Source organism: Saccoglossus kowalevskii, chromosome 19 (genome assembly GCF_978046115.1).
Source record: "Saccoglossus kowalevskii chromosome 19, keSacKowa6.1, whole genome shotgun sequence".
In the NCBI taxonomy this organism is placed as follows: domain Eukaryota; kingdom Metazoa; phylum Hemichordata; class Enteropneusta; family Harrimaniidae; genus Saccoglossus; species Saccoglossus kowalevskii.
The window spans coordinates 17,419,953-17,563,105 of record NC_140659.1 but is presented as its reverse complement, the minus strand read 5'-3'; the positions used below and the strand labels follow the sequence as shown (position 1 = coordinate 17,563,105).

The 143,153-nt window shown below is 36.7% G+C and overlaps 1 protein-coding gene across 2 annotated transcripts; it reads right to left on the bottom strand.

Moving 5' to 3' along the window:
* Nucleotides 1-48,356: 48,356 nt before the first annotated feature.
* LOC100378192 (protein bicaudal C homolog 1-like) lies at nucleotides 48,357-142,948 on the bottom strand. 2 transcript variants are annotated; one of them, XM_085493945.1, is made up of 20 exons: nucleotides 142,717-142,948; nucleotides 99,084-99,130; nucleotides 90,104-90,173; nucleotides 63,877-63,956; nucleotides 63,199-63,357; nucleotides 62,701-62,754; nucleotides 62,338-62,577; nucleotides 61,326-61,532; nucleotides 60,040-60,171; nucleotides 59,413-59,620; nucleotides 58,814-58,960; nucleotides 58,105-58,350; nucleotides 57,690-57,788; nucleotides 56,716-56,923; nucleotides 56,162-56,337; nucleotides 55,886-56,049; nucleotides 54,429-54,537; nucleotides 53,370-53,536; nucleotides 52,510-52,609; nucleotides 48,357-52,030 (listed from the first exon to the last, which is right to left on the bottom strand). In XM_085493945.1, the coding sequence occupies exons 1-20, from the start codon at nucleotides 142,907-142,909 to the stop codon at nucleotides 51,936-51,938; spliced, it is 2,901 nt and encodes a 966-aa protein (XP_085350071.1). In that variant the 5' UTR covers nucleotides 142,910-142,948; the 3' UTR covers nucleotides 48,357-51,935. The 2 variants fall into 2 exon arrangements, with proteins under 2 accessions (XP_085350071.1, XP_006824914.3); XM_006824851.3 differs by lacking the exons at nucleotides 90,104-90,173; nucleotides 99,084-99,130; nucleotides 142,717-142,948 and adding an exon at nucleotides 70,975-71,262.
* Nucleotides 142,949-143,153: the final 205 nt, after the last annotated feature.

Below are 143,153 nucleotides of genomic sequence, written 5' to 3'. Positions count from 1 at the left end.
GGTGTACATTTCACCAGTTACCTTGAGCAGTGTCCACATCAGGTGTTATAGTACAGATGTACATTTCACCAGTTACATTGAGCAGTGTCCACATCAGGTGTTATAGTACAGGTGTACATTTCACCAGTTACCTTGAGCAGTGCCCATGTCATGCGTTATGTTACAGGTGTACATTTCAACAGTTACCTTGAGCAGTGTCCACATCAGGTGTTATAGTACAGGTGTACATTTCACCAGTTACCTTGAGCAGTGTCCACATCAGGTGTTATAGTACAGGTGTACATTTCACCAGTTACATTGAGCAGTGCCCATGTCATGTGTTATAGTACAGGTGTACATTTCACCAGTTACCTTGAGCAGTGTCCACATCAGGTGTTATAGTACAGGTGTACATTTCACCAGTTACATTGAGCAGTGCCCATGTCAGGTGTTATAGTACAGGTGTACATTTCACCAGTTACATTGAGCAGTGTCCACATCAGTGTTATAGTACAGGTGTACATTTCACCAGTTACCTTGAGCAGTGCCTATGTCATGTGTTATAGTACAGGTGTACATTTCACCAGTTACCTTGAGCAGTGCCCATGTCATGTGTTATAGTACAGGTGTACATTTCACCAGTTACCTTGAGCAGTGTCCATGTCATGCGTTATAGTACAGGTGTATATTTCACCAGTTACCTTGAGCAGTGTCCACATCAGGTGTTATAGTACAGGTGTACATTTCACCAGTTACCTTGAGCAGTGTCCACATCAGGTGTTATAGTACAGGTGTACATTTCACCAGTTACCTTGAGAAGTGTCCACATCAGGTGTTATAGTACAGGTGTACATTTCACCAGTTACCTTGAGCAGTGTCCACATCAGGTGTTATAGTACAGGTGTACATTTCACCAGTTACCTTGAGCAGTGTCCACATCAGGTGTTATAGTACAGGTGTACATTTCACCAGTTACCTTGAGCAGTGCCCATGTCATGTGTTATAGTACAGGTGTACATTTCACCAGTTACCTTGAGCAGTGTCCACATCAGGTGTTATAGTACAGGTGTACATTTCACCAGTTACCTTGAGCAGTGCCCATGTCATGTGTTATAGTACAGGTGTACATTTCACCAGTTACCTTGAGCAGTGCCCATGTCAGGTGTTATAGTACAGGTGTACATTTCACCAGTTACCTTGAGCAGTGTCCACATCAGGTGTTATAGTACAGGTGTACATTTCACCAGTTACCTTGAGCAGTGTCCACATCAGGTGTTATAGTACAGGTGTACATTTCACCAGTTACCTTGAGCAGTGCCCATGTCATGTGTTATAGTACAGGTGTACATTTCACCAGTTACCTTGAGCAGTGCCCATGTCATGTGTTATAGTACAGGTGTACATTTCACCAGTTACCTTGAGGTGTGCCCATGTCAGGCATTATAGTATATTTCACCAGTTACCTTGAGCAGTGCCCATGCCATGCGTTATGTTACAGGTGTACATTTCACCAGTTACCTTGAGCAGTGTCCACATCAGGTGTTATAGTACAGGTCTACATTTCAACAGTTACCTTGAGCAGTGTCCACATCAGGTGGTATAGTACAGGTGTACATTTCAACAGTTACCTTGAGCAGTGTCCACATCAGGTGTTATAGTACAGGTGTACATTTCACCAGTTACCTTGAGCAGTGCCCATGTCATGTGTTATAGTACAGGTGTACATTTCACCAGTTACCTTGAGGTGTGCCCATGTCAGGCATTATAGTATATTTCACCAGTTACCTTGAGCAGTGCCCATGTCATGTGTTATAGTACAGGTGTACATTTCACCAGTTACCTTGAGCAGTGTCCACATCAGGTGTTATAGTACAGGTGTACATTTCACCAGTTACCTTGAGCAGTGCCCATGTCATGTGTTATAGTACAGGTGTACATTTCACCAGTTACCTTGAGCAGTGCCCATGTCAGGTGTTATAGTACAGGTGTACATTTCACCAGTTACCTTGAGCAGTGTCCACATCAGGTGTTATAGTACAGGTGTACATTTCACCAGTTACCTTGAGGTGTGCCCATGTCAGGCATTATAGTACATTTCACCAGTTACCTTGAGCAGTGCCCATGTCATGTGTTATAGTACAGGTGTACATTTCACCAGTTACCTTGAGGTGTGCCCATGTCAGGCATTATAGTATATTTCACCAGTTACCTTGAGCAGTGCCTATGTCATGCATTATGTTACAGGTGTACATTTCAACAGTTACTTTGAGCAGTGTCCACATCAGGTGTTATAGTACAGGTGTACATTTCACCAGTTACCTTGAGCAGTGCCCATGTCAGGTGTTATAGTACAGGTGTACATTTCACCAGTTACCTTGAGCAGTGCCCATGTCATGTGTTATAGTACAGGTGTACATTTCACCAGTTACCTTGAGGTGTGCCCATGTCAGGCATTATAGTATATTTCACCAGTTACCTTGAGCAGTGCCTATGTCATGCATTATGTTACAGGTGTACATTTCAACAGTTACTTTGAGCAGTGTCCACATCAGGTGTTATAGTACACGTGTACATTTCACCAGTTACCTTGAGCAGTGTCCACATCAGGTGTTATAGTACAGGTGTACATTTCACCAGTTACCTTGAGCAGGGCCCATGTCATGTGTTATAGTACAGGTGTACATTTCACCAGTTACCTTGAGCAGTGCCCATGTCGGGTGTTATAGTACAGGTGTACATTTCACCAGTTACCTTGAGCAGTGTCCACATCAGGTGTTATAGTACAGGTGTACATTTCACCAGTTACCTTGAGCAGTGTCCACATCAGGTGTTATAGTACAGGTGTACATTTCACCAGTTACCTTGAGCAGTGCCCATGTCATGTGTTATAGTACAGGTGTACATTTCACCAGTTACCTTGAGGTGTGCCCATGTCAGGCATTATAGTATATTTCACCAGTTACCTTGAGCAGTGCCTATGTCATGCATTATGTTACAGGTGTACATTTCAACAGTTACTTTGAGCAGTGTCCACATCAGGTGTTATAGTACACGTGTACATTTCACCAGTTACCTTGAGCAGTGTCCACATCAGGTGTTATAGTACAGGTGTACATTTCACCAGTTACCTTGAGCAGTGCCCATGTCATGTGTTATAGTACAGGTGTACATTTCACCAGTTACCTTGAGCAGTGCCCATGTCGGGTGTTATAGTACAGGTGTACATTTCACCAGTTACCTTGAGCAGTGTCCACATCAGGTGTTATAGTACAGGTGTACATTTCACCAGTTACCTTGAGCAGTGTCCACATCAGGTGTTATAGTACAGGTGTACATTTCACCAGTTACCTTGAGCAGTGTCCACATCAGGTGTTATAGTACAGGTGTACATTTCACCAGTTACCTTGAGCAGTGCCCATGTCATGTGTTATAGTACAGGTGTACATTTCACCAGTTACCTTGAGCAGTGCCCATGTCAGGTGTTATAGTACAGGTGTACATTTCACCAGTTACCTTGAGCAGTGTCCACATCAGGTGTTATAGTACAGGTGTACATTTCACCAGTTACCTTGAGGTGTGCCCATGTCAGGCATTATAGTACATTTCACCAGTTACCTTGAGCAGTGCCCATGTCATGTGTTATAGTACAGGTGTACATTTCACCAGTTACCTTGAGGTGTGCCCATGTCAGGCATTATAGTATATTTCACCAGTTACCTTGAGCAGTGCCTATGTCATGCATTATGTTACAGGTGTACATTTCAACAGTTACTTTGAGCAGTGTCCACATCAGGTGTTATAGTACAGGTGTACATTTCACCAGTTACCTTGAGCAGTGCCCATGTCATGTGTTATAGTACACGTGTACATTTCACCAGTTACCTTGAGCAGTGTCCACATCAGGTGTTATAGTACAGGTGTACATTTCACCAGTTACCTTGAGCAGTGCCCATGTCATGTGTTATAGTACAGGTGTACATTTCACCAGTTACCTTGAGCAGTGCCCATGTCGGGTGTTATAGTACAGGTGTACATTTCACCAGTTACCTTGAGCAGTGTCCACATCAGGTGTTATAGTACAGGTGTACATTTCACCAGTTACCTTGAGCAGTGTCCACATCAGGTGTTATAGTACAGGTGTACATTTCACCAGTTAACTTGAGCAGTGCCCATGTCATGTGTTATAGTACAGGTGTACATTTCACCAGTTACCTTGAGCAGTGCCCATGTCAGGTGTTATAGTACAGGTGTACATTTCACCAGTTACCTTGAGCAGTGTCCACATCAGGTGTTATAGTACATGTGTACATTTCACCAGTCACCTTGAGGTGTGCCCATGTCAGGCATTGTCGTACATTTCACCAGTTACCTTGAGCAGTGCCCATGTCATGCGTTATGTTACAGGTGTACATTTCACCAGTTACCTTGAGCAGTGTCCACATCAGGTGTTATAGTACAGGTCTACATTTCAACAATTACCTTGAGCAGTGTCCACATCAGGTGGTATAGTACAGGTGTACATTTCACCAGTTACCTTGAGCAATGCCCATGTCATGTGTTATAGTACAGGTGTACATTTCTCCAGTTACCTTGAGGTGTGCCCATGTCAGGCATTATAGTATATTTCACCAGTTACCTTGAGCAGTGCCCATGTCATGTGTTATAGTACAGGTGTACATTTCACCAGTTACCTTGAGCAGTGTCCACATCAGGTGTTATAGTACAGGTGTACATTTCACCAGTTACCTTGAGCAGTGCCCATGTCAGGTGTTATAGTACAGGTGTACATTTCACCAGTTACCTTGAGCAGTGTCCACATCAGGTGTTATAGTACAGGTGTACATTTCACCAGTTACCTTGAGCAGTGTCCACATCAGGTGTTATAGTACAGGTGTACATTTCAACAATTACCTTGAGCAGTGTCCACATCAGGTGGTATAGTACAGGTGTACATTTCACCAGTTACCTTGAGCAGTGCCCATGTCATGTGTTATAGTACAGGTGTACATTTCTCCAGTTACCTTGAGGTGTGCCCATGTCAGGCATTATAGTATATTTCACCAGTTACCTTGAGCAGTGCCCATGTCATGTGTTATAGTACAGGTGTACATTTCACCAGTTACCTTGAGCAGTGTCCACATCAGGTGTTATAGTACAGGTGTACATTTCACCAGTTACCTTGAGCAGTGCCCATGTCATGTATTATAGTACAGGTGTATATTTCACCAGTTACCTTGAGCAGTGCCCATGTCAGGTGTTATAGTACAGGTGTACATTTCACCAGTTACCTTGAGCAGTGTCCACATCAGGTGTTATAGTACAGGTGTACATTTCACCAGTTACCTTGAGGTGTGCCCATGTCAGGCATTATAGTACATTTCACCAGTTACCTTGAGCAGTGCCCATGTCATGTGTTATAGTACAGGTGTACATTTCACCAGTTACCTTGAGGTGTGCCCATGTCAGGCATTATAGTATATTTCACCAGTTACCTTGAGCAGTGCCTATGTCATGCATTATGTTACAGGTGTACATTTCAACAGTTACCTTGAGCAGTGTCCACATCAGGTGTTATAGTACAGGTGTACATTTCACCAGTTACCTTGAGCAGTGCCCATGTCATGTGTTATAGTACAGGTGTACATTTCACCAGTTACCTTGAGCAGTGTCCACATCAGGTGTTATAGAACAGGTGTACATTTCACCAGTTACCTTGAGCAGTGCCAATGTCATGTGTTATAGTACAGGTGTACATTTCACCAGTTACCTTGAGCAGTGCCCATGTCAGGTGTTATAGTACAGGTGTACATTTCACCAGTTACCTTGAGCAGTGTCCACATCAGGTGTTATAGTACAGGTGTACATTTCACCAGTTACCTTGAGGTGTGCCCATGTCAGGCATTATAGTACATTTCGCCAGTTACCTTGAGCAGTGCCCATGTCATGTGTTATAGTACAGGTGTACATTTCACCAGTTACCTTGAGTAGTGTCCACATCAGGTGTTATAGTACATGTGTACATTTCACCAGTTACCTTGAGGTGTGCCCATGTCAGGCATTGTAGTACATTTCACCAGTTACCTTGAGCAGTGCCCATGTCATGTGTTATAGTACAGGTGTACATTTCACCAGTTACCTTGAGGTGTGCCCATGTCAGGCATTATAGTATATTTCACCAGTTACCTTGAGCAGTGTCCATGTCATGCGTTATGTTACAGGTGTACATTTCACCAGTTACCTTGAGCAGTGTCCACATCAGGTGTTATAGTACAGGTCTACATTTCAACAATTACCTTGAGCAGTGTCCACAACAGGTGTTATAGTACAGGTGTACATTTCACCAGTTACATTGAGCAGTGTCCACATCAGGTGGTATAGTACAGGTGTACATTTCAACAGTTACCTTGAGCAGTGTCCACATCAGGTGTTATAGTACAGGTGTACATTTCACCAGTTACCTTGAGCAAAGCCCATGTCATGTGTTATAGTACAGGTGTACATTTCTCCAGTTACCTTGAGGTGTGCCCATGTCAGGTGTTATAGTGCAGGTGTACATTTCACCAGTTACCTTGAGCAGTGTCCACATCAGGTGTTATAGTACAGGTGTACATTTCACCAGTTACCTTGAGCAGTGCCCATGTCATGTGTTATAGTACAGGTGTACATTTCACCAGTTACCTTGAGCAGTGCCCATGTCAGGTGTTATAGTACAGGTGTACATTTCACCAGTTACCTTGAGCAGTGTCCACATCAGGTGTTATAGTACAGGTGTACATTTCACCAGTTACCTTGAGGTGTGCCCATGTCAGGCATTATAGTACATTTCACCAGTTACCTTGAGCAGTGCCCATGTCATGTGTTATAGTACAGGTGTACATTTCACCAGTTACCTTGAGGTGTGCCCATGTCAGGCATTATAGTATATTTCACCAGTTACCTTGAGCAGTGCCTATGTCATGCATTATGTTACAGGTGTACATTTCAACAGTTACCTTGAGCAGTGTCCACATCAGGTGTTATAGTACAGGTGTACATTTCACCAGTTACCTTGAGCAGTGCCCATGTCATGTGTTATAGTACAGGTGTACATTTCACCAGTTACCTTGAGCAGTGTCCACATCATGTGTTATAGTACAGGTGTACATTTCATCAGTTACCTTGAGCAGTGCCCATGTCATGTGTTATAGTACAGGTGTACATTTCACCAGTTACCTTGAGCAGTGCCCATGTCAGGTGTTATAGTACAGGTGTACATTTCACCAGTTACCTTGAGCAGTGTCCACATCAGGTGTTATAGTACAGGTGTACATTTCACCAGTTACCTTGAGGTGTGCCCATGTCAGGCATTATAGTATATTTCACCAGTTACCTTGAGCAGTGCCTATGTCATGCATTATGTTACAGGTGTACATTTCAACAGTTACCTTGAGCAGTGTCCACATCAGGTGTTATAGTACAGGTGTACATTTCACCAGTTACCTTGAGCAGTGTCCACATCAGGTGTTATAGTACAGGTCTACATTTCACCAGTTACCTTGAGCAGTGTCCACATCAGGTGTTATAGTACAGGTCTACATTTCACCAGTTACCTTGAGCAGTGTCCACATCAGGTGTTATAGTACATGTGTACATTTCACCAGTTACCTAGAGGTGTGCCCATGTCAGGCATTATTGTACATTTCACAAGTTACCTTGAGCAGTGCCCATGTCATGTGTTATAGAACAGGTGTACATTTCACCAGTTATCTTGAGCAGTGTCCACATCAGGTGTTATAGTACAGTAGTACAGGTGTACATTTCACCAGTTACCTTGAGCAGTGCTAATGTCAGGTGTTATAGTACAGGTGTATATTCACCAGTTACCTTGAGCAGTGCCCATGTCAGGTGTTATAGTACAGGTGTACATTCACCAGTTACCTTGAGTTGTGCCCATGTTAGGCATTATAGTGCAGGTGTACATTTCACCAGTTACCTTTAGCAGTGCCCATGTCAGGTGTTATAGTACAGGTGTACATTGACCAGTTACCTTGAGTTGTGCCCATGTCAGGCATTATAGTACAGGTGTATATTTCACCAGTTACCTTGAGCAGTGTCCACATCAGGCGTTATAGTACAGGTGTACATTTCACCAGTTACCCTTAGCAGTGCCCATATCAGGCATTATTGTACAGGTGTACATTTCACCAGTTACCTTGAGCAGTGCATATGTCAGGCATTATAGTACAGGTGTACATTTCACCAGTTACCTTTAGCAGTGCCCATATCAGACATTATTGTACATTTCACCAGTTACCTTGAGCAGTGCTAATGTCAGGTGTTATAGTACAGGTGTACGTTCACCAGTTACGTTGAGTTGTGCCCATGTCAGGCATTATAGTACAGGTGTACATTTCACCAGTTACTTTTAGCAGTGCCCATATCAGGCATTATTGTACAGGTGTACATTTCGCCAGTTACCTTGAGCTGTGCCCATGTCAGGTGTTATAGTACAGGTGTACATTTCACCAGTTACCTTGAGCAGTGCCCATGTCATGTGTTATAGTACAGGTGTACATTTCACCAGTTACCTTGGGCAGTGTCCATGTCATGCGTTATAGTACAGGTGTATATTTCACCAGTTACCTTGAGCAGTGTACACATCAGGTGTTATAGTACAGGTGTACATTTCACCAGTTACCTTGAGAAGTGTCCACATCAGGTGTTATAGTACAGGTGTACATTTCACCAGTTACCTTGAGCAGTGTCCACATCAGGTGTTATAGTACAGGTGTACATTTCACCAGTTACCTTGAGCAGTGTCCACATCAGGTGTTATAGTACAGGTGTACATTTCACCAGTTACCTTGAGCAGTGCCCATGTCATGTGTTATAGTACAGGTGTACATTTCACCAGTTACCTTGAGCAGTGTCCACATCAGGTGTTATAGTACAGGTGTACATTTCACCAGTTACCTTGAGCAGTGCCCATGTCATGTGTTATAGTACAGGTGTACATTTCACCAGTTACCTTGAGCAGTGCCCATGTCAGGTGTTATAGTACAGGTGTACATTTCACCAGTTACCTTGAGCAGTGTCCACATCAGGTGTTATAGTACAGGTGTACATTTCACCAGTTACCTTGAGCAGTGTCCACATCAGGTGTTATAGTACAGGTGTACATTTCACCAGTTACCTTGAGCAGTGCCCATGTCATGTGTTATAGTACAGGTGTACATTTCACCAGTTACCTTGAGGTGTGCCCATGTCAGGCATTATAGTATATTTCACCAGTTACCTTGAGCAGTGCCCATGCCATGCGTTATGTTACAGGTGTACATTTCACCAGTTACCTTGAGCAGTGTCCACATCAGGTGTTATAGTACAGGTCTACATTTCAACAGTTACCTTGAGCAGTGTCCACATAAGGTGGTATAGTACAGGTGTACATTTCAACAGTTACCTTGAGCAGTGTCCACATCAGGTGTTATAGTACAGGTGTACATTTCACCAGTTGCCTTGAGCAGTGCCCATGTCATGTGTTATAGTACAGGTGTACATTTCACCAGTTACCTTGAGGTGTGCCCATGTCAGGCATTATAGTATATTTCACCAGTTACCTTGAGCAGTGCCCATGTCATGTGTTATAGTACAGGTGTACATTTCACCAGTTACCTTGAGCAGTGTCCACATCAGGTGTTATAGTACAGGTGTACATTTCACCAGTTACCTTGAGCAGTGCCCATGTCATGTGTTATAGTACAGGTGTACATTTCACCAGTTACCTTGAGCAGTGCCCATGTCAGGTGTTATAGTACAGGTGTACATTTCACCAGTTACCTTGAGCAGTGTCCACATCAGGTGTTATAGTACAGGTGTACATTTCACCAGTTACCTTGAGGTGTGCCCATGTCAGGCATTATAGTACATTTCACCAGTTACCTTGAGCAGTGCCCATGTCATGTGTTATAGTACAGGTGTACATTTCACCAGTTACCTTGAGGTGTGCCCATGTCAGGCATTATAGTATATTTCACCAGTTACCTTGAGCAGTGCCTATGTCATGCATTATGTTACAGGTGTACATTTCAACAGTTACCTTGAGCAGTGTCCACATCAGGTGTTATAGTACAGGTGTACATTTCACCAGTTACCTTGAGCAGTGCCCATGTCATGTGTTATAGTACAGGTGTACATTTCACCAGTTACCTTGAGCAGTGTCCACATCAGGTGTTATAGAACAGGTGTACATTTCACCAGTTACCTTGAGCAGTGCCAATGTCATGTGTTATAGTACAGGTGTACATTTCACCAGTTACCTTGAGCAGTGCCCATGTCAGGTGTTATAGTACAGGTGTACATTTCACCAGTTACCTTGAGCAGTGTCCACATCAGGTGTTATAGTACAGGTGTACATTTCACCAGTTACCTTGAGGTGTGCCCATGTCAGGCATTATAGTACATTTCGCCAGTTACCTTGAGCAGTGCCCATGTCATGTGTTATAGTACAGGTGTACATTTCACCAGTTACCTTGAGTAGTGTCCACATCAGGTGTTATAGTACATGTGTACATTTCACCAGTTACCTTGAGGTGTGCCCATGTCAGGCATTGTAGTACATTTCACCAGTTACCTTGAGCAGTGCCCATGTCATGTGTTATAGTACAGGTGTACATTTCACCAGTTACCTTGAGGTGTGCCCATGTCAGGCATTATAGTATATTTCACCAGTTACCTTGAGCAGTGTCCATGTCATGCGTTATGTTACAGGTGTACATTTCACCAGTTACCTTGAGCAGTGTCCACATCAGGTGTTATAGTACAGGTCTACATTTCAACAATTACCTTGAGCAGTGTCCACAACAGGTGTTATAGTACAGGTGTACATTTCACCAGTTACATTGAGCAGTGTCCACATCAGGTGGTATAGTACAGGTGTACATTTCAACAGTTACCTTGAGCAGTGTCCACATCAGGTGTTATAGTACAGGTGTACATTTCACCAGTTACCTTGAGCAAAGCCCATGTCATGTGTTATAGTACAGGTGTACATTTCTCCAGTTACCTTGAGGTGTGCCCATGTCAGGTGTTATAGTGCAGGTGTACATTTCACCAGTTACCTTGAGCAGTGTCCACATCAGGTGTTATAGTACAGGTGTACATTTCACCAGTTACCTTGAGCAGTGCCCATGTCATGTGTTATAGTACAGGTGTACATTTCACCAGTTACCTTGAGCAGTGCCCATGTCAGGTGTTATAGTACAGGTGTACATTTCACCAGTTACCTTGAGCAGTGTCCACATCAGGTGTTATAGTACAGGTGTACATTTCACCAGTTACCTTGAGGTGTGCCCATGTCAGGCATTATAGTACATTTCACCAGTTACCTTGAGCAGTGCCCATGTCATGTGTTATAGTACAGGTGTACATTTCACCAGTTACCTTGAGGTGTGCCCATGTCAGGCATTATAGTATATTTCACCAGTTACCTTGAGCAGTGCCCATGCCATGCGTTATGTTACAGGTGTACATTTCACCAGTTACCTTGAGCAGTGTCCACATCAGGTGTTATAGTACAGGTCTACATTTCAACAGTTACCTTGAGCAGTGTCCACATAAGGTGGTATAGTACAGGTGTACATTTCAACAGTTACCTTGAGCAGTGTCCACATCAGGTGTTATAGTACAGGTGTACATTTCACCAGTTGCCTTGAGCAGTGCCCATGTCATGTGTTATAGTACAGGTGTACATTTCACCAGTTACCTTGAGGTGTGCCCATGTCAGGCATTATAGTATATTTCACCAGTTACCTTGAGCAGTGCCCATGTCATGTGTTATAGTACAGGTGTACATTTCACCAGTTACCTTGAGCAGTGTCCACATCAGGTGTTATAGTACAGGTGTACATTTCACCAGTTACCTTGAGCAGTGCCCATGTCATGTGTTATAGTACAGGTGTACATTTCACCAGTTACCTTGAGCAGTGCCCATGTCAGGTGTTATAGTACAGGTGTACATTTCACCAGTTACCTTGAGCAGTGTCCACATCAGGTGTTATAGTACAGGTGTACATTTCACCAGTTACCTTGAGGTGTGCCCATGTCAGGCATTATAGTACATTTCACCAGTTACCTTGAGCAGTGCCCATGTCATGTGTTATAGTACAGGTGTACATTTCACCAGTTACCTTGAGGTGTGCCCATGTCAGGCATTATAGTATATTTCACCAGTTACCTTGAGCAGTGCCTATGTCATGCATTATGTTACAGGTGTACATTTCAACAGTTACTTTGAGCAGTGTCCACATCAGGTGTTATAGTACAGGTGTACATTTCACCAGTTACCTTGAGCAGTGCCCATGTCATGTGTTATAGTACACGTGTACATTTCACCAGTTACCTTGAGCAGTGTCCACATCAGGTGTTATAGTACAGGTGTACATTTCACCAGTTACCTTGAGCAGTGCCCATGTCATGTGTTATAGTACAGGTGTACATTTCACCAGTTACCTTGAGCAGTGCCCATGTCGGGTGTTATAGTACAGGTGTACATTTCACCAGTTACCTTGAGCAGTGTCCACATCAGGTGTTATAGTACAGGTGTACATTTCACCAGTTACCTTGAGCAGTGTCCACATCAGGTGTTATAGTACAGGTGTACATTTCACCAGTTAACTTGAGCAGTGCCCATGTCATGTGTTATAGTACAGGTGTACATTTCACCAGTTACCTTGAGCAGTGCCCATGTCAGGTGTTATAGTACAGGTGTACATTTCACCAGTTACCTTGAGCAGTGTCCACATCAGGTGTTATAGTACATGTGTACATTTCACCAGTCACCTTGAGGTGTGCCCATGTCAGGCATTGTCGTACATTTCACCAGTTACCTTGAGCAGTGCCCATGTCATGCGTTATGTTACAGGTGTACATTTCACCAGTTACCTTGAGCAGTGTCCACATCAGGTGTTATAGTACAGGTCTACATTTCAACAATTACCTTGAGCAGTGTCCACATCAGGTGGTATAGTACAGGTGTACATTTCACCAGTTACCTTGAGCAATGCCCATGTCATGTGTTATAGTACAGGTGTACATTTCTCCAGTTACCTTGAGGTGTGCCCATGTCAGGCATTATAGTATATTTCACCAGTTACCTTGAGCAGTGCCCATGCCATGCGTTATGTTACAGGTGTACATTTCACCAGTTACCTTGAGCAGTGTCCACATCAGGTGTTATAGTACAGGTCTACATTTCAACAGTTACCTTGAGCAGTGTCCACATCAGGTGGTATAGTACAGGTGTACATTTCAACAGTTACCTTGAGCAGTGTCCACATCAGGTGTTATAGTACAGGTGTACATTTCACCAGTTACCTTGAGCAGTGCCCATGTCATGTGTTATAGTACAGGTGTACATTTCACCAGTTACCTTGAGGTGTGCCCATGTCAGGCATTATAGTATATTTCACCAGTTACCTTGAGCAGTGCCCATGTCATGTGTTATAGTACAGGTGTACATTTCACCAGTTACCTTGAGCAGTGTCCACATCAGGTGTTATAGTACAGGTGTACATTTCACCAGTTACCTTGAGCAGTGCCCATGTCATGTGTTATAGTACAGGTGTACATTTCACCAGTTACCTTGAGCAGTGCCCATGTCAGGTGTTATAGTACAGGTGTACATTTCACCAGTTACCTTGAGCAGTGTCCACATCAGGTGTTATAGTACAGGTGTACATTTCACCAGTTACCTTGAGGTGTGCCCATGTCAGGCATTATAGTACATTTCACCAGTTACCTTGAGCAGTGCCCATGTCATGTGTTATAGTACAGGTGTACATTTCACCAGTTACCTTGAGGTGTGCCCATGTCAGGCATTATAGTATATTTCACCAGTTACCTTGAGCAGTGCCTATGTCATGCATTATGTTACAGGTGTACATTTCAACAGTTACTTTGAGCAGTGTCCACATCAGGTGTTATAGTACAGGTGTACATTTCACCAGTTACCTTGAGCAGTGCCCATGTCATGTGTTATAGTACACGTGTACATTTCACCAGTTACCTTGAGCAGTGTCCACATCAGGTGTTATAGTACAGGTGTACATTTCACCAGTTACCTTGAGCAGTGCCCATGTCATGTGTTATAGTACAGGTGTACATTTCACCAGTTACCTTGAGCAGTGCCCATGTCGGGTGTTATAGTACAGGTGTACATTTCACCAGTTACCTTGAGCAGTGTCCACATCAGGTGTTATAGTACAGGTGTACATTTCACCAGTTACCTTGAGCAGTGTCCACATCAGGTGTTATAGTACAGGTGTACATTTCACCAGTTAACTTGAGCAGTGCCCATGTCATGTGTTATAGTACAGGTGTACATTTCACCAGTTACCTTGAGCAGTGCCCATGTCAGGTGTTATAGTACAGGTGTACATTTCACCAGTTACCTTGAGCAGTGTCCACATCAGGTGTTATAGTACATGTGTACATTTCACCAGTCACCTTGAGGTGTGCCCATGTCAGGCATTGTCGTACATTTCACCAGTTACCTTGAGCAGTGCCCATGTCATGCGTTATGTTACAGGTGTACATTTCACCAGTTACCTTGAGCAGTGTCCACATCAGGTGTTATAGTACAGGTCTACATTTCAACAATTACCTTTAGCAGTGTCCACATCAGGTGGTATAGTACAGGTGTACATTTCACCAGTTACCTTGAGCAATGCCCATGTCATGTGTTATAGTACAGGTGTACATTTCTCCAGTTACCTTGAGGTGTGCCCATGTCAGGCATTATAGTATATTTCACCAGTTACCTTGAGCAGTGCCCATGTCATGTGTTATAGTACAGGTGTACATTTCACCAGTTACCTTGAGCAGTGTCCACATCAGGTGTTATAGTACAGGTGTACATTTCACCAGTTACCTTGAGCAGTGCCCATGTCAGGTGTTATAGTACAGGTGTACATTTCACCAGTTACCTTGAGCAGTGTCCACATCAGGTGTTATAGTACAGGTGTACATTTCACCAGTTACCTTGAGCAGTGTCCACATCAGGTGTTATAGTACAGGTGTACATTTCAACAATTACCTTGAGCAGTGTCCACATCAGGTGGTATAGTACAGGTGTACATTTCACCAGTTACCTTGAGCAGTGCCCATGTCATGTGTTATAGTACAGGTGTACATTTCTCCAGTTACCTTGAGGTGTGCCCATGTCAGGCATTATAGTATATTTCACCAGTTACCTTGAGCAGTGCCCATGTCATGTATTATAGTACAGGTGTACATTTCACCAGTTACCTTGAGCAGTGTCCACATCAGGTGTTATAGTACAGGTGTACATTTCACCAGTTACCTTGAGCAGTGCCCATGTCATGTATTATAGTACAGGTGTATATTTCACCAGTTACCTTGAGCAGTGCCCATGTCAGGTGTTATAGTACAGGTGTACATTTCACCAGTTACCTTGAGCAGTGTCCACATCAGGTGTTATAGTACAGGTGTACATTTCACCAGTTACCTTGAGGTGTGCCCATGTCAGGCATTATAGTACATTTCACCAGTTACCTTGAGCAGTGCCCATGTCATGTGTTATAGTACAGGTGTACATTTCACCAGTTACCTTGAGGTGTGCCCATGTCAGGCATTATAGTATATTTCACCAGTTACCTTGAGCAGTGCCTATGTCATGCATTATGTTACAGGTGTACATTTCAACAGTTACCTTGAGCAGTGTCCACATCAGGTGTTATAGTACAGGTGTACATTTCACCAGTTACCTTGAGCAGTGCCCATGTCATGTGTTATAGTACAGGTGTACATTTCACCAGTTACCTTGAGCAGTGTCCACATCAGGTGTTATAGAACAGGTGTACATTTCACCAGTTACCTTGAGCAGTGCCAATGTCATGTGTTATAGTACAGGTGTACATTTCACCAGTTACCTTGAGCAGTGCCCATGTCAGGTGTTATAGTACAGGTGTACATTTCACCAGTTACCTTGAGCAGTGTCCACATCAGGTGTTATAGTACAGGTGTACATTTCACCAGTTACCTTGAGGTGTGCCCATGTCAGGCATTATAGTACATTTCGCCAGTTACCTTGAGCAGTGCCCATGTCATGTGTTATAGTACAGGTGTACATTTCACCAGTTACCTTGAGCAGTGTCCACATCAGGTGTTATAGTACATGTGTACATTTCACCAGTTACCTTGAGGTGTGCCCATGTCAGGCATTGTAGTACATTTCACCAGTTACCTTGAGCAGTGCCCATGTCATGTGTTATAGTACAGGTGTACATTTCACCAGTTACCTTGAGGTGTGCCCATGTCAGGCATTATAGTATATTTCACCAGTTACCTTGAGCAGTGTCCATGTCATGCGTTATGTTACAGGTGTACATTTCACCAGTTACCTTGAGCAGTGTCCACATCAGGTGTTATAGTACAGGTCTACATTTCAACAATTACCTTGAGCAGTGTCCACAACAGGTGTTATAGTACAGGTGTACATTTCACCAGTTACATTGAGCAGTGTCCACATCAGGTGGTATAGTACAGGTGTACATTTCAACAGTTACCTTGAGCAGTGTCCACATCAGGTGTTATAGTACAGGTGTACATTTCACCAGTTACCTTGAGCAAAGCCCATGTCATGTGTTATAGTACAGGTGTACATTTCTCCAGTTACCTTGAGGTGTGCCCATGTCAGGCATTATAGTATATTTCACCAGTTACCTTGAGCAGTGCCCATGTCATGTGTTATAGTACAGGTGTACATTTCACCAGTTACCTTGAGCAGTGTCCACATCAGGTGTTGTAGTACAGGTGTACATTTCACCAGTTACCTTGAGCAGTGCCCATGTCATGTGTTATAGTACAGGTGTACATTTCACCAGTTACCTTGAGCAGTGTCCACATCAGGTGTTGTAGTACAGGTGTACATTTCACCAGTTACCTTGAGCAGTGCCCATGTCATGTGTTAGAGTACAGGTGTACATTTCACCAGTTACCTTGAGCAGTGCCCATGTCAGGTGTTATAGTGCAGGTGTACATTTCACCAGTTACCTTGAGCAGTGTCCACATCAGGTGTTATAGTACAGGTGTACATTTCACCAGTTACCTTGAGCAGTGCCCATGTCATGTGTTATAGTACAGGTGTACATTTCACCAGTTACCTTGAGCAGTGTCCACATCAGGTGTTATAGTACAGGTGTACATTTCACCAGTTACCTTGAGGTGTGCCCATGTCAGGCATTATAGTACATTTCACCAGTTACCTTGAGCAGTGCCCATGTCATGTGTTATAGTACAGGTGTACATTTCACCAGTTACCTTGAGGTGTGCCCATGTCAGGCATTATAGTATATTTCACCAGTTACCTTGAGCAGTGCCTATGTCATGCATTATGTTACAGGTGTACATTTCAACAGTTACCTTGAGCAGTGTCCACATCAGGTGTTATAGTACAGGTGTACATTTCACCAGTTACCTTGAGCAGTGCCCATGTCATGTGTTATAGTACAGGTGTACATTTCACCAGTTACCTTGAGCAGTGTCCACATCATGTGTTATAGTACAGGTGTACATTTCATCAGTTACCTTGAGCAGTGCCCATGTCATGTGTTATAGTACAGGTGTACATTTCACCAGTTACCTTGAGCAGTGCCCATGTCAGGTGTTATAGTACAGGTGTACATTTCACCAGTTACCTTGAGCAGTGTCCACATCAGGTGTTATAGTACAGGTGTACATTTCACCAGTTACCTTGAGGTGTGCCCATGTCAGGCATTATAGTACATTTCGCCAGTTACGTTGAGCAGTGCCCATGTCATGTGTTATAGTACAGGTGTACATTTCACCAGTTACCTTGAGGTGTGCCCATGTCAGGCATTATAGTATATTTCACCAGTTACCTTGAGCAGTGCCTATGTCATGCATTATGTTACAGGTGTACATTTCAACAGTTACCTTGAGCAGTGTCCACATCAGGTGTTATAGTACAGGTGTACATTTCACCAGTTACCTTGAGCAGTGTCCACATCAGGTGTTATAGTACAGGTCTACATTTCACCAGTTACCTTGAGCAGTGTCCACATCAGGTGTTATAGTACAGGTCTACATTTCACCAGTTACCTTGAGCAGTGTCCACATCAGGTGTTATAGTACATGTGTACATTTCACCAGTTACCTTGAGGTGTGCCCATGTCAGGCATTATTGTACATTTCACAAGTTACCTTGAGCAGTGCCCATGTCATGTGTTATAGAACAGGTGTACATTTCACCAGTTATCTTGAGCAGTGTCCACATCAGGTGTTATAGTACAGGTGTACATTTCACCAGTTACCTTGAGCAGTGCTAATGTCAGGTGTTATAGTACAGGTGTATATTCACCAGTTACCTTGAGCAGTGCCCATGTCAGGTGTTATAGTACAGGTGTACATTCACCAGTTACCTTGAGTTGTGCCCATGTTAGGCATTATAGTGCAGGTGTACATTTCACCAGTTACCTTTAGCAGTGCCCATGTCAGGTGTTATAGTACAGGTGTACATTGACCAATTACCTTGAGTTGTGCCCATGTCAGGCATTATAGTACAGGTGTATATTTCACCAGTTACCTTGAGCAGTGTCCACATCAGGCGTTATAGTACAGGTGTACGTTTCACCAGTTACCCTTAGCAGTGCCCATATCAGGCATTATTGTACAGGTGTACATTTCACCAGTTACCTTGAGCAGTGCATATGTCAGGCATTATAGTACAGGTGTACATTTCACCAGTTACCTTTAGCAGTGCCCATATCAGACATTATTGTACATTTCACCAGTTACCTTGAGCAGTGCTAATGTCAGGTGTTATAGTACAGGTGTACGTTCACCAGTTACGTTGAGTTGTGCCCATGTCAGGCATTATTGTACAGGTGTACATTTCGCCAGTTACCTTGAGCTGTGCCCATGTCAGGTGTTATAGTACAGGTGTACATTTCACCAGTTACCTTGAGCAGTGCCCATGTCATGTGTTATAGTACAGGTGTACATTTCACCAGTTACCTTGGGCAGTGTCCATGTCATGCGTTATAGTACAGGTGTATATTTCACCAGTTACCTTGAGCAGTGTACACATCAGGTGTTATAGTACAGGTCTACATTTCAACAGTTACCTTGAGCAGTGTCCACATCAGGTGGTATAGTACAGGTGTACATTTCAACAGTTACCTTGAGCAGTGTCCACATCAGGTGTTATAGTGCAGGTGTACATTTCACCAGTTACTTTGAGCAGTGCCCATGTCATGTGTTATAGTACAGGTGTACATTTCACCAGTTACCTTGAGGTGTGCCCATGTCAGGCATTATAGTATATTTCACCAGTTACCTTGAGCAGTGTCCATGTCATGCGTTATGTTACAGGTGTACATTTCACCAGTTACCTTGAGCAGTGTCCACATCAGGTGTTATAGTACAGGTCTACATTTCAACAATTACCTTGAGCAGTGTCCACAACAGGTGTTATAGTACAGGTGTACATTTCACCAGTTACATTGAGCAGTGTCCACATCAGGTGGTATAGTACAGGTGTACATTTCAACAGTTACCTTGAGCAGTGTCCACATCAGGTGTTATAGTACAGGTGTACATTTCACCAGTTACCTTGAGCAAAGCCCATGTCATGTGTTATAGTACAGGTGTACATTTCTCCAGTTACCTTGAGGTGTGCCCATGTCAGGCATTATAGTATATTTCACCAGTTACCTTGAGCAGTGCCCATGTCATGTGTTATAGTACAGGTGTACATTTCACCAGTTACCTTGAGCAGTGTCCACATCAGGTGTTGTAGTACAGGTGTACATTTCACCAGTTACCTTGAGCAGTGCCCATGTCATGTGTTATAGTACAGGTGTACATTTCACCAGTTACCTTGAGCAGTGTCCACATCAGGTGTTGTAGTACAGGTGTACATTTCACCAGTTACCTTGAGCAGTGCCCATGTCATGTGTTAGAGTACAGGTGTACATTTCACCAGTTACCTTGAGCAGTGCCCATGTCAGGTGTTATAGTGCAGGTGTACATTTCACCAGTTACCTTGAGCAGTGTCCACATCAGGTGTTATAGTACAGGTGTACATTTCACCAGTTACCTTGAGCAGTGCCCATGTCATGTGTTATAGTACAGGTGTACATTTCACCAGTTACCTTGAGCAGTGTCCACATCAGGTGTTATAGTACAGGTGTACATTTCACCAGTTACCTTGAGGTGTGCCCATGTCAGGCATTATAGTACATTTCACCAGTTACCTTGAGCAGTGCCCATGTCATGTGTTATAGTACAGGTGTACATTTCACCAGTTACCTTGAGGTGTGCCCATGTCAGGCATTATAGTATATTTCACCAGTTACCTTGAGCAGTGCCTATGTCATGCATTATGTTACAGGTGTACATTTCAACAGTTACCTTGAGCAGTGTCCACATCAGGTGTTATAGTACAGGTGTACATTTCACCAGTTACCTTGAGCAGTGCCCATGTCATGTGTTATAGTACAGGTGTACATTTCACCAGTTACCTTGAGCAGTGTCCACATCATGTGTTATAGTACAGGTGTACATTTCATCAGTTACCTTGAGCAGTGCCCATGTCATGTGTTATAGTACAGGTGTACATTTCACCAGTTACCTTGAGCAGTGCCCATGTCAGGTGTTATAGTACAGGTGTACATTTCACCAGTTACCTTGAGCAGTGTCCACATCAGGTGTTATAGTACAGGTGTACATTTCACCAGTTACCTTGAGGTGTGCCCATGTCAGGCATTATAGTACATTTCGCCAGTTACGTTGAGCAGTGCCCATGTCATGTGTTATAGTACAGGTGTACATTTCACCAGTTACCTTGAGGTGTGCCCATGTCAGGCATTATAGTATATTTCACCAGTTACCTTGAGCAGTGCCTATGTCATGCATTATGTTACAGGTGTACATTTCAACAGTTACCTTGAGCAGTGTCCACATCAGGTGTTATAGTACAGGTGTACATTTCACCAGTTACCTTGAGCAGTGTCCACATCAGGTGTTATAGTACAGGTCTACATTTCACCAGTTACCTTGAGCAGTGTCCACATCAGGTGTTATAGTACAGGTCTACATTTCACCAGTTACCTTGAGCAGTGTCCACATCAGGTGTTATAGTACATGTGTACATTTCACCAGTTACCTTGAGGTGTGCCCATGTCAGGCATTATTGTACATTTCACAAGTTACCTTGAGCAGTGCCCATGTCATGTGTTATAGAACAGGTGTACATTTCACCAGTTATCTTGAGCAGTGTCCACATCAGGTGTTATAGTACAGGTGTACATTTCACCAGTTACCTTGAGCAGTGCTAATGTCAGGTGTTATAGTACAGGAGTATATTCACCAGTTACCTTGAGCAGTGCCCATGTCAGGTGTTATAGTACAGGTGTACATTCACCAGTTACCTTGAGTTGTGCCCATGTTAGGCATTATAGTGCAGGTGTACATTTCACCAGTTACCTTTAGCAGTGCCCATGTCAGGTGTTATAGTACAGGTGTACATTGACCAGTTACCTTGAGTTGTGCCCATGTCAGGCATTATAGTACAGGTGTATATTTCACCAGTTACCTTGAGCAGTGTCCACATCAGGCGTTATAGTACAGGTGTACATTTCACCAGTTACCCTTAGCAGTGCCCATATCAGGCATTATTGTACAGGTGTACATTTCACCAGTTACCTTGAGCAGTGCATATGTCAGGCATTATAGTACAGGTGTACATTTCACCAGTTACCTTTAGCAGTGCCCATATCAGACATTATTGTACATTTCACCAGTTACCTTGAGCAGTGCTAATGTCAGGTGTTATAGTACAGGTGTACGTTCACCAGTTACGTTGAGTTGTGCCCATGTCAGGCATTATTGTACAGGTGTACATTTCGCCAGTTACCTTGAGCTGTGCCCATGTCAGGTGTTATAGTACAGGTGTACATTTCACCAGTTACCTTGAGCAGTGCCCATGTCATGTGTTATAGTACAGGTGTACATTTCACCAGTTACCTTGAGGTGTGCCCATGTCAGGCATTATAGTATATTTCACCAGTTACCTTGAGCAGTGCCTATGTCATGCATTATGTTACAGGTGTACATTTCAACAGTTACCTTGAGCAGTGTCCACATCAGGTGTTATAGTACAGGTGTACATTTCACCAGTTACCTTGAGCAGTGCCCATGTCATGTGTTATAGTACAGGTGTACATTTCACCAGTTACCTTGAGCAGTGTCCACATCATGTGTTATAGTACAGGTGTACATTTCATCAGTTACCTTGAGCAGTGCCCATGTCATGTGTTATAGTACAGGTGTACATTTCACCAGTTACCTTGAGCAGTGCCCATGTCAGGTGTTATAGTACAGGTGTACATTTCACCAGTTACCTTGAGCAGTGTCCACATCAGGTGTTATAGTACAGGTGTACATTTCACCAGTTACCTTGAGGTGTGCCCATGTCAGGCATTATAGTACATTTCGCCAGTTACGTTGAGCAGTGCCCATGTCATGTGTTATAGTACAGGTGTACATTTCACCAGTTACCTTGAGGTGTGCCCATGTCAGGCATTATAGTATATTTCACCAGTTACCTTGAGCAGTGCCTATGTCATGCATTATGTTACAGGTGTACATTTCAACAGTTACCTTGAGCAGTGTCCACATCAGGTGTTATAGTACAGGTGTACATTTCACCAGTTACCTTGAGCAGTGTCCACATCAGGTGTTATAGTACAGGTCTACATTTCACCAGTTACCTTGAGCAGTGTCCACATCAGGTGTTATAGTACAGGTCTACATTTCACCAGTTACCTTGAGCAGTGTCCACATCAGGTGTTATAGTACATGTGTACATTTCACCAGTTACCTTGAGGTGTGCCCATGTCAGGCATTATTGTACATTTCACAAGTTACCTTGAGCAGTGCCCATGTCATGTGTTATAGAACAGGTGTACATTTCACCAGTTATCTTGAGCAGTGTCCACATCAGGTGTTATAGTACAGGTGTACATTTCACCAGTTACCTTGAGCAGTGCTAATGTCAGGTGTTATAGTACAGGTGTATATTCACCAGTTACCTTGAGCAGTGCCCATGTCAGGTGTTATAGTACAGGTGTACATTCACCAGTTACCTTGAGTTGTGCCCATGTTAGGCATTATAGTGCAGGTGTACATTTCACCAGTTACCTTTAGCAGTGCCCATGTCAGGTGTTATAGTACAGGTGTACATTGACCAGTTACCTTGAGTTGTGCCCATGTCAGGCATTATAGTACAGGTGTATATTTCACCAGTTACCTTGAGCAGTGTCCACATCAGGCGTTATAGTACAGGTGTACATTTCACCAGTTACCCTTAGCAGTGCCCATATCAGGCATTATTGTACAGGTGTACATTTCACCAGTTACCTTGAGCAGTGCATATGTCAGGCATTATAGTACAGGTGTACATTTCACCAGTTACCTTTAGCAGTGCCCATATCAGACATTATTGTACATTTCACCAGTTACCTTGAGCAGTGCTAATGTCAGGTGTTATAGTACAGGTGTACGTTCACCAGTTACGTTGAGTTGTGCCCATGTCAGGCATTATTGTACAGGTGTACATTTCGCCAGTTACCTTGAGCTGTGCCCATGTCAGGTGTTATAGTACAGGTGTACATTTCACCAGTTACCTTGAGCAGTGCCCATGTCATGTGTTATAGTACAGGTGTACATTTCACCAGTTACCTTGGGCAGTGTCCATGTCATGCGTTATAGTACAGGTGTATATTTCACCAGTTACCTTGAGCAGTGTACACATCAGGTGTTATAGTACAGGTCTACATTTCAACAGTTACCTTGAGCAGTGTCCACATCAGGTGGTATAGTACAGGTGTACATTTCAACAGTTACCTTGAGCAGTGTCCACATCAGGTGTTATAGTGCAGGTGTACATTTCACCAGTTACTTTGAGCAGTGCCCATGTCATGTGTTATAGTGCAGGTGTACATTTCACCAGTTACCTTGAGCAGTGCCCATGTCAGGTGTTATAGTACAGGTGTACATTTCACCAGTTACCTTGAGCAGTGTCCACATCAGGTGTTATAGTACATGTGTACATTTCACCAGTTACCTTGAGGTGTGCCCATGTCAGGCATTGTAGTACATTTCACCAGTTACCTTGAGCAGTGCCCATGTCATGCGTTATGTTACAGGTGTACATTTCACCAGTTACCTTGAGCAGTGTCCACATCAGGTGTTATAGTACAGGTCTACATTTCAACAATTACCTTGAGCAGTGTCCACATCAGGTGGTATAGTACAGGTGTACATTTCACCAGTTACCTTGAGCAATGCCCATGTCATGTGTTATAGTACAGGTGTACATTTCTCCAGTTACCTTGAGGTGTGCCCATGTCAGGCATTATAGTATATTTCACCAGTTACCTTGAGCAGTGCCCATGTCATGTGTTATAGTACAGGTGTACATTTCACCAGTTACCTTGAGCAGTGTCCACATCAGGTGTTATAGTACAGGTGTACATTTCGCCCAGTTACCTTGAGCAGTGCCCATGTCATGTGTTATAGTACAGGTGTACATTTCACCAGTTACCTTGAGCAGTGCCCATGTCAGGTGTTATAGTACAGGTGTACATTTCACCAGTTACCTTGAGCAGTTTCCACATCTGGTGTTATAGTACAGGTGTACATTTCACCAGTTACCTTGAGCAGTGTCCACATCAGGTGTTATAGTACAGGTGTACATTTCAACAATTACCTTGAGCAGTGTCCACATCAGGTGGTATAGTACAGGTGTACATTTCACCAGTTACCTTGAGCAGTGCCCATGTCATGTGTTATAGTACAGGTGTACATTTCTCCAGTTACCTTGAGGTGTGCCCATGTCAGGCATTATAGTATATTTCACCAGTTACCTTGAGCAGTGCCCATGTCATGTGTTATAGTACAGGTGTACATTTCACCAGTTACCTTGAGCAGTGTCCACATCAGGTGTTATAGTACAGGTGTACATTTCACCAGTTACCTTGAGCAGTGCCCATGTCATGTATTATAGTACAGGTGTACATTTCACCAGTTACCTTGAGCAGTGCCCATGTCAGGTGTTATAGTACAGGTGTACATTTCACCAGTTACCTTGAGCAGTGTCCACATCAGGTGTTATAGTACAGGTGTACATTTCACCAGTTACCTTGAGGTGTGCCCATGTCAGGCATTATAGTACATTTCACCTGTTACCTTGAGCAGTGCCCATGTCATGTGTTATAGTACAGGTGTACATTTCACCAGTTACCTTGAGGTGTGCCCATGTCAGGCATTATAGTATATTTCACCAGTTACCTTGAGCAGTGCCTATGTCATGCATTATGTTACAGGTGTACATTTCAACAGTTACCTTGAGCAGTGTCCACATCAGGTGTTATAGTACAGGTGTACATTTCACCAGTTACCTTGAGCAGTGCCCATGCCATGTGTTATAGTACAGGTGTACATTTCACCAGTTACCTTGAGCAGTGTCCACATCAGGTGTTATAGTACAGGTGTACATTTCACCAGTTACCTTGAGCAGTGCCCATGTCAGGTGTTATAGTACAGGTGTACATTTCACCAGTTACCTTGAGCAGTGTCCACATCAGGTGTTATAGTACAGGTGTACATTTCACCAGTTACCTTGAGGTGTGCCCATGTCAGGCATTATAGTACATTTCACCAGTTACCTTGAGCAGTGACCATGTCATGTGTTATAGTACAGGTGTACATTTCACCAGTTACCTTGAGATGTGCCCATGTCAGGCATTATAGTATATTTCACCAGTTACCTTGAGCAGTGCCTATGTCATGCATTATGTTACAGGTGTACATTTCAACAGTTACCTTGAGCAGTGCCCATGTCGGGTGTTATAGTACAGGTGTACATTTCACCAGTTACCTTGAGCAGTGTCCACATAAGGTGTTATAGTACAGGTGTACATTTCACCAGTTACCTTGAGCAGTGTCCACATCAGGTGTTATAGTACAGGTGTACATTTCACCAGTTAACTTGAGCAGTGCCCATGTCATGTGTTATAGTACAGGTGTACATTTCACCAGTTACCTTGAGCAGTGCCCATGTCAGGTGTTATAGTACAGGTGTACATTTCACCAGTTACCTTGAGCAGTGTCCACATCAGGTGTTATAGTACATGTGTACATTTCACCAGTTACCTTGAGGTGTGCCCATGTCAGGCATTCTAGTACATTTCACCAGTTACCTTGAGCAGTGCCCATGTCATGCGTTATGTTACAGGTGTACATTTCACCAGTTACCTTGAGCAGTGTCCACATCAGGTGTTATAGTACAGGTCTACATTTCAACAATTACCTTGAGCAGTGTCCACATCAGGTGGTATAGTACAGGTGTACATTTCACCAGTTACCTTGAGCAATGCCCATGTCATGTGTTATAGTACAGGTGTACATTTCTCCAGTTACCTTGAGGTGTGCCCATGTCAGGCATTATAGTATATTTCACCAGTTACCTTGAGCAGTGCCCATGTCATGTGTTATAGTACAGGTGTACATTTCACCAGTTACCTTGAGCAGTGTCCACATCAGGTGTTATAGTACAGGTGTACATTTCGCCCAGTTACCTTGAGCAGTGCCCATGTCATGTGTTATAGTACAGGTGTACATTTCACCAGTTACCTTGAGCAGTGCCCATGTCAGGTGTTATAGTACAGGTGTACATTTCACCAGTTACCTTGAGCAGTTTCCACATCTGGTGTTATAGTACAGGTGTACATTTCACCAGTTACCTTGAGCAGTGTCCACATCAGGTGTTATAGTACAGGTGTACATTTCAACAATTACCTTGAGCAGTGTCCACATCAGGTGGTATAGTACAGGTGTACATTTCACCAGTTACCTTGAGCAGTGCCCATGTCATGTGTTATAGTACAGGTGTACATTTCACCAGTTACCTTGAGCAGTGCCCATGTCAGGTGTTATAGTACAGGTGTACATTTCACCAGTTACCTTGAGCAGTGTCCACATCAGGTGTTATAGTACAGGTGTACATTTCACCAGTTACCTTGAGCAGTGCCCATGTCAGGTGTTATAGTACAGGTGTACATTTCACCAGTTACCTTGAGCAGTTTCCACATCTGGTGTTATAGTACAGGTGTACATTTCACCAGTTACCTTGAGCAGTGTCCACATCAGGTGTTATAGTACAGGTGTACATTTCAACAATTACCTTGAGCAGTGTCCACATCAGGTGGTATAGTACAGGTGTACATTTCACCAGTTACCTTGAGCAGTGCCCATGTCATGTGTTATAGTACAGGTGTACATTTCTCCAGTTACCTTGAGGTGTGCCCATGTCAGGCATTATAGTATATTTCACCAGTTACCTTGAGCAGTGCCCATGTCATGTGTTATAGTACAGGTGTACATTTCACCAGTTACCTTGAGCAGTGTCCACATCAGGTGTTATAGTACAGGTGTACATTTCACCAGTTACCTTGAGCAGTGCCCATGTCATGTATTATAGTACAGGTGTACATTTCACCAGTTACCTTGAGCAGTGCCCATGTCAGGTGTTATAGTACAGGTGTACATTTCACCAGTTACCTTGAGCAGTGTCCACATCAGGTGTTATAGTACAGGTGTACATTTCACCAGTTACCTTGAGGTGTGCCCATGTCAGGCATTATAGTACATTTCACCTGTTACCTTGAGCAGTGCCCATGTCATGTGTTATAGTACAGGTGTACATTTCACCAGTTACCTTGAGGTGTGCCCATGTCAGGCATTATAGTATATTTCACCAGTTACCTTGAGCAGTGCCTATGTCATGCATTATGTTACAGGTGTACATTTCAACAGTTACCTTGAGCAGTGTCCACATCAGGTGTTATAGTACAGGTGTACATTTCACCAGTTACCTTGAGCAGTGCCCATGTCATGTGTTATAGTACAGGTGTACATTTCACCAGTTACCTTGAGCAGTGTCCACATCAGGTGTTATAGTACAGGTGTACATTTCACCAGTTACCTTGAGCAGTGCCCATGTCAGGTGTTATAGTACAGGTGTACATTTCACCAGTTACCTTGAGCAGTGTCCACATCAGGTGTTATAGTACAGGTGTACATTTCACCAGTTACCTTGAGGTGTGCCCATGTCAGGCATTATAGTACATTTCACCAGTTACCTTGAGCAGTGACCATGTCATGTGTTATAGTACAGGTGTACATTTCACCAGTTACCTTGAGATGTGCCCATGTCAGGCATTATAGTATATTTCACCAGTTACCTTGAGCAGTGCCTATGTCATGCATTATGTTACAGGTGTACATTTCAACAGTTACCTTGAGCAGTGCCCATGTCGGGTGTTATAGTACAGGTGTACATTTCACCAGTTACCTTGAGCAGTGTCCACATAAGGTGTTATAGTACAGGTGTACATTTCACCAGTTACCTTGAGCAGTGTCCACATCAGGTGTTATAGTACAGGTGTACATTTCACCAGTTAACTTGAGCAGTGCCCATGTCATGTGTTATAGTACAGGTGTACATTTCACCAGTTACCTTGAGCAGTGCCCATGTCAGGTGTTATAGTACAGGTGTACATTTCACCAGTTACCTTGAGCAGTGTCCACATCAGGTGTTATAGTACATGTGTACATTTCACCAGTTACCTTGAGGTGTGCCCATGTCAGGCATTCTAGTACATTTCACCAGTTACCTTGAGCAGTGCCCATGTCATGCGTTATGTTACAGGTGTACATTTCACCAGTTACCTTGAGCAGTGTCCACATCAGGTGTTATAGTACAGGTCTACATTTCAACAATTACCTTGAGCAGTGTCCACATCAGGTGGTATAGTACAGGTGTACATTTCACCAGTTACCTTGAGCAATGCCCATGTCATGTGTTATAGTACAGGTGTACATTTCTCCAGTTACCTTGAGGTGTGCCCATGTCAGGCATTATAGTATATTTCACCAGTTACCTTGAGCAGTGCCCATGTCATGTGTTATAGTACAGGTGTACATTTCACCAGTTACCTTGAGCAGTGTCCACATCAGGTGTTATAGTACAGGTGTACATTTCGCCCAGTTACCTTGAGCAGTGCCCATGTCATGTGTTATAGTACAGGTGTACATTTCACCAGTTACCTTGAGCAGTGCCCATGTCAGGTGTTATAGTACAGGTGTACATTTCACCAGTTACCTTGAGCAGTTTCCACATCTGGTGTTATAGTACAGGTGTACATTTCACCAGTTACCTTGAGCAGTGTCCACATCAGGTGTTATAGTACAGGTGTACATTTCAACAATTACCTTGAGCAGTGTCCACATCAGGTGGTATAGTACAGGTGTACATTTCACCAGTTACCTTGAGCAGTGCCCATGTCATGTGTTATAGTACAGGTGTACATTTCTCCAGTTACCTTGAGGTGTGCCCATGTCAGGCATTATAGTATATTTCACCAGTTACCTTGAGCAGTGCCCATGTCATGTGTTATAGTACAGGTGTACATTTCACCAGTTACCTTGAGCAGTGTCCACATCAGGTGTTATAGTACAGGTGTACATTTCACCAGTTACCTTGAGCAGTGCCCATGTCATGTATTATAGTACAGGTGTACATTTCACCAGTTACCTTGAGCAGTGCCCATGTCAGGTGTTATAGTACAGGTGTACATTTCACCAGTTACCTTGAGCAGTGTCCACATCAGGTGTTATAGTACAGGTGTACATTTCACCAGTTACCTTGAGGTGTGCCCATGTCAGGCATTATAGTACATTTCACCTGTTACCTTGAGCAGTGCCCATGTCATGTGTTATAGTACAGGTGTACATTTCACCAGTTACCTTGAGGTGTGCCCATGTCAGGCATTATAGTATATTTCACCAGTTACCTTGAGCAGTGCCTATGTCATGCATTATGTTACAGGTGTACATTTCAACAGTTACCTTGAGCAGTGTCCACATCAGGTGTTATAGTACAGGTGTACATTTCACCAGTTACCTTGAGCAGTGCCCATGTCATGTGTTATAGTACAGGTGTACATTTCACCAGTTACCTTGAGCAGTGTCCACATCAGGTGTTATAGTACAGGTGTACATTTCACCAGTTACCTTGAGCAGTGCCCATGTCATGTGTTATAGTACAGGTGTACATTTCACCAGTTACCTTGAGCAGTGCCCATGTCAGGTGTTATAGTACAGGTGTACATTTCACCAGTTACCTTGAGCAGTGTCCACATCAGGTGTTATAATACAGGTGTACATTTCAACAGTTACCTTGAGGTGTGCCCATGTCAGGCATTATAGTACATTTCGCCAGTTACCTTGAGCAGTGCCCATGTCATGTGTTATAGTACAGGTGTACATTTCACCAGTTACCTTGAGCAGTGTCCACATCAGGTGTTATAGTACATGTGTACTTTTCACCAGTTACCTTGAGGTGTGCCCATGTCAGGCATTGTAGTACATTTCACCAGTTACCTTGAGCAGTGCCCATGTCATGCGTTATGTTACAGGTGTACATTTTACCAGTTACCTTGAGCAGTGCCCATGTCATGTGTTATAGTACAGGTGTACATTTCACCAGTTACCTTGAGGTGTGCCCATGTCATGTGTTATAGTACAGGTGTACATTTCACCAGTTACCTTGAGGTGTGCCCATGTCAGGCATTATAGTATATTTCACCAGTTACCTTGAGCAGTGTCCATGTCATGCGTTATGTTACAGGTGTACATTTTACCAGTTACCTTGAGCAGTGTCCACATCAGGTGTTATAGTACAGGTCTACATTTCAACAATTAACTTGAGCAGTGTCCACATCAGGTGTTATAGTACAGGTGTACATTTCACCAGTTACATTGAGCAGTGTCCATATCAGGTGGTATAGTACAGGTGTACATTTCAACAGTTACCTTGAGCAGTGTCCACATCAGGTGTTATAGTACAGGTGTACATTTCACCAGTTACCTTGAGCAATGCCCATGTCATGTGTTATAGTACAGGTGTACATTTCTCCAGTTACCTTGAGGTGTGCCCATGTCAGGCATTATAGTATATTTCACCAGTTACCTTGAGCAGTGCCCATGTCATGTGTTATAGTACAGGTGTACATTTCACCAGTTACCTTGAGCAGTGTCCACATCAGGTGTTATAGTACAGGTGTACATTTCACCAGATACCTTGAGCAGTGCCCATGTCATGTGTTATAGTACAGGTGTACATTTCACCAGTTACCTTGAGCAGTGCCCATGTCAGGTGTTATAGTACAGGTGTACATTTCACCAGTTACCTTGAGCAGTGTCCACATCAGGTGTTATAGTACAGGTGTACATTTCACCAGTTACCTTGAGCAGTGCCCATGTCATGTGTTATAGTACAGGTGTACATTTCACCAGTTACCTTGAGCAGTGCCCATGTCAGGTGTTATAGTACAGGTGTACATTTCACCAGTTACCTTGAGCAGTGTCCACATCAGGTGTTATAGTACAGGTGTACATTTCACCAGCTACCTTGAGGTGTGCCCATGTCAGGCATTATAGTACATTTCACCAGTTACCTTGAGCAGTGCCCATGTCATGTGTTATAGTACAGGTGTACATTTCACCAGTTACCTTGAGGTGTGCCCATGTCAGGCATTATAGTATATTTCACCAGTTACCTTGAGCAGTGCCTATGTCATGCATTATGTTACAGGTGTACATTTCAACAGTTACCTTGAGCAGTGTCCACATCAGGTGTTATAGTACAGGTGTACATTTCACCTGTTACCTTGAGCAGTGCCCATGTCATGTGTTATAGTACAGGTGTACATTTCACCAGTTACCTTGAGCAGTGTCCACATCAGGTGTTATAGTACAGGTGTACATTTCACCAGTTACCTTGAGCAGTGCCCATGTCATGTGTTATAGTACAGGTGTACATTTCACCAGTTACCTTGAGCAGTGCCCATGTCAGGTGTTATAGTACAGGTGTACATTTCACCAGTTACCTTGAGCAGTGTCCACAACAGGTGTTATAGTACAGGTGTACATTTCACCAGTTACCTTGAGGTGTGCCCTTGTCAGGCATTATAGTACATTTCACCAGTTACGTTGAGCAGTGCCCATGTCAAGTGTTATAGTACAGGTGTACATTTCACCAGTTACCTTGAGGTGTGCCTATGTCAGGCATTATAGTGTATTTCACCAGTTACCTTGAGCAGTGCCTATGTCATGCATTATGTTACAGGTGTACATTTCAACACTTACCTTGAGCAGTGTCCACATCAGGTGTTATAGTACAGGTGTACATTTCACCAGTTACCTTGAGCAGTGCCCACATCAGGTGTTATAGTACAGGTCTACATTTCACCAGTTACCTTGAGCAGTGTCCACATCAGGTGTTATAGTACAGGTCTACATTTCACCAGTTACCTTGAGCAGTGTCCACATCAGGTGTTATAGTACATGTGTACATTTCACCAGTTACCTTGAGGTGTGCCCATGTCAGGCATTATTGTACATTTCACAAGTTACCTTGAGCAGTGCCCATGTCATGTGTTATAGTACAGGTGTACATTTCACCAGTTATCTTGAGCAGTGTCCACATCAGGTGTTATAGTACAGGTGTACATTTCACCAGTTACCTTGAGCAGTGCTAATGTCAGGTGTTATAGTACAGGTGTATATTCACCAGTTACCTTGAGCAGTGCCCATGTCAGGTGTTATAGTACAGGTGTACATTCACCAGTTACCTTGAGTTGTGCCCATGTTAGGCATTATAGTGCAGGTGTACATTTCACCAGTTACCTTTAGCAGTGCCCATGTCAGGTGTTATAGTACAGGTGTACATTGACCAGTTACCTTGAGTTGTGCCCATGTCAGGCATTATAGTACAGGTGTATATTTCACCAGTTACCTTGAGCAGTGTCCACATCAGGTGTTATAGTACAGGTGTACATTTCACCAGTTACCCTTAGCAGTGCCCATATCAGGCATTATTGTACAGGTGTACATTTCACCAGTTACCTTGAGCAGTGCATATGTCAGGCATTATAGTACAGGTGTACATTTCACCAGTTACCTTTAGCAGTGCCCATATCAGACATTATTGTACATTTCACCAGTTACCTTGAGCAGTGCTAATGTCAGGTGTTATAGTACAGGTGTACGTTCACCAGTTACCTTGAGTTGTGCCCATGTCAGGCATTATAGTACAGGTGTACATTTCACCAGTTACCTTTAGCAGTACCCATATCAGGCATTATTGTACAGGTGTACATTTCGCCAGTTACCTTGAGCTGTGCCCATGTCAGGTGTTATAGTACAGGTGTACATTTCACCAGTTACCTTGAGCAGTGCCCATGTCATGTGTTATAGTACAGGTGTACATTTCACCAGTTACCTTGAGCAGTGTCCATGTCATGCGTTATAGTACAGGTGTATATTTCACCAGTTACCTTGAGCAGTGTCCACATCAGGTGTTATAGTACAGGTGTACATTTCACCAGTTACCTTGAGCAGTGTCCACATCAGGTGTTATAGTACAGGTGTACATTTCACCAGTTACCTTGAGAAGTGTCCACATCAGGTGTTATAGTACAGGTGTACATTTCACCAGTTACCTTGAGCAGTGTCCACATCAGGTGTTATAGTACAGGTGTACATTTCACCAGTTACCTTGAGCAGTGTCCACATCAGGTGTTATAGTACAGGTGTACATTTCACCAGTTACCTTGAGAAGTGTCCACATCAGGTGTTATAGTACAGGTGTACATTTCACCAGTTACCTTGAGCAGTGTCCACATCAGGTGTTATAGTACAGGTGTACATTTCACCAGTTACCTTGAGCAGTGTCCACATCAAGTGTTATAGTACAGGTGTACATTTCACCAGTTACCTTGAGCAGTGCCCATGTCAGGTGTTATAGTACAGGTGTACACTTCACCAGTTACCTTGAGCAGTGTCCACATCAGGTGTTATAGTACAGGTGTACATTTCACCAGTTACCTTGAGCAGTGCCCATGTCATGTGTTATAGTACAGGTGTACATTTCACCAGTTACCTTGAGCAGTGCCCATGTCAGGTGTTATAGTACAGGTGTACATTTCACCAGTTACCTTGAGCAGTGTCCACATCAGGTGTTATAGTACACGTGTACATTTCACCAGTTACCTTGAGCAGTGTCCACATCAGGTGTTATAGTACAGGTGTACATTTCACCAGTTACCTTGAGCAGTGCCCATGTCATGTGTTATAGTACAGGTGTACATTTCACCAGTTACCTTGAGCAGTGCCCATGTCAGGTGTTATAGTACAGATGTACATTTCACCAGTTACCTTGAGCAGTGTCCACATCAGGTGTTATAGTACATGTGTACATTTCACCAGTTACCTTGAGGTACGCCCATGTCAGGCATTATAGTACATTTCACCAGTTACCTTTAGCAGTGCCCATGTCATGTGTTATAGTACAGGTGTACATTTCACCAGTTACCTTGAGCAGTGTCCACATCAGGTGTTATAGTACAGGTCTACATTTCAACAGTTACCTTGAGCAGTGTCCACATCAGGTGGTATAGTACAGGTGTACATTTCAACAGTTACCTTGAGCAGTGTCCACATCAGGTGTTATAGTACAGGTGTACATTTCACCAGTTACCTTGAGCAGTGCCCATGTCGTGTGTTATAGTACAGGTGTACATTTCACCAGTTACCTTGAGGTGTGCCCATGTCAGGCATTATAGTATATTTCAACAGTTACCTTGAGCAGTGTCCACATCAGGTGTTATAGTACAGGTGTACATTTCACCAGTTACCTTGAGCAGTGCCCATGTCATGTGTTATAGTACAGGTGTACATTTCACCAGTTACCTTGAGCAGTGCCCATGTCATGTGTTATAGTACAGGTGTACATTTCACCAGTTACCTTGAGCAGTGCCCTTGTCAGGTGTTATAGTACAGGTGTACATTTCACCAGTTACCTTGAGCAGTGTCCACATCAGGTGTTATAGTACAGGTGTACTTTTCACCAGTTACCTTGAGCTGTGCCCATGTCATGTGTTATAGTACAGGTGTACATTTTAGCAGTTACCTTGAGCAGTGTCCACATCAGGTGTTATAGTACAGGTGTACAGTTCACCAGTTACCTTGAGCAGTGCCCATGTCATGTGTTATAGTACAGGTGTACATTTCACCAGTTACTTTGAGCAGTGCCCATGTCAGGTGTTATAGTACAGGTGTACATTTCACCAGTTACCTTGAGAAGTGTCCACATCAGGTGTTATAGTACAGGTGTACATTTCACCAGTTACTTTGAGCAGTGCCCATGTCAGGTGTTATAGTACAGGTGTACTTTTCACCAGTTACCTTGAGCTGTGCCCATGTCATGTGTTATAGTACAGGTGTACATTTTAGCAGTTACCTTGAGCAGTGTCCACATCAGGTGTTATAGTACAGGTGTACAGTTCACCAGTTACCTTGAGCAGTGCCCATGTCATGTGTTATAGTACAGGTGTACATTTCACCAGTTACTTTGAGCAGTGCCCATGTCAGGTGTTATAGTACAGGTGTACATTTCACCAGTTACCTTGAGAAGTGTCCACATCAGGTGTTATAGTACAGGTGTACATTTCACCAGTTACCTTGAGCAGTGTCCACATCAGGTGTTATAGTACAGGTGTACATTTCACCAGTTACCTTGAGCAGTGTCCACATCAGGTGTTATAGTACAGGTGTACATTTCACCAGTTACCTTGAGAAGTGTCCACATCAGGTGTTATAGTACAGGTGTACATTTCACCAGTTACCTTGAGCAGTGTCCACATCAGGTGTTATAGTACAGGTGTACATTTCACCAGTTACCTTGAGCAGTGTCCACATCAAGTGTTATAGTACAGGTGTACATTTCACCAGTTACCTTGAGCAGTGCCCATGTCAGGTGTTATAGTACAGGTGTACACTTCACCAGTTACCTTGAGCAGTGTCCACATCAGGTGTTATAGTACAGGTGTACATTTCACCAGTTACCTTGAGCAGTGCCCATGTCATGTGTTATAGTACAGGTGTACATTTCACCAGTTACCTTGAGCAGTGCCCATGTCAGGTGTTATAGTACAGGTGTACATTTCACCAGTTACCTTGAGCAGTGTCCACATCAGGTGTTATAGTACACGTGTACATTTCACCAGTTACCTTGAGCAGTGTCCACATGAGGTGTTATAGTACAGGTGTACATTTCACCAGTTACCTTGAGCAGTGCCCATGTCATGTGTTATAGTACAGGTGTACATTTCACCAGTTACCTTGAGCAGTGCCCATGTCAGGTGTTATAGTACAGATGTACATTTCACCAGTTACCTTGAGCAGTGTCCACATCAGGTGTTATAGTACATGTGTACATTTCACCAGTTACCTTGAGGTGTGCCCATGTCAGGCATTATAGTACATTTCACCAGTTACCTTTAGCAGTGCCCATGTCATGTGTTATAGTACAGGTGTACATTTCACCAGTTACCTTGAGGTGTGCCCATGTCAGGCATTATAGTATATTTCACCAGTTACCTTGAGCAGTGTCCATGTCATGCGTTATGTTACAGGTGTACATTTCACCAGTTACCTTGAGCAGTGTCCACATCAGGTGTTATAGTACAGGTCTACATTTCAACAGTTACCTTGAGCAGTGTCCACATCAGGTGTTATAGTACAGGTGTACATTTCACCAGTTACCTTGAGCAGTGCCCATGTCGTGTGTTATAGTACAGGTGTACATTTCACCAGTTACCTTGAGGTGTGCCCATGTCAGGCATTATAGTATATTTCAACAGTTACCTTGAGCAGTGTCCACATCAGGTGTTATAGTACAGGTGTACATTTCACCAGTTACCTTGAGCAGTGCCCATGTCATGTGTTATAGTACAGGTGTACATTTCACCAGTTACCTTGAGCAGTGCCCATGTCATGTGTTATAGTACAGGTGTACATTTCACCAGTTACCTTGAGCAGTGCCCATGTCAGGTGTTATAGTACAGGTGTACATTTCACCAGTTACCTTGAGCAGTGTCCACATCAGGTGTTATAGTACAGGTGTACATTTCACCAGTTACCTTGAGGTGTGCCCATGTCAGGCATTATAGTACATTTCACCAGTTACCTTGAGCAGTGCCCATGTCATGTGTTATAGTACAGGTGTACTTTTCACCAGTTACCTTGAGCTGTGCCCATGTCATGTGTTATAGTACAGGTGTACATTTTAGCAGTTACCTTGAGCAGTGTCCACATCAGGTGTTATAGTACAGGTGTACAGTTCACCAGTTACCTTGAGCAGTGCCCATGTCATGTGTTATAGTACAGGTGTACATTTCACCAGTTACTTTGAGCAGTGCCCATGTCAGGTGTTATAGTACAGGTGTACATTTCACCAGTTACCTTGAGCAGTGTCCACATCAGGTGTCATAGTACAGGTGTACGTTTCACCAGTTACCTTGAGGTGTGCCCATGTCAGGCATTATAGTACATTTCACCAGTTACCTTGAGCAGTGCCCATGTCATGTGTTATAGTACAGGTGTACATTTCACCAGTTACCTTGAGGTGTGCCCATGTCAGGCATTATAGTATATTTCACCAGTTACCTTGAGCAGTGCCTATGTCATCATTATGTTACAGGTGTACATTTCAACAGTTACCTTGAGCAGTGTCCACATCAGGTGTTATAGTACAGGTGTACATTTCACCAGTTACCTTGAGCAGTGTCCACATCAGGTGTTATAGTACAGGTGTACAATTCACCAGTTACCTTGAGCAGTGCCCATGTCATGTGTTATAGTACTGGTGTACATTTCACCAGTTACCTTGAGCAGTGCCCATGTCAGGTGTTATAGTGCAGGTGTACATTTCACCAGTTACCTTGAGCAGTGTCCACATCAGGTGTTATAGTACATGTGTACATTTCACCAGTTACATTGAGGTGTGCCCATGTCAGGCATTGTAGTACATTTCACCAGTTACCTTGAGCAGTGCCCATGTCATGTGTTATAGTACAGGTGTACATTTCACCAGTTACCTTGAGGTGTGCCCATGTCAGGCATTATAGTATATTTCACCAGTTACCTTGAGCAGTGTCCATGTCATGCGTTATGTTACAGGTGTACATTTCACCAGTTACCTTGAGCAGTGTCCACATCAGGTGGTATAGTACAGGTGTACATTTCATCAGTTACCTTGAGCAGTGTCCACATCAGGTGTTATAGTACATGTGTACATTTCACCAGTTACCTTGAGCAGTGCCCATGTCAGGTGTTATAGTACAGGTGTACATTTCACCAGTTACCTTGAGCAGTGTCCACATCAGGTGTTATAGTGCAGGTGTACATTTCACCAGTTACCTCGAGGTGTGCCCATGTCAGGCATTATAGTACATTTCACCAGTTACCTTGAGCAGTGCCCATGTCATGTGTTATAGTACAGGTGTACATTTCACCAGTTACCTTGAGGTGTGCCCATGTCAGGCATTATAGTATATTTCACCAGTTACCTTGAGCAGTGCCTATGTCATGCATTATGTTACAGGTGTACATTTCAACAGTTACCTTGAGCAGTGTCCACATCAGGTGTTATAGTACAGGTGTACATTTCACCAGTTACCTTGAGCAGTGCCCATGTCATGTGTTATAGTACAGGTGTACATTTCACCAGTTACCTTGAGCAGTGTCCACATCAGGTGTTATAGTACAGGTGTACATTTCACCAGTTACCTTGAGCAGTGCCCTTGTCATGTGTTATAGTACACGTGTACATTTCACCAGTTACCTTGAGCAGTGCCCATGTCAGGTGTTATAGTACAGGTGTACATTTCACCAGTTACCTTGAGCAGTGTCCACATCAGGTGTTATAGTACAGGTGTACATTTCGCCAGTTACCTTGAGGTGTGCCCATGTCAGGCATTATAGTACATTTCACCAGATACCTTGAGCAGTGCCCATGTCATGTGTTATAGTACAGGTGTACATTTCACCAGTTACCTTGAGGTGTGCCCATGTCAGGCATTATAGTATATTTCACCAGTTACCTTGAGCAGTGCCTATGTCATGCATTATGTTACAGGTGTACATTTCAACAGTTACCTTGAGCAGTGTCCACATCAGGTGTTATAGTACAGGTGTACATTTCACCAGTTACCTTGAGCAGTGTCCACATCAGGTGTTATAGTACAGGTCTACATTTCACCAGTTACCTTGAGCAGTGTCCACATCAGGTGTTATAGTACAGGTCTACATTTCACCAGTTACCTTGAGCAGTGTCCACATCAGGTGTTATAGTACATGTGTACATTTCACCAGTTACCTTGAGGTGTGCCCATGTCAGGCATTATTGTACATTTCACCAGTTACCTAGAGCAGTGCCCATGTCATGTGTTATAGTACAGGTGTACATTTCACCAGTTACATTGAGCAGTGTCCACATCAGGTGTTATAGTACAGGTGTACATTTCACCAGTTACATTGAGCAGTGCTAATGTCAGTTGTCATAGTACAGGTGTATATTCACCAGTTACCTTGAGCAGTGCCCATGTCAGGTGTTATAGTACAGGTGTACATTCACCAGTTACCTTGAGTTGTGCCCATGTTAGGCATTATCGTGCAGGTGTACATTTCACCAGTTACCTTTAGCAGTGCCCATGTCAGGTGTTATAGTACAGGTGTACATTTCACCAGTTACCTTTAGCAGTACCCATATCAGACATTATTGTACATTTCACCAGTTACCTTGAGCAGTGCTAATGTCAGGTGTTATCGTACAGGTGTACATTCACCAGTTACCTTGAGTTGTGCCCATGTCAGGCATTATAGTACAGGTGTACATTTCACCAGTTACCTTTAGCAGTGCCCATATCAGGCATTATTGTACAGGTGTACATTTTGCCAGTTACCTTGAGCTGTGCCCATGTCAGTTGTTATAGTACAGGTGTACATTTCACCAGTTACCTTGAGCAGTGCCCATGTCAGGCATTATTGTACAGGTGTACATTTCACCAGTTACCTTGAGCTGTGCCCACATCAGGTGTTATAGTACAGTGTACATTTCGCCAGTTACTTCAAACAGTGCCCATATCAGACATTATTGTACAGGTGTACATTTCACCAGTTAACTTGAGCAGGCCCATATCAGGCATTATTGTACAGGTGTATATTTCACCAGTTACCTTGAGCAGTGCCCATATCAGGCATTATTGTACAGGTGTACATTTCACCAGTTACCTTGAGCAGTGCCCATGTCAGGTGTTATAGTACAGGTGTACATTCACCAGTTACCTTGAGTTGTGCCCATGTCGGGCATTATTGTACAGGTGTATATTTTACCAGTTACCTTGAGCAGTGTCCACATCAGGTGTTATAGTACAGGTGTACATTTCACCAGTTACCTTTAGCAGTGCCCATATCAGGCATTATTGTACAGGTGTACATTTCACCAGTTACCTTGAGCAGTGCCCATGTCAGGCATTATAGTACAGGTGTACATTTCACCAGTTACCTTTAGCAGTACCCATATCAGACATTATTGTACATTTCACCAGTTACCTTGAGCAGTGCTAATGTCAGGTGTTATCGTACAGGTGTACATTCACCAGTTACCTTGAGTTGTGCCCATGTCAGGCATTATAGTACACGTGTACATTTCACCAGTTACCTTTAGCAGTGCCCATATCAGGCATTATTGTACAGGTGTACATTTTGCCAGTTACCTTGAGCTGTGCCCATGTCAGGTGTTATAGTACAGGTGTACATTTCACCAGTTACCTTGAGCAGTGTCCATGTCAGGCATTATTGTACAGGTGTACATTTCACCAGTTACCTTGAGCTGTGCCCACATCAGGTGTTATAGTACAGTGTACATTTCACCAGTTACTTCAAACAGTGCCCATATCAGACATTATTGTACAGGTGTACATTTCACCAGTTAACTTGAGCAGGCCCATATCAGGCATTATTGTACAGGTGTATATTTCACCAGTTACCTTGAGCAGTGCCCATATCAGGCATTATTGTACAGGTGTACATTTCACCAGTTACCTTGAGCAGTGCCCATGTCAGGTGTTATAGTACAGGTGTACATTTCACCAGTTACCTTGAGCAGTGTCCACATCAGGTGTTATAGTACAGGTGTACATTTCACCAGTTACCTTGAGGTGTGCCCATGTCAGGCATTATAGTACATTTCACCAGTTACCTTGAGCAGTGCCCATGTCATGTGTTATAGTACAGGTGTACATTTCACCAGTTACCTTGAAGTGTGCCCATGTCAGGCATTATAGTATATTTCACCAGTTACCTTGAGCAGTGCCTATGTCATGCATTATGTTACAGGTGTACATTTCAACAGTTACCTTGAGCAGTGTCCACATCAGGTGTTATAGTACAGGTGTACATTTCACCAGTTACCTTGAGCAGTGCCCATGTCATGTGTTATAGTACAGGTGTACATTTCACCAGTTACCTTGAGCAGTGTCCACATCAGGTGTTATAGTACAGGTGTACATTTCACCAGTTACCTTGAGCAGTGCCCATGTCATGTGTTATAGTACAGGTGTATATTTCACCAGTTACCTTGAGCAGTGCCCATGTCAGGTGTTATAGTACAGGTGTACATTTCACCAGTTACCTTGAGCAGTGTCCACATCAGGTGTTATAGCACAGGTGTACATTTCACCAGTTACCTTGAGCAGTGTCCACATCAGGTGTTATAGTACAGGTGTACATTTCACCAGTTACCTTGAGCAGTGCCCATGCCATGTGTTATAGTGCAGGTGTACATTTCACCAGTTACCTTGAGCAGTGCCCATGTCAGGTGTTATAGTACAGGTGTACATTTCACCAGTTACCTTGAGCAGTGTCCACATCAGGTGTTATAGTACATGTGTACATTTCACCAGTTACCTTGAGCAGTGCCCATGTCATGTGTTATAGTACAGGTGTACATTTTACCAGTTACCTTGAGGTGTGCCCATGTCAGGCATTATAGTATATTTCACCAGTTACCTTGAGCAGTGCCCATGTCATGCGTTATGTTACAGGTGTACATTTCACCAGTTACCTTGAGCAGTGTCCACATCAGGTGTTATAGTACAGGTCTACATTTCAACAGTTACCTTGAGCAGTGTCCACATCAGGTGGTATAGTACATGTGTACATTTCAACAGTTACCTTGAGCAGTGTCCACATCAGGTGTTATAGTACAGGTGTACATTTCACCAGTTACCTTGAGCAGTGCCCATGTCATGTGTTATAGTACAGGTGTACATTTCTCCAGTTACCTTGAGGTGTGCCCATGTCAGGCATTATAGTATATTTCACCAGTTACCTTGAGCAGTGCCCATGTCATGTGTTATAGTACATGTGTACATTTCACCAGTTACCTTAAGCAGTGTCCACATCAGGTGTTATAGTACAGGTGTACATTTCACCAGTTACCTTGAGCAGTGCCCATGTCATGTGTTATAGTACAGGTGTACATTTCACCAGTTACCTTGAGCAGTGCCCATGTCAGGTGTTATAGTACAGGTGTACATTTCACCAGTTACCTTGAGCAGTGTCCACATCAGGTGTTATAGTACAGGTGTACATTTCACCAGTTACCTTGAGGTGTGCCCATGTCAGGCATTATAGTACATTTCACCAGTTACCTTGGGCAGTGCCCATGTCATGTGTTATAGTACAGGTGTACATTTCACCAGTTACCTTGAGGTGTGCACATGTTAGGCATTATAGTATATTTCACCAGTTACCTTGAGCAGTGCCTATGTCATGCATTATGTTACAGGTGTACATTTCAACAGTTACCTTGAGCAGTGTCCACATCAGGTGTTATAGTACAGGTGTACATTTCACCAGTTATCTTGAGCAGTGCCCATGTCATGTGTTATAGTACAGGTGTACATTTCACCAGTTACCTTGAGCAGTGTCCACATCAGGTGTTATAGTACAGGTGTACATTTCACCAGTTTCCTTGAGCAGTGCCCATGTCATGTGTTATAGTACAGGTGTACATTTCACCAGTTACCTTGAGCAGTGCCCATGTCAGGTGTTATAGTACAGGTGTACATTTCACCAGTTACCTTGAGCAGTGTCCACATCAGGTGTTATAGTACAGGTGTACATTTCACCAGTTACCTTGAGCAGTGCCCATGTCATGTGTTATAGTACAGGTGTACATTTCACCAGTTACCTTGAGCAGTGTCCACATCAGGTGTTATAGTACAGGTGTACATTTCACCAGTTACCTTGAGCAGTGCCCATGTCATGTGTTATAGTACAGGTGTATATTTCACCAGTTACCTTGAGCAGTGCCCATGTCAGGTGTTATAGTACAGGTGTACATTTCACCAGTTACCTTGAGCAGTGTCCACATCAGGTGTTATAGCACAGGTGTACATTTCAGCAGTTACCTTGAGCAGTGTCCACATCAGGTGTTATAGTACAGGTGTACATTTCACCAGTTACCTTGAGCAGTGCCCATGCCATGTGTTATAGTGCAGGTGTACATTTCACCAGTTACCTTGAGCAGTGCCCATGTCAGGTGTTATAGTACAGGTGTACATTTCACCAGTTACCTTGAGCAGTGTCCACATCAGGTGTTATAGTACATGTGTACATTTCACCAGTTACCTTGAGCAGTGCCCATGTCATGTGTTATAGTACAGGTGTACATTTTACCAGTTACCTTGAGGTGTGCCCATGTCAGGCATTATAGTATATTTCACCAGTTACCTTGAGCAGTGCCCATGTCATGCGTTATGTTACAGGTGTACATTTCACCAGTTACCTTGAGCAGTGTCCACATCAGGTGTTATAGTACAGGTCTACATTTCAACAGTTACCTTGAGCAGTGTCCACATCAGGTGGTATAGTACATGTGTACATTTCAACAGTTACCTTGAGCAGTGTCCACATCAGGTGTTATAGTACAGGTGTACATTTCACCAGTTACCTTGAGCAGTGCCCATGTCATGTGTTATAGTACAGGTGTACATTTCTCCAGTTACCTTGAGGTGTGCCCATGTCAGGCATTATAGTATATTTCACCAGTTACCTTGAGCAGTGCCCATGTCATGTGTTATAGTACATGTGTACATTTCACCAGTTACCTTAAGCAGTGTCCACATCAGGTGTTATAGTACAGGTGTACATTTCACCAGTTACCTTGAGCAGTGCCCATGTCATGTGTTATAGTACAGGTGTACATTTCACCAGTTACCTTGAGCAGTGCCCATGTCAGGTGTTATAGTACAGGTGTACATTTCACCAGTTACCTTGAGCAGTGTCCACATCAGGTGTTATAGTACAGGTGTACATTTCACCAGTTACCTTGAGGTGTGCCCATGTCAGGCATTATAGTACATTTCACCAGTTACCTTGGGCAGTGCCCATGTCATGTGTTATAGTACAGGTGTACATTTCACCAGTTACCTTGAGGTGTGCACATGTTAGGCATTATAGTATATTTCACCAGTTACCTTGAGCAGTGCCTATGTCATGCATTATGTTACAGGTGTACATTTCAACAGTTACCTTGAGCAGTGTCCACATCAGGTGTTATAGTACAGGTGTACATTTCACCAGTTATCTTGAGCAGTGCCCATGTCATGTGTTATAGTACAGGTGTACATTTCACCAGTTACCTTGAGCAGTGTCCACATCAGGTGTTATAGTACAGGTGTACATTTCACCAGTTTCCTTGAGCAGTGCCCATGTCATGTGTTATAGTACAGGTGTACATTTCACCAGTTACCTTGAGCAGTGCCCATGTCAGGTGTTATAGTACAGGTGTACATTTCACCAGATACCTTGAGCAGTGTCCACATCAGGTGTTATAGTACAGGTGTACATTTCTCCAGTTACCTTGAGGTGTGCCCATGTCAGGCATTATAGTACATTTCACCAGTTACCTTGAGCAGTGCCCATGCCATGTGTTATAGTACAGGAGTACATTTCACCAGTTACCTTGAGGTGTGCCCATGTCAGGCATTATAGTATATTTCACCAGTTACCTTGAGCAGTGCCTATGTCATGCATTATGTTACAGGTGTACATTTCAACAGTTACCTTGAGCAGTGTCCACATCAGGTGTTATAGTACAGGTGTACATTTCACCAGTTACCTTGAGCAGTGTCCACATCAGGTGTTATAGTACAGGTCTACATTTCACCAGTTACCTTGAGCAGTGTCCACATCAGGTGTTATAGTACAGGTCTACATTTCACCAGTTATCTTGAGCAGTGTCCACATCAGGTGTTATAGTACATGTGTACATTTCACCAGTTACCTTGAGGTGTGCCCATGTCAGGCATTATTGGACATTTCACCAGTTACCTTGAGCAGTGCCCATGTCATGTGTTATAGTACAGGTGTACATTTCACCAGTTACCTTGAGCAGTGTCCACATCAGGTGTTATAGTACAGGTGTACATTTCACCAGTTACCTTGAGCAGTGCTAATGTCAGGTGTTATAGTACAGGTGTATATTCACCAGTTACCTTTAGCAGTGCCCATGTCAGGTGTTATAGTACAGGTGTACATTCACCAGTTACCTTGAGTTGTGCCCATGTCAGGCATTATAGTACAGGTGTATATTTCACCAGTTACCTTGAGCAGTGTCCACATCAGGTGTTATAGTACAGGTGTACATTTCACCAGTTACCTTTAGCAGTGCCCATATCAGGCATTATTGTACAGGTGTACATTTCACCAGTTACCTTGAGCAGTGCCCATGTCAGGCATTATAGTACAGGTGTACATTTCACCAGTTACCTTTAGCAGTGCCCATATCAGACATTATTGTACATTTCACCAGTTACCTTGAGCAGTGCTAATGTCAGGTGTTATAGTACAGGTGTACATTCACCAGTTACCTTGAGTTGTGCCCATGTCAGGCATTATAGTACACGTGTACATTTCACCAGTTACCTTTAGCAGTGCCCATATCAGGCATTATTGTACTGGTGTACATTTCGCCAGTTACCTTGAGCTGTGCCCATGTCAGGTGTTATAGTACAGGTGTACATTTCACCAGTTACCTTGAGCAGTGCCCATGTCAGGCATTATTGTACAGGTGTACATTTCACCAGTTACCTTGAGCTGTGCCCACATCAGGTGTTATAGTACAGTGTACATTTCACCAGTTACTTCAAACAGTGCCCATATCAGACATTATTGTACAGGTGTTCATTTCACCAGTTACCTTGAGCAGTGCCCATATCAGGCATTATTGTACAGGTGTATATTTCACCAGTTACCTTGAGCAGTGCCCATATCAGGCATTATTGTACAGGTGTATATTTCACCAGTTACCTTGAGCAGTGCCCATATCAGGCATTATTGTACAGGTGTATATTTCACCAGTTACCTTGAGCAGTGCGTTATAGTAAAGGTATATGTGTCAAAACTTATTATGTATAACTCGAAAATTATACATGCCAAAGTTTAGTAATTGTAACTACAAGAAATAAGGGCTTACAAAAGAGACAACACCAACAACAATAGAGAACAAACATTATCTCCCCTTAGACCATCCAATGATACGGGCAAAGCTGAAAAATCAGAATGCCTATTATCTATTTTTTATACTTTCAAGCTGAGCTAAGTTGATATGATAAGTATCTGATAGTGTCCAATTGTTGGTTTCATGTTTCCACTCAGAGATAGACATCTGGAAAGAATATTGTTACATTCTTCTATTACAACCCACTGTTTAGACCATGAGGTAATTTTCTTTAATATCTCTGAAAATATATGAGGCAGTCACACCAAAATTGAAATGCATTATGATTATACACTCATTGATAATATAGTTCAAGAAAGATCAGACAAGAGTTATCCTTGCCACCCGAAAGTGTTAACAATGAGAACAACGTTGATGGACTAAACAACCCCTAAACATTGCCACTTCATTATCATCATGAGTAAGGTAAAAAGGAAATTAATACTTAATTTACGGAAATGCAGGATACTAGCCCCACAGTCTCAGACTACTAATTAACCTATCAGTGTTCGTATAGCCCTCAAATCTTGTGGTAGTTTTTAGCCAATGGGTTTTCTCTGAAACACGATGTATGAGGGCGTACTTCAATTACGTCAGCTGTTAGACTTGTGTGTGTAACTTTGTTTATTGACATGTACCAGTGACCTGTGGATCTGGGCATCTCCCTATTAGACACTAATTTCTGAGAATATTGAAGGTAGAAAGACTGTCAAATCTATGTGTTTTGTTTACATCCATTTTGTAGGAGTTTGAGCTGGCTAACATGTGATTTACTGACCAGGATTTTATTTACATACATGTGGTTTCAACAAATTAAAACAATATTTTGATTTGGAGAAATTTACCCATACCCTAACATTGTTGTCTATTGAGATGTAATTAGTGGTATGAGTCCTACAAGACATCTTCCTCTCGTGAACATATCCTGGCTTTGTGCCAGACAATTGAATGACACAGGAAGAAGACACAGCAATAACGCTTATAGACTGAAATTATTTGTTGCAAAACTGGAATGCAAACTGACCAGCACATTACAATAGATTTTGTAGAAACCAGCCTATAGCTTACAAGGTACTAACCGTAAAAGTGGTAGAATAATAGAAATACATGACAACCACAACAACAGTGTTTACTGGGGGGAAGCAAAGGCAGTAGCTGGTACAGTTTTACCGTAAATAAAAAGGGCTCTTTACAATTTACAAGGAAAAAAAGAAGTTTTTACAGTTTACAGTGAAAATTGAATTTTGCAGTGAATTGTGTCATCTAGTCGTTTTACAGTTTCGAAAATGTAATTTCCCTGGACTATTCTTTACGATTTTTTTTTTATTTGGATGTAAATTCTTGTACGTACCGAGAAAAATTACACATTTTTACAGTGTACGAAAGGAGAGCTTCCAGGGTGCCCAATCATGCTGGCTACTTCTGACAAATCCCATTGGGCAAATTATTCCGGGTAGATAGAAGTCAGTGGCCCCGCAACCTGTATTTGTCTATTTAGACAAGATATGAATAATCAAATTAGTGGTAGTATCAACATAAACTGACCTATATAATTTGCTTTTGTTTAATTATTTAATTAACTGACTTTCTTTTCTTCAACACCCAAATATTAATAATTTATAAATTACATATTATCTGCTCCATTTTGAGAGATGGTCTATTAATAAACTGTTGACCCCCCCCCCTACCCCATGAGCGTCACTAGCGCCCTCTATAGTTGATGTTGTAACAGAGTTACTGCTCTACTCACATGTGCCTTTCAGAAATGATACCAACCTAATTTGTAACTTTGCATGGTTCAATTTAACACAAACAACAACTATTGTAATTTAGAGTAAAAATTTATTCAACTGCATAAAATTCATAAGATTTGCTGAACCGCCCAGTTTTAAAACTAAATACAAGTCAGGCAGATCACATGAGCTATAAAAACGGAATCAAAATAATTTTAACAATAATGAGATTACATAGCTTGATTGATATTAAATACATCAAGAAATTTAAATGACCTGGATGTGCACTCTATCAAGTGCCAATTTCTTGGATAACAGTTGAAATAGCAAAAAAAAAACTTTTAACTTTTACAGAAACTGTATATACATAATTATAAAATAAAAGCAGGCATTATTACTGCTTTGCTTGGTTTATCTCAGTAATAATTACTGATAACCTAAGGAGTCACATTATGTGTAATGACAGAAAAACTAGGGACACTGAAATGAACAGAAGTAAGACTCAAAAACATGTATTTGATACTGTTATTTTTCATAATTACACTAAATTGGAAGTTTAAGTCACAGGATAATATCACATAAATCAGGTCATTACAGAATGATAAAGACCTGGTCTTTGGGACATTATATAAGATATCAAACTCCAGTTTACTTAAGTCAATACCAAATTTTAGAAGGTGAATATAGAAAGATACTCAAGACTTGACCTTAGGCCAATATGAAGTCTAATACGGATACAAAGTGTTTTTTCCTATGTAAATGAGGTCATTAATAAAAATATTGACATGATTTTAATATTTTATGGTTTATAGCAGCAGCTTTAAGCATACCATAAAACATCACACATTACAAGACTTTTCTCTGATGAAACCCATTTTAAAAATTCAATTTGTCTCACATTATAAATGGTACACATCTGATTGGCTAAAAAAAAGTCACATGATATTCACAGAAAATATGATTGGGCAGCTTAGAAGGCATCATTGGCAGCATTTAATTGAATGCAGCAAAAAGATCAGTTTCATAATTAGCCAATGTCAAGTAAAAAGGAAAAACTTTTGAATACAAGTTCTTTTTCATAAAATATACCCCCCCCCCCCGGGAGAAATAGAATATTCCTCAGTATTCTTTACTGTATGCCAAAATGTAATGGTACAACATGTATAAGTTTTGTATTTTTCAATATATTTCAAGGTAGTTATATTTTATTAAACCTTCCCACAATGCACTATGTTTTTAGTACCAATTTGGTTACAGCAATTTTAATATGCATAATTAGAATTTTTTAGGACACAAAAAACATCCTAAATCAAATCATTCTGATTTTCTGCTGAACGGGACGGAACACAGGTAGCTGAGCAACAGAATGCATCATGGGAACCAGTATTGGACAGCTTGGTTAGCATGTACATACTTCCATTACAAGGCTTATTTTCAAAGTTGGTAAGTTTAAATGTCATAATGATGCAGGTATGGTGTACTGTGATAAGATCTTGTAAAAACTTATACGAAATATATTCTTATACTCTGAAATGTGTCATGAAGACAATGAAACAAGACAAATAAATAGAGATAAGTATATTTTCAAAATCTGCAAATTTTCTCCACTATTTCTGGAGTTGAAAATGTTCAATGGTTTATCGTATGTAGTAATATGATAAGGTGCATTGAACATTGAATTAACAAATGATCTGGGTAACAATCTTCGGGCATAGTAGATGATGCTCATTTGTTATTTCTGATCTTGAAGTGGCGCTGTTGTCATAACTACGCATGTGTATGTAATGCTCAATAAAATATTTACCTAATATCGATTAATTTTCAGAGAGCTAGCTTATACTAAAATGCATTTACAAGCAAACTAATAAATACACAATATTAAAAAAAATATTATTCATTGGAGTGATCAAGTTTTAATTTGATAGATACTGTAGAATAATTTATTTTCGCTTGAAATTAATTTTTGCTGAAGGAATGACTCAGTGAAAATAAAATCCAGCGAATATACCTTTTCCCTATATTTTATATTCAACTCGTCAAAAATCAGTGAAAATAAATTCCATACAAAACACCCAAAATGTCTTTTCAGCGAAAATTAATTCCAGCTAAAATAAAGTATTTTACAGTAATATACTGGGTACTAGTTATGACTATGATCATATATATATATGTCATATTGTGTTTACATGAAATGCATAGCGTACAACAGTGGAGGTGCAGACCAATGAAAATACAGAAGAACAATAATAGAACACATATATGCATAGTTCTGACGACCGTGTCCTTTCTCAAAGTAAAAAACATGGAAAGTATATGAAAGTACCGTTGAATACTCAAACAGTATTTTAATTTGTTACATGCAACTCATTTTTACTAATGACTATTGAGTTGTGTGAAAAAAATATTGAGGAACTGGATTTATAACTTTAGCATATAGAAATTGAAAGCGCAAATAAAAGCATCTACACTAGCCAAGCCTAACAAATATCCACGCGGTATTGGAAGAACTTGCTAAAAAAATTCTCTTGTATAAAACAATTTCATGATTCTTTGGGAGTATTAAATAACAGATACTCCTCAATAATTAAATACTCATAAAAACAAAAAAACTTCAAACAATAATTTTTTATGTTATTATTTTGGTATATCAATTGAACAATGGGAATACTTGGTGGCTACAAACTCCACAATAGATATATATATTTACAATGAACAGCCTGACCTTAAACTGACCCCTATTTGCATAAATACTTAAGGTCAAAGGTCAACACACTATTAAAAATAATAATAAAAACATCACAGATACAAAATATGTTGTATTCTAAGCAGATTTAAGATTGACATAGCAAGCATTTTCAAGTAAGAAAATAATATGTCCTTGACTATGCAAACCTTACTCCCAAGATAATATATATTGTTTATATATTTTTAAAAAAAAGAAGACATAACAAACAAATAAAAAAAAACAGAAGCTTGGAGTACCAGTCAATATAAGACAAAACCACTCCATGTACTAAAGATGAACTCACTGCTTATCCTCTATAGTGTAGTAAGTACATTGTCTTTTTTGTTTATTTCCTCTCAGCTGCTTTCTGGTTGGCATGGCAACAGAGACGGGGGTTATTGCAAGAGTAAAATATGTTCAAATCTCATAGCTGCACAAAATATTGTTCATTTTCTTTTCACAGAAATCCGGTTTCTGTCGCGTCAGTGATCTTGCTTTGCATACGTAGATACAAAATAAGAATGGATATCAAATCCAAACATACCCCCATAATATCATTCAGTTTTTCTTGTAAAAAAAAGACCAAAATTATATAAAAACTTTACTGAATTACGTAAGTATACAATATTTTTCACACACATACTTCATAAGAATAAATAGTTTTTTTTTTCATATAGCCTACGACTTTTTCACATTTTTTATATTAAATGTAGCACTTTCTATGATTTAAAAAACCCTGTTCTTAAAAAAACAACTGTTTTGCATCTTTTTTGTAAATTTTCTCCAAATAATTTAAAGCACTTTCTTAATATTTCACTTTCTTCATTATTTAATTTAAAACATTATTGACAACATTTTTTGTTCCTAGTTCCTCATGACGCCAATATGCCCACCATTTTGTTTCTCTACCATCGTAACATGTCACCATGGTGATCTAATGGTGCTACCAGCATGGACCTGCGCTGTGCTGCTGAGGCGACTGGTCAAGAATGGAGGAGGTATTGCCAAGAAATGGTTTTCTGTGATTTTTATTGAGATCTACAGTAAAAAAAATAAATTGAAATGATTAGTCAAGAAAACAAGATACAGATTAGGAAAATAAGTATATCAAGTGTTGAATATTCCCAGTAGTCATTGCAACAAAATGTCAACAGATTACACAAATCTGTATGTGTTGCTCAATAAATCCCCCTCACGGTATTATTTACAAAAAGTTAGGGAGTACATGTCAGGTCAGCTAATGTAATTCCTCATATTCACTCATTAAGACCCTCTAGGTTACTGCTAATGAATAGTGTACTATGTCATTTTTGAAATGTCTACAAATTTCTGTTTGAGAATACATATCGCATATTATTTGAAAAACGATGATATATTAATGGTAACATTCTCACAGTGAAATCTGAAGGATCTACATCGTGAACAATGGTAGACACTGGACTGCAGGTCACAGCCTTATAAAAATGATTCACTAATTTGCTTAAATCTACCATAACATTTGCATGTCACATGATTACCTGAAATAGCCAATAGCATTTTCCTCCTTGCACCAAATGTTGTAATACCCAACTCTTTCAAGTCAATATCAGTTAATGTTAGGAAGGTTTGCAGATCAATCTAAAAAGAAACATGAAAAAAAAAAACATTTGAATATTATAGATTACAAGTTACTGCAACACCTGTTATAAAACCGCAATTAATTTTTTTTATGCATTTTCATGGACTGAACACTGCTATTTGGGATCCATCATATTAAATTTGTAAATCCTGTCTATGGTGGACTATATGCCATCAACATTGTGATATCATTTTTGCACGCATGTGTCTGAAACACTATATAGCTCATAATCTTCTGTGACACTGCCGAAGCAGTGGATCACTTTATTTCACCATTCTGTAGGCAAGTCTACAATACTTTCACTATGTTCCTGAAACATTTTTGCCATTAAGGTAGAAGCCCGGTTATATTTTTGTTTGGTGAATGGCAGTTTTTTTTTTTTTTTTTTTGATCAGTATCAGAATAACCGTTGGTGAAAGTATTACACCATATGTTAAATTGTTGGAGGATGATAAGGTAAAAAAACTATAAATTATAACTGATGGTGTATTTTATGTTATCCTGAATTAATTCAAAAATCTTGGGGAAAAATCTGTTTTGTTTAAACATTGCGTTCTTTGGAACTGTTCTAAAAATAGCATTTATAAATAATAGTCGAATGTATCATGTTACTATGAAAGTATATTCCATGATAGTACATAATATAGCAAGAGCATTGTTATGTGATTTATGACCAACCTTTTCAAAAATTATGAGTAGGCTTTAATTTTAAGGTGATCCTGGCTTTTGTAATATTACTGTAAAAGTAGTTGGACATACCTCTTGTTGCTGGAAAACATCTGTGTACTTTCCTAACCCAAGTTTACTGAATAAATCTGGCAAGTCAGGCTTAGAAGTAGTATTTGCTGCCATAGACCATAGTCCCTTTGTTGGCGATGGCAGTGAAGTACCATCCATGTAATTACTTGAACTTAAACTGTACTCCGCTAAAAAGTTAAAAAAATAAAGAAAATTGTTAAAATTAAAAAATAGTAAATGTTTTTCATCGAATTGTGATTTATTTAGCAAATGTCAAGATTAAAGTGTTGTTGTTGTGCTGCGCTGTGTTATATTTTCAGGGGCAGACATCCGGGTACTTTAAAAACAAAGAAAAAGATTTGTTATGTTCTGCATTATTGTCTACAAATCCCCAAGCCTTGGCCATTTTGAATTTATAATAAAGTCATTAGCGACATCTTGAATTAGTGAATCAGTTCTCTTGCTAAATTCGCTAAAAAGACATGCTCGTAAAGAAGACATGTTTTACAGTATTCTCACCAACTGGTGACAACAAAAGCCAAAAACTCCCAAGAAACAGTATTTTGGGATAGTTGTTGAGACTGCTGAACATTGTAATAAGACTACCCCATGTATGTGCAACATACTATGAACTACTTTATTTAAGCTGGAATTAATTTTCGCTGAAAAGGCTTTTTGTGTGTTTTGTATGGAATTTGTTTTCACTGATTTTTGATGAGTTGAATGTGAAATATAGGGACAAAAAATGTATTCGCTGGATTTTATGTTCACTGAAGCATCCCTTCAGCGAAAGAAATTCCAAGCAGAAATAAAGTATTCTACAGTATATAAATTTGGATGCTGAGGGTTGTATCTCAAAATTGAGTTTGTACTGTTTTTTTTTTTACTTTAGCTGTTTTCATACATTGCACAGTGGTGTGCGTATAAGCAACATAGAACGTTCTGTGATGTAGCTTTGCCTGAGAATATTTATTGAAACAAAATCTACAACACTGTGCGGAAGTATAGGAAACATCGATGCTGGATTTCATGGTATGAAACCATCAAATCATCCCTGACAGTTTACAACCATATACTTACGTCGCTTTTTCCTATGTACAGGATATTCGCCAGGGGCAACTGACGATGACTTTCCCGGCCAACAGCTGCTACTAGTAGGGGGCATCTCGGATTCTTCTGGCAATGTTCCCTGAAAATGAACAAATGAACAGAAAGTGGTTTTATTTATGAAGCAAATGAACGACATCAACACACTCTCTAATGAACCAGAACTAAGTTAGTCATCATTGTACGACAAAAGATGACTCAACACATCGCTTGGCTGACACCATTCATTTCAGCTATTCGTGGAGGCGTTCAACAGGTATTAAAGGGCAGTGGTCGTCGTGCTGCACATGTGCGACATTTGTATTGATAAACATTGATTTTCCCACAATCCAATGCATTCTATCTTCAAATGGAAATCACAAGTATGAGTTTTGACCTGCACAAATTACCGTCGGTGACTCCTTCGATATCTTCCACCCCAAAAAATACCTAATTAAAGCTCGGTAACATCTCAGTTTTTACTCATTGAAGAGGTATGTATGGGGGTCTAAAAACTAACTCTGCGACGTGATTGTGCGACTCGCCGAATGTTGATTATTGTACTCTGTGACAGGATCGCAGTGTCACTCTGCAAAGAGCACAATTCCCATTGGTTGGTTGGTCGAAAAGTGCGAATCTCAATAGTCGATCGATGCGTACCCTACACAGCATGCCTTATAGAAATGTTCAGTTTTAAATGGTTATTTCGCCGACTACTCGCAAACTATGGAATACAAGTATCTACTGACGACATGCCGCACAGTTTGGTAATCAGCAAGTATTTAACATTGATTTATTAACATATATAACATTGATTTATTAACATATATAACATCTACTTTAAAGCGAGTAGAGCGCGAAGTACGTTTCACACGATGTTACATTCTTTTTTTTTCATTAGCAAATATAATTTGTTATGACTATATTCATCACTTTGAATTCCCAAATAAAGCATGTTGCGAGTCAAACTGTTTCTAGGCAATCAATATCGTTTTATTAAGAATATTAAGAGAGAAAAAACGTAAAGCTGTGTCAATGGATAGAAACTACTGCTGAAGAAAGAAAACTAAAACGGCAGTGTCAACGGAAAATTAGATGGGTGCACGCTCTCTGCATAAATGGAAACGATGGCTTTGTTTATTTGGCCGATGTCGACGAGCAACAGATTTCCTGTACTCACTTCCTCAGTCTCACGTATCGGTGTCGTCATCGGTTAAGTAGTTGAAACTCTTTCGCGTTGATGCGAATATTTCAGCCTAATCGTCCCTTTCAAACCACTCGCGTCGCAGAGTTAGTTTTTAGATCCCCCATACATACATGCATTGAACTGCGCAACAGCCAAAGTCACCTTCTTTGTTTATATGAGACCCATATCTCGTGCATGCGTGGCGCGACGACCACTGCCCTTTGAACAACACTGACATTGCTGAAGACAACAACTTGAGGCTCACCTGGTACGTTGAGTCCAAAGTACTCCCACCATAAGGATGTTTTATATTATTTTTTTTTCGTATTTCTCGTATCATGGCTTCTGGCATTGACTTTGAGAATCCCATCCCGCTCCACATATCCGTAGGCGTTCTCACTTCCGACACCATCGGCCTTTTTTGCATTGCTACAAATAAACAATAAATGTAATACAAAATGTTTATATTGATACATGACATCTTTCATGTCGCATTAATCACCAATTTCTAAACTATAAAGACCTATTAGACTTTATTTACCTTTTGTAGCCATTAGTTTTTTGTATTCGTAATCAAATGACATTGGTAACTGTCCAGCCATAAAGTTGCGCTCCAATTCTCGTTGCTCTCGCTCTCGTTCACTCCATTCAGCTCCCGGCGCTTTCTTATCTGAACAGTCACTGTCTCCTGATTCAGAAGACCTTCTATCACCATGGCTACAAGAAAATAAGTAATATTAATTTCCAGTCATAATTATTCTGACATACTTTACCGGTAAATACATTTCCATAGAATATACGCCAAATTTTTTTAACTATCACTATTTTCATGATTTGACATATAGGAATATTGGAAAAGTCACTGTGACTCCCTAGGACCTCAGTGAAAGGAATATTTAGAAAGTCACTTTGACTCCCTAGGACCTCAGTGAAAATCACCATGACTGATCGCCCAGACCCAACCTATCAAAGTTGTAAGAAATCACACAGTTTAAAAAGAATCTTGATTATACAACATATTACTTAGAGAGCTGCCTGCCCTTAAACTTATCAACCCTTAGTTATATTCACCCAATTTCACTACACAGTACTCACTGTAAGGGAATATTTCTAGCTCCAGCCAGCAGAGCAACAATCTGTTTTTTGGAAGTCGGAGGACTGGTGGTGACACCAAGGACGGAGTTGAGATCAGTCATAGCATTGCTACTGCTGTTACCACTACTGTGTAAAGACTGGTTATTATAACTGCTAGGGATCAGAACATCTACGTATCCACATCCAGATTTCATCGTGCATATATCAACTGAAATAGAAGAAAATGACAAAAATATTCACAAAAAATAGATAATTGAAGATATCACCAGGAAATGAACAAATCTGAGAGAGGTCCACATGTAGTACCTTTATATGTAATATCAAAGCAATTGGACTTGTGGTTTTTAACAAGAAGTCGAAAATATCACTTTTTACCAAAAATGACAAAAATATTCACTAAAATTAGAGAATTGAAGATATCATCATGAAATGAACAAATCTGAGAGAGGTCCACATTTAGTACCTATATATGTAATATCAAAGCAATTCGAAGAAGTCGAAAAAGTAAAACATTGACACGAACGACGGACTACAACGGACAATCACTCATATGATAAGCTACACTCGACAAAGTCGACAGCGGAGCTAAAAATAGGATGAGTTTACTGATAGTTAAACTCGACTACGAGGACGCTAGTTATGACAACTTGTTTGGGGTTGAGATTCTAGTAAATGTTTTATTGACACATATTTTTAAATTGCTGTCATTTTACAAGGGTATTTTACAAGGAGGGGGCATATAATAAACAGCAAATAAAGATGAAAAACAGCTGTTATTCTATCACTTTAAAATAATTGGGTATTAGCAGACGAGATGTTAATAATGAAAATATTTTTTTCTATCACACCTTGTAATAGATATGCATGACAAAAAATAATTTTCAAAAAAGATTACTGATAACAAATGCATAGTATTATAGAAATATTTTGAATAAAGATAATAAAGTGCAGCTTTAGATGACGAAACAACTCACCATTATTATTAACAGGAGGATTCAGCCGTACATTCGTGGGAGGACTTGAAGAAGGACTTCGGCTGGGACTGCTTCCATTACTTTGGTTGCTGCTTGCACCTGAAAACAACAAATACAATTAAACAACATACACTTCCAAGTATACCACAGGTATTACCCTTTAGGTTTCTACTTTGAGAAGTTGTAATCTGATTTGATAGGTTAAAAGTTCCCGTGTGATTATTGCATCATGTGACTTACTTCCATATAAGGAATCTGATACTCTGATTTGATAGGTTAAAAGTTCCCATGTGATTATTGCATCATGTGATTACTTCCATATAAGGAATCTGATACTCTGATTTGATAGGTTAAAAGTTCCCATGTGATTATTGCATCATGTGACTTACTTCCATATAAGGAATCTGATACTTACCCACATCTGGTGTAGGCACACGATCAAAGGCACTCTGGGAGTTAAAATAAGATGAATCACTAGACTGATGACTACTTGAGGATTGCTTGAAAGCTTCTGTGAGTTGAGAAAGTTGTGTAAGTTGTTGAATGTTGTCTAGGGGGGTTAGCCCTGGAGGAGGAGATGGGGTAGGGTATGAAGTTGGTCCCGGTGCTAGGAGTACTGGGTTGAGCGGCTGTGTAACAAATATCGGTGTCACTGGATAACCTACAAATACATTACAAAAACCCACAGTTAATGATACAGATGTGAAGTTTAGTGTGAAACAACATTTTTGAAATTGTATGGTAAACATCATATGTTCACAACAGTCGGAACTGCAAATGCACCACATTCAATGCTTAAAGCAAGGGGATGTCACCGCCGCATACCTGCACAGGAATTAAGTCCTAAGCAACAATAACAACACTTCAAAAACTGCAAATGCTCATGTGTAGATCCTTATTTTTAAACAACGATATGCTATGATTGTCTGTCGCATGTGATGACTCCCTCGCTCAGGACTACTTATAGCATGTGACTCAAAAAGTAATTAATTTTTTCTGCATGTTTTAGTAAATTTGAGTTACTACTTGGTCATAATGTTGATTGACATGCAACAAACATAATGACTGAAGCTTGAAGTAGCAGAATCACATGGACTAAACCATTATATATGTAGGGGACTCACCTGTTGGTGCATTTGGTGATGATGGCTGCCAATGATTAGGACTTGATGTACCTGAGTTTTGTGGACTTTGTAGCGGACTTATATGTCCATTTATACCAAGAATACTTGGGGTGGTATTTACGTTGAGTGCGCTTCCACCAAATAAACCTAGAAAAATGACAAAAATGATTATTAGGAAACTTTATAGACAGTTAAATTTCAAGAAGCCAAGTTGAGCAGTTTTGTAAAATTGCAAAACGTTATTTATCCCAATTACAAATTAATCAGAGATTTATAGAGTCAGCTCTCAATGGTAAGTTCCTTTCCACTGCTTGAGAGATGATTTTTTTAAAAATTGGAGTTTGTCTTCTATTTTGGCTTAAAGTTAACATGGCAACCATCACAATCAACATATTTGGAAAGCAACATTCACTGTATAAAAACATTTTTTTCCCATTTCATTTTTCCATTTTCCAAATCATTAATATACTTCAATAGAGAATAAATCCATTATGTTCAATAAGCATCTTTTTACTTACATCTGTGAGTGTGTGTGTGTGTATTTTTCTCTATAATTTTTTCTGTGTCTAAAAACATTGTTAAATTTGAAATCATTTTACCTAAACTGTTGAGACTGTTGAGTCCCAGTCCAGATGTAAGACTATCACTAATACTGATAGCAGGAGCTGTGGATGTCGATGATAATGGTGATGACGATGACGATACTAACAAAGATGAAATTGGCATTTCTGTGTCCATTCCAAGTAATATCTGCCTTGCTCTGTACATATTTCCTGCATTCCTCTCAACACTTTTCACAATGACTGACTATAAAACAAAGTGAATATCACTTGTGTTATTTATGATTACTGTAAACATTTAACTGGTTCAAAATCACTTGTATTGATTTGAATACCATTATGAACTCAACTGGTGGGCACTATAGAATCCACTCATCACCCAATACTTTCATAATTAGTATTATAATTATTTGCATAATTTACATTATCGGTAATCAGTATGGCTTCTAACTGGCCATCTACACAATTAAAATATCATGTGACTTGAAATACGCCAAACACAAAAGCGCTTGAAGATCATGTGACAGTTTTAGCCAATCTATTTGGAAGTTAAGAACAGTCTACAGATGGATTCATATGGTCCAGTAACCAGGCATAATAATGTAAAGAACCTATGATTAGTTTATTGTATATATGACACTAGTGTGTATTATCATTATGGCTTACCTTACTTGGTTGTTTTGGTTTTGGTTTAATGCTAATAAAAACATCCAACTGCTCCATGAGTTGGGTTATTTTTTGTTGATCGATATCAACGTCTTCTTTCATATCAAACATCAAAACTAGTGGTAAACAACCCTAAATGAAAAGTAAATAAAAATACAAACATTAAAACGAAAAACAACAAGTATGAAAAATATAGAAAACAGTTGTAAAGAAATATTTGCAAGCCTTCAATCATGACCATTCTGTCTTAGTATCAACCACCAAAAATTTAACTGTGCCACTTTCAGTTGCACTGTGATGGAAGGTTACTCATCTTCGCTAGCCAAGATCTAAGTTTATTCGGCCAAGCTTCTAAACAGACATTGGCAGAACGACCATCAAATATGCGTATTCTAACAGCACCCCCAGTAGTCAGTTGCGGCTAATCATTGTCCAATTAGTTTGCGTGTTACAAATCCCTCTTTGGCGTTTCATTTTAAACAAAATGGCGGTGCCCATGAATCGTGATATTTGTGATGATAAAATTGCGAAAGTTTTCGGTATTGGTGCCCTCAAGTCTCATCAGGTACAGGCAATCAACGCAGTTTTGTGTGGGAAAGATGTCTTCATAGCGACAAAAACGTGGAATTTTTTTTTAATTTGGTACGTTCAAGCTGATTGGGCGCCTTGTTTCAAGGCGCGCCCAATCAGATCTCACTGCTTAAGATACGCAATTAGCCTATGCGATCCCGCACGGTATCGTGTAGAGGCCTATAGGTCAAAGACACGGGACCCTGCGATTCGGACGATGAGGTTACCAGGAAGACCTACATGTAGTTTGTTTGTTTGTTGTTTATTTTATTACTGTATAAGCACTAAATTTGCACATTAAAAGCACACTGCCTTTAGAAGTGCACTCAAGCCTTAAAATGCATTTACTGTATACTGAAATATACTGTAAAATACTTTATTTTCGCTTGGGATTAATTTTTGCTATTTTCGCTGAAGGAAAGATTCAGTGAAAATAAAATCCAGTGAATATACCTTTTTTCCTATATTTTACATCCAAATTCTCAAAAATCAGTGAAAATAAATGCCATACAAAACACCCAAAATGTCTTTGCAGAGAAAATTAATTCCAGCTAAAATAAACTATTTTACAGTAACTTATTTTGTCCATAGACACACCTCTGTCTCTTATGCAAGCACATGTACTACTAAGAGAGCAAGGAATGTACTGCTCTCTATTCCAGTCTAGTACTGGCAAGTAAAGCAAACACACTGAAATGAAACAAAGCACGACTTACTATTAAAAAATCTCTTGCTAGTAGAACTGAATCAATACTACCAGAAATAAACACAGTACTCTTTCTGGGTGAACTATTTGGATCTGGAAAATGAACGCTAGCCCCTGTCTGTTGCATCAACTGTTTAATATTCACACCACTTCGACCAATCATGAACAAGTGATGCTGAGGAGCAATTTCTAGCTGCATACTCACAGGAACAGTTGTCTGAAATGAACACAGTATGTTAGTACAATCATCTGGCATGTAGCAATGATAAGTATTTGCAGGTAATTGTGCATCCGAAAGCAAAAATATACAAGTGTACATGTACTCTATAATACTAAGAATCGCAAACCAACAAAGTATAATTTAGACCCATCAGACATGAACATGGAAACATGCTCTGCAATTATGACACCTTCCAATTCATAGAATGTCTATATGCACCTGACATCATCAAAACATATTCTTCTTGGAGAATAGTATGAGAGACGGTTGTACAAAGTTTATAAGGAACATGTAACAGTGGACACAAGCTCTGGTTGAAAGTGAGATGGCCATGAGACTTGTTTATACCCCACAAATGGCGTTCCATTTTCGCATCAACTGTTCCCCTGATTATGTATTCATATTATTTTGTGTTGATTGAAGCAAATGGAAGATGGATGATGTAAAACAAGTCTTATATTTATCTTTGCTCAAAATGAGATCTTGGCAGAGCTTTGTGTCTTTTTTGACACATTAAATCTGGTAATAATTAACCAGGCTCGGTCGAACACAAACCCCTGCAGACCTTAACCAAGGTTCCACCAAAGTCGCATTCGTTAGTGAATGAATACCGGACAGAGAAATTGGCCTTCCCATTGAGTCTGTGGCACACTCACCCAAGGTAGATTTGATCCTTTTTGATGTTCAGCCTAAAGAAGGATTTGAACTTGGGTCTACCAATAATGAGCCTGATGCAACAACCACTATGCTACCAGTGACCGGTTATTATTAATTAATATTATCTCTGATATGATATTCTTACCCCAACATTGCCCGTGAGATGCTCTATAAGTCTCGCTGTGGCTTCTTTCAGTGCTACAAGGTTATCCACGCAACCTCGGACGATGGCAGTTGTTATGTACATTCTGGGTCGTTGTTTAAAGGAGACAGACACATTATATGTTTGCACAATTTGTTGTATAGTGGGAGCGTTGATATCTGGAACGGGTTGCAAGGCACCAGTAATCGGCAATTCAAACATAACTGTGAGCGGTAAAAGTTCCTGTAGCGAGAAACATCGTAGCATGTATCAGTATATTTTGCTTTTGTAACAATGTTTCTGATAGGCTGATACATTTTAAAGTGGCCAATAAAATAGGTTTTACATTTTACACATTATACTTACCCTTATTTTCCTTCTAGCATGTTCAACACCTTCTGGCTGTCCTGCTATTGATACCTAAGTGAATAAAAACAAATAAGTTGTGAAAATTATATTTACATAATAAGGAGGCTGCATTATGAACGCTTTGACACCTATCACAAAATAAACTAGTAAATCTGAAGCCAATTTAAAGTTATGTCCATTAGACTCAAAATTAATTAAAATTTTATTAATTTGCAAAATGTTGAGCTAAATTTTGAGAACAAAAATTAAGGCATGCAAAATGTAATATATATTTTTTAAATCTCAAAAATAAGAATCAGATTTACGGTATCCATCAAGTTTTCACTTTTTAAAAGTTAATTACAAATTACAAAATTATTCTAAAAGACACAATTTTATAGATTGATAAACCCAGGATACACACAAGGTGCTTTGATGGCAGCCAATCAAAATCAATGTTATTAACTAATTTTAATTCAATTTATGATAGCCAATGACGATTAAAATTTCCATTACCTGATTACTTTTTTCTGCTTGATTTCCTCTGTTTGAGTCAGGAAAGTGAATATGACATCCTGTGTGTTGCATTACTTTTTTAATATTATTTCCTCCTTTACCGATAACATGTGAGTGATCTGTGTAGGACACGTCCATCTTTAATGTTACCCTGTTGCTCTGAGCAAAGAAATAATAGAAGAAAAAAAGTTAATAGAAAAAACAAAGTAACTCGATAAACCATACACTGAGGGCAGTATTAAAAAAAAAAAAAAGTAGCAGAGCTTCCAATGCAAGGACATTCTTGTTGAAACTATTGAGACATTTTTTCTTGATTCTATTTAAGTTATCTGACTAGTTTTACCATATATGTCAATAATGCTTACAATCATTTGACCATACAGACAAATTTATTTTTGAAAATAATTAATTTGTACCCTGTATTTTTTCCCCAGGAAACTGTCTGATAAAGTACGAAAAATGTAAATTTTTTAAATCCTTTGCATAGGAATCCTGGTTAAGGATATATTTAATTAAAAAAAAATCTTGTCAAAATAACAATAATTCGTGGCAACCATAAGATTTCATCTTGTAACTACGTTTACTACATTTTTTCACCATAAACTACTGAAGAAGATTTTTTGCGTGAAAAGTAGTTCATCAAAGATTACATAAGTCACTAGAAAATTATTTACAAACCTTTGTGTCTAAAACTGCCATAATTTTCTCTTTTGCCGAAGCAACATTGCCGATTTTACCCGACACCTTGATATGTGGATCTGTGAAAATAAAAACATTTAACATTTTTTTAGTTTTGTATACCAAAAATAAACTAGAAAAAATTTCATATATAATTTCAAATATTGATATTTTGATTTCAGTCTATTAAAGTCAAATTTTGTCACATTTGACAAATTAAAATTGCAAAATACTTTTTAAGTTTCTCCAAAAAAATTTTCCTACAGCGAATGAAAAATTATATTTTAAATTATTTATTTTGAAGTTGGCAAAAAATGTGGAAAAATACATAAAAATTTGCAAAATGAAGCATCAAAATTTGGTAAAACACATTTTAATCAAAGGGTTAAGCTAAATACAGATGAATACTGTAGAATACTTTATTTTCGCTTGGAATTAATTTTCGCTATTTTCGCTGAAAGAATGACTCAGTGAAAATAAAATCCAGCGAATATAATTTTTTTCCTATATTTTACATTAAACTTGTCAAAAATCAGTGAAAATAAAGTCCATACAAAATACTCAAAAAGTCTTTTCAGCGAAAATTAATTCCAGCTAAAATAAAGTATTTTACAGTATATTAACAATTTGCAAAAATAGTTTTGCAGGGTGGTGAGGCTGGCTGAAATAATTTTTTTTTTACATTTTTGTCTATCTTTCTTTTTTTTTAAATATATTTTTGTGCCAGGTGACATTTCCGGACATTGAAGTCACTGCTGTCTCTTCTGCCTTTTTTGCCTTAGGTGCTAATTGTAAGTGCATTTGTGCAAACCAGTCTTTCAAACCTAAGATCTTTTCTTCATGTTTTGGTTGTGTAGATTTAAAACAATATGGAGGAGGCACATAGCACCATGCTGATTTCAGTAGGATACATTTCAACCTAAACTGTTTCTATTACAGATGTAACAAAATAAACTTAAAATACTCAGGCGCTATAAAGCATACCATGAATAACTTGTAATATTTATTTTATCAAAAGATGTAAGTAACCAATTTTGGTCGGTTTAGACACCAAGAATTCTGAAGCTATGCAGGAAACACCATATCTGTACTGCACAAAGCCTGAAGGCCCTAAAAAGCATATGTGAAAGTGCGCCATCTAGTGACAAACTATAACTATGATTCACAAATTAATTAAGATAACACATCCATCATGTGCACACCCCTTTTTGACAACAGGTTGCGATATCAGACAATGATTTAATATTTAGTCCATTTTATTGATACAAGTACAGCAACAAAACCGTCATCATGAGTAACCAAAAGACTGACCGGGTATGCCGCTCCATTACTAAAATTAAGATTTGGAATTAAGTTTTCGATTCAATTGGCCGACCTTGACTGATTATTGCACAGTTTCTAAAATTTACATATAAAAGCAGCGAAAATATATTCGTCTGTTTTTCAAACAAGATTCACATTTGTGGTGTCTGAAAGGTCCTAGGCAGAACTCTGATGTGGTTTAGATTCCCATTGCAGCCATCTTTTAAAGAAGGCAATTCCAAAATCACAGACAAAAAATAACCGTCCCATTCATAGATGACAGAATAGTCACCGTCTTAACAGAATCCAGTCAATTACAGTTACAGTGATACACCTATCAAATGGTTAATTAATAGACTGACGATTTATAATATTGTAAATATTTGTAACAAATATCCATCTTTTTGACCAGTCAGAACAACCACATGCAAAGAATATCCCATAATATCCTCAACCTTGAACCATTCAATCACAGAATGGGTCCACTCCCAAGCACTCAATCATCACTTGGATTCTTGATTTGAAATTAAAAAACAAAACAAAATACCTTTCAATTCTGTTTTTAAAATACATTCTGCGTCTAAGTGTTAGCAATTAAATGATAATAACTTTGTTGCCATGGTAATGTAATTATTGATAACATCAACATGTCAGCTATCATGTTTTTATCACAACTTCTAAAGTGATGTCACAGTATGTCTGGTCAGTAGCTGCCAGCAAATATACAGGAAACACTAGAGTAGTACCTGCCAAAATAGTAGCAGAAATTTTGAATGTTTTACGTAAATTTCCAAAGATTTAATTTAATAAGGCATTGCTTAAAAATTTATGTATTTATGCATTTTTTTTATTTTTATCCTGAAATTGTCAAGGAAACATTGCTTTTATTTTACTTTTTTTATGGAAATTGAATTTTTTTTTAATTTTTCGGATGAAAATCTGACAGCACTGTTGTTATAAAAGCTTATGCGACCCAAATTTAAAACGACATGACAAAGCGCAATGAAGCTGTGATGAATACATTTTGAAGTTTCACACACGTGATGACAAAAAACATAAATATTTAAAATTTTAACCAATATCTCATCTGAAATGAAGCAGATTCTGAATAGAACTACTTTGTGGAAGGTTACAAAAGTGACAATGTGGTGGTAAAAAGGCTAATCAAACCAAGATATGAAGAACAACCAATCAAAACTACAGAAATATGAGAGCTGTCATTTGATTGATCACATTCAGCATAACATTCTGATTTCAACTCAGAATAGAAAGGAATTACAACCATAGCAAAGTATTTTCTAAAGCCTGCCTAAGAAAAACACTGACCTATATTCTACCTAAGTATTTATTATGAAAGTAAACTTACACAAAGCTAAGCTTTCAGTAAGTGGTAAACAAAGCAGTAAAATGGCCATATTATTACTTTTAGAGGATATTTGTTTATTTTGAGGGATCATTCATCTAGCTACTCTAGTACTTTAGGTGCCGATATGGTTTCGCTGCAGTAGTTGATACATCAGTTGCATGACTTGTTGTGATCATGCATATAATGAGACCCTCTTATACTGCAGCCCACTCAGTTATATATTCCCACAATGCACTGCACATAATTGGAATTTTCCCACAATACATCCCTGTCAGAGATTGATCATAGTGTACTCCCATTATGTGGTATACTCCCACAATGCACTTCATTCCCTGTAGTCCCACAATGCACTTTGGTAAGTGGTATACAACCACAATGCACCTCAGTCAGTGATGTATTCCTAGTCACTGGTATACTCCTACAATGCACCTCATTCCCTGCAGTCCCACAATGCACTTTAGTCAGTGGTGCACTACGACAATGCACCACAGCCAGTGGTATACTCCCACAATGTACCTCATTCCCTGTACTCCCACAATGCACCTTAGTCAGTGGTATACTCCTAGTTAGTGGCATAATCTCACAATGACATTCATACATGTAAAGTATTTCAAAGTCTTCTTCAGTATCGAACACAGAACAAAATAAAGACAGGAATTTCCAGCTGAGATGTGTTTTGTTTGTTTGGTGTTAAGATTGTTATTTTAACAAATTCCAATGATGTTTGGTTACAGTTTCCGGAATCACTGAAAACAAAAGATTTCCGGTAACCACATTCTAGAATATTGTCAGCCTTTGTTATCCTCAAAAGAGGTCGGATCCATCCAGTTTGTTTGGTTACGGTTTCCGGAATCACAAAAAAATTAAATATTTCCGGTAACCAAATTCTAGAATATTGTCAGGCTCACATCCATCACATGATTTTCAACTAACAGCAGTACTATAGACAACAATCACGCTGCAGGATTACAAAAAACAAGCATAAAGTTGGATCACCGGGTAGCACAGCAGTTGTTGAACCAAAACCATGCTCGACTTAAAAGAGTTGACTATAATACAAACTCAATGGGAAGATCGAATCCAATGGCTGAGAATCTTTCACTAATGGATGAAATTTTAGGGGTATCTTGAATCCTTGCTACAACTGTGATTGTTATACTACTAGCTGTAGATCTTCAAATCTATCAGTTTTACGTTTTGCATTGTTATCCCTAAAATTGTTTAGTAAGGCATTTAAGAAAGCATATACTGTAAAGGGGTTAATTATTCACTGGATTTTAATTTTGCTTATTTCGCTGACTGGAAAATGTGCTAAATTAATTAAAACCCAGTGAATTGTAAAATTTAGCATAGAACACATTATCTAAAAGACAAAACCGTGAATTTAAAACCCACTGAATATGCCTGGAATGGTAAATCAGCAAAATTTAAACCCAGTGAAAATTAGTCATGTTACAGTACTGTTCAAAAATTACTATTGACAGTTGTGAAGACTACTATGAAGTTTTTTTTTTATAATCCCTGAAAATTGTTTTCAATTTAATTTTCTGCGTTACCCCATTAACTTGTAATTTTGTGAAAAATATCTTTTACCACAAGAGGGCGCCCACCAATCTTTAGATGGCACTGCACACTTGTTTTGACAGAAAACTGCAATTACCATGGCATTACGTTTACGTTAGTAATCATAATAGCATTAAGTGAAAAAAATAATGTTAATGTGAAGACAAAGAAAGTTACATCATTTTCACGTTCAATTTTCATATACAATAATTTTATTAGGTTTTTGGGAAGAGGTATTGTTTTTCTAACAATTTTTCATCATCATTATGTTGCCCTTAAGAATTATGCATAAAAAAATGGTTGAAAGAAAACTGTAGCTGAGAGCATTAGTCCTCGTTTGGTATTCGATTGCAGTAACCCAGAAAATTAGAAACAAAGTTAAAACTTCACCCTTGGTGCGAAAGAAGTCTTTGTGTATTTTGGTGAGTGTTGGTTATGTTTTTTAAGATTTTAGAGTACTTGTACAAACAATTCAAGGTCACTAGCACTGTTTTCATTACTTTTTGCTCTATTGTTACCGAACGATTCAACTAAGAGGCGACTGTTTGCCGTGACTGCTTTGTTTATCAGACCGTGCACCTTCATTAAAAGGAAACTTTTCCAGTTTGCTCTCTGAAGTAACAGTCAACAAAACTCAAGCATTGGGGACAAAACCCGCCCCCAATCTGACATGTAATAGGAGCTGCCGGTGTAACGCCTGAAGTTTACTTTTCAATACGAGTCTCTAGAAGTTTAACAAAACACATCCTTCTCACATGACCTAGTACATTTGGAATTCGTTCGTGCTCAATTTGCGGCACGAAGCGTTGAAAGATCCTTGTCAGTGGACTACAACGTCAAAACATTCTCTGAAGTAACACAAATCAAATATACCATATTCAAAAATGTTGTTATTTGTTACTATAGCTACGGCAGACATTGCTAATGAACCAAAATAACCTGAAAGAAGTGTTTAAGTTAGTGATTGTGTAATAATCGGCGCTTTGGCTTGACAAGACAGCCCATGCGTATCAGTTACTAATGTCTGATTCATATAGGCGACCCTGATGCATACGACCATGACTGGTTTTAATTCATTACTTCATAAACATCCCGTACCGTTATCCTACAGTGAGTAAAGTACACACATAGCAGCAGCCATGTCTAGCCTTATGGCACTGTTGACAATGTTACTGTAGGCTTTACAACCAGCTAGAATCAAAAGATGGCGTCAACCCCAAATTCCTTGAGGCTGCATTTTGAAGAAAGTTTAGATCATAACACGATCAAGATTGATCGGCAGAATTAATTTATAATCAGCATCAGAATTCCCATCAGCACTGATCAGTAGTTCTCTACATCCACGTCAAATCTTTTTGAGATTACGGCCACCGATATGCAAACTTCTATTCCAAACCTCTACAAATCATTATGCAAATTATTTCTGCAAAAATCCCAAACCAGAAATTATTTCGTAATGACGTACACCGCAGTACATAGGTATTATACAGTTCCAGCTATGCTCAGCTCTTTCCAATATAATCTATTCATTTGGAGAGAATAAAGGGCTTTCCTGTCTGTGTACTCTGCATACAATTAATGGGTGTGTCCCGCATTAGAGCCCCTGACGTGCACTCTCAGTGTGTTAGTAAATAAAAGCATGATGTCACCCTCAGTCGGCAGGTCACACAAGGCTACCTGTTTCCCCTGCAAGCCACCTAGTAACCCTGATTAATAAGCCAAACCAGATTGTTATGCGGTCAAGAAATAATCCAAAATCACAAGTATTGGTGACTACCGATAACTTCAATTGGAGATAAAAACAGATTTAAAACTATACAAGTACAACTGAGTGGTCACCCTGAGGCTGTGATTAGAATTTAAAGTATCTAAACTTCTCAGTCAGCTGACATCTTAAAGCAGCTCCTTAACGAAGCAGAGCTAAGTACGCAATGGAGTCTACATCTGCTGCTACCAGCCATGGCAATTGACCACTTCACAGGACGCTGAAGAATGAACTGAAGGGGTTCTAACTGTCACAATCAGAAAAAAACTACAACAATGAATATGCTATGGACAAAATTTTGTTCATTTGGGGCAGACGGGACTCATAAGAGAAGCATAGGTCTAACTAAACAAAGAGTATAAACTATTTGTTGTGCAATGATTGACACCCGTCTCGTTATTTATTTTTCTAAATCTACTTTATTAAAAGGAAAGTGGTTATTTAAAGACCATAGACTGTGTTATTACATTCAGTATTGTATACAAATTAGCATTGGTAATGGTATGAATCAACAGTATTAACCAAATTGCTATTTGAGACAAATACTAAACCCTGTCGCTAAGAAACCCAATCAAAACTCATTTCTATATACTTCACACCAGTTATGAATCTCTGCCCATTATTTATATCGCAAGTAAAAATTTAACACTAGCTTGATATGCAAAGATATGCCAATAAAACACATTTTTTTACTCAATTCCAAAATTTGATTATTTTACATTTACAGGATGTGAAATTACTTTTTTGCAATTTTTTTTTAATTCACATTGTTTTTGTTTTTCCCAGTCACCCACAACAAATTCCTTTATCCATCCAGATTACAAAGGGGATAACCTCCTAAACAGCATCAAAAATCTGTTTGGTTAAAATCAGTTGTGAAGAAATAGTTCAAAAATGTGAAAAAATTTTTTTTTAGAGGGGATTGGGTAGAAAATACAACTTTTAGATATTAATGTACATATGAAAGAGTCAGGATGATACATTATTAGATTTCTATTGTGTAGTCGGTAACAATCAATAAACAAACTTTGCTTGAAGTGCAATGAAAAATGAGAAAGAAAATATTTACTAAGTATTGATGATGTACAGAAGAGTATATTACCTCGTTGTGATGTCATCCTTGACTGAGTTCGAGATGTAAAGAATCGGTCCCACCCTATTTCCTTGCAATCATGCAGCGGTGCCCAGATATTACATTCCATGGTTCCCAGCATAATCGGAAATTTATATTAAACAAACAGGCTCTTTAATCAGCGCTAGGAGTAAAATTTATGAGCCCTCTACTGTCAAGCGTTATCATTAAGCTTTCAGCCGAGGAACCAGCGCGTTATAATGTGTGGGGGTGAATAAACCTGTTATGCTACAACTACGTAGGATCCTGGGAAATAACAACAGAGCCTTTGCCACAGGTGGTGAAGCATTCAGTGAAATGGAGTCAATTAAAGATTGTCAACGTCATCTAACAATGAAAATATATTTCCATATAAATGACCGATTGCACAGGAAGTGGTACGAGAAGTGGTCATACAATGGTACACACTATTTGGTAAATCGAGTGAATACAGATATCAAGGAGATAAAACTCAAAAACAATAACTTGATATTCATAACACATAGTTTCAGTTCGTTTAGCAAATATCTAAAATACCGACTATTATAAAACTGCTCGGAGATAGCTTCCTGCTGTCAAACTTGATTCATATCACAGTGCAGTAAATGGTTCACCTGGGAAAAATAAATATGTCAAAATTCTAATATTACTAGCAGTCTTTCTCGCTAAAGTTGCAGGGAACAAAAGTATTCAAATCAGAGATTTTAAGTGAATGACTTATTTTGGCTACAGTACTTGAGTTGATTGACCTGAGTTGTGATTTGTGGTGACATTCCTAAATTCCAAAAGATGGGAACAGGCAAGGCAGGAAATGGGTCAAAATTTACCTGACAAAAAGTGGATCGGAACATAAAAGCAAATAAACTTTGTATAGACTGTAAAATCCAACGACGAGATCACTTTACACACAAGCAAAAATTCGAAAAATTGAAATTCCAGACACACAGTAAAAACATTTTTTTAAAGATGACAAGCGTTGCCTCGAAATCGCTTTTAGAAAATCAACAATACATCATGTGTACACAATGCGTGAAATTTATCAAAAGCAATTGTTGTTGTTTTTACATGTACACGACCAGCAAATTAAAAGTCATTCAATCATTTGTGATCATTTTGAAGTAAAAAAAACATTGAAAAAATAGCTAAAACTGAAATATAATATCAATATACAACCCTTTTCCCGCCAAAGTTTGTGTGCATCATTTAACACATTTTTATGTATTTTTCTACATTATATTTGATAATTTTGATTCTAATGGACTTAATTTCTAATTAGCTACAGAGATTGATCAAAATATTTTTAAAAATCTGGAAAAAATTATACAAGTTCAAATATTGGGAAGAAAGACAAAAAGTTGACTCTAGTGTTCAAAGAGTAAACATTTATTCATGCAATGGAGCATACGTGTAGAATGCAACACAATTCGATTGTCTGCTCTGTTTTCATTCGTTTTTCGTCATCTATACATTCTACAAGAGTGAGTTATTAGCGGTAACGGATACTCAATACCGACAATATGAATACATTGCTTGTAACCATGGGAATAGTATAGCATCAAGCTTTTGATAGTTTCCATAGCAACCAACCACAATCGCATATGCAGTGAATAAGAGTGAGTGATACACCACATCGGGAATAATTGATCTCGGAGAGAGAGAGTTCAAATATAGCTTAACTATAAACATCGAAGCATGTATAAATGATACATTGCTTTGTTTACTGATTACTTACATGACGATGATTCCATGTTACATTTTTTTGAAACTAGCAGTTTAATTAAAGATTTAAAGCAGACAATAATTTGTTTCTCAGAAACATGAATGTCTTATCTTGATTTCTGAAAATTGTTGGGTTTTTGTATTTTATGCCTTTCCACACAAAAGTCAACTTTAGTCCCCCTTCAGAAAAAAACCATATCAATTTTTTTTTTTAAAAAAAAAACATTTTGATCAATACATAAACCAAATAGAAAAATATGTCAGTTTGATCCAAAATAAATAATGAATTATAGAAAAATTTATGAAAATATGCAAAATGTAGCACAAACATTTTGGAGAATAAAATCATGGTGCATAAAGGATTAATAAACGCAAGTGCATAATATTTTGTTATAATAGTGATCATTTGTGGAGAATGAATTTTTGAATAAAAAACTCTCATAATGGTTGAGATACCTCTATAATGATAGAGTTATTGATACATGATAGTGGAGTTATCCTCAGATAATGGTGGAATAATTCCCAAAAAATGATAGAAATGGTGGAAATATCCCTACAAATTGGTGGAATTATCCCCAAATAATGGTAGTTTTCCTTACATAATGATGGAGTTATTTCACATAATGGTACAATTTTCTTCCCATAATGGTAGAGTTATCCTCACATAATAGTAGAGTTATACATGTAGCCACATAATAGTAGAGTTATTCTCGCATAATGGTAGAGTTATCCAAACATAATAGTAGAGTTATACATGTAGCCACATAATAGTAGAGTTATTTTCGCATAATGGTAGAGTTATCCAAACATAATGGTGGAGTTACCCCTACATAATGGTGGAGTTACCCCTACATAATGGTGGAGTTACCCCCACATAACTGTAGATTTATCCTCCATAATGGTGGAGTTATCCCTAGATAATAACCCCAAGTGCACATTTAGCAAGTAAGACAGTCAGATAACAATTTCCTTTCACAGCAAAATTCCCAATTTTTAATTTACTGTTAAAAGCAGCTACAGTTAGAGAATATAAAGCGGCAATGGTGAAATGATCAAAGGTTTAATTTAAAATGATCTTTGCCACAACTCTGACATAGAGAATAGGATATCATTTGAATTACTTGATGAGTTGAAAAGTGCATTTAGTGTTGCACGGACATGGACAATCATCTTAGCAACCATGAAATCAGTCAACTAAACTGCGAAAAATATGGCATGGGTATGGTTCATAAGTAAGTCATATTTGTACTGTATGCATTAGCTGTGGTCGTTTTTTATTTGTATATGTATTGCCTGCGCTTATCAAAATTATTTTTTGCTATCTGAGGCTATTGCTGAGCAGAATATGTTCAACTGACAATTGGATTCAAGCAGGATTTACATCACATGGTATCATGCATTACTATGAGAAATGTATGCCCTTGTCTATTATCCGTCTTTGATTACTGTTAAGGGACGGTACCCTACATAAATATGGCATAAAAGATTAATATGAATGAATCTTTGAATAAAAACTCATAATGTTTAAACTATAACTACATAATGATGGAGTTATCCATACATGATGGTGGGGTTATCTTCAGATAATGGTGGAATAATCCACACAAAATGGAGTTATCCCCACATGATGATGAAAATATTCCTACATATTGGTGGAATTATCGCCAAATAATGGTAGCGTTATTTCCACATGATGATGAAAATATTCCTACATATAGGTGGAATTATTGCCAAATAATGGTAGAGTTATCCCCACATGATGATGAAAATATTCCTACATATTGGTGGAATTATTGCCAAATAATGGTAGAGTTATCCCCACATGATGATGAAAATATTCCTACATATAGGTGGAATTATTGCCAAATAATGGTAGAGTTATCCCCACATGATGATGAAAATATTCCTACATATAGGTGGAATTATTGCCAAATAATGGTAGCGTTATCTCCACATGATGATGAAAATATTCCTACATATAGGTGGAATTATTGCCAAATAATGGTAGAGTTATCCCCACATGATGATGAAAATATTCCTACATATAGGTAGAATTATTGCCAAATAATGGTAGAGTTATCCCCACATGATGGTAGAATTATCCCCACATAATGGTAGGTATCCTTACATAACTTGACAAAAAAAACAATTGTTAATTATGCAAATCAGGAGTATAAAATAACCAAGATCAGGACAATCAGTATGTTGAATGATATATTTCTACATACATGTACTTTTGATCATACATGTAAACTTGATGATAATTTCAAGTTTAGTGATAGTCATTAGCAAAAAATACCATAATTTTGAATTTATATTTGTTTACACTCCTGTGAGAAAAGCTTTATGAAGGACAATTATTGAATTAACAATAGCAGAAGTGAGTAGTGGAAATAAAAAAAAGACTTCTCCAGTTGATTAGACATATGTGATGACGTAAATAGGATCACTATTACAATACGTCATCACATTATTCCACTTGAAAGAACTGAAAAACAACATATAATTTACAAAGAAAACAGATTATTTGTACAAAGAAATTGAGGACACAAAAAAAAAACTTCCTAATACAATGTGTTATATATTCACATCCAATTCAAAGCCATCATTTTTTGACATTTTTTTTTATGAAATGCATGGCTACAATGAACCATCGAAAAAAACTGACCAATCAGAACAGTTCAAATGGGCCATCTGACTACAGTGACCAATCAGAAATGTTCATCCTTGAGTAGAGATCAGAACAACAAACACCAAGTCAGTACATTTGTTAGTACTATGCTATTCTCATTTTTGATACTTGCATATGTACATCTTATGTGCATTGGCAAAACGCTACCGGAAATACTGAAAATGTTTTGCAGCCTCATTTCTGGCCATAAATTTCCACCATTGGAATGAAGTAATTGGTAATTAGGTATTCAATATGATAGGTAGTGAAAGGTAGTAAACTTGGGAGAATTTTAAAAACAAAAATCTGCAAAGCGAAAAACGTTATCCAAAAAAACACATAACTCAATACTAAATGAAGGGAAAAATAATGATCTAATGATAAACCGCTCAAGTTATCTAATTTGCATAATTAGTGATTTTAAAATGCAGTGTTAGGTTGAACAGAACATCATATAAGGCCAAAAAAATGACAACTTATGTTGCCCTCAAGATTTTTTTTTTTTTAAACTCGTGAAAACTAAGGGTATTGTAAATGGCCGAAGTATATGGGAAAAAAAACATCACCCGATATTTCATATTTTTCGGTCGCTCGCTGAAGGCAACAAAACAATTTTTTGGCCTAACGTAGAACAGAAAACAGCATAAACCTGCAAAGAAACACGGCTTTCATTGACTATTGTAAAAACACCTGTTGACTCGCGACAACGGGGATAAAATTACTGGCCTTGACAAGTTATGAGTTAATGTTCAATGATTACGAATCAAATCAGCAGCACTGGTGCAAACAGGTGTAAACAATTACCGGTATGCGGGAAAACGAAAATATGATATGAGTCATCGGGTTGCTGACCTGAGAGCTCAAAATAAACCTACATATTCTCGAAAACGGTACCTTGGGATGGTTGTTGAGACTCCCCTGAACAGTGTAACAAGATCATTCCTACGTGTATAACATATATGAATTGGGTTGTTCAGGATTACTTCAAAGTTGAGTTTGTGTTGTTTTTTCAAATTTTCACCGGCTCGACCATCGTTCCACAGCAGAGCTCGCAGAGCCCATAGAAATACATGTACAGTGGTACGCGTCTTAGCAACGTGGAATGTCTTGTGACGTAGCTCCGCCCGAGGATATATTATAACATCCAGTATGTGTGTTCAATAGTTCAGTGACTAGTCTATCTTGGAGTAAAGTTCAAGGAAACAATCATTTTACTAATTTAGCAACAACATTTATTGTACAAAATATTTATCTTGTGGTGTATTTATGATATTCGTATATTCAATAAGAGTATATGTATATATGTCACTAGAGGGCGCTGTGTCAATATGAGATCAATTACATCAATAGGGTGGTCAATAAATTTGGATTATCAAAATGTTTGGATTTAGGAACAGAAAGAACAAATTGACTGATAGTGTTTGTAGCTTTGTTATTTAATGTTCTCAGCAAATTGAAAAAACATATATTTGGATTATTTTACATTAGAAAGAATTATCATTCAAACTGAGTTGTTGTGTTTCAAATAAATAATTCTTATATGGAAGCTGGTTAGACAAGAATTGAAGTATTTCCCTGCCAAATTATTCCATATGATTGACTTTTGTAAAATTGGTGGAAAAAAATTAGTTTTTGAATTATGAACCTCAGAACCTTAATTTCAAATCACAATGTCATTTTTCTTCATGAAAACAAGTTCAAGTAGAGGATATTTTTGTGTGCTATTTGTCATTATTTTATGCAATTTTTCATTTGAGAAAATATCAAACATTTGTATTTTATTTTTTTTAATTCTCTGCATTTTTTAGCCCCGTCCATCCTCAAAATTGGTTATTTGTTGTTGTTGTTTCATCATTAATATCCCACATAATACGATAATAATGGAAAAAGCTGGAATACAAGGGAATACATATCCAATGAGCTTTTGCATGAGATATACTGTAAGCATGCAATCTTTTAAGTATGTACACATTGCTATTCAGAAGTGAATACTTAGCCAATGGGCTTTTGCATGAGATATACTGTAAGCATGCAATCTTTTAAGTATGTACACATTGCTATTCAGAAGTGAATACTTAGCCAATGGGCTTTTGCATGAGATATACTGTAAGCATGCAATCTTTTAAGTATGTACACATTGCTATTCAGAAGTGAATACTTAGCCAATGGGCTTTTGCATGAGATATACTGTAAGCATGCAATCTTTTAAGTATGTACACATTGCTATTCAGAAGTGAATACTTAGCCAATGGGCTTTTGCATGAGATATACTGTAAGCATGCAACCTTTTAAGTATGTACACATTGCTATTCAGAAGTGAATACTTAGCCAATGGGCTTTTGCATGAGATATACTGTAAGCATGCAACCTTTTAAGTATGTACACATTGCTATTCAGAAGTGAATACTTAGCCAATGGGCTTTTGCATGAGATATACTGTAAGCATGCAATCTTTTAAGTATGTACACATTGCTATTCAGAAGTGAATACTTAGCCAATGGGCTTTTGCATGAGATATACTGTAAGCATGCAACCTTTTAAGTATGTACACATTGCTATTCAGAAGTGAATACTTAGCCAATGGGCTTTTGCATGAGATATACTGTAAGCATGCAACCTTTTAAGTATGTACACATTGCTATTCAGAAGTGAATACTTAGCCAATGGGCTTTTGCGTGAGATATACTGTAAGTTTCAATCTTTTAAGTACCCGGTATGTACACATTGCTATTCAGAAGTGAATACTGTGGAATACTTTATTTTCGCTGGATTTAATTTTCGCTGAAAAGGGTTTTTGGGAGTTTTGCTTGGAATTTATTTTCACTGATTTTTGATGAGATTAATGTAAAATATAGGAAAAAATGTATATTCGCTGGATTTTATTTTCACGAAATCATCCCTTCAGCGAAAATAGCGAAAATAAATTCCAAGCGAAAATAAAGTATTGTACAGTACTTAGCCAATGGGCTTTTGCATGAGATATACTGTAAGTTTCAATCTTTTAAGTATGTACACATTGCTATTCAGAAGTGAATACTTAGCCAATGGGCTTTTGCATGAGATATACTGTAAGCATGCAATCTTTTAAGTATGTACACATTGCTATTCAGAAGTGAAGTACTATGAGAAGAAGTAATTTAAATTAAGATAAATTCATGTTCATTTCTGTAGTGATGTTGGAGGGAGTAGTACACATAGAGATTAGTAGATGGGACCAATTATTAGCCCTACACTTAAAGTTGTACGATTGATATAAGATTTATCTGGGAGACTAACTTTTATTTTTTCTGATACTCACAATGTGCGTGGGTCAGTGACATTGAATGATCAGTCCCGCGAGGACTTCAAACTCAGGAACCAACAATTGTAAACAACAATAACAGTTGCAAACACTGAATTTATCATTGTCGTGGATTTCAACAATAATCGATACTTTAACCATTTTGTCAAAGAGTTGTATTGTACAAAGCGGTAAAGATCTCGTACCGCAGCGTATTTACTCTACCAAAATCGTACCATTCAAAGAAAGTCCAGCACATGCAGCTGAAATGATGGAGTAGTTTAATCACAAAATGTTTATATCTGAAATACGTAAGCTGTTTCGCAAACATCAAAGAAATGAACAATACAGGTGTCACATGAAATCGTAAGACGTTTTTAATCAATATACGCAGTATGTCGATTTCACAGTGTGCGTTCCAATCATGAGTTCATTGAATTTAACAGGATATGATAACAGCTACTTAGATGACCTTTTCATGCCCTTCAAATCCGTCCAATCTCTTTCTTGTCAGTTTTCTTTTCTAAAGACTTTTTCCCACCAAAACCAGAGTATCTAGTGTTGAAGCGAACAATCCCTTTATTGTACCCATGCACCCATGAATGGAGAACACAGCATCCACACAACTAGTACAATGCCAACAGAGATTAAATAGAAACCTTTAAAATGAAAACTCAAACAATGTATTGACTTGTCACAAACAGTTCTCAGTTTATGTTTTATTTTTGTTTTTGTCAGATGCACTACATCGGAAGTTGTTTCTTTTTCCCTATTCTTGTTGACGTCATGTATTTGCCTTGAGATCAACGTTTTTAATAAGCTTCCTTCTAAATTACACCTGCAAGCAACCAATGCGACATCCTGTTACGGAAAATGATCTTGTGATAAAAGTTTGGGAGAAAGGTCCTTTCAGTTTACTTCAAATTCATGAAAGATGCATTTTAAGAGTTTTAAGTAGGTGAAATTATATTTTTTTCTGAATTCAAACTGTCAATCAAATTTGTTTTTAAGTAAGGATGGATGAAAGGGTTTGTAGTTGATGATGACAATGAGAACCCACAGCATCTAGTGTCAGCTGGACATTTTTATTTAATAAGTATTTGTGAAACATAGAACTGCATGTTTGCACATTCAATTTGCACATGAATGCACACGTATAGAAGAAAAAGCCAATGACATCACACATGTACCCAGTATGCATGCATAATGAGAATCATCAGCTAGACGGTACATCTATCTATGCTATGTATTTGAGGCTTGTCACGAGCCTGGTTACAGTTCCACTGGTTACTGACCCTACACCACAGTCAGGACTTGCTGCTATGACTTTGTCGCCATAGTAACGGTTTACCATGATGTTGATTGGCTGATAAATAAATCATGCTTCTAATTTGAATATGCTCGATATATTGACTGATTGAACGAAAATATGACAGTCCCATTCTTCATGACATTGCAATATATTATATACATGGTCAATGAGGAAATACTTAGCAGTCGTTCTAGAAGCAGAATGGTCCTCTAGCAGGTTACAGAGCATGAGACAGAAAGATTCCAGGTTATACGTCCGGCAACAGATCATGTCCTTTCCAGAACACCATACCTAGCTAGGGAATTGTGATGTATCAAAGATAATTTAGGGTTGCTGTACTAGTGCTATAATAATTTCTCTGAATCAGAATAAAATCGCAATTAAAGGGCGGCAGTCGTCACGCCGCGTCCTGTTCGATATGAGACTCATAGCGACGTATACAACGCATGTAAAATACATTGTTTATTTACATGAAATTCGAACACCACGCTTATATGGTTATATGGTTATATGTTATATGGGCCAAGTACAACCATGAGCCGGTCAAGTACGACATTGTCATGGTTACAATGAATCAGATAATGGAGATTTAAACTGTTATATCAGAGAGCAATAGATTCCACTTGCAGCAATATATGTTTATAACAGAGCTATACCAGCATGCAACAGACCTAGAATTTCAGCTTTTAATACTATGCCCAATTAATGAGAAACACGCATCAGATTACAAATTGAATTTCACAATTTCCTGCATGTCAGAGTTAGATTACAAAATGTTGTTGTAATTGTGTGATCAGCCGTAAATAGGTGCAGTGATCACTCTCTCACTTGTACATTTGTTTGTATAGATTGGAGTTGTAAGTCTTTCCTACTTATCTTTAAAAACAAAAGTAAAAGTCTCTTCCATCCACGGCAGTCTGTAGTGGTCATGACCCAGGGCGTAGAAGCCTCAGGAGTGGCCAAAGTGGTCAGTCACTCACATCATAAAAGGTGCTCGGATTCACATCATAGAAGGCTGGAGTGATCAATCTTTAACACTTTTATACCAGGCGGAGTGGTCAGTCCTGCATAGTTTTATAGCAGACTTGATTGGTCAGTCTTGTACACTTTTATAGCAGGCTGGAGTGGTCAGTCTTGTACACTTTTATAGCAGGCTGGAGTGGTCAGTCTTGTACACTTTTATAGCAGGCTGGAGTGGTCAGTCTTGTACACTTTTATAGCAGGCTGGAGTGTTCAGTCCTGCACACTTTTATAGCAGGCTGGAGTGGTCAGTCTTGCACAATTTTATACCAGGCTGGAGTGGTCAGTCCTGCACACTTATATAGCAGACTGGATTGGTCGGTCCTGCACACTTTTATAGCAGGCTGGAGTGGTCAGTCTTGTACACTTTTATAGCAGGCTGGAGTGGTCAGTCTTGTACACTTTTATAGCAGGCTGGAGTGGTCAGTGCTGCACACTTATATAGCAGACTGGAGTGATCAGTCCTGCGCAGTTTTATAGCAGGCTGGAGTGGTCAGTCTTGTACACTTTTATAGCAGGCTGGAGTGGTCAGTCCTGTACACTTTTATAGCATACTGGAGTGGTCAGTCTTGTAAACTTTTATAGCAGGCTGGAGTGGTCAGTCTTGTACACTTTTATAGCAGGCTGGAATGGTCAGTCTTGTACACTTTTATAGCAGGCTGGAGTGGTCAGTCCTGCACACTTTTATAGCATACTGGAGTGGTCAGTCTTGTAAACTTTTATAGCAGGCTGGAGTGGTCAGTCTTGTACACTTTTATAGCAGGCTGGAATGGTCAGTCTTGTACACTTTTATAGCAGATTGGAGTGGTCAGTCTTGTACACTTTTATAGCAGACTGGAGTGGTCAGTCCTGCACACTTTTATAGCATACTGGAGTGGTCAGTCTTGTACACTTTTATAGCAGGCTGGAATGGTCAGTCTTGTACACTTTTATAGCAGATTGGAGTGGTCAGTCTTGTACACTTTTATAGCAGGCTGGAGTGGTCAGTCCTGCACACTTTTATAGCAGATTGGAGTGGTCAGTCTTGTACACTTTTATAGCAGGCTGGAGTGGTCAGTCTTGTACACTTTTATAGCAGGCTGGAGTGGTCAGTCTTGTACACTTTTATAGCAGGCTGGAGTGGTCAGTCTTGTACAATTTTATAGCAGGCTGGAGTGGTCAGTTTTGTACACTTTTATAGCAGGCTGGAATGGTCAGTCTTGTACACTTTTATAGCAGACTGGAGTGGTCAGTCATGTACACTTTCATAGCAGACTGGAGTGGTCAGTCTTGCACACTTTTATAGCATACTGGAGTGGACAGTCTTGTACACTTTTATAGCAGATTGGAGTGGTCAGTCTTGTACACTTTTATAGCAGGCTGGAGTGGTCAGTCCTGCACAGTTTTATAGCAGGCTGGAGTGGTCAGTCTTGTACACTTTTATAGCAGATTGGAGTGGTCAGTCTTTTAACACTTTTATAGCAGACTGGAGTGGTCAGTCTTGTACACTTTCATAGCAGACTGGAGTGGTCAGTCTTGTATGCTTTTATAGCAGGCTGGAGTGGTCAGTCTTGTACACTTTTATAGCAGGCTGGAGTGGTCAGTCTTGTACACTTTTATAGCAGGCTGGAGTGGTCAGTACTGCACACTTATATAGCAGACTGGAGTGATCAGTCCTGCGCAGTTTTATAGCAGGCTGGAGTGGTCAGTCTTGTACACTTTTATAGCAGGCTGGAGTGGTCAGTCCTGCACACTTTTATAGCATACTGGAGTGGTCAGTCTTGTAAACTTTTATAGCAGGCTGGAGTGGTCAGTCTTGTACACTTTTATAGCAGGCTGGAATGGTCAGTCTTGTACACTTTTATAGCAGATTAGAGTGGTCAGTCTTGTACACTTTTATAGCAGGCTGGAGTGGTCAGTCCTGCACACTTTTATAGCATACTGGAGTGGTCAGTCTTGTACACTTTTATACCAAGCTGGAGTGGTCAGTCTTGTACACTTTTATAGCAGGCTGGAGTGGTCAGTGCTGCACACTTTTATAGCAGACTGGAGTGGTCAGTCTTGTACACTTTTATAGCAGGCTGGAATGGTCAGTCTTGTACACTTTTATAGCATACTGGAGTGGTCAGTCTTATACACTTATATAGCAGATTGGAGTGGTCAGTCCTGCACACTTTTATAGCAGGCTAGAGTGGTCAGCCTTGTACACTTTTATAGCAGATTGGAGTGGTCAGTCTTGTACACTTTTATAGCAGAGTGGAGTGGTCAGTCCTGCACACTTTTATAGCAGGCTGGAGTGGTCAGTCTTGTACACTTTTATAGCAGGCTGGAATGGTCAGTCTTGTACACTTTTATAGCAGATTGGAGTGGTCAGTCTTGTACACTTTTATAGCAGGCTGGAGTGGTCAGTCCTGCACACTTTTATAGCATACTGGAGTGGTCAGTCTTGTACACTTTTATACCAAGCTGGAGTGGTCAGTCTTGTACACTTTTATAGCAGGCTGGAGTGGTCAGTGCTGCACAATTTTATAGCAGACTGGAGTGGTCAGTCTTGTACACTTTTATAGCAGGCCGGAGTGGTCAGTCTTGTACACTTTTATAGCAGGCTGGAGTGGTCAGTCCTGCACAGTTTTATAGCAGGCTGGAGTGGTCAGTCTTGTACACTTTTATAGCAGATTGGAGTGGTCAGTCTTTTAACACTTTTATAGCAGACTGGAGTGGTCAGTCTTGTACACTTTCATAGCAGACTGGAGTGGTCAGTCTTGTACACTTTTATAGCAGGCTGGAGTGGTCAGTCTTGTACACTTTTATAGCAGGCTGGAGTGGTCAGTCTTGTACACTTTTATAGCAGGCTGGAGTGGTCAGTGCTGCACACTTATATAGCAGACTGGAGTGATCAGTCCTGCGCAGTTTTATAGCAGGCTGGAGTGGTCAGTCTTGTACACTTTTATAGCAGGCTGGAGTGGTCAGTCCTGCACACTTTTATAGCATACTGGAGTGGTCAGTCTTGTAAACTTTTATAGCAGGCTGGAGTGGTCAGTCTTGTACACTTTTATAGCAGGCTGGAATGGTCAGTCTTGTACACTTTTATAGCAGATTGGAGTGGTCAGTCTTGTACACTTTTATAGCAGGCTGGAGTGGTCAGTCCTGCACACTTTTATAGCATACTGGAGTGGTCAGTCTTGTACACTTTTATACCAAGCTGGAGTGGTCAGTCTTGTACACTTTTATAGCAGGCTGGAGTGGTCAGTGCTGCACACTTTTATAGCAGACTGGAGTGGTCAGTCTTGTACACTTTTATAGCAGGCTGGAGTGGTCAGTCTTGTACACTTTTATAGCAGGCTGTAGTGGTCAGTCCTGCACACTTTTATAGCATACTGGAGTGGTCAGTCTTATACACTTATATAGCAGATTGGAGTGGTCAGTCCTGCACACTTTTATAGCAGGCTAGAGTGGTCAGCCTTGTACACTTTTATAGCAGATTGGAGTGGTCAGTCTTGTACACTTTTATAGCAGATTGGAGTGGTCAGTCCTGCACACTTTTATAGCAGGCTGGAGTGGTCAGTCTTGTAAACTTTTATAGCAGGCTGGAGTGGTCAGTCTTGTACACTTATATAGCAGACTGGAGTGATCAGTCCTGCACAGTTTTATAGCAGGCTGGAGTGGTCAGTCTTATACACTTATATAGCAGATTGGAGTGGTCAGTCCTGCACACTTTTATAGCAGGCTAGAGTGGTCAGCCTTGTACACTTTTATAGCAGGCTGGAGTGGTCAGTCTTTTAACACTTTTAGTGGTTTGAGAATTATAGTGATAAAATGTTTTTCTTTTGGCTTGTACTGTAATCATTATTGTTGATCTTCAAGTTAATAAAATACAACCAATAACTAAGCCAAGAAATAAATAAACTAAGAGAAGTCAGTACATGCAGTATTGCAATCAGCAACACAGTCTTCTTGCATCTACCTTGCGTTTTCAAATACGTACTTATATGAAGTATCATTGTGACATTATCCATTGCTTGACATCAAGCTGTTTTTTTCTCACTTAAAATTCCCACTACATAAAATCTCTCATAATACATAGAGCAGAGTAATGCAGCCCAGTTTTTATAGCTCAGATCAGTTTTCAAAAAGTATGATGAACTATTCTTTATGTGTTAAATACCAAAGTGCAAAAACAATGTACTTGCTATGAATGTAGGTCACTGACTCACTGTCCATTGTAAAATACACATCAAGACTTGACTTGAAGAAGCTTGTATATACACAGCACTTGCATTAGGTTTGCCAATTTTGCAATAACTCAATGGGCCAGTTACATGTATTGCTGATGCTGCGAGACGTAGTACAAACATAACGCTGAAAAGAAGGTCAAAAATCAAAAAAAGCGGGCAATCTTCTACCTCCCAATTATTAAGTTGTAGATTATTAGCATTCTGTTTTATTAGTATTTTTATAGTGTACTACGTTCGCTGATGGGTTTCACGTTTTCTGGGGGTTCACCATAGAGCTATCTTTGTAAATCTTGTCCATTTGTTTCCTTTCTTCTTTGCCAAAAAGTAACAACATTATTATACATCTGTCACCGCAACAGCGTGCAGTAATTTTGTGGTATTTTACGGGGTATTTTCATCCTAACATATTAGGAGAGGCAAATTCCAAATATGGAATGATTACGTGCGTAAGCGTCCTCTAATAATAAAAACGAACATGGCTGCCACCAGAGTTTGACTGGAGTCCACACAAAGAAGTTCTAAACATTTTGAATTTCGGCATTCCCATGGTGTATCCTTGGAAGGAAAACATGTATAATAATAAGGTTATTACGAGAATACCTCAAAGTATGCACTCAGACAGTACGCTGCGCATCGACCTGCACTGTTCCTCGGACGATACTCCACCTGTACTGTCTTTGTGCATACTTTGAGGTATTCTCGTAATAACCTTATATTATATACTTCTTTGGGTCTGTGTCATATATATAACTATTTGTCTATGTTAACTTTCTTGAACTATCGGTATATTCTCTGTGATGCTTACTGTAAACCTCTTTACATGGCAAATTTTCGTGAATTTTGCGAGTGATTAAAAATTATGAAATCAAAATCAAATCATGAAAATTTCCACAGCAAAAATTAAGTGATTTACGGTGTAAGTATTCATAATGACAACTAAAAAATCTATAAAGCTTTTAAATCAAGGTATAACCAAGAGATTTCCCAATGGCCAAGTTTCTGGTTGCTAAGCTACCACGCACAGTGTTGATCTTATAAGCAAAGGGTGGTTACTATCAGTACTATACTGTACTTCTGTTATCAATAATATGCAGTTTTATGCAAAGATGGCCTCTCAGTGTACACAACATATTCATATGAGTTGTACAAAACAAAGCAAATGTAGACAACCAGGAAATGATCGTAAATTATGCACAAATTATTTTTTACGATATACAGACATGATCTGGACTGAACATAATTTGTGCCATTTTGGTATCCATGGTTACCGGTATATCTTAAGACATCTCAGAAAAGAAATATCCAAGGAATTACATTAAATTTGTTAATAAAAGTCTCACGAATAAACAGAATCAACAATAGTATACACACAGTTAAATTGTAACAGTATATCTATTCAGATAATAGTCAAGTAGGAGCTGAACCAACTTACTAGCAACCAATTCCATGCAACCATTCAAAGAATCGCTAGATTAGTCAAAATAAAATTTAAAATCAAGCAATCAATTAAAATTCTCCACATGAGCTACCAACAGGATTCGTAGAACACCAAACAAACTGGTTTTAACGATACATGGTTACATTGACAATATTGGTTTTCAGACATTATTGCTTTGCCATTATGATACAGCTGGGATGACAGAGGAAAGTGCAATAACCAGCCTTATTGTACATATAGAGTATCAATTCATCATAAATCACGTCAGACTCAATCATTTAAGATACACATTGTAGGTTTAACTGTCTGAACTGATCCAAGCATAAATTGAAAACAACTAAACCGAATCCTTTTAACATAGACTTGCTTTACGATGTAAACTCTGTAAACTGAACACCATATATATCAATACATTAAACTATCCTCACTGTTCCTTAGATGTTCTTCGCTGTAAATATTTCAGCTCCTTCATTTACTCATATTATCCAAGGGAATGCTGTGAAATATGTTACACTTTCAGTAAAACTAAGTTTATAATGTGAACCAGGTTTATTTTATGAAACTAGGCATATTTGGTGAACCAGATTTATTTTATAAAACTTGGTCTATAATGTAGCCAGGTATAATTTAAGAAACTTGGTCTATAATGTAGCCAGGTTTATTTTAAGAAACTTGGTCTATAATGTAGCCAGGTATAATTTAAGAAACTTGGTCTATAATGTAGCCAGGTATATTATATGAAACTTGGTCTATAATGCATGCAGACCAGGTTTATATTATAAAACTAGTAGGCCTACCATATATTATGAACCAGATTTACTTTATAAAACTCAGTCTATAATGTAGCCAGGTTTATTTTATAAAACTAGACATATTTTGTGAACCAGATTTACTTTTTAAAACTAGGTCTATAATGTAGCCAGGTTTATTTTATAAAACTAGACATATTTTGTGAACAAGATTTACTTTTTAAAACTAGGTCTATAATGTAGCCAGGTTTATTTTATAAAACTAGACATATTTTGTGAACAAGATTTACTTTTTAAAACTAGGTCTATAATGTAGCCAGGTTTATTTTATAAAACTAGACATATTTTGTGAACCAGATTTACTTTTTAAAACTAGGTCTATAATGTAGCCAGGTTTATTTTATAAAACTAGGCATATTTGGTGAACCAGATTTATTTTATAAAACTTGGTCTATAATGTAGCCAGGTATAATTTAAGAAACTTGGTCTATAATGTAGCCAGGTTTATTTTAAGAAACTTGGTCTATAATGTAGCCAGGTATATTATATGAAACTTGGTCTATAATGCATGCAGACCAGGTTTATATTATAAAACTAGTAGGCCTACCATATATTATGAACCAGATTTACTTTATAAAACTCAGTCTATAATGTAGCCAGTTTTATTTTATAAAACTAGACATATTTTGTGAACCAGATTTACTTTTTAAAACTAGGTCTATAATGTAGCCAGGTTTATTTTATAAAACTAGACATATTTTGTGAACAAGATTTACTTTTTAAAACTAGGTCTATAATGTAGCCAGGTTTATTTTATAAAACTAGACATATTTTGTGAACCAGATTTACTTTTTAAAACTAGGTCTATAATGTAGCCAGGTTTATTTTATAAAACTAGACATATTTTGTGAACAAGATTTACTTTTTAAAACTAGGTCTATAATGTAGCCAGGTTTATTTTATAAAACTAGACATATTTTGTGAACAAGATTTACTTTTTAAAACTAGGTCTATAATGTAGCCAGGTTTATTTTATAAAACTAGACATATTTTGTGAACCAGATTTACTTTTTAAAACTAGGTCTATAATGTAGCCAGGTTTATTTTATAAAACTAGACATATTTTGTGAACAAGATTTACTTTTTAAAACTAGGTCTATAATGTAGCCAGGTTTATTTTATAAAACTAGACATATTTTGTGAACAAGATTTACTTTTTAAAACTAGGTCTATAATGTAGCCAGGTTTATTTTATAAAACTAGACATATTTTGTGAACCAGATTTACTTTTTAAAACTAGGTCTATAATGTAGCCAGGTTTATTTTATAAAACTAGACATATTTTGTGAACCAGATTTACTTTTTAAAACTAGGTCTATAATGTAGCCAGGTTTATTTTATAAAACTAGACATATTTTGTGAACCAGATTTACTTTTTAAAACTAGGTCTATAATGTAGCCAGGTTTATTTTATAAAACTAGACATATTTTGTGAACAAGATTTACTTTTTAAAACTAGGTCTATAATGTAGCCAGGTTTATTTTATAAAACTAGACATATTTTGTGAACAAGATTTACTTTTTAAAACTTTGTCTATAATGTGAACCAGGTTTATTTTATAAAACTATGAGGCCTAAACTAAGAACCAGATTTATTTAATAAAACTTGGTATACAAATGTATAATGCAGACCAGGTTTATATTATGGAACTTGGTCTATAATGTAGCCAGGTTAATTTAATAAAACTTGGTATATAATGCAGACCAGGTTTATATTTTAAAACTAGATCTATAATGTGAATCAGTTTTATAATTACAAAACTAGTTTTATATTGTATATTTTAAGATCTATATTGTGAGCAAAATGTCAAAATGAGACTAAGCCTATGGTATGTAACTAGGTTTATGTAGAGCATAATGTAAAACGAAGCACAACTTCAGTGAACAGGTTAATTATGCATGTATGTGACAGACTATTAACAAGTGGCTGTTTTAACACTCTCTCTTTGTAGATGTACTGGTAACATGAAGCCGCTTAGTCTAGTACTCATCTAATCTAGACAGATACATGTACCTCATATAATGAACATAGTTAATAATGCCATGAAAATGAAAACAAACAATACATCATCTGGCTTCTATCATTGCTTTGTAATCTAGACGGATGACAGAAAGTCTATAATAAATGGAGGAGGGAATTACAACACTAAGACATAGTAATCGAAATAACAACGCGAATCCTGTGTCTGACACTACATGCGCAAATTTGATCAGTTTTCGTATTTCATAGAAATGACAAAAACAACATATTTAACTGGTGATTACTGATACGTGTAATTTTAGATTTCTCATATTCTCTGCAGCTGACACCACAATAATCTCCATATTATTCAAATATGTTTTATTATTTTTCTAATAATTGGACATTGTTGTATAATGTTTTCTTACTATGATATATTGATTGGTAGGGAGGGGTAGAAAGAAGTCACCAATGTGAAGAGGAAAGCAGGGGGGGTTAAATTACAACTTACTGTTCTTTTCTTTGTTTTCAGAATTTTTCTGTATTTTTCTGCGAATTTTTATTCAAATGTGGATAATTTACTAGTATGCATTTCTATTATATATACTTTCTGTCCACTGACACAATATAAAATAATAAGTTTCAGTAAAACAAAAATCAATAATTGGCAATAATTGTTGCCTAGTTTGAAACCTACCTTTTTTTGACTTAGCTCCTATTTTCAATTTGGAAGGCCATGTGATATGTGTGTCTGTTTCATCCATTATCTGTGTTCCCATGGTGATGGATAAACAAGAAGTTGATTGGTGTTCCGTGGTGATTTGAAAAATGAAAAAAGATAAAAAAAAAAAAAAAAAAAAAAGTGAGAAATTCAAATATTAGAATCATTTGCTACAAAGCAGAAAACAGAATTGTTAACAATTGAAAAAATCATCTCACAATATCATAAGATATTGGATGTCACCACATGATAGGTAACTACCGTAAAATCTGTATTAGAAGCCGCACCCTTAATAGAAGTCGCACCAATTCTTTTTGAATAACTGAGAATCAAATATTCATCATTTCTCTTATGTGTAGATGCTCTAATAGAAGCTGCATCCCCTCGGTTGCATTGTACCATTTTAATAGAAGCCGCAGCTTCTAGTTCAGATTTTACAGTACATGCACCTGTGTGTCGTAATGTAACCCTGAGTAACACATTCTCCACAATTGTTGTCAACTTCTACACATGTACAGTAGTCCTAAATACTAGCTACTTCCCAAAAAACTGTTAATGATTTTGACCATAATCAGTCAGTAATATCATATTGTATTAGTTTGTTTCAAAATTAGTGTTGAAAATAAGTAGAAATTATGGAATATCTGAAATGTTTTCAATCACAGTTCTGATGGGAAAACAATATAGCACAGCAAGGGTTGAAATAACCAATACATATTTAGAGAACTTAAGGTTTATACATGAATGATTCAATTTTTATTCATTGAATTAAAACCACAATTCGATTTGAACAGAATGATTCATGTTTATTTATAGAATTAAACTAAAATTACTATATGTATTCATATAATTTGAACAGAATAAAGAGAGATTGATGACTCAATAACAGAAAATTCTGGAAAATACTTCAAACTCATTCTTAGAAATACTTGTTAACAAATAAAAAATGTTCACTTGACATATTAACTGTAGACAATAAATCATATGCCTCATAAATATTATTGCAATATTCTATATAACATAAATCTACTGTTTACTTTAGAGACATGCTGTGACGAATACTAAATAGCATAATGATTATTCATGAGTTGTCACCAAGGGAAAATGTTGAATACTAAATAGCATAATGATTATTCATGAGTTGTCAAGAAGGGAAAATGGTAAATACTAAATAGCATAATGAATATTCATGAGTTGTCAACAAGGTATGATGAATACTAAATAGCATAATGAATATTCATGAGTTGTCACAATGTATGATGAATACTAAATAGCATAATGAATATTCATGAGTTGTCATAAAGGGAGAATGATGAATACTAAATAGCATAATGAATATTCATGAGTTGTCAACAAAGTATGATGAATACTAAATAGCATAATGAATATTCATGAGTTGTCAACAAAGTATGATGAATACTAAATAGCATAATGAATATTCATGAGTTGTCAACAAGGTATGATGAATACTAAATAGCATAATGAATATTCATGAGTTGTCAACAAGGTATGATGAATACTAAATAGCATAATGAATATTCATGAGTTGTCACCAAAGAAAAATAGTGAATACTAAATAGCATAATGAATATTCATGAGTTGTCACAATGTATGATGAATACTAAATAGCATAATAAATATTCATGAGTTGTCACAAGGTATGATGAATACTAAATAGCATAATGAATATTCATGAGTTGTCACCAAGGGAGAATGATGAATACTAAATAGCATAATGAATATTCATGAGTTGTCAACAAGGTATGATAAATGCTAAATAGCATAATGAATATTCATGAGTTTTCACCAAAGGTGAGATAATGAATACAAAAAAAATTCCACACAACCTTAGATGAAATATACTGCACAGATCTGGTTATCTTTTTATATTACCGGTATTTGACAAGTCGGAAATGCTATGCAAGACATATGTAGAAAGGAGTGTGAAGACTGACACTAATTTTCTTCAAATGTAAAATATGAATTGGCAGTTCATTAAAAAAAATTTCTCTGATCTCAAGTTCAAGTTTTCAAAACTCAATTCTCAATGAATTGGAAGCAATCACATGATTTTCAAACAACCAAGGTCAACCCATTTGATGTTCTACAATAAGAAACGCACATTCAATTTTATAGAAAGAGATTGCAAAAATATTATCTTCTGAATCTCAGAAACAACAAACCATGAAATGAAAAGACCAACTCAGAGAATCTTTAATAACTGTTTTAAGCTGTACATTACATAGGCAGTACGGTACAATCAAAATATCTAAACGCTTGAGGGAGATTGCTATCAACTAGCACCCCGTACTGTGACTGCTGTGATTGTGGTACTTGACGGTTATTATAGTAGACTCCCTATCAATGGATCCTGGGCATATACTTAAAAAACAACTGCCGCATCGTCAACAACAGTACTATATATCTTAAGATATTCAATCCATTCTAATTATGCGTACTTCCTGGCCACAGACCAAAATGAAAGTAAAAAAGCACCTCCGAAAATACAAAGAAGGTTTAATATGTTTGTGATTTTAAAGATTTGAATTTTACAATGAATTTCATAAAAGTATGAATATTTTTTTTATATGAAATATTTATGATTGTATAAAATGCAAATGGGAGTTGAAAACAAGTTGACCAATCACAATGTTACAGTGGAGGCATACGATTGAAGAACTTATTCTTTAGATTTGAATAAAACACAAGTTTTATTATTTTACTTACAAGTAAATGTAAGTTTCATAATTTTTTGTAAAAAAAAACATTCACGCCTTTATGAAATTCACTGTATGACAACTTATCTATACTGACAGCAAAACATTTATTTTTATGACACCAAAGTCAACTTAATGTCACTCTTTAAAAAAACAGAACTGCATAATTTTTCTCATAATTTTTTCATAAATTTGTAATCAAGATCTGTTTTAAAAAATATTTTAAATATTTTAAAATGTGCAAAATGTTGTTCTAGAATTTGGGCAGGATTTATTATTATGGGGGAGCAGGGTTCCCTCAAAGTTGCTCAATACATATTCTATTGCCTAATTAATGTATTTGCATTGGGCAAATTACGGAAAGTATAAAAATACCTCCCATCTTTTATTTTTGTTGTCACACACACTATTTAATTTCTTTGAGTTTAAAAAACTAGCAGCCTGTCAGCTGAGATACATGTAGCTCCGCTGTTATCAATGCACATTGCAATTAAAGAACAGAAGATAGAAAATGAACAATATGTATAGTATTAAAGCAATCAGACTTTTTATAACTTTTTATCAAAAATCTGAGAAAGGTCCACATGTAGTACCTAGATATGTAATATCAAAGCAATTGAATTTTTGGTTTTTAGCAAGAAGTCGAAAATATCACTTTTTACCAAAAATGACAAAAATATTCAGGAAAATTAGAGAATTAAAGATATCATCACGAATGAACAAATCTGAGAGAGGTCCACATGTAGTACCTATATATGTAGTATCAAAGCAATTGGACTTGCGGTTTTTAACAAGAAGTCAAAAATATCACTTTTTACCAAAAATTACAAAAATATTCACCAAAATTAGAGAATTAAAGATATCATCACAAAATGAACAAGTCTGAGAGAGGTCCACATGTAGTACCTATATATGTAATATCAAAGCAATTGGACTTGCGATTTTTAACAAGAAGTTGAAAATATCACTTTTTACCAAAAATGACAAAAATATTCACCCAAATTAGAGAATTGAAGATATCATTACAAAATGAACAAATCTGAGGGAGGTCCACATGTAGTACCTATATATGTAATATAAAAACAATTGGACTTGCGGTTTTTAACAAGAAGTCGAAAATATCACTTTTTACCAAAAATTACAAAAATATTCACCAAAATTAGAGAATTAAAGATATCATCACAAAATGAACAAGTCTGAGAGAGGTCCACATGTAGTACCTATATATGTAATATCAGAGCAATTGGACTTGCGATTTTTAACAAGAAGTTGAAAATATCACTTTTTACCAAAAATGACAAAAATATTCACCCAAATTAGAGAATTGAAGATATCATTACAAAATGAACAAATCTGAGAGAGGTCCACATATATTACCTATATATGTAATATCAAAGCAATTGGACTTGCGGTTTTTAACAAGAAGTTGAAAATATCACTTTTTAATAAAAATGACAAAAATATTCACCAAAATTAGAGAACTAAAGATATCATTACAAAATCTGAGAGGGGTCCACCCAAGGTACCTACATACCAAGTATCAAAGCATTCGGGCTAGCGGTTTTCAAGAAGAAGTAGAAAATAGAATTTTTGACCAAAAATGACAAAAATTTTCGCTATAAATAAGACAATTGAACATATCCACACGAAATGAACAAATCTGAGAGAGAACCACCCAAGGTACCTTCCTAGAAAGTTTCACAGCTATACAGTTTGTGGTTTTCAAGAAGAAGTTGAAAATGTAAAGTTGACGACGGAGCTAAAAAATGAAAAGATGTTTTCTAACAGGTTGCGTTTTACTTTTTCCCCATGATAGATTCCCATGTATTAATAATAACCCTGTAATCCTTATACAGTAATTCATGTTAATCTGAATAATTAGGTCCATATCGACAATTTTTTTTGTTACTTGATTTTCAGAGCTACTTTAAGAAGCCTAATAAAATTGTGTACTACCGGTACTGTAAAATCTGTATCAGAAGTCGCATTTCTAATAGAAGTCGCACACATTCTTTTTGAACAACTGAGAACTAAAAAATTACCATTTCTCATATGTGTAGGTGCTCTAATAGAAGCCACATCCCCTCTGTTGCATCGTACCATTTTAATAGAAGCCGCAGCTTCTAATACAGATTTTACAGTACTCCAAAATTTTATGATTTTTCCTGATTCAAGACTTTGCGTCTTTGACTTTCATGATCTGAAAAGTACATTTTTCCCCCATCTCATTTCTCATACTTGGTAACCACTGGATGAGACGTCAGCTAAGTTTTTTTAAGTCTCTGAAAACAACATGTACTTGTTGGTGTTAGAAATTCAGCGGAGCAGGACCAAATACTTCAATGCCAAACACAAATACAATGGAAGTGGTCTAATGGAGTTCCTCAAAATAATAGTCAATGTGTTTAGCCACTGGATCACTTTATTTTGAAATCCAAAAAAAAAAAAATACTTGTACGAGATGGAAATCCTATCTCATGTTTGAGTTGCGGGAATGTGTTCCATCATATATGAAATGGTTTGGGGTGCAATTCTAGCTGCAGCAAAGTTCACTAGGATCATTTGTGTGCAGTCATAGATCAACTTCAATTAACCAACTATTTTGAAAGTTACAGGTACTGCAACTGCTAGTTCAGTAACTATTCGTTTGCTTTAAATCTGAGAGTCATTTTGATTCACAGCGCTGCATTTTGATAATTTTATATACAGTCATTTCAAGTGTGCTGCAGTTTACTCAATCTATAATCATTTTGAGTAAGTGGGCTGCAGTTTACTAAATCTATAATCATTTTGAGTAAGTGGGCTGCAGTTTACTAAATCTATAATCATTTTGAATAAGTGTGCTGCAGTTTACTAAATCTATAATCATTTTGAGTAAGTGTGTTGCAGTTTACTAAATCTATAATCATTTTGAGTAAGTGGGCTGCAGTTTACTAAATCTATAATCATTTTGAGTAAGTGTGCTGCAGTTTACTAAATCTATAATCATTTTGAATAAGTGTGCTGCAGTTTACTAAATCTATAATCATTTTGAGTAAGTGTGTTGCAGTTTACTAAATCTATAATCATTTTGAGTAAGTGTGCTGCAGTTTACTAAATCTATAATCATTTTGAGTAAGTGTGTTGCAGTTTACTAAGTCTATAATCATTTTGAGTAAGTGTGCTGCAGTTTACTAAATCTATAATCATTTTGAGTAAGTGTGTTGCAGTTTACTAAATCTATAATCATTTTGAGTAAGTGTGCTGCAGTTTACTAAATCTATAATCATTTTGAGTAAGTGTGTTGCAGTTTACTAAATCTATAATCATTTTCAGTAAGTGGGCTGCAGTTTACTAAATCTATAATCATTTTGAGTAAGTGTGTTGCAGTTTACTAAATCTATAATCATTTTGAGTAAGTGTGCTGCAGTTTACTAAATCTATAATCATTTTGAGTAAGTGTGTTGCAGTTTACTAAATCTATAATCATTTTGAGTAAGTGTGCTGCAGTTTACTAAATCTATAATCATTTTGAATAAGTGTGCTGCAGTTTACTAAATCTATAATCATTTTGAGTAAGTGTGTTGCAGTTTACTAAATCTATAATCATTTTGAGTAAGTGGGCTGCAGTTTACTAAATCTATAATCATTTTGAGTAAGTGTGCTGCAGTTTAAAATCTATAATCATTTTGAGTAAGTGTGTTGCAGTTTACTAAATCTATAATCATTTTGAGTAAGTGTGTTGCAGTTTACTAAATCTATAATCATTTTGAGTAAGTGTGCTGCAGTTTACTAAATCTATAATCATTTTGAGTAAGTGTGTTGCAGTTTACTAAGTCTATAATCATTTTGAGTAAGTGTGCTGCAGTTTACTAAATCTATAATCATTTTGAGTAAGTGTGTTGCAGTTTACTAAATCTATAATCATTTTGAGTAAGTGTGCTGCAGTTTACTAAATCTATAATCATTTTGAGTAAGTGTGTTGCAGTTTACTAAATCTATAATCATTTTCAGTAAGTGGGCTGCAGTTTACTAAATCTATAATCATTTTGAGTAAGTGTGTTGCAGTTTACTAAATCTATAATCATTTTGAGTAAGTGTGCTGCAGTTTACTAAATCTATAATCATTTTGAGTAAGTGTGTTGCAGTTTACTAAATCTATAATCATTTTGAGTAAGTGTGCTGCAGTTTACTAAATCTATAATCATTTTGAGTAAGTGTGTTGCAGTTTACTAAATCTATAATCATTTTGAGTAAGTGTGTTGCAGTTTACTAAATCTATAATCATTTTGAGTAAGTGTGCTGCAGTTTACTAAATCTATAATCATTTTGAGTAAGTGTGCTGCAGTTTAAAATCTATAATCATTTTGAGTAAGTGTGTTGCAGTTTACTAAATCTATAATCATTTTGAGTAAGTGTGCTGCAGTTTACTAAATCTATAATCATTTTGAGTAAGTGTGCTGCAGTTTACTAAATCTATAATCATTTTGAGTAAGTGTGCTGCAGTTTACTAAATCTATACTCATTTTGAGTAAGTCTGCTGCAGTTTACTAAATCTGTAATCATTTTGAGTAAGTGTGTTGCAGTTTACTAAATCTGTAATCATTTTGAGTAAGTGGGCTGCAGTTTACTAAATCTATAATCATTTTGAGTAAGTGGGCTGCAGTTTACTAAATCTATAATCATTTTGAGTAAGTGGGCTGCAGTTTACTAAATCTATAATCATTTTGAGTAAGTGTGTTGCAGTTTACTAAATCTATAATCATTTTGAGTAAGTGTGCTGCAGTTTACTAAATCTATAATCATTTTGAGTAAGTGTGTTGCAGTTTACTAAATCTATAATCATTTTGAGTAAGTGTGCTGCAGTTTACTAAATCTATAATCATTTTGAGTAAGTGTGTTGCAGTTTACTAAATCTATAATCATTTTGAGTAAGTGTGTTGCAGTTTACTAAATCTATCATCATTTTGAGTAAGTGTGCTGCAGTTTACTAAATCTATAATCATTTTGAGTAAGTGTGCTGCAGTTTAAAATCTATAATCATTTTGAGTAAGTGTGTTGCAGTTTACTAAATCTGTAATCATTTTGAGTAAGTGGGCTGCAGTTTACTAAATCTATAATCATTTTGAGTAAGTGTGTTGCAGTTTACTAAATCTATGAGCAATTTTGAGTGTGTTTCAATGCACTATTAAATCTGAGCGATTATATTAAAATATCGCTAAGATTCACTAAATCTACAAGTTTATTATAGTGTATACTGCAGTTGAATAAACAATCTGAGTTAGTTTGAGTGTGCATGCTGTAACTAGTTCACTAAATCAGAAGTATTCTGCAGTATTCATTGTTTCATTTTTGGTGACAACTAATGAATATTCATTATGCTATTCAGTATTCATCACACCTTGTTGACAACTCATGAATATTCATTACGCTATTTAGTATTCATCACACCTTGTTGACAACTCATGAATATTCATTATGCTATTTAGTATTCATCACACCTTGTTGACAACTCATGAATATTCATTATGCTTTTTAGTATTCATCACACCTTGTTGACAACTCATGAATATTCATTATGCTATTCAGTATTCATCACACTTTGTTGACAACTCATGAATATTCATTATGCTATTAAGTATTCGCACATAGGATTCACTAGCAGCTAACTGAAAGCTCACAATACTTTTCATTGAAACTATGACTTATTCTGTTTTTATACATGACAACTGACAGAAAGTTCCTCTTCAGGCAACCATGATACTTAAATATCTATGGATATTAGACAGAAACATAAAATATGGAATAACATCTTATGCCTATCAATCGTACAATTCAAAACTCGTTTTTAAAACAGAACTACGGTATCTTCTTACAAAGTTTGAAATTGATATGATGCAAATAGATACTAATGTCTCTTCTATTAAAAATCTTTTAAAAATGAAATTTAACATGAATACACTTTTTATATTTCTTTTAAAAAGTTACTTCTGGGCAGAATAATGGAATATTGACCATCCTTTTTTAATTGAATATTTATGATAAAAATTCATGAAATTCTGTGTCTACAATTGGAACTTTATTTGGCTTAAGTAAAACAACATTAGCAGCACAGAGACAAAAGCCTAAAGGCCAAGGTAGCAAAGACGTTCTTATTGTATAAGACAATAATCTTCATTGGACAAAACTAAACACATGATCCAAACTATGCATCAATGATTTTGATTGGTTAATAATGATCACATGATTTATTTACTCACCTTTTGAAAGAAATCTTCACCAGATTGTCCTTTTCCCTCAGCAGCAGCTGAAAAACACAAAGAAAAAATATATTTATATAAAATAAATTTCAGTTTTCAGAGAAAACGAATGATCTTCAATGTTGTTATAGAGACATATGAAATTTAAATAAATTTCCATGATACAAGTGAAGATGTACAGATGGACAGCGGACGGACATATGTCAAAACACAAGTCCCCATTTTCAGACTTCACTGAACAGGGACTAGACAAATCACGTTCACATGAAGCATGTATCAATTTCAAACATTCATTTACAATTAACTGAGGGTCTTATATGTGTTTTAGTATATAGCGATATATATATGCATTCATGCTCCATAGCAACAGTGTTCTACACTTATGCACTAGTCGTCGCACCTGTCAGGTTTTGGTCGTGGAAAACACGCCAAAATAGGATTTAACACCTGACACATTCTGATGGCATATCATGATACTAATAATGAACTCTTCACATATTGGACTCAGAGTTGATTCTATGCTCAATAATAATATGTGCAAGTAACACACTACTTTGCATGAAATCAACTCATACCCCACAACATATTACATGTATGTCTGATATAGGTAGGTACCATGTGAGGTATTAGGCACATAAAATACATTTTTTGTTTACATGAAATCTGAGTTTGTTCTGTGGGATGACCACCATCACATTAAATACACTAGAATCTATAGCTCTGGGTCCTATATCATTTTGGTTTGAAGCAATTTTTTTACGATTTTGACTTTGTTCCATCTTCAGCATGAGTCGGTCTATATAAATATTCAACAACTCCAGTCCAGAAAGTTAGACCAAACTTAATTTAGTTCCTAATTGTTTATGAGACCTTCTTAAACAACATTTATATTGACAGATAAATCTGGTGACTTGTGATAAAAATAACAACATTTTCAGCAAAAACCAGCAATGGAATGGACGCTTCTAAACTAAGTAGTGAGATCAAGAGTTAACTATAACCAAATGTAATAATTAATATAATTTATTTTCCAATATTATTTTAAAACATTGTGATCCGGAATTGTAAGCAATTGAAAATTACAGCCATTTGGTCTGAAATTTACAAATAATTAGAAAATTTTTTTTTTTTAATTTTGACAGAAGGGAATAAATATGACATTTGATTTTAAAGGCTAATATTTTTTAAACAGTTTCACTTACAAGACCCAGCATAATACACTATCCTAAATCCAGCAAAAGTCTCTATTCACCTCAATGTCAAGGTCATTTAAGGAATCATTAAGGTAGCGAGACTATTATTTGTGTTGAAAATTACGATTTTCACATTTATTTATTAATTGACGAAATGCACTATAAACTTTCATGTGATAAAGTCAACATAATATAGAATGTCATGTAAGTTGGTTAAAATGTAGATTTTCTGAAGGGAAGCAAGGCAGCCTCAGTAGTGTTTTCCAAAATCAGCAACACAGGTTTAATCTGTGTGCCTATAAGTTTCAAAGATAAACTCAAGACAAAGCAATGTTAGGATGTGTTATCAGTAGCTATCTGACACACAATAAGTGTTTCCAAACATTTGAGTGGTTTGTCTCTGCCCCTGTTTGTTTCACAGATTAGTCATTTGCATATGAATGTGTCAGACACAAGGTCACACAGCCACTGGAAAAAAATCATTGATTTTGGTGTTTTCATATGCCGAATTTATCCAATTATAACTATCCCATTCCTTTATTTTTTTGGTTTCCAATAGCCTTACACATTTGGATGTCCCTACACATGTTAAAACAGACCTTGATGGGAAAACAAAATTGAATGTGCTGATAAAGAAACTTGAAAATCTTTGCTGTTACTTCATGGACGTTTTCTAGGAGTTTATGTTTTTCAAAATACAAGGTCTTTAACAAAAAATAACGTAAACTTATTGTCGTCGGATTAACACCAAATTTTCACAGCTTTAAGGTGACAGTGAGAGGAACTTGAATGTGTCCAGACAAACTATTTCATCGATTATTTACCAACGAGTTGTAGTTTGAGTTGGGGGCAATGCGACTAAAACAGTAATTGAAATTCAGCACACTATTTTTTAAAACGCGTTGCTTGAATAAAACTGACCAGACACATTCACATTACCTGACTATTGAACAACTAATAAAAGTGAAAAAAATACTTCTTATCGCCAGCATAAATGCGTAATTATTTTTCTTACAGAAAAAGCAATTTTTCACCTTTGATTGAGTAACGCGTCTTAGAATGCAGATACGGGCATGCAAAATACACTTGTGAAAAGCTTGAAGTCTGGCGATTCTAAAAATATATACTTTCCTGGGTCTATTTGTAGTCATTTAGTCACAACTGGAAGATGAAAACAAGTATGCAAATAATAGTCCCGCTACCTTTAAGAACAAAATACATTTTATAAAGGGAGAAATTATTCAACCTCATAATCACAGAAATGTCACTTCAGTATTAATACAAATCCATTTTGAGTACCGAACACAGTTTATTTTAAACCTTTAGCTTACATACTATACATGTGGACTATGGAGAAAATAAACAATTCTTGGCATATTTCCATAGCAACAATAATTTTGTCATTCCATCACTTGAATTCTGACATTGTATTTGTATTAAAAAAAAAAATGGACACAATTAGGAAATTGTAAAATCCTAAAATATATCCTTGCAAAAATGCATCCATTATTGAAGAATGATACAAGAATATTTCGTCTTACATTCATTAAAAAAATCGTATCCAACTGCATAAATAAGTCTTATGCTAACTCGGTCAACTGGAAAATGGTGTTTTCAGTCAATTTATAGAATAAGACAATGGAGAAAACATTTCACAAACTATCAAATCCAGTATGTTGTTACTGAGTTGAAGCCAAATTTTCAAGACAGGCATCAACGAATAAAGAAAATCAACTTCTCTGTCTGAAAGTCTAATTGTTACCATGGAAACCAATGGATGCTTAATAATTTTTATAAAGTTTCATAAGAAGCTTCCCAAAATGAAATTTTTCTTTACACATTTTTTTATTATTATTCAGAGATCTAAGAATGTTTAAAGCAGCTGCATCAGAGTATTATATTATTCACACAGCCATTTACAAAAACACTCAAGTCTATTTTCATCCAAATAAAAATAAATACAGAAATTCATAGAATAGTATGAAGAATACGCAGACGTTTCAACAAAAAAACCCAAAGTTGTCTAAATAGTATAAAAATAACGCTAGCCTATTTAGAAAGGCAACATATTGGAAACCAAGAATCCCACATATTTAAGCTGTACACCCCTGTGACATAATGGTGTTACCAATGCAACCATGGAAACCTGCATCAACAACTCCTGTTGAGGTCAATGATTGAGGGCGTCTCCATGGCAATGTCCATCAACCATATTTCATTTTAGCAGAGAACACAATCAATGGGCATACCTTTTCAGATTTTTCACTCATACTTGTCAAAATTGATAAACAATTCAAATGAAAAACAGGAGACTTAAAAAAAAAAAAATTGTAAAAGATGGATATCTGAAGATTTTTATAGCACTTGTTGTACATGGAATGTAATTATATGAAGTTACTTAGCTTCTATTGCAACTTAATAGTTAAAACAGGTGGACTGGAACACAGACAATGTCTTAAACACAGTTACCGAAATTATAAACGAATGAAGGCAGTAAAATATAAAGCTCTGTAACAAAGCATATGACAAAATTCACACACCTGTTACTGGAATCATTTCTCTACCCCCCCCCCCAAAAATCATGCATTACGAGTCACTATGGAAGTCAATCTTGTATGCAAACTGATTTTATTATCAATTTATCACAATTTGAAATTCATTGACGAGAATGATGATCTATTATTAATTATTATTAAATAAATTTAACATATGTTTCAATGAATTGTGACAGTTTTTGTCTGATCTAATTATATTACTTAATAATTAATACATAAATATATTCTCTCTTTTACTATTTTGTTGTTGATATAAATGAATAAATTAGTTTTAATTTTGGACAAAACTGAAAGTAGCTAATTACGTCTAGGTTGTCATCATACAATTTGCATAATCACCCACAATTCACTGTATGAACAATGGTGGCATATATCACATGGCTACAAGTACATTCAACCAATCATAACTACATTAGACAAATATTTGCATAAAAATGTACTAGTATTTTTTGATCAAATTTAAAGAGGTGCATAAAGTGATTTTTGATATAAAACAAAATAAATATATATTCAGTAATTCACAATTTATTACGCGAATGAGAATGTTTCTATAATATAAATGGTGGCCAGTTGGCCATATTGATTTGCATGAAACAAAAAGATTGGTCAAAATCAGAACAAGCTGGCCATTTTTGAAACCAATCAGAAAAAGAGAAATGTACATCAAGGTCATATAATGTACAATGTATGCACCAAGTTTGAAAGAAAACCATTTATATGCTACAAAGATCTAGCTCCAGAATGACAGGAATGCTTGATTGTTTATTAATTTTCAACTCAAAAATGTCTGCTATTTGGCCATCATAAATCTGATCATCGAACAAATACATGTATATATGTGGGACATGTCTATATTTAAAGTTTGAACATGATTGGTCAGGGAATGTCAGATATATAGCTCTGGAACTGTTTTTGTTAACAAATATAATTGTTGCCAGTCAGCCATTTTGAATCTGATCTGAAAAAACAAAATGGTATGTATCAATGTCCCATATTGTTCAATATATATATATATATATATATACCAATTTCATCCATACACAAATAAGATCCAGTTCTGAAGAGGAAGAAATGCAGGATTATGATGGATTTTAGCACTAAAATGACTGCCAATCAGCCATCTTAATTCAGATCGTAAAAAAGCTATTTGTAGACATTGCCCAAAACACCAGCTTAGTCCATTAAAGATTTGCTCACCCCAAATGGTTAAATTTATTCACTCTAGAAACAGCACTCTGAAACCAATTGTCAAAATAATAATAATAATGCATTGAATAATTCAATTACATTAATTTGATTTGCGATCAGAGAAATGCTGCCACAGAAATGTAAGCGAGGAAAACAAAATGGTAGCCACCAGTTTTCAAATAAGTAACCAATTTATCTAATTACCCATAATTCATTTCAAAAAAACGGATAATACCAAACCCATACATGGTGACTTTCAACCAAAGTATTTCAAAGACAGGTTGATCATTTTTATAACACAATAACCTTTTTTTAAAATATTTTTGTTCCAGGCGACTGTTCCAGACATTGAATGTCACTGTTGTCTCTCCTGACTTTTTTATGTGCGAGTGTAAGTACTGACATATCATGCATTTTTGTGACAGACAATTGTTCCAGTTTGGACTATGTAACCTTCTTCCAATCATAATAGCATTATGGGAATTTATGTTTTATCCTTGCGTTGGCCAGGCATGGTTAAACACAAGCACCTGTCGACTATAACTATGGTTCCCCTAAAAGTCTTATTTGTTTTTGAATAAATCTTGACCAGTTGTACACTCACCTAGGGTAGGGGTGTACTTTTTTAGTGCTATCCTAGGTAGGATTTAAACTTGAGTCAATCGATCATGGGGCCAATGCTACAAACACTACACTACCTGGTGAGTTTATAACACCATAACTTTATTTTTGCATGTATTTGCTAATAGGGCATCATGCTGTTTAATTAAAAGTTTATTTTTTCAGCCACTTCAATTAAAGTAATTACATAGTGAATTTTTTACATGGTAAAAGCATTCATTTTAACTGGTATTTAATGTCACATTTGGATGTTAAATCATAACCACTGGGTTTTAAATATTCAATTTTAAACTACGAGATCTGTAGTAATTTTACAGGTTCGTGTGAATTTAGTTTAGAGGATTTCAGTAAAATAGCAAAATTAAAAACCAGTAGTTGAGTAGTAGTGGTCACATTCCTTCTAACTTCACTAAAACCAATTTAATAGATCATAGGTTTCAAGATGTTTTCAGTATTATGAAGTGTTTTTTAAGTTACTTGGTCTAACTTGATTGGTTAGCAAGGACGTGATGGTTTCTGTCAAAATCCACTTAGTATTAAAAAAGCTAACTATTTCATCTCATATTGAAGTTTAGAAAACCAGACACAAATGGCAGGTAATTTGAGGTTGGCTAATAAATGAACCCACAAACTAACCACTTTACTGCTCATCAATTTATGATCATACTCCATGACAACCACAAAGACGATGATCCATCATCTAAACCAGTTGCTAGGAAACCACCCAATGTATCATACTTCATAGCTATGATGTATGAGAGTTTTTATGCAAACTTTAAGGGGGGATTATCAAGAAAGTCAGGAACCACAGTCACAGAAACTGTAAATAAATTAAATAACAGACAGGTTTATCTGTACAAGTAAACTACTAAGATTAAACTGTATATGGAAAGAAAAACAATTTTTTCAATAAAATAGGGTCAGAATAGATCAACTAGAGAGATACAATTCAAACCTTTACAAGAGCATCTAGCGAAACACATTAAATAATCAATAATTAGAACTCAATAATTTGATCGATTGCCATCTGTTATTGTATAATTATTACATAAAGTTTCTAGACTGGACAGTTTAGGCAAGGGTTACTAGTACATTCAGCACCTAGTTCTGACTTTTGCGTGAATTTGGTATATGAATATTCACCAGTTATCTCTTTTCATCACAAATTCATAAAATAGTCCCATTTATAGTCTGCAGTTTCCTTCAGGAGATTGGGACAAAATAGCCAAATTTTTTGAGTAAAAACTAAAAATTGACTCAAATTGTGTATGTTGGCTCCAAAAAATATTGAAGAATATAAGAAAAAAAAAGTGAAGCAAAATTTGGACGAGAAAGTCTGGTGGTGAAAAGGTTAACGTGCTGTAGTCATCACACCATGTTCAATATCTGTTTGTTTATTGCAACACAAAAAGCTATTGGCCCAAAAGGCAAATACAATTTCATTTAATTATATTAGGTTTATACAATGGTAAAGATGAAAAACATTCACGCTCTGTTTTTCATGCAAAATAAACAAAACTAGCTAACTGGTTTAAATTGTTATAATTTCTTGAACTCATAAGAGAGATAAATGTAAATAACTTTATTGATTTCATATCCTTATTGGGATCTTGAAAATAATACAATAAAGAATGTTGTTTAAATAAACAACAGCTAGCTAAAAAAGTAACAAAATAGAGTAAACAATTAGAAAATTACATCAATAAGTAAAACAGAACAAAAGTAGAAGATAAAATACAAGAAATGTAAAATTGAGTGATTATTTTGGGGCAGCTGGTGGTTTTTTCAGTGTAATATCTCTGCGGTTAAAGCAGTTAAAAATGTATTTTGCATAGTCAATGATTTCTTTGTTGTAAGTGGGGTTAGTGCAAAACCACACACACATGCAGAATTTCTATTCTAATACAGTGATAGAAAGGACAAATAGCCACAAAATGATATTACCGGTAGTCCTCAATATAAAATTGATTGCGTTCAACATAGTATTCACAAAATCTATGATCGAAAGGTATATTTTCATGTCTTTGCTTTTTTTATATGCAGCATATGAGAAGAACAATGTAAACTTGATCGATAACACAGCTCTAAATTTGCTCCCATGTGTAACATTGTTAGTGTTAAATACATTGATAGTATGATTGTTTATTTCAAATTGGAATTTCAATGACAGTAGTACTTTATTCATTTGTTTTTGTTTACTTCATTAACACAGGGCCTGTAGACGCAGTTTTTCTCCCATTTGTTTCGCTATTCATGGAGGTTTTCAGCAAGTGGTGTGGTAAAATTGATATGGTTATTTGAGTAGCACCGAACAACATCCAAAACCAAATTTTAATCTAGCATCCATAGTTGACACATTTACATCACATACATTGATACTGATTGTGATGCTTACTGTAAAATCTGTATTAGAAGCTGCGGCTTCTATTAAAATGACACAATGCAACAGAGGGGATGCGGCTTCTATTAAAGCATCTACACGTATGAGAAATGGTGAATTTTTGGTTCTCAATTCTTCAAAAAGAATGGGTGCGACTAATCTAATACAGATTTTACGGTACTACAGAACAACACATGAATGAATGCAGCAATATTGAGCAAATCTGCTTTGAAAAATGAGGCAACAAGGCTATTAAGTGAAGAGATGACACTTGAACGAAGCATTGTTAAAGTAGAACAATTGACAAGACATTGATACAACCATAGAGCTGTGATAGAGAGCTCCCCTGGTCCAACGCTTGTCTACAGTCTGTCGTATCATATTTTGTATCTGACGTTTGACATTATACATTTTGGAAGACAAATTATGTATGCACGAGATTAGTTAGAAGCTGACAATAAGAAGGATTTCTTTGAGATTCAACGGCTATATGAAAATTTCTGAATTCCTTTATCAGGAATCCCTGTAGACCAGCTGGTCTTTGCATAGTAGACCCAGTCAAGTAAAACTATTAGACATTCACAGGATTTTTCGAGGCTCATCATTATTTCAGTTTTTCTAACCAGCATCAATGAAAAAAAAAATGCATAATTGTTTCACAAATCTTTTTTTTTTCAAACATTTTTTATCAAGATCTGTAGTCAATGATGAGCAATGACCATTTTGTTCAAAATTAATTCATAAATTATTGAAAAATTCATAAAAATGTATAAAACGTTTGCACCAAAATTTTAGCGAGAGAAATTATGACATTATTTTTTGGTGTCTTGAAAATAACATTAGTGTATGACTTTTCATAAAACATTTCCCTCACATTCACACAGGCAACTGCATCATGTGGTATAGTAAACAAGTCATCCATTTTGAATCAGAACTTGAAATAAATACATATATAAATTCAGGTATATATGTACACTGCATGTGCTACTGATAAAGCAAATACGTTATACACCTTGTTGGTTTCAATGCAAATTTTGTTCAGAAAAATGGTGATCTTCTCGCAGAGGAGGATGAAAACTTCATGATTTCACTGATTCAACGAACACAAATGATTCTAGGATGTGAATTTTCCAATCATTATATAGCAGCTAACCTGCTGATTAGATTACACACCCTGTATGTAATATTTATGTTAGGTTTACACACTTAGTGTATAAATGTGCAGAACAATGGATGTCAATGTGTTACCAAATATGTTTTGGAATTTATGGTTTTTCTCCAACAGACCTGTCTTATAAGGTCACACAACCTTGATCTCTTAGTCAAGTGCGATTGCCAGGCGACAACAATAACAGTTGAATAATAATTGATAAATAACGAGGACTCCCAAACATCCATCAATTTTTTTACACTTTGTATATCTGAATTATGCAAATCGGACGCCTTCAGAACACAGGATCACTGACTGGATAAGTCTATCTCACTGATGTTCTGCCATACCTACTACACATGTGGCCTTGACTGCTTGACTGGGAGGTATATCACTGATAGTTATCTATATATCATTCCCATTACACTCTATTAAGCAATGATTTGATTATATTCAAGCCTCATTGAACACATGATATCTTGCCTCAGGATAAATGTTTATTTCCTCCAAGTTAACTCTGACCTCAATAAGGTCAAGACCACAATGTATTAAAACATTTGTGAAAGAAAGAAAAATATTTGCATATTGTCAACAAAAAACGAATTATGAGTGTAATTTTCAAGGTTTTTATTTTCAAGTGTTTTGCTTTTTCGCCCCTTGAAACAGCTCCTGGCAGTGTGCAGTGTAGAAGCTGGTGACAAAACAATTTTGTTTCTTTGTTTTGAAAACAAAACAAAAGTTGAATACAAAAGCATTACACAAACATAGTGAAACCATTACAACCTTGCCAATACTATAAGAAAACTAAATAGACAGAAAGATTGTACAGAAAAAAAAAGTGGCATTCAGTCTTCGTAATGTTGTTAGAACTCACTATATAGAGTCTATTGAGAGGTATATGGGCTTGTGAAAACGCGCGTATAGCAAGGACAACATTTTGTAAAAGCGCACAGTGATTCCCTGTTATAAAAATCTCATAAAACTGCTACAAAATGTACATTACTGGATTGTGAAATTAAAACAGATTTGTTATATAACCATACATTAAATGTCATTAATGTTCAAAAATAAATTTAAAAAAATAGAATAGTTTTCACTTTTTCAAAATCAATAAATTCATTGGAAGAAAGCAATGTCTTCACTTGTTGAAATGTGGGAATCAAGAAATAGAAAAGCAATAACACTTGGCCATTTAGCACAATTTTGACAGCTTTTTTGACAAAATCAACCGCTTTTTGAAGACGAAAATGGAACAGTTTTACAATGTATACCAGAGGGTGCAGGTTTCTAAGGTATTGGCGGAACTCGAAATTTTCTATTGTGCGGCTGCTACTATGCAGAAAATGCTGATTGGCTAGGTTCTGATAACTAGTAAGATGTGTGATGGTTTGGTAAAGTAATATTCATGTATGAGTGTCTGAAAGACATGTATAATATAACGTCCAAATAAGGAAGTTTGTACCCTCTCATAAGAGAAACATTGCCCTTCTACTGTCAGACAAATGATCCCCTTTGATCAAATGCAAACACCCATATTTGGCCAATAATATATTTACCTTATTACTCATACTGTGTTAAGAAGAGCATTTTCTTGCTCGCCAGCCATATTTACAAAGAACGAGGCTTACTGAAACATATTTTTTTTTTTTTTTTTTTTTTAAACGTTTTTTACTTGTTTCTACTAGTATGCAATTGTGATGTAAAAACTCATGTGGGCCTGTGTTTACTAATTTATTGCTTTAATGGGCAATTCCAGTTTATATCTGCACCCCCCTGTTGATGAGTTTGTGTGTTTACTTCATACAGGGTATAATTTCCATGGGTGTATAAGTCATACAAAGTTTTATTTCCAAATCACCATTCACCATACAGAACTTACAGAATTTTTTTTTCCATACTGGTCTGGATTTCCAGATTCTGTTTCTCCATATACAGTTGGAATTCCGGGGTATTTTCCCCATCATACAGTGCTGGAAATCCGACCTCATCAACAGGGGGATGCAGATATAAACTGGAATGGCCCAATGTTAAAATGGATCCTGAAAATACTCCACTCCAGCAAAATAAGTCTAAAGAAAGCCCTCAATGGCAAGGTGCTATAAGCCATAATAGGTTATCAATTACTGGAACATTGTTTTTCATCTGTCAACGCAATAACAACCTCTACAGAACTCTATTTACAAAAGGATCCATTAAAACCAAAAGGCATGAAAAAAAACACATTAGTTGTAAAGTAAATGCAGGCCAATGTCTAGTAGAGGAATCAATTACAAGTTTGAATCCCTGCTGTCTAGTGTTAGTTCAATCAGTCATCTGAGCCAAGCGGTCAATGAACTTAAAACTTCATCAGCCAACAACATTCACTCAACACTGGTATCAGATGCATTTCATTTGTTACCACACCCAACATTAATCCAGTTTCATGTCTCTTTTTTTTTTTTTAAATATTTCTGAAAATCATATCTAGATCGAAATCAGCCTGAACTACATGTATTATGTTAGTTCTCAAATTAAAACAGAAATTTAAAGAAGAAAAAAGTTTGTGCTCAAAGGATTAAGCCATACCAATTTTAAATTTGTCTTCACATATAATTATGATTAGTTTATGTTTTAAAGAAATGTCAATAAATTCATGTTTGTTTTTAAATAGGTTTAAAGCACTGAATTTTATATGATTTCAAGGACTGGTTCAAGGACTAACTTGGGTAAATAATTCTCTCTCTGTGAACTGTAAATAAATTATGGAATCATTACATGCTACAACTGCAATTCATAAGATTACATTTTTTAATAATTCATTTTCCTATTTTAAAATACAACATGATCAATAAAAATACCTTATACTTTGCAAGCTGAAACAGGGTGACTTCTAAATTTGGGTAGATTCACGCTGATGTACAACTCTCATGTCTTATGTATGACCTGCTATATGCCATCATATAAACAAAACATGCTATAATCTCACTCCCTGATGTGAAGTGGTAAACGAGAAAGGCATCCCCACAGAGAGAGAGAAACAACAACCTAATGCGATGCATTTGTCACCATTTGGATTTACTGTATAATACTTTGAATATGCCTTTGCATGACCCCTAAAGGTCACACACACTTTTTGGGGGTATTGTTGCCATATAACAGTTGCAATTTCTAATATTATGTCATTTTTTGTTGTGTTTAATTGTTTCAGAACTTCAATGAAAACTGCTAGAATTTTTGAAAAAAAATAATAATAGAAAATTCTCAATGATAGTGAATTTGTACCCCCAGCAAAACAAAATGAATTTGTACCCCCAGCCATACAAAGTACCAGGATGTGTGACCTCCAACCCAACAAAGTACCAGGATGTGTGACCTACAACCCAACAAAGTACCAGGATGTGTGACTTCTAACCCAACAAAGTACCAGGATGTGTGACCTCAAACCCAACAAAGTACCAGGATGTGTGACCTCAAACCCAACAAAGTACCAGGATGAGTGACTTCCAACCCAACAGAGTACCCTCCAACCCAACAAAGTACCAGGATGTATGACATCGAGCCCAACAAAGTACCAATTTGTGTGACCTCCAACCCAACAAAGTACCAGGATGTGTGACCTCCAGCCCAACAAAGTACCAGGATGTGTGACCTCCAACCCAACAAAGTACCAGGATGAGTGACTTCCAACCCAACAAAGTACCAAGATGTGTGACCCCCAGCCCAACAAAGTACCAGGATGTGTGACCTCCAACCCAGCAAAGTACTAGGATGTGTGACCCCGAACCCAGCAAAGTACTAGGATGTGTGACCCTTAACCCAGCAAAGTACCAGGATGTATGACCCTTAACCCAGCAAAGTACCAGGATGTATGACCATTAACCCAGCAATGTACCAGGATTTGTGACCTGTTGGAGGTCTTGCATATGCCATATTTATCATGAATGAAGGGAGCAAAAATTTAGTAAAAATATTTGTTTCATTTGCTTTACATTGACTTAATGACAAATCTAAGAAATTCCATATGACAATCCAATTTATGGGTTGTAGAGAAAATTAAAAGTATAAAATCAGAGACATGAAACCATAAAATACCTTTCAACAGAAATATAATAATAAATACGTATAATCTAATATAGTTTACCAATATCAAGTTCCAAACAGTATTTGTGCCCGGAACCTTTTGTATGACATGAAAATAGCAGCTTTTCAATTTTTTTAGTAATTTACTTAAAATTACTGTTTATACATAGCAGTCTCAAATTTCTTCATGAATGTATTTACAAAATACATTAACTCAAGTACATAATTTAAATACTTTTGTTGCTAAGTGATTACATGAACTGACAGACCACTTAACAATGATGCAAGATCAATCAACCCATACATCTTTATTATCACTTTACTCATAGAAAAAATTATTTTTCTTCAGAATTTTTGATAAAAAACCTTAATTAAAGTAACAGCAAGCATTATTCCAAGGATATGTCAGAAAATAAAGAGGATGAATATAGAATAAATTTAAATTTCCAAGACTGGACAATAAAGGTATTCAAACCATTAAAATATCTATAAAACCATAGCAAGATATATATTTGGATGTCCTGTGACGGTGCTCAAATATTAATAATAAATCATCGTAGAAAAATGATTTCCTTCCTGTGATTAACTTTACATGACGCCCAATTCATAACGATATGCTTCAATTGCTAATTGAAATGTTAATATTTTCACCACTTTGTTGTTGACTTTCTTTCATGTTTTAAACAACTTGGTACAATACGGTGTGAATTATTCAATCAGCACGTACATTGTTGCACTTTTCAAAAGCAACATTTCTCCTTGTTAGTACTAATTAAAACATTTTTAACAATGTTTGTATACAAAATGATATAATTAATTCTCCACGCAGTACTCGATCAATAGGTAACCAATATGAAATATACAATGTAGTAAAATAGCATTCTGTCTGCAATTTTTAGTAATATTACTTAATATATCATTAAACTGATTGTTTTTTCACATATTTTTAAGCCTGGAAACAGCTCCTGTCTCCTGAGTTTTTTTATGTGCAAATTGCCAATTGTAGACAAAGTACATCTTTTAAATTGTTTTTGGGTCAGGGGACAGTTCTGACTATTGTTACTGTAGTCTCTCCTGAATTTTTGCTGACATATTGCATATATATTGCAAATCATTTATAGTGCGTATTGCCATGTTTGGGACTACATGACAGGGGTGTCTGGTCGTCTCCCTATCAAATGGCAATTTAATGCGCTATCCTAGCGTCAACCAGGCCTGGTCATACACAACCACCTGCATTCCTTAACCAAGTTACCCTCAATGGTCCCCACATCTGTTAGTGAATGAATCCCGACCAGTGGATTTGACCTTTCTATTACATCTGTGGGACACTCGCCCATGGTAGGGGGCCGACCCTTGGTGTAAGGTAGGATTTGAACTCTGGTTTACCGTTCAACCACTATGCTACCAATGAACGGCCACATATATCATATTCCATATTGACTACTGCCACCGTCCAATCATAATGTCACTTAGATGCATTATCCAAGTGTCAACTAAGCACAGTGGAACCCAACTATAACCAAAGCTTATCCAAATTTGTATATATCAATATATTTTTGTGTTCAACCAAAGTTACAATCTGAACTCAAGTCTATAACCACCAGTATATTTACTGAGGTTTTTTATCCACAGTGAGAATGGCACTCTGGAAACTGTGATGCTATATTTAAAACTGCTAATAAATACAATTCAAATTAAAATAATGATTTACTCTAGATACTTAGAAAATTTAATAACTGCAGTTTTATTATACCAAATCCAATATCACAAATTATTTACAGTCCTATATATATTTATTTAACACATGTATCATACAGTAGTAGTGATGAAAGCCATAATAATAATTTCCCATATAAGTTCACCTTCTGAGCTGCAAATATGATTGGTTCTTGCACAAAATTTGAAATTATGACGTTATCAACTAGTCAGCTCCTAAAACGCCAACACATAGCGTGTTTAATGACTAGACAAATTATATTTGTTTAATCTGATTGTTTGTTCTATTTATCATGCATCACTCATTAATATGTGGTTTTGTTTTAAATTAATTAGTATTTAATTATCCTAGTAGCAAGACACAGGATTTGTTTTCTGCCACTACTGCTACTAATTTTTCAAATATGTACACATTCTAATTGTTTTTTAATTTTTTTGGGGTTTATTTAATAAATGGTTTATGAACATGCCACTGATCACTGTTTTGTATTAGGCCAAAAAAAAAATGTTTTGTTGCCCTCGGCGACCGACCGAAAAATATGAAATATCGGGTCGCGTTTTTTTCCCCCATATACCTCGGCTAATTACGATACCCTTATAGTTTTCACAAGTTTAAAAAAAAAATCCGACCAACCCAATTTTCTGACTTGAGGGCAACATAAGTTTTTTTTTTTTTTTGGCCTTATACAAGCCACAATACAAACAATTATTTAAATTATATGATACACCTTATACACTATTATCATTGAAAAAGGAGCCTATCGAGTCTTCCAAATAAAGAACCAATCATATTCTTTATATCTTCCTTTGAGACACTTATCCAATTTTAATGGTATAATGTGGTCTTTTCACATACACAGACACACTGGCAACTATTCCTGAATGTACCACAGTGTTTCTAAAAATTTCACAAGCCTGTTAAGTAAGTGTCAAAACAGTAACCCACTGTGTATGCATAACACATCTCTTTCATGGACAAAAGTATCTCCCTCTCAGAATCCTTGTATTTACAGATGACTGCCTCGGTACAAAGAAAAAAAACTCAAGAAAAAGCAATCTTTGTTCTAATTTTAAAACTGAACAAAAGAAAAATAAAGAGATTAAATCAAATTCAACTGGCACTTTCTCCAAAGAACACATACAGATCTGACTGAATGGCTGACAATCTATTCCAGTTTTTAGGTGTTTTGCATTTCAATTTACCGATAAACACAGAAATCTGGTGTCATTACAGATAGCCTGAACCGGCGTTACAAATCTAGACGACTAAAATCTACCATAAATTTTATAAACTTTTATACAAATTTCATGTTAGTATTTCATCGCTCAGGTTAATGGAACAGGCAAAAAACTTGGTTATAAAGTTCAGAAATGTTCAAAATTTGTTCCACAATCCAACTTTGCAAAAAATGTAAGTTTATCTGATGAATAAATCAAAATTATAGTCTGAAAAAAGTGTAATTGACAAGATTAAACATTCAATTCTGGGAGTTTCAGTCCTGTCCAGACTCAAGTTTTCATTTACATCCAATGTTTAAGTATATGAAAACACTTAACACTCAACTCCTTATACTCAGTAATGAACTATATAACACTGAAACAGAATAAGAGCACAGTTCAGTCCATATATGACCACTTTGAGTACTTCATATTTGACTTTACTGTTTGAAACAGAGCAAAACAACTTCCAAATGGCCAAGAAATTCCAAAAAGGTTTTCATCTGTTACTGAACAATATATACCAATAGGAAATCAGAGGAGAAAACTTCCACTCTATGCTTCACATACCTGAACGTACTGAACATTACTAAACATGAACTTAAAAATAAGGAATAAGCCTCCAGTCCCCAGAAAGTAAAAGCAATATGAACTGAGTGGAGACAGAAATAAAGATGGTTTACGTGCTGTATGTGTTTAAACAGAGTGATATCAACAGGCAAATGAATCATGAAAAATATATGACGTCAAAATACTACCTAAGAGACTTTAATGTTCCCTTGATAGAGTAGAACAGAAGTGAGGAACGGGGACAATACACATGTTGGTTAGGTTATACTAATACATTGATCTAACATGTATTCATAGCTTGCCTGCCTTGTCCATCCTTTCACTCAAAACTAGTTAAAACCAACTGTATATCATCAAACAGAATCACAATGAACAATAACACAGTACCATTGTGAGAATGTATCATTATAATGACATTACAAATTAAAAATTAATCGCAATATGATCATGTTTTGTCAATATAGTCATCAACATATAATAAATAATTTTTTTAAATATAATTGTTATAATATTCGTACATCATTGATGATGATCCTGAATAGTGCTTGTTAGTATTGATTAATCGCAAATCACCAAGAGAGACATAAAAAAAACATATACCACTCTCGACTCTCATAATCAACCTAACAAACGCATCATACATGCAGATATTGTATCTGAACAAATCTTTGTAAATTTAATGAGATCAGTGGGTACTGCCTTGACAGTATGTTTTATTTCTGTCCTCAGACATTTTACTACTAAGCCCTTTTATCTGTATATTCCTAGTGAACTGGCAGGGAGATCTCCAGACTTACAGAACCAGGCCAAATCTCAATCTCAATGTACAAATCAATGTGCATGATAAAACTTCAGAGCCATGCATGATAAAATTCGTGTTTTCTACATGTAGGTGGCTGTTTTCTAAATTCAGAAAAGAACGAAGACTCGGTCAAGGATGGTCAGATTTTACATTCAATCACCCATGGCCAAACCATTTTAATAACAAAAACAGTAACATTTTGTGATATATCTCTGTTCACAAAGTACCATGAGGTGATAACTCTACACAAGTTCAGCCCCCAGCATTCACTATATTTTGTTATTATACTTGTCTCTGTAATGTTCGCCTACGGGCACGGCAAACATTGTTACGACCCTATTCCGTTTCATTTAATCGGCATTCCTTAATAGTGAGTTCCTGTGTTGAAACATTAAAAAGATTGAGATAGAAGACGCTTGAAAATGATGAGAAAATACCAGCGTTCCATTTTTGAAAAGGAATTTCCCTCCCTTTTTACATCTAGTTTTCACCCTAAGGGGAACTAACATTTTTTTCTCTTAGTAACATCGCCATTAAAAGCAGAGTTGTATTTCAGAAGGAGAGAGTAGAAAAATAGCCACTCTGAAAAAAATAAATTTACAAATCACTGACAAAGACTATAACCTGTTGCTGCATATACATACACCTGCATACTAGGCACAACACTATCTCCACTGCAAGCTATACCCCCTCCCCCCTCCCCTCCAGTAATTTGTTCCTCTCATTTAAAGTCCAATTAGCAACAACACTGGTGTAGTGTATCATCTTAAAGTGTAAAACCAGTAACTGTCACACTTTTCAACCCTAAACACATTAGGCTACATCCCATTTTAATAGTGCAAACAGATGCCAAGTCACAATGCCTTGCAATGCCAATCGAGTGACTCCATCAAACGTTAAAATACTCTTTAAAATCTGTGATACAGGCACAGTGTGAGAAAGTATAAAACTTTATACAGAGAACTAATTTTATTTACATGCACAGAACCCTGTATTCAAGAATTCAATGAAAAGTTTATTATACAGTAATATACAGTAATATACAGAGCTAAATAATTTTAAACTTTGCATAATTACAGGATGTACTACAAGGAGTATTTCTATACATGTTATTTGAATACAAGTACGTACTAATGTATATCACAGCAGAATAGGACAGCAAATGTGAGCTGCAAGAGCAGGATGTTTGTCTTTACGTGATGTTTTGGGCTTCTCAAATTCAGCATATGATGTTGATACAGCTATGTGCATATCAATGGCACATTCCGAATACTACTAGCAATAATAAGCATCGTTGAAATTCAGGACGATAAACATTTTATGTTAAAAGCATGCTCAGCACACTAGTTATACTGTAAAATACTTTATTTTTGCTTGAAATTAATTTTCGCTGAAGGAATGAATCAGTGAAAAAAATCCACCTTTTTCCCTATATTTTACATTTAACTTTTCAAAAATCAGTGAAAATAAATTCTATACAAAACACCCAAAAAGTCATTTCAGTGAAAAATTAATTCCAGCTAAGTATTTTCATAGACCTTAAAAGACGGTCTATGGTATTTTACAGTTTTTTGTTGGTTATAGTTCTAAATCTGACAAAATTTCCAAACTTGACTGAATAAATCATGAATTACAGTTCCCCGGTAGTATTAGCCTCATATTTTTCAACAAATGAATATATAAATCCACAATTTCGTCAAAAAAAAGATTGGTTGTTTTCTGGTGGTCAATGGATGCATCAACATTTTTGTTTCTGGCTCCCACAAAATTACAGAACGAAAAGATTTTAATTCAAAATTTAATTAAGTTTGTAATTAAAAATACACTGGATGGTTGATACCTCTGCATAGATTTGGTACTGGAACATTACATGTACCTTAATTGCTCAACATAGTTTATATTTTCTCTCTTAGAACCAAATCTTCAAAATAAGTACACATACACCAAATATAATATTTATTATATGATGGATTATTATAATATGACTTATTTACATAAGCTAAATAGAATTTATAATTATTAAAGTAGGCAGGGATTCATTCTTGCATGCATGAAAGCTATTAAGTGGATCAGGCCTAAGGCCAGCAGTAGTTTGCAACCACGCCATAATTCAATTGTCATTTAACAAGAGCTGACATTGTTCAAAAATGAAGTAGCATCAATTCTATCCTTAGATTAGCTCAACATCCATCTTAAATTTACTTGTCTAACAGTATAAGCGTAGCAAAAAAAAAAAAACTTCAAATATAACTTGGTATAAACTTCACCTAGGATGAGTTCAGACTCCCGCAACCAAGAAATCTAGACAGATCCAGACTAAACGGCTTCGAGAGAAAATTTATGCATCCAATTAGCGACTACACCATTGTATGATTGAAGAGATACAAAAAGTGAGAATTCATGACTGTCTGGAATTAAGTTTATTAATATTCTAGAAGTTACATTGATTTATTAATTAACATTTTTTTCATAATATGACAACAGATATTATCAGGAAATCTTCTCGGTTGACTTAATGGCGTCACACACTCTCATTTTTTGTTTACACTGTGGTAGCCATCGGAAAGATGAAATACAAGCAAGCTCCCAGAAGAATTTATACAAAATGCAAATTTATTAATAATTGAGGCGGAGAGATACAAACACAATAGGATTGATAGACCGTGTAATCTTTTGAGCAATACTTAATCAGAGACTTGGTAAATGTATGCATCTAACATGAGGTTAGGGATTTGTAATGTGTCTTAAGTGAGATAAATAGAGAAGAACAGACGAAGAATTTCCCCCCTGGATACAAAATGGCACCATGGACTTTCCTATTAATTATATTCATGGACTGTTGACCAGCAAACAAGCTATAATACATACGAGCTATGATCCTCAAAATATTAAAGAAATATTATTTGTTGAAAACTAAGAAAAAAATAATGTTTCATAATAACAAATGAAAAGTGAAAACTGTTTTTGAAATTTTTTGGGAGCTACAATCCATAGTTCCAAAGATACAAAATGTAATCTTCCAAAGAAACCCAGCAGTTAGGTCAGGTTCCCAGGGCCTGGACCATATCAATCAATTGTCCATGTAAATTTAAGCAAGGTAACCAAAAGGTAAAATTGCATGATTGTGTGCATCGAAAATCTTAGAAATAACTTCAGATCAGAAGGGCTTAACTTCATATTATTTAGACAATACAATATAACTATCCTGCACCTTGTCAACCACTATTCACTACATTTTGATTATTATTGCATAATAGTAAATTTAGTCTAATTATTTAGTCACTTTTTAACTGTTCTGTTAACAACAAGCATGGAGGTAAAAACATGCAATAAGGTACACGCTACCAAAAATCTTTCACTGCTTAATTGATCATGAAAATAAAAAAATTAATATTCAACAGTTATTTGAAACAACATATACTAAGTATTAGTTTTATAGAAACAAACAAAAGTTATGAATCTCATTTACAGAATTTTTTAATGACTTTAATTTTTTGGTTACTTTATCTATCTCCACTTCTTTCAGATAATTTTCAAAAAAATGTAATATTTATTAAATTTTTAATTAAAAGGAACAGACAAGGTACAGAACTATTTTATTCGTGGAAGAACATATAAGTTGGCAGTGAAAAGTTTAAAGAAGTTCATTCACTGTACATGCATAACAATTATACACAAGGCCTATGTATTATAAAATGCACTACGTAAAACCACTCAATCACAAATAATAGATATTTTCTGTTCAGTGTAGGATCAAACGTATTGTGTGAAATGCACAGTCCGAACATCTGCTGCAAAAATCAAACAATTTGTTTTTGAACTTTCTTTTTTGATAGCACAGTGACAAAAAGCTGATCTTTGAGAGGGAAGTACATTGTATGGCATTGAGAGACCATTACTTCATCAAAATTGAGCATCATCATAAGTGTATAGCACATTATTAAGTGGAGGAATAACCCAATAATATCTTGAGTTTTGAGAATTCCAAGCGATGTTTTGACGTAACTACGATGCTATGACTTTTTCTTGTCTGATTTTTACATTTGATTTCACACATAATACAGGAACTCGCAATGAACGGAAAATAGTCTATAATCACTATATTGACTGATATCATTTTTACATCACAGACATATGGTCTGGGAAGCACACATGAGTAACCTCAGACTTTCAACCGACTGGAGGGTCTGCACGTTAAACAAACATCTAAATATATGAGTACTGAGGGGACTTGCATATTGATTGTGAATGCCATTGTTATCGGAGAGCCATTGTTGAAAAGAGGTCATTGTTATTTGGAAGGGTCACACCCTGCAATTGTGATACAGGGTCTATTAGATCAAAGCGAAAAAAATCATATTTTTGCAATGCATGATATTAAGACTTGAATCTATGTTACCGTAACTACCGGTAACACTTTTGATTTCATTAATATGCAGTTCAAAGTTCAATTAAAGTTGCTTCATGAAGTTTACATTTTTTTTTTAGTTTTATTGAAAGTAACCTGTTCATAACAATGGCGGCATCGACAATGAAAATGTTTGTAACCATGGTTTCATAAATGAACTTGGAAAGCAAAAGGTCATGTATCAGTCAGTTAGTCAGCCTACTTTTATACAACTACTCCAAATAGAAGTTCAGTGTGTCAGGAATACTTTCAGTCCAATGCGCGTCCTCAGAGGGAAGCTATTTTAGTACACAAACCTAAGTGGTCCTTTCAGTATTTCTTTGTCTCCCTAAGTTGAATTTTATTTTGCCAGGATTCAGGAATGCTTTTAGCCAAATGCACACTTTTAAAGGAATTTCTTTTGATATCTGCTATAATTATAGAACACAATTTAAATGGTTCATCAGTATTTTTTTGTCACCCTAAGTTTGAGTTTATTTATGCAGGCATGTTTTCAGTCCAATGCATCTGATATGATATTTTAGTACATAACTTAAGTGGTCATATCAATATTTGTTGTCTCCCTAAGTTGACGTTCATTTCTGTCCGAAATGCTTTTAGTGCAAGGAAAGTTTTCAGAAAAAATGTCTATATAAATACATTTTTGCATTTTAGTATGCAACTTAAGTGTTCCTATAAAAAAATATGTCTCCTTAAGTTGAAAGTTTATTGTATTATTGGGATAGTTTTCAGCAAGTTTTCAAATAAATTTTCTGTATCTGGTATTTTACTACATAACTTAAGTGGTTCATCAGTACTTTTTTGTCTCTCCAAGTTTACCATATTTTTGTCAGGCGCATGCTTTCAGTTCAATGCTAGTGTTCAGAGGAATTTTTCAGTATCAGATATTTTAGTACATAATTTAAGTTGAAAGTTCATATTGTTGAAACTGTTTTCAGCAAGTTTTCAGAGGGATTTTTGTAAACTAGATTATGCTGGATTAAAACATGATTTAACAACATAGAACTAGTCTAGATTCACTTTAGATTATATCAAACTAGATAGGATTAAGCTACTGGTAGATTAACTATGACTAGATATTAGACTAGACTAGATTGGGTTTGAATAGATTAGACTAGATGAAATTAGACTGATCTTGATTAGACTAGACTAAACTAGACTAAACTAGACTAGACTAGACGAGACGAGACGAGACGAGACGAGACGAGACGAGACGAGACGAGACGAGACTAGACTAGACTAGACTTGACTTGATTAGACTAGATTACATTAGATTAGATTTGATTTGATTAGGCAAGGCCATTTTGGATTAGACTGGATTAGATTAGAATGGACTGAACTAGACTAGACCAGACTGGATATGACTAGATTAGATTATAGACTAGGCTAAATTGGACATAGAATATAATGGACTGGACTAAAATCGGTTTTAGCAAATAACAAATTTGTTGTTTCTATAATTTACATATGAATAACTTATTTACTATGAGGGTGGTACAAGTACATACATTTATTTCAAGTGTTACACAAACAATAAACAGAAAGTAGATTCTACTGGTCAAGACAGGTCAAGCCGATTCTGTATTATTTGCTGACATATTCAATACATACAGCAGTGTAAAGGTACAGACAGTTGACCAAAACAATAAGACCACATAAAAGTGTTGGTAAATATTACTAAGAAAAGGGTTCAGACTCAAGAACACACATGGCTACATTCAACTCTATTCTGAGTAACATTCATATGTTGGACGCGGCAGTGACGTAGGAAGAAGAATTTAATTTGCAAATGCTGAAAGCAGGATAATTCTGACAAATTATAAGCAAAATACAAGGGATTCAACTTGGCTGATTTGATATTAGTATGAAATTTTTCCATTTCATTTTACACATTTATCGTTCCAGTTCAAAACAAATTGAAAGGAAATAAAAGTGCCCTGTAATGCTCAGCTAAATCCTATCAAATACTTCCTAACAACAGAGTACTTACTGATGGTAGTTATGCAGTCAAATACTTCACAACTTGCATATAATGCTCCTTGGAGGCCCTCACGACAAAAACGTTAAAATTATAAAATTTATTGCAGTGTTAGTATTTATAAGAAAGGGAATTTAAGAATGTGAAACCATGAAACTGAAAAAAAAATTTTCAAGAGAAGTAGAATATTGTAATGGAATTAAGCTGAGAAACTGTAAAGTGTGTATTAAAAGGTGCTGCTCCTCACCAGATTTATTGGTCAGTCCCTGGTAGTACATTAGATATCTATGCATATATATTTAGTGTCTATTCTAAGCAAACAAATTCAAGAATGTCAAAATTCTATTTTTCAATATGAATAACCAGCATTCCAGAAAAAAATTTGCAATATAATGTATTTTTTTATAATATCTTCATTAATTTTGAACCAAATTTCCCATTGTGTACAAAGAACTTTGAACACGTTACATACCTCCTCAGAGGGTTGTGTTTAGAGCACACCCAAAGCATCTAGATTTCAAACGCATGACGAAATTTATTGTAGTAAAGGCAAAAAACAACTATACAACCATAAGATATGGACTACACAGGGATTGCATTAGTATATTCGTGTAGGGAGTCCCGATTGAGAAAATGAACTGGGACTAGCAATGTATTCTGTGTACAAATGGGATCCCTTTTAGTACTAAGGTGAAGATCTCTCTCTAAAATTGGGGGTCCCCGAAGCAGATCATGAGGTTAAAGCAATCCCTGAAAGGAAACCATAGTGTCTACTATGACATTCCACATCACAAACACCCTAATATAGTCAAATAGAAAACTTTTCTCACATACACTCACTAAATGACAGTGTGCCTATGAACAAACTACTGTAATGGGGGTAATTATTCACTGGGTTTTAATTTAGCTTATTTCGCTGACTGGAAAAATGCGCTAAATTAAAACACAGTGAATATGTAAAATTTAGCATAGAACACATTATCTAAATGACGAAACCGTGAATTTAAAACCTACTGAATATGCCTGAAATGGTAAATCAGTGAAATTTAAACCCAGTGAAAATTAGTCATTTTACAGTAATTGGTATACATGTATGTGCGCTTCATGTAGATGGGCTTCTAGGTACAGCAATTTTCTGGAAAGGTTGCCAAAGTTGAAGTTACATCAAAAAGGTTTTAACATGTTAAGTTCTTGTGAAAAAAATAAAGGCTATCTCTTATTCTTGTTTAAAAATTCAAATATATTATTTAATTTATGTACAGATAGATTAAATACAGAAGACATACATGCAATGTAGTGTAAATGACTGATAACTGTACCTTGACATGACACACATCAAACAAACTAGTTAATATAGCACCATCAAAAGATGGGGTCATTTACTGCCACAAGTACTAAAGAAAACATTTACATGTATTAAGTCACATGTGTGAGGCAACATAGTAGAATGGAAGCTTGTTTATAATATGGATCAGTTTCCATGACAACCATTCATCCTATCGCTCAGAGAAGAGGAAATCGTGGACAGCCATTTCGTTGTGTGTGCATAACTTGATTTAGATATGGGAAACAAAGCGAGGGAAAAAACGTGAAATTCGCAAATATATAGCATTTATTTTGGTGAAACCTTATCATAAATGCATGATGTTAAATGATTTTTAAGGTGGGACTGCTCTATATTGGTTGTCGTAGTGGCCAATCTATGGTCATGATTCAGACCACTAACCTTTCCTCTAGAAAGACAGACATAATATTAAGCAAATCTAATCGCTTGAAGAGGTGGTAGTTTTAGTTTTATCATAACTACCATCCATTACATCCTATTAACTTCTTATTACAGCCACACACACTCATGAACAAGATGAACATATGCACTTATTCAACCGATTCAGTGCTTAGTGACCTCAACATAGAAAAACCTGATTTTTAAGAGGTTGGCGCTTAGTCATGTACCTCCACAAAAAAATGTCAAAATGACAAATTTTCTCTCACTATGTGAAAGGTTGTGTCAATAAATTGCTTCAAAAAGAGAGAATATAACATTGTTTTTTATGAAACAAGTATTACCACGTTTACAAAATTATTTTCATACCATCAGAATTTAAGATTTCATGTTTTTAGAGTCCGTTGGAAAACCGTCAAAGTCAAGGGTTTTTGCATTACTTTTGGTAGTTGACTATCATACGCAAACACATGATGCGAAGCGATTCCCGCCATGATGTTACGAAGCATGGCTTAACCTATAACTACATGTGTATGACCTTATTAACGATTAGAAGGCCGCGTGGTGCTGATGAAATTCTCTGGAAATTCTCAAATATTTGCGATAATGAACCAAGACGGAAAATTTGTAGTGATGTGTTGTCATGGCAATATTTTTTCAACTTGGTAAGTATTAGTTTTTGAAAAATAAATGTATGGAAAAAGCATTAAACATGTTAATCAAAGCGGTGAATGTCACAATATTCTAACAATGCATTTTCGGAAAAGTAAAATAATGAATAAAAACAATGTCCAATGGGTTTCAGGACCAATCAATCAGATTTGAACGAGTCTCAAAAGCCGTGGATGATTAACGAAACTGACCCAAAATATAGAAATGGTAAAAAATGTTTACATGCCCAAAACATAATCTACAGTATGAATGCACAGAATATATGTACGTACTTCTCAACATAAGTGTCATGAAAGGAAAAGGACAAAGACATCAGAAGATACATCACAGATACAAGTTTTTGGCATTTCAAAGCTTCAGAAATATAATAACAAACATTTTTTTAAGCAAATTTTGTAACAGCACACATACAGACAAATTGGAACATAAATTGTCACACTATCTGTGTTTGTTTTGAGGTAGATAATACTGTTTCACATTTACATTCATTGAATTATTCATAGTTTTAATAGTATCATTAATGATGTGATGAACTTAACTATATAATTTGCATTATAATAAGTATTGTTAAGTGATGTAATATCAGGGACTGACCAATCATTCTTTTGAGGGAGCATAAACTATTTGTTAAGACAGTGGTATGATGCTATGTAAGTATCCTATTGATAACATAACAGCACAGACACCAATGTGTGGTGTAATATCAGGGACTTACCAATAATTCTGGTGAGGGACTATAGTCTTAACTATCTGTCAAGTCAGTGTTATGTAAGTATCCTATCAATAACATAACAGCATAGACACCAATGTATAGTTGTGTGGTGTAATATCAAGGACTTACCAATAATTCTGCCGAGACGAAGTAATGTTGTTCATAATATACACTGTATTTGCTCTATTAGCATATGTGTTTATATAAATGACAGAGGTGTCTATGGTATGTTTTTTACATGATCCCGAAACCCCTGGGAAAATATTTCTTACAGAATTTGTTTTTATTCAAACAAGAAAGAAATCCCAACTGTGCTTGTATATCTATGTGGTACATCAGGGATGGACCAATGATTCAAGTGAGGGACATTTATTTTTGTATTCCTCCTACAAAAAGAACCTTTGTTTATTTGTTCCAATACAAAGCTTACAATATTGATGTATCCAGAAATATCAAAGTTAGAAAATTAACAGAGCTATACAGAACTGGCAATGATTTTACTGACTTCTACCAAATGAAGAAGGCATACTTTGTGCATGAGTGAAGACTCAAAAAGTTTAACAGACTGGAAAAGTACATGGAAACTGCCTTTAAGTGCCACAATGAGACCAAAGGGCAGGCTTTACATGTTTTAAATGTGTTGTGATACTCAGTCTTTTGTCGAAGCAGACTACTGTAAGTAAACTTTCAAAATCTGTAGTTTTGCCCTAATTCGCTTTTTATCTCTGAGATGGCTTGTCATTGTCTAAAACAAACAACATCTGATTGATCACAGATGGGTAGATATATACAGGGTGAACTCAACAACATGTAAAATTACATACATTTTAATTTATAATGTGTGATATCTTCTTAACTATCAGATTGTTAAGTTTAAATAAACAGTAAAAAAAACATTTTATTAGTCACTGCAACAGCTGTAAAATGCGACACAGCTAGAGAGTGTACAATGTCTTCTCAGAAAATCTAGAAAAATAAATGAATCGTTAAACTGCGTAAATCCTGTGATTCCGTGAAGGATTAATCCTTTGATGTAGTGTGAAAGGTCCCAAAGTGAACACAAATGAAAGTTTACGTTTTTGACGTGCACCGTTAAATCTTAGCATTGTAGAAGATCATGAATGAGTCCGCAACCACGATAACAAAGTAGTTTTCATCAGTATAAAATTTCAAATCCAGTTTTGAAGTTATATATACATACTGTATAGTCCAACCTTAGTAAACAAATCTTACAAGGTACTTATTGAATAGTAATGAATTTATTACCATCTCTGCTGAGATTTGTCATTTGGAATTTTTTGCTCATATGCTTATAAGATTCTACTCAATTTATTCAGTAAAAAGAAAATAATTACTGGAAATTAAATGTTTTTTGTTTTGTTTTTTTTCAGGTCAATGTGCAATGTGAGAGTACCTCTTTCATTTGGACTAAGTGTATACACTTAAAAGCAACTGAAAGCCAATTATAACAGATATAAGATGAAACACTAGGTATAATAATGTCAGCTCCAATAGTGTGTACATCATATGATTATAGAGTGTGGTCATACCAACAACACAAGTCATACCAGGGACAAAACACAATGACAAATGAGTACAATACCTGACACAATACCCTATCAAGGTAGCTACTTTTCCAACAAATACCTGACTATTGTCAAACTAGTCTCAAGTCGGAATCGGTCAATCAAGAAGGATTATTGGTTTTATAGGACGAAAATCCAGAAGTTATGGCACACCTGTTGATCAATCGCCTACTGACTGTTGATTATTTTTGGTTCTAAAAAACATAAATCCTATACAGATATTTCACTACTCAGAAGAGAGTATATACAAACCTCATCTATAATCGGTAATTTTAGCATGCTTACTGCAAATAAGACCATGAAAAATTACACACACCACATCCAATCCCTCAAATACTGACCTTATTCCATCCCATCCCATTTCATTTTATTTTGTCTTTATTCCTTTGCTATCTAATCTTGTACCATTTCCATACGCATCCCATCATATTTTACACCATCACTATCCCATTCCATCAAATCCTGTATTATCCCATCCCATATCATACATATTATCCCATTCTAACCCATTCCATAAAATCCTATATTATCCCATCCCATCATACATACAATTACCCCATTCTAACCCATTCCATCAAATCCTGTATTATCCCATCTCATTATACATACAATTATCCCATTCTAACCCATTCCATCAAATCCTGTATTATCCCATCCCATATCATACATATTACCCCATTCTAACCCATTCCATCAAATCCTGTATTATCCCATCTTATTATACATACAATTACCCCATTCTAACCCATTCCATCAAATCCTGTATTATCCCATCCCATCATACATATTACCCCATTCTAACCCATTCCATCAAATCCTGTATTATTCCATCCCATCATACATATTACCCCATTCTAACCCATTTCATCAAATCCTATTTTATTCAAATATACTTCTCATGTTGCTGTCTCATTCTATTCCATTTCACCCCATCCCTTCTTCTTACAAACCCAACCTATCCCATTTCACTTTATTCAACCATCATTTCAATACTACTATCTCATCTCATCTTTAACCATCTGCATCTGCTAACATTTTAAGATCATCCAATCGCATTTAAATCAACCGATTAACAATTCTCTATTTTTTACCTATTCTATACCCATTATCATCCTGTCTCAATTGAAATCCACATCCCATTCCTTTCCTATATATCATCTCTATATATCATATATTATATCATCTCTCAACCATAGCTATACTTCCCCAATAAAAACCGGATCTGATCCTTAATAACACATACGGTGCTCTAAGTTCAAACAAAGCATAATTCATACAACACACTCCTACCTTTCTCTCCCCCACAGATGCACAGGTACAATGCTGACCATTGTTCTTTTGTCTGGTATCATTTCAAGTGCTTGTACACTTTATGATACATACAGTTACATAGTATAAACAAAGGCAAATGTCAGTGCTTCAAAACTCTCAGCTGGTAGCAAAATTGCTCACTGGTTACCTTAAGCAGTTTCCTAATAGCCATAGTGAATAAAGTGATTAAACTACAAATCAAGATTAAATTAAATCAAAGGCATGTAAACTGGATGACCTTCATTGAAGATATAACACATAGGATTTCGGGATTATGCGCATTAACTCTTGTACATAAGGGGTGAACCAATAGAAACTCCAGGTTGTTTTTTTTTCTTTACTTAGGATAAGGTAAATTTTTTTTTACAATGTTGCTGCAAATTAGTTATTTTGATTTTCATCATTAAATGTGTGTGGAATATCTTTAAAATATTATTTATCAGGTAAATTTTATTTCATGAAATTTAAATTCCCCAAATAGCGAGAAAGAGAGAATCAGATGGTCAATCAAAAACAAGAGAAGAATGTTTACAGCAAACTTCTGAAAGTTTTGGCAAGTTTTTATGACTAGCATGTACATCATAAACAAAGAAATGTTGGCATATACATTTATATTTAGACGTCACAGATACAAGTTGTCATATGTTAGTACCGAGTACACTGTGTAGCTGAATCACTGGTGTTGACATCAGGTGATCTCAAACGGATGTTGTATATCATACGATTACAGTAGCTCTTTTTCCTTATCTTTATCCACCCGTGATTGTGTATATATTTTATTGTTAAAATAGAGATAAGGCCTGATTACCCCCCCCCCCCCCCCCCCCCGCTCCCACTCTCCACACTAAGCTTGTAATTATCAACGTAGGAATTCAACAATAGCATTGTATGACGTTGCAGGGACATTCCCCACCTACAGGGTATAATCATCTTAGCCACAAAACAATGAATGTATCTAAACCCTAAACCCGGACAGATCATCTCTCTTATGGGACAGGGAAAACCCAAAACATAACGGTGGACTCATTAAAATTGGACAATAGCCAAGAATGTTCATTTAGCATGAGAACGTAAAATATCATTATGGTAACAACTATCCTATACAGTAGCATATTTGGTTTGCTCAGTTATAGAGAAAACAAATAAAACCATATCAACAGTGTCATCAGGGTCAAATTTCACTATTTGGGAGACTGTTTGCAAACTGGTTTCCAGGTACCATACCATCCAGCTAGGTAAAGATTAGGAGAAGAATAATTCCCTAAACTGATAATCAGACCATTTATTTATTGTGAATTGCACAAGAATGAAAGGTACATAGATACTCTGATGTTTACCTGCTTTGATAAATATTTGTGTTTAGTATAATACCTCAGTGTCATGAACTACTGAGGTACTCAATCAGACTCTGTTCCTGAAAATAATTCAACGCTACAATGTATATAGGTGAGAATATTGTCGTAATTGCCTTGTCTGACAGGGTGTCTGCAAATCTCTATTTAGGTGTCAACTGAGACACTTTCTTCACAGCCAGTTGCCTTCTTCACCATAATTATGAACACTGAGGCCATAGAGACGTTTTTTTATACTGGAATTCTAACAAAAATATTGTGGGCCTCAACCTGATTTTAACATTTTGATCCTACAGTTTATTGAAGTTTACATTTTTTTGATTTTCTTATTCAAAATGGCCGCCAGGTCATCATCATGAAAACAAGATTGTGTATTTTATTTTCTCTAACCCAATACTTCGTACAAAATCAGGAATTTTGGCACATAGATTTCATGTTCCCCATTTCCACCAAATCCTAACCCTTCATGAAAGTCTTTCATGAAAAAGACTGTTCAGTCTGTATATTATGTTTGTTTTTTAATCCCAATGACTATTCTTGAGTGCCAACTATTCTTCTCAATATTCATTTGATAATTTTGACCATGAATTAATTTTTGTTCCACACAACACAATATAGATTACATGTTTAGATATAAAAATCAATTCATTAATTTACCCAAAATACAATAAAGTAAAACCTGTAAAATCGAATATCAGAAGAACTAATTGTTTGGTTTAGAATTGTAAACCTACTCAAACCAGTACAATTACCAACACGTATACATATTATACCATACTTTATAATATGACCTATTGTTCTGTTTGTACGTTTATTCGGGTATACCACTCATTGCCGTGTCACTATTGTTCTAAACATGTCTTCTTTATCTGGTAACCAAAACTTTTCTACTGAAGCGATCATTTTTTTCGTTCAAAACTGTTCGAATAGTTCTTTTGTTACTACAGTCTGCGTTATTTACTGGTTATTTAGGCAGTTTTAGACCAAAGCTGTTCTCAATGAACATCCATGTGAATGCAACTCACTCTCTGAGGAAGTACAATGAGTACCACGGGATTATAGATGCATTGTTTTTGTGTTTTCCGATCTGATCGTCGGTCTATATTGTTCAACTGCACAAAAAGAGATCATAACATACGCATGCATCAACCACGATGGGGTTTGTAAGCAACTTCACCAAAAACTAGTGAAACTCAACAAACAGGTTGTCCTGACAGTCACCTAAAACTCATAGATAGCAGGCCTCAGAATTTTACTAAAAACAATACGTTTTTAATATAGTGAGCATCCTCAAAATTCATGTAGGATGTAAACCACTACAGTTTTATTCATATGTAGATTGTAAACTGCTTTGGTTGTATTCATATGCAGATAATATGTAAACTGCCATGATATAATATTCATATGTAGATTGTAAATGGCCATGCTTATATTCATATGCAGATTTTAAGTAAACGTCCATGTTTATATTCATATGCAGATTGTAAACTGCAATGTTTGTGTATTCAAGGAGCAACGTCTAGAGTTTATGAAGAGATACAGTTCTTCGTCAAACTAGTGAAAAAGTGAGCCAAGAATAGGGTTTAAACCCACAACAGCAATCACAACAGGTAGAGCCTATATTGGGAGGTGCATACTTCAAAACAGAGCAAATACAGAAAGTCCACAGGGAATGGACAAGGAGGGGAAAGGTGTTCAGTTCAGTTAGGGCATGCTTACTGTATACATTATTTTGCAAGGTTGATCTCAGTTAAACCCTTGTTGTGGCAGTTTTCCCACGTCATTGAAATGATTTGTTTATTGACAGACACATAGCAGTACTCACATGGACTTTATGATCTACAAACTGATATGACACTATGCATTGGTCTGGCTTATCTGCACTACAGGGTTATGCCACACAGGTTAACAATCAACTCTAAAATAATCGCAACAACAAATTAAGATATATTTAGTTGCTAAGCAACAAATTACCATGCACAAGTTTTGTAGACCTTATCCATCTATTTATACCTCTACTATAACAGTACCATGGTAACAACCATTGACAGATCCAGTAATGTGATGTGTTCCAGACACTCATATATGCAAAATACAGGACTATTCTATTCTATTCTATTCTATTCTATTCTATTCTATTCTATTCTATTCTATTCTATTCTATTCTATTCTATTCTATTCTATTCTATTCTATTCTATTCTATTCTATTCTATTCTATTCTATTCTATTCTATTCTATTCTATTCTATTCTATTCTATTCTATTCTATTCTATTCTATTCTATTCTATTCTTAGTCTAGTCTCCTATAATCTAAATTCATGGCTGAATCATTTCCTGTCTGTTCACATCGCCAATGACAACAAATACAATGTAGGTAGCAGGCTGCAGTCAATTTCAAGTACATGGATCAAGACAACAATGAGTATTTATTTTCATTCCAAATGAAGTCTGTTGTTTACATAAATCAGTTCAGAGTATTATTCAGTATGAGCTGCTTTGTGTAAATAAACATACCCAACAATGATCCAGTTAAACTCAACAGGTTGTCGACAAATGAGGTGATGGCTCAATTTAAAACTAACAAAACATATATATAGTTATTTAAACAAATTTGGGGCAGAACATTTGTTATCACCACTAAAAATGTAACTGTCAGAAAGATCTAATTTTTCCCAACTAAATGTAGGAGCCAACATTTTGTACTTTTTAAGTATTTTTATAATACCCTGAACCACGTTGGCATCATTTACAAATGGTTACTGCTTTTTTTTTTTTTTAAATATGTGATTGTTAAAAATTATACAGATTTATTTCATTGAAAGGTGATGTTGGTGTTCAATGTTTATACAAAATAGGAACTTTTTGAGCTATTTCACCACAATAACAGCTTTTTATTGTCAATATAAAAGAGCAATAAAATTAATAAATAACACAAATCATGACTCAATGCCAAAAATTGTACATAGTGTTATCAGGTGCCAATTCGTCAGTGCTGTAATGCTGTTCCCATGGCAACAAAAAGACAACAGTATGCAAGCCTATTGACAGTACTGCAATAATAGGGGGATGAGCATACCAAGATTACATAGCTATGAAGAGAACGTAACTTGCCATTAACAACACTTGTGCGCCGACATCTCAACACTGTATATAACATTTATGTCAATTTTAACATATTTGTTTTTATAAAGAGACTCTATAATACCGTTTGCACTGATAACAAGTGTGGGGGAAGGCATGTCAACCAGACTGTATTTGAAACTGTTGAAAGACTGTCTATCTATCAAAAAATTATCTTCCAGATCAACGAAAGAATACTTTAAATTACAATAACGTTAACCACCAGCCCAGCACCACCACACCAACCTACTGACTACTCTAACAATTGTCGGTGTAAATATTTAATAACTGGGACTGAAGAATGTCAGTGTATAATATAAGTAGACAGTGTATTGAATAACATATGATTGCAAACATTTCAAATTTAATATCAGTTTCCAAGATCACAATGGTATTTCTAAAGAATTTTTCATTAAAACGACATTAAATTTGCTGACAGCTTCTAAATAAATTTGTCAAAAAGTAGATTGGAGATAATGTTTTAGAAATATTTGTGTTCTAGCCAGTAAATGTCACTGGTGCATCTGATATATTTTTTAAATGTATGTGCACTATTCCACAACATGTAAGTATAGGGTTAAACCTAAGACTATGACCATCCTCACATTCTGTTCTGGCATCACCTGGCCCAGTCGACCACACATACGTGAACATTTTTCAAGATTCTATTGAAGTTACATACCTCAGGTAACTAAATGGTGTTAAACCCCATGTCGGGTTTGAACTCTGGACCTCTGGATGACGAACCTGATTCAATATCCTCTACCTTTTGGTGGCCAGTAATTTGATACTCAAAATACTTGATTCAATATAGACAGTGATTAGATAGTAATTGACAGTGAATATTCTATTTTTTAATGATTTAATTTCTGGGCGCCGCATCAGGAATTATCCCTCAGATAAAACAAAAACAACGCGGATTTAGAATAATTTGTAATATAAGTCTCTTTAACCCAGTGTATGGATACTAACTTGCTCTTACAAGTATTTGAATCAGAACAAAGTTGATTCACCTGTCGCTATGTGAAAAGCATTGTAGTTTCGTTTGAAACTAAAACCACATGGTGTGTGAACTAACCATCCAATTACGGTGTTGATTTCTAATTGCTATTTGCAACTACCTCACATCAAGATGTTTTCCCGCCAAAATGTTATTGCAACCATTTTTCTGTGATTTTCTCTAAAATTCAGCATAGATTGTGACCCAAAAAGCACTATATGATATTTATCATAATTTATAATCAATAATTGTAAATACTGATCAACATCTTGTTCATAAACAAGCAGAAGGGACAAATTCAGTAAATAGTAGTCAGTCAATAGTATTTTAGTACACTTCCTCTTTTAAATGATACAGCTAATGCTACAATAAATTACACTAAATTCCTGGTTATTACTGCGTAACACCAGGGCATCTAAGTAGAGAGAGCATCTTAGTTCAAAGCACTAGAAATTCTTGACACAGTACCTACATTAGGCTGAGAAAAAAATACCTCATGTTTCTTGTTTCTGTGTGCATCATTTTGAACTATGCGCCTCGTACTTGCACTTGTCTCAAATTTCCCCCATTTTAGCTCAGTATTCAAAAAAAAAAAAAAAAAAACGCCTCGCCGCCTCATTTAAAAAATTTCCATGAAACGAGAAACAGAGAATTTTTTTTCCTGGCAACAAAGTCTTGAATTATACAGACACTGAACATACTTAAAAAGAAATACTTTAGCATGTTGTTCTATGACACTGCATCTGAGGTAGCCAGACAAGAAAGAAAAAAAAGAAAATAAACAAGCTACAAGTGAGAACTTCACTATTTTTTTTAACACAAGGCCAAAAGCATTTAAAATCATTTAGATATTGTTTTTGTTTTGTATGTGGCCGGTTTATGACCAACAGGGTTAAACTATAGTGATCCAAGCATCATTTGATTGGTTAATCCATTTCCCATAATGCATTGGGATTATGACATCATAATTACACATCACTGATTGGTCAGTTTTATTCTCATCAATAGATTGCATTATTACTCCACTGGATTCATTGTATCCCGTTAAGTGTTAATTAATATAAAAGTATTCAGCAAGATTTTTAAAATTCATTTATCGCTTAAAGATATTTAAATGGCGACAAATTATTTTTAGATTTCAAACAACTACTATTAAAATTGTTTACCAATGTATAATGTCATCTGTGATTTAAATCGATATATTGATTATACTGTGATGAGTATTCAGTCTACTCATTCAACACATTCCGGCCGCACTCCTTTCATGGTAGTGAGTACTAAGAACAATAAATGTATTAATATACAGAATTGTCAATTTGAGTAATAACAACTCACTATTATACACTATCTGATGACGTGGTTAGTTTATCCGGCTTTTGAAATAACAATAATTAGGTCAACCTTTCCTCACCTTTGTGCTTGTATCTACGACTCCGGGCCTTTTGTAGCCTGGTACAATTGATTATGGCTCATAAGAAGCTTTGTCTGGTGAATTTTTTGTTCGCTTCAATTCAAACTTTACTGACGTGTGTGCTCGCCCCATTGTGAAATGCCTTCAGATATTGAAATGGCAGGCATGTAAAAAAAAAATCCAGGTACTGGATGCAATGAGATGTTCATTTCATTGAGTTATTTGGCGTCAGAATGATTTTATTAGCAGGAAATATCTTTGAATCGTATAATAAAACTAATTGCGAATCATGTTTGATTCTGAGCGACACTGTGTTTGAAATTTTACGCGAATATTACATAAAGTTTTCAGTCGATAAAAAGAAACAAAGGCAGACCATGCATGTGTAGATGAGTTTCACTTGGATGGATGACAAATTGCTAACTTGTTGATGCTCCGTCAATTCATCACAAGTTTTGCAGCGAAAGCAGTGGCTTGACAAAAGTTATTGCTCCCTCTTTGTGATCAGTATGCATTCAAAAAAAAACAAGGCATTGTTGTTCATATGTTGCTTGCATACAAACAAAAGACGCTTTATTTTCCCCTCCTCAAGAATGATTCATTTCGGGAGGATGTGATGAGAATTACGATAACAATTGTCAGGGGCCGTTGATAATTGTAACCTACGCTCAGCAAATGTAATCGTAAATATTTACCCCCTCCCTTGCCTCATAAACAAAAGTCTACAAGTGCAAAAATAAATGTAACAAATTATATAAAACAACGCAGTGTGATTTTTGTACACGGGTATTGAAATCACCTTTGACCAGCCCCTCAATGAAGAGATTACATTTGCTGTGCACGTGTTTTAATTATTCAAGGCCCCTTATCGCACGGTGCCAGTAACTGGCTGATCTACTAAATCACAGTTACTAAAAAAAATAGCAACCATAGTCATTTTCTCACATAGAGGAGCATATTAGCATAAAGGAGCATCTGAAGTACTACTTGATACCATGGATACGATTTAAAGTATAGATCTCCAGAAACAATGCTTCAGTATCAGACTTAGACACATGCACCTTGCATCACGATATGGTAGGCAGGCTGGAGAACCTTCTCCCGGGGAATGAACTGAAACCTGTTGCTTAGCATGCAGAAACAATGAACCTTTAAAGTAGAACAGAAATGAAAGTAGACAGGTGTCTTATTGTGTATCAAATACGCTAAATCAACTTACACTATACTTATAAGAACTCCTCACAGATAAGTGCATGGTCTATCATTCCATTTTTTTAACGGAGGACAAAGGAAGAAGAGATGATCAGAGATCTGTCAATGTTTGAATCTTACATAATAAGTACTTTACAAGAGCATTTGTAGCTAGGCTTCAAAATACAGATGAAATTGCATTAGTCACATAGGTTAGTTGTAATTTTTTTTCTTTATACCCAATTGCCAACTTATTTAACCATTTACCAAACAGACAGAAAGATCACAATATTTTCTAGAATACTTATTGTAGGCGATAATTTTTAAATGCTGATTATTTTTTTTTAAGTAATCCATGATTTGTTAAAGACATACTTACAGGTGATTAAAGATATGTATTTTGTGGTAGTAGAATCAAAAATTCGCTGTGGTGGGTTAGTGGAATGCCAGCCCCTGCTGTTACCATACAGTAGTATCAAATTTACTTTAATAGATCTTAAATTTCATTATCACCTCACCCCATCCCATCCCCAAAATCACAAATTCAAGAGTTATTTATTTTTAATTCAATTACACACTTTGAGTGAATATAGGCTCTTAAAAGAATGATTGCCAGCCACTTCAAATTGAACTTGAAGGCTGGATAACTGCAATCGATTGATGTGTGGTTTGCAAAGCTTAGGGATTGACCATTAGAAACTCTGGGGAGGTTAGAACTACGGTGCAAATTTTTTTTTTTCCTTCACAAAGTTTTGAGATGTACACTTTTTTTGCTTTTCTATTTTAGTATGTGTGAGATTTTTTTTTTTTCTTTAACTTTCTCGGTAGAATTGTTTTATTTCATACTTTTTTCTGTGCAGATTATTTAATTCAAATATAACCCCCAAACTTTCTAATGCTTGACAATTAGTCAGAATTCCTATGTGTGGAATGTTTTAGAGGATTAAAACACCTGAACAAGATATTTAAAATATACAAAATATGCAGACTTGTGAAAGCAGTGAATTAAATGAGAATTTCATAAATTTGTGCAAGAAATTTTTGTTTCTTAAATTTTGTCAGAAAAAAATAATAATATTATTATAATCAATCTAATCTTTTATTGTATATTTTTTCATTTGTTTTGTTTTTTTCAATGTCATGTAACGTTAATACTTAATGAAAAGAGGTATTTTATACTTTCGAAGTTATTGAGTTTTAATAAAGTTTTAATCGAATCGAATTACACAGACATCAATGTGAGGCCTTGGCATATCAGTTGAACAAAAGACAACAAATTCATCATTATAATTATAATTATTTTAATCAATTTCAAGCATAATTGGCTGAACAGTTCAACAGAAATGTGAAAACTGGTCACCTTCAAAAAACCCACCAATATCTGATGTTGAAAGGATTGATATGTCTAGACACTGCGTGGATTCCAATTAATTTGGCTGTGAAAGAAAGACAGCAAGAGAGAAAAATAGTGTGCAAACTGACAGTAACCAGTATTACCTGATAAGGTAGGATAATGTGACGACGGAAGCTGACAGGTGGTTCTCTCTATAAATGTACGGGTGAAGAAAGAAGTTCCTGGAAGACAGCATTAACCCCTTCTTTGCCATTTTTTCTGCCAAACTTGGGCTATAACATTTTGCATATTTTAATGTATTTTTCTAGAATTTATATTGTTAATTTCAGATCAATATTTTTGAAAAAATGTTAAAAGGAGTTTTTTGTCACAGTAATATTTCATATTTTTCAATAAACTTGTTGTTAATTTTGGACAAAAAATTTAAAAATCAATATTGATAAATAAATTAAATTTCAGGAGAACAAAAAGTCATTCTGTAGTTAATGTTGAGAATCCCTCATTGAAGGAAGCCTGCAAATGATGATTTCCACAGTTAAACGATGTGAGTTGATTGGTTGACACTGATCATTGCAGAGTCATATAGCGACAACATAATCTAAACCATTGCGATAGATCAAGTTGGTTTTCAACCATCATGAAACAAACAGTTAAAGTTTATACACATTCACCAATAAAATAAACTAACATCACTGCAACAGTTGTACTGTGTTAAAATAAGATAACTGGCAGGCACTACTAAAATTTTTGTTTACAAAAATCCTGGAGTAAACAAAATTTAATAAACTACAAATTCATATTATCACAGATGGAACCATACTTGATCAGCAATGAGCAGCCATGTTTATGTGAGAGGCTGGCATAATTTATGTATTAAAGCAAATCCAGTTTTGAACCCAAAACAAATGAATGGTTGTCATGGAGAGAAAAAATTCAGTTAAACCAAGCAACCTGGCAACCTTGATATTTCAAGTTGGTATGAATGGAAGAATTATTTCGGTTTGTGATTATAGTGTCTGCATTGTATAAATTCCATTAAATTAGTATCCGTCAGGAAATTAAAAGTTATATTTACTAATATAAAGCTTATGAAATGCTCATATTCACTTTATCAATGATGTTCATAAAACGACAGTTCTACATGAATGATGTATGAAGAATAACAAAAAAAATATAAACATAATTTAGCATTTTTTTGCTGAAACCATTTCACTTGCTGGAGAGAGGGGAGTTGCTATAAATTTTCAGTAAATTGTTTTTTACATGTATGTTGGTTCATGTAATTGCGATTGCATAATACTATTATAGATTTACCACTCTGACTGCGAAGTCAACTTTTTTCAACTTTTTCTTTCAAATAAATTCGCAAGACCTGTAGTTAACGAAATTATCAAAAAATACATAAAAACACGCAAAATGTTGTATGAAAATATTAGAATGAAAAAATATATGAAAGGACAAATTTTATTACACTTAAAAGGCTTAAAGGGCAGTGGTTGTCGCGCTGCATTGTGGGACTCGTAGTGCCGAACACAATGCATGTACATGAAATTTGAACATGCGCTACACGCTGATTATCGCCTTTTAAAGATTGTTGGTCGTCCTGGCATGTCATGTTGGATATAAGTCCCATAAAGATGCACACAATGTGTTCAAAATTTGAAATTGTGTCACGCAATGACCACCCCTGGCAACCATCGTCCTTTAAATTTTCACAAATGCAATCAAATCCGAAAAACAGCTAGCTGCGAAAATTTAAGTTTTTCAACCAAATTTCTGTTTAGAAGAACATGCTGACCTTTTTTTGTAGCAGGTTAAATTTTAAGCATTCAGTAGGATCAAGGAGGTAAAAAGAGATCTTCTTACTTCCATGCTATTGGTTAGAACAGAGCTTTCCAGAAACTTTACCATCATCTTTGTCTGCCTTGACTCACCTGAAAGCGCTATCAGCTATTTCCTGTGAAAACATATTATGGCTCTACAAATATTTTTCTCAATGGACCCAGAATGATTCCATTTATACATGTATCTATTAATAGTTATATATTGTTTTATACTGAATTCTAAAAAAACCTGTTTTCCAATTAATATGGAAATTATCTGGTGAACACTGTCATAAAGGTTGTACAAACTTATCATCCTTTTCCTCCAGCTTACTTTTTCATTGGTACGTCCCTGATTCACTTATATTTAACTAATCCAACAGATTTAATCCAATAATAAACAAGCATTATCTTTAATTAATTAAGTAATTAGGGCAATTAGTTGCAGTTACAATAACGTCAGATGTTATAACTACCTGGCTTTTTTTTTTTTTTCTTTCTACATAGGCCACAAAAAAAAAGTTTAAATATTTTCACTAGAAAAATTAAACATTGGTTATACGTTTCATTTCATGAAGGTATGAATGTTTTTATGGAAATATATAAAATATTCATGTAGCATTTACATAGAACACCCTGAAATTTCATTCAAATTATACCCATTACCCATAATTCATTGAGGGTTTCTTTCGACCATTGACCGATTCACTTCAGCGTATGCCAGAGATATTCTATATGGGCAAACCGCCAAAGTGTTGCGATTGTTCAAGTATTTTTTCAAACATCATTTGAAATTTATAAAACTTCAAAATCTTCCATATAAAATAACATTTGTGCCTTTGTGAAACTGAGTGTACCAATCTAACGTCATATTAGATATCACAATCATATGGAAGCACAGATTCCGAAATCTAGTTAAAGCTATCTTATTTCAGTCTTTTTTTCCTCTCGGCCACTCAAACAATTTAACATCAACATTCAAGGCATCGTTGCTGACTTCCTGGGCCCGGCTTTTGAATTGAAAGTGGTTACCTCCATTGAACACCACACTACTTAACAGCTCTAGGAACATTAAAGAACAGAACTATTCAAATTTGGACAAAGCTTTTTTTATAGTAAAAATATGCACCGTTTCTACTCTGTGTACACAGCAAAGATTTTTGAAGTCATGACTATTTTAATCTCGACAAAGTTTATGATTCAATGTCTTATAGATTTCAAATTTAAGTCCAGTATTCAGCTAATTATTTCAACCAACTTAAGAATTGGTCTATTACAACAATTTTTGTTTATACTTGTATAATCAGTGCTTTAACTCACCAAACTTGGTGTGCCTAGAATTGGAGTGTTGGTTTTTTTTTACATTTTATTATGGCAATTATGTCAATTGCTGAATTTTATGACTTCCAGATAAACATATATTAAACAACGAAACAATGTCTTGCTGTCACTTAATTAAAAGTTGTTTTATATCATGATGATATTTTATTGATTACCTTGCTGTTTTGCATTCATAAATTTTCACATTTTTTATTAGTAAAAGTAAGAACGATGATAAGCAATTTTTGGATTGAGTGACAACAAGTGACTGTTGTCTTCCTCAGCCGGTGAACAGGTGTCAACGGTATACAAAGCGTTCATGGGAACATGAATGGCGGGTACTGAGATGCCGGTGGTAGTGTTGTAACTGCAGGTCAGCCTAAGAGCCACTTGTATATAATTTAGTAACATTTTGACAAACTCGTCACGCGAATCGAATAATGGCAAAGAATATACGAAGAACAAAGAAGGGGAAAAAACAGTAGTTCCATAACAAAATAGAAAAAAGTGCATTGAAAAAACTTTCTTATGGCATTACTTTACGGGGCAGCGAAGCTGTTTACATGTAAATGTTTACAATGGAAGTACAACAAGACGGTGCGCTTTAGAAAAAGAAACGACTACTTTAATCGGATCTGGCTATTGTTGAACAATTAAAAAAGTGACAGACAGGTTAATTAAGTAAGGCCGACAGTATATATTCGAAGTTTACGTTTAAGATACCGTTATATGCTTAGCGCCACATCAATCGGTACTGCCGACATGGTAGCTCACTGTTTATCTAGGTCGTACAAACAAATATCCACAGTATTAAAATTGGGTTATTTGAAGTCCTAAATTTTACGTTATCCTGACCGCAGTCAGTGGCAAGATCAATAACAACAATCAAGGGGACTGTAGTTCAGTGTGGTGTCCAGTACTTGTTGACAGACAAAATTACCGCTGTACTGTGAGCCCATACGAGGTCAACAAGTCAGCTGGCGAACTGCTGTCCAAGCAAAACACGACCGAGTCCACATTCCCATTACTGGCACTGGTACAATAATTACACGGGCCGGTTTGTTAGGGTTAGGCAACACGGTGTAGTCGCTCAGTTTGTTCAGCCGCAATCTACCGCTTAAACGCGTTGTCACCAACAAACTCAGCGACAAGTTGGAAACTGCTTGAGCCGATAACACGCCAGATCAGCTGAGGGGCTAACAAATAATGTACAAACCTTGTAACATTCCTTCTAATTTCTTACGATCGACACGAAATCTGTCTTCTATAGCGTCGGGATCTCTCTCCCTCAAAAGCTGTGAATCTTCCAAGCTGCCTGGCATAGTTGTATCAGTTCTATCTGGACTTATTTCCCTTATACCACACAAATCTCGCATAGTATTTTCTACCGCTACACCGTCCTCCGCCATTGTAATTCCCTACACTACTATGTTGTTGTACAGTTCACCGCTATTATACTTGTATACTTCCGCTGAGAGAGCAGTTTGTTAATTTACATATTATAGTATTTCAACGTGGTATTTTAATACACCGTGTTTGTAATGTGTTTAAGAAAATATCTACCCATTTATTATTATCAAGTTCATTATATAACACTTTTTATGAAGATTCTACTAGCGGACTTTATTTTCAAGAATGTACTGAGGCATGACT

Coding starts and splice junctions, on each gene's coding strand:
- LOC100378192 (XM_085493945.1), bottom strand. CDS start 142,909: ATGGCGGAGGACGGTGTAGCGGTAGAAAATACTATGCGAGATTTGTGT. Junction 90,174..99,083: donor GTGAAGATTTCTTTCAAAAG/GTGAGTAAATAA, acceptor ATGGGAACACAG/ATAATGGATGAAACAGACAC. Junction 63,957..90,103: donor AGGAGCTAAGTCAAAAAAAG/GTAGGTTTCAAA, acceptor TTATTTTCACAG/ATCCACATATCAAGGTGTCG.